This window comes from Halichoerus grypus, chromosome 7 (genome assembly GCF_964656455.1).
Source record: "Halichoerus grypus chromosome 7, mHalGry1.hap1.1, whole genome shotgun sequence".
Classification (NCBI taxonomy): domain Eukaryota; kingdom Metazoa; phylum Chordata; class Mammalia; order Carnivora; family Phocidae; genus Halichoerus; species Halichoerus grypus.
Window position 1 is genome coordinate 10091740 of NC_135718.1, and position 142204 is coordinate 10233943.

Sequence of the window (142204 nt, forward strand, 5' to 3'; positions counted from 1 at the left end):
CAGTGGGGTTCCAGATCAGGGGACCCTGGCATGTCCAGCCGAGGCCTACCAGGTGCCCTGCATGGGAGCTGGCCTGGGCCCCTCCTTGCTTCCATCCCTCTTGTTCTGACCCTGGCCTTCTTCAGAATGCAACACAGAGCACCCCTGCCTCCCCCTCTTTCAGGTTGGGGCTCAATGGTCGGCAGAGCGATGGCAAAGCTGGGGGTGCTGCTCAGCACCGAACAACGGGGGTAGCAGCCAGGATCTCCCTGGAGCCAGCAACCTTCCCTGGCCTGCACAGCGTGGGCCTTTACCCTGCTAGACAGGTAACAGCACACAGGTCCCCAGACAGCAGTGGGGTTGGGGACCCACCCCGGCACCCCAGGGGAAGCCTCCCCCCAGTTGCCTCCCTGTTGCTTAGTGAAAGAGCATGGCCAACTGGCCCTTTCCACTCACGTTTGCAGATAAGAAAACAAAGCCAGAGAAGGGCAGTGGTCTGCCTTTGGCCTTCAGTGACCGAGATGGGATGAGAACTGCCATCCCCTGGGATAGGGCCAGTTCTTTCTCCACCTCCCCAGGCTGGGCATGTCTTTTGGAAAGAAAGAAAGAGAGGAAGAGAGAGAGAAAGAGAGAAAGGAAGAAAGAGAGAAAGAAAGGGGGGAAGAAAGGGGAGGGAAGGAGGGAAGGAGGGAGGGAGGAAAACATTAGTGAATGCTGTGGAGAGAAGGTTTGCATTCCCACCCCCCTCTACCCCTGCCCCTAAATTCGTATGTTGAAACTGAATCCCCAGTGTGATGAGATCTGGAGGTGGGGCTTTTGGAACAGAATTAGGTCATGAGGGTGGGGCCCTCACGAATGGGATTAGTGCCCTGATAATTAGAGGCCTGAGAGCTCCCTCCCACCTCCACCATGTGAGGACACAGCCGGAAGATGGTCATTCATGAACTAGAAGGCAGGCTCTCACCAGACCTCCAATCTGCCAGCACCTTGATCTTGGACTTTCCAGCCTTCAGAACTGTGAGAAATAACTATTTGATGTTTAAGGTCCCAGTCTAGGTGTTTCTGTTCTAGCAGCCTGAACAGACTCAGACAGTGAGTCACCACAATGATGGGCTATAGGGATGAGTGATGGAGGAGTGGCTTGTTTTTCTCCAGGCTCAAGTGTCCATTTCCTGGTGTGAACTTTAGACAAATCTTTGTATGGTATTTGGTGGCTGGGTCATTGCATCCTGTGCAGGACGGTGCCAATCAAGACGCGGCAGCAGACGGCATTAATTCTCAAATCATTTGTTCATAATGTATTACTTTTTCAGACAGGACTTGGGCTGAGAGCTGCAGAACAAAATTTGTGCTGACTTTGTATGGAGACACAGGACTAACAACATGATTTGCATTTGCAGCAAGAAGCGGTTCTATGGTGCTCTCCCAACTTGGAATCACTTATTGAACACCTGTGCTCCCACCTGACCACAAGCTCCAGGACGGTGGGCTCTAGCAGCCCAGCTGCTCAGTAAATGGTGATTGAATGACTGAATAAATAAATCAGAGGCAGTAGAAGTTGTCTGGAGTTTCTTGGTTATTCATTGCGCGGTTGTCCGTGCATTTTATCAAATGTTCCAATTACCTCCCAGATAAGCCCTGATGTGGAGACTGACCATCTTTTTTTGTTTCATTTTGCTTGATTTCAAATTGGCTTTAGGAACACCTTGAAAAGTAGGAGAATGTGTTGAGACACCATTAGTCACCGTGGAGAGCGGGGACGGGGACGCGTGCATGCCATGACTGTCCCTGCACCTCTGGGCTCTAGTCGGCAGCTCTGTCTTTATGTGCTCGGCAATTGCCTTGTGGATGAGAAATCGCTTTCTGGAAATCTAGTGTGGTTTTCGCATTATGGTTTGGGAGTCCTTAAAGCTATTTCTGATACCCACACCCATCCTCCACTGCTTTTCCCAGGAATTGATTGGACTGGCTTTCTGGGTATGCAGGGTCCTCAGGGGCCCAGGCTCAGAGTTCCCTGCAGAGCTAAAGTAATATCTGTAGTCTGTGTAAGTGAAATCAGGCAGGGATGGGAGAAAGGAGGTTAAAAAAAAAAAAAAGCGAATGTGTGTCTCTTTCCTGAGTGTTCTCTCTCTATGTAGATTTAACTATACTATATGTAAATTCAACCCTAGGTTTAAGCTTCAGTTGATTTAGATCATAGTACTGTCACATAGAAAAGGGCTACTAGAAAACATGTTTGGAGTTTGGGATTGAAAAGTGCAGAGAGTGGGGCCCCTGGGTGGCTCGGTCGTTAAGCGTCTGCCTTTGGCTCAGGTCATGATCCCAGGGTCCTGGGATCCAGCCCCGCATCGGGGTCCCTGCTCAGCGGGAAGCCTGCTTCTCCCTCTCCCACTCCCCCTGCTTGTGTTCCCTCTCTCGCTCTGTCAAAAAAATAAATAAAAATCTTAAAAAAAAAAAAAAGTGCAGAGAGGAATGGGTCTTATGTCACCAGTAGACTCAAGGGGGCATTTACGATCAGTGAGAGCTCTGTTTGTTTGCATCAGGAACGTCCAAACCCAAAGGAGAAGAGAAAAAGTGGCTAGGCCAGGACAGTGGGGCTTCAAAGCCAAGCCATGCTCCCCCTGCCATCTCACCCATTGAGGAAAGGTGGAAAGTTTCCTTGTTTCCATGACTTTGTGTCTCCAGCCACTTCAGTGCTAAGCCGGGACAGCTGTGAGACTGATCCTTCTGCCCAGGCTGCTGTGAGTCCTTAGCCACCAGTGGTATCTTTAGCAGCATAAAGTGGAGCGTCCTCCTCCATCCCCCAAGAGCGGCGTCCTGCGGTGGATTAAAGATGGCCGCAAATTCTCTGCCGCTCCTCCCATGGAGGGTTGAGGTCCCTTCCCACTCCCTTTGGATTTGGGCTGGCCTTACTTGCTTGGATGGAAGGGATGTGTTGGAACCTCTGGGGCTGGGCTTTCACAGGTCTGCAGTTCCTGCTCGGAACCCAGTGCGACGCCATGAGAAGCTCAAGCCCTGTGGAATGACCGTAGAGAGGGAAACTGAGGCTCTCTGTTGACAGCCTCCTGAGCTCCCAGATGACAGCTTGTGCACATCGCTGGCTGTGTGAGTGAATGAGAGTGGGCATTCCAGCCCAGTGAAGCTTCCAGATGAGTGCACCCCTGGTGACACCACCGGAGAGCAGAAGACCCCCCCAGCTGAGCCCAGCCAACCCACGTGACTGTGGGGCTAGCAACCGGCTGCTGATGCAGTCAAAGATGCCCCAGAGTCACCATAGAAAGGAGGTCCCAGCTCAAAAGCCCCAGGTGGCCTCTCACCTGACTTACCTGATCTCACCTGCTTTAGGCTGAGCTGAGGCTGTCAGCAGCGGATGCTGATGATCACCTCCGGACCATTTGAAGAATCACCTGGCTTGTGCCGTGGGCCTGACTGGATTGCGCCTGGGGAAGTACCAGAAAGATCTGCGGCTCGGACTCTCCCTCCCCCACAACCTAACAGGGAGCATTTCCTCTGAGCGGAACTTCCACACACAGGCCCCTAGGAGGGGATCCATAAACTAGGTTTATTAACCAGCTGAAAGCCGAGGAGCTCAGGACCCTGGGCTTTGACGCTAGGATTCAAACATCACCACATTTGTTTATTTTTTTTATGTTTCTGAGCGAATGTATATTTCTTCATGTTTAGAGATTGGCAGCCCTGGAAAATGAAGTTTATTTATCTACCAGATACACATCACATAAACAGCTGCAAACGGCTTCCCCACATCCCCCGCGGCTGTGGCTCTCAGCTCTGACCTGTGGGACCCCACGCTCTGCAGCTGAAAGGTGGTTGCATTTTCTGGTGTGCTCTGCCCTTGGCCTGGCCTTGGGGTGGTGCCTGTGGGAGGTGGAGAGCCTGCATTCTGGGACCCAGGTAGGGGGGAGACCAAGTCTTGGCTGCAAGTGGGGGCGGCTTCCAGAATCTTACTTGGTTGCCTCAAATCACTTCCTGGTCTACGCTTACTTGTTCATTCAACAAACCGATACCCGTCTTTCCCGGGCCCTGTGCAAGCCCGTGGTGATGCAGAGATGATCAGCAACCACCCCCCCACCCCGGGGGGACCTTTACCCTGAAGGTGAGAGCCTCGAGAAGCAGTGTCTTGGGGGAAATGGTGACTTCCCTCTGGGGCGTCTTTCAGTCCCAACTGAGCCCACCCGCCTCTTTTATTTCCCCAGCAGCGACAGCTGTCCCTTGTCCTCCCAGTCCTGTGTCCATCTGTGCCGGGGGGAAGTGAGCTTAAGGACGTTTCCGGAAATGAGGAGAGGTCAGGATGCTGAAGTGTTTGGAAGTCATTCTAGAGGACGCCCGCTGAGGCCCTTACTCTCCACTAAACTCTGCTTGTGGGACTGCTCTGGCTTTGCACGTGTTCCGATTTATTAAATGTGGAGGCACTCAACTTCGGGGTGAGATCCCCGGGCTGCTGATGGGATCCATCAGACCTTTCCTCTGTTGCATTTCGAGGGCAGGCAGGCAGAAGAAATGCACGAGGGTGGTAATCAGCCAATACCCAGCATCTTGTATGTAACGCAGATCCCCAAAGAATTATGGCTCCTGGAAGGCTCACTTGGCAAGAGTGTTTGGATGTTATTGTTTTTCTTTCTAGGAAGAGCAGTTCACGTTTACAAGACGGATGATTATCGGGCCAGGAGCAGCAGAGGGTGCAATTTCTTGCCTGAAAATTACTCGTCTTCTGAACCTTTCAGCCACTGAGTCAGCACCTTGCTTTGTCTTCGCTTCTCCCTGGCGGGGCTGGGTTTTTCCTATCTGCATTTCCTAATAGGAAGCCTCTCTTTTCCGGCCAGCCGAGTGGCAGGATTTCCAGGGTGGTATGGCCTCTCCTTTCTCCCTCTTTAATCAGCTCAACCTGCCAATGGGCACAGCACCTGAGGGGTGGCCTTCCAGAACAGGTGGGACTTGAAGAATGGCCAAGATGTGGATTTGGACAGCGCAGGAGAAGGGAGGGGGCGTCGCAGGCAAGGGGGCAGCCTGAGTAAAGGGCCGTAGGGAAAGCTGAACCCATGCTGGGACAGGGACAGTCAGGAAGGCAGGACGGAAGGAGGTGCCATTTCTCAGGCTCTTGCCACACCTGCACCACCAGGCCAATCCGTGCCCACCAGGACCCAGAGTACATGACCGTAGAGTTGCCCAGTGCCCACTGCGCCTGTTGGTTAAGCACCAGCCAGAGGTTCGGACCCGTGCTAGGTGCTTTTCTGCCATTACCTTGTGTTTTGGGTTGAATTATGTCCTGTGGAAGTCCTAACCCCATTATCTATGAACGTGACCTTGTTTGGAAATAGGATCTTTGCCGATGGAATCAAGTTAAGATGAAGTCCTTAGGCTGGTCCTTCGGTGGGACTGGTGTTCTCAGAAGGAGAGGGAAATTTGGACCCAGACATGCAGGGAGAAGGCTGACTTGAGACAGAGGCAGAACCGCAAGCCCAGGACTCCTGTGAGCCACCACCAGGAGCCAGGAGAAGAGAGGGAGGATTCTCCTCTAAGGTTTCAGAGGGGGCATGGCCTGGCTGACACCTTGGTTTGGGGCTTCTAGACACCAGAACTGTGAGACAAGTCACCTGGTTTGTGGCATTTGGTTATAGCAGCCCTAGGAGACCAGTACGCCTGGTTTCACGTCATCACCCCACCTGTGGTTGGCAAATAATGGCCCCCGCCCCACAATGTCCATTCTCTAATCCCCAGAATCTGGTGAAAGGACTTGCGGATGACATTAGAGCTACTGAGGTTAAAATAGGGCAAATGCCTGGGTGGACCCAACCTGGTCACGCAACCCCCGAAAGCAGACAGTGCCCTCCAGCTGGAGCAGAAGAGACACAGCAGAGGGTGAAGTCACAGAGACTCAGGGGGCGACAGGGGCTGGACATGTGGTTGCAGGCCCTGAACATGGAGGCTGGGCACTGAGAGAGGCTCCCGACTGCTGGTCAGGCCAGGAAATAGGACCTGAGCTCTGCAGCCACAAGGAACTGCCTTCTGCCAACAACCCGAACGCGCCCGGAGCAGGTTCTTCCCTTAGAGTCTCCAGAAAGAAACACAGCTCCGCCGATGCCTCGATTTCGACTGAGCTCTCCCCAGACCTCTGACCTTACAGAACTGTGACCTGAGAAATGTGTGTTGTTTCAAGCCACTAAGTTTATGGTCACATGTTCTGGCAGCCCTAGGACACCCATGTACCATCTATAAAACAGATGGAGCATAGAGAGGTTAGTCACCTTGCCCAAGTTCAGATGGAGGCTCAGTGGAGAAGCAGGCACGGGGACCCAGCTCTGACTGAAACCAATGTCCACAACTTACCTGTTGGAAGCTGAAGAAATTTGTGGCAAAGGTGGATGACAGGTAAAGTGAGTCCAGAGACAGAGACATGACAGGGGCTGGTGGGAGGCAGGGGTGGGTAAGCAGGGACACTCGTGATCCCCAGGCTGGTAGAGGGGTGGGACCCACCGCAGATGGCTGACAGGGACGGGGTCAGGAGAAGTTGCTGGGAACCCTGCAGGCTGGAGCAGAGGGCCGGCCCTGACCACCAGAACCAGGTAGAGTGGCAGGGGCTGGTGCTGGAAGGCAGCCAGAAAAATGTGCCAAGTGTGTGAGGGTGCATTTGTAGCAGAAAGGTTGTCTGCCTCCATCCTGGACCAAAGTTCCATTTCCCCTGTAAACTAACTCCCCATAGGATAGCTGAGACCAGGTGAGAACCCACAGTGGTGGGAGGCTGTCATCCCAGGCTTTGTGGCCTAGTCCTCCTGGATCCACACTAACCCTGAGCAGGAAGGCAGGACCCAGGATGGCCAGTGAAGCACCATTCCTTGGTGACATGGTCACTGGGTTCTGAAAAATGGATGGTAGCCAGGATTTCTTGAGACGGCAGCCACCAGAGGCTGGTGGCTGAGGACCTGCCAGTAATAGCCCCTCTCTCTGGCTCATGGTGAAACTGGTGCCTTAAATGTTTGGGGTCTCATGGAGATTGTCCACTGTGGCAAGACTCTGCCCCAGGGAACTGACCACAGCCACACATTTCGTATACACACTTGATTACCAAACACCACAGCATCCTCATACCACAGTCAACACCCTGGATACTACTTCACTCAAGAGGAAACATGGCGGGCTGCCTGGCTGGCTCAGTCGGGAGAGCGTGCGACTCTTGATTTCAGGGTTGTGAGTTTGAGCCCCACGTTGGGTGTAGAGATTACTTAAAACCTTAAAAAAGATCTCTTTAATTTAAAAAAATAAAAGAGGAAACAGGGCTTTCTAAAAGATTATTATCATTAACACCAAATATACAAATAGCTCTCTCAATATATAAATTAATCACTTCAAAATAGGCACAAGTCTACCATACAATGGCCCCAGAAACCAAGCCCAGGGAAAGCATTATGTTTCTGATCAGACCTGACCCCCTTATATCTAATGGGGACTTTTCCAGTGTGAGCCCAGGATGGAAGCAAAAGGCAGGTAATTCCCAGTGGTCTCTGGGAAGAATGCCCACCTCTCTTGGACTTGTCCCAACCAGTCAACCTGTGCGAGTGGCTTCTACCCAGTATCAGGTTGCCATAGAAAATATAGAACACAAAGTTCAATCTGAATTTCAGAAAAACAGTCATTTTTAATGTTAAGTATGTCTCATGGAATATTTGTTCATACAATATTGGGGAATGCTTCTACTAAAAAAAAAGGTGCCTGTGTTTATCTGAAATTCTACTTTAACTGGGTGTCTTGCATTTTTATTAGATAAATTTGGTACCCCAAACCAGCGGTGTTCTGAAGTGGTATCTTGTCTTATTTGGAGGGGACAAGGCGACCATATGTCTTTTGAAGCACACGGAGGGCTTTTTACAAAGAAAAAGAGGATGGGACAAAATAATGCTTCAGTTGGATAAATGCAGAATCTGCCCATTGTCATGATGATCTAACTCTGGAACGAATCTGCGTGATATCGAGAAGACCTTTAGAAGAAAGTGAGCAAACGCTCTGCCCTCAACAGCTCCAGCTTCTGCTGGAATCAAGACTCTTAGAGGTGAATCTGCAATATGGTTACATCCAATATTCCCAACCTACAAATAAGGACACAGAGAGTCAGAAAGGCCGAGTAACTTGCCCAGAGTCACACAACAGAGATAAACAGGGGGAAGTAAGGCCAGGGTTAGGACAGGGCTACAAAGAGGGAGGTCTGAATGCCTCTAGTCGGGAAATAGTAAAATTAGGTAACACACACTGATCGTTTGCAGTGAACCCAGCAACTTACGTGAAGCTTTCCATTCAATCCACAAAAACTCTGGTAAGCACGTTAAGCAAGTATTACTCCAATTTAGAGAGGAAGATGTGGTGAGAAGGGGCAGACATGAGGCCCTTTGCAGGCAGAACTGGCCTACAGATCCCATGTTCTTAGCCCCTTCCAGACAGCTGAGGATATGACCCGCAGACCCACAGGCCCACCCAACAAAGGAGCTAATGTCTAAAAATCGAGACAATTAGGGGCGCCTGGTTGGCTGAGTCGGTTAAGCGTCAGCCTTCGGCTCAGGTCATGATCCGAGGGTCCTGGGATCGAGTCCTGCATTGGGCTCCCTGCTCAGCGGGGAGTCTGCTTCTCCCTCTCCCTCTGCAACCCCCACTGCTTGTGCTTTCTCTCTGTGTTCCTGTCAAATAAATAAATAAATAAGATCTTTAAAAAAATAAAAATTGCAACGATTACCATAATCTGGATGGGATAGCCAACTTCTCTGGAAGGATCAGAAGAATGGGCCCCATTGGCCTACATTCCCAGGCCTCCGCAGCTGCGCCACCCGGGCCCCTCCCCCACCGGGCCCACACCACCTGCTCACCGATAGGGGCAGCAGAAGTGAGGCTCCGAAGTCAGGCTCCCTCCCTCATGACCCTACGACCTTGGGCAAGCTCTCAGTGTTTCCACTGCCCAATTTGTAAAGTTGGGGTCATAGTGGTATCCACCTCACAGGGTCCTTGTAATCAATATGTGATAATTCATTAAAGGCCATGGTCACAGTTGTTCCGAACATAATAAGAACGCAATAACTCTCAGCCACCACGCACCCTCTCTGTGCCAAGAGGGCAGTTGCCATGCTCCCTGCAAACGGGGAGCCACTAAGGCTCTGAGCGACCTGATGGAGGAGCAGGGCAGTGGTCCCCACCTCTGGGCAGAGTGGCTGGCGAGGAAGAGAGATGAGAGACAGAAGCCGCCCGAGGATCCTGAATGACCGTCCACAGAGAGCCAGGGCAGCTTCAGTGATACTAGGGAAAAAGCCAAAAAGGATGGGGGTGCATGGCTTTCAAAAGACAGCCCAGATCTCGGCATGGACTGGCCTTGGTGGGAGGGGAGCTGGCAATGCTCAGCCTGGAGGGCGGCGGCGCTGGTGGAGACTGGGGCCGGAAGCTCAAACGGGGACAGAAGTTGAAGCCGGGAAACGTAGCTCTCTGGCTTGAGGATCCAGGTGGAGAGATGCCGCCCCAAGCTGCGGACAGAGAGGCAGCCGGAGATAGCTTCAGGCCAGGCCAGGGCCGGGTGGTGGAGACAGTTGCCACCCCACGTCGCTGCAGGATCCCCTCCCGGCGGTGCTTCAGCAAGCACCCGGATTCCTGCCGCAGACACGCAGACATTGATCGCTCAACACCTGCACAGCCCGAACGAGTTCGGGGTGAGGTCTGGTGCAGACGGATCGCCCCTCCTCCGCGCCGGGCCTCCCGGCCGCATCACTCGTCCAGCCCCGCAGCCCCTTCCCGAGGGCGCCGAGCGCCCCCGCATCCACCGTGCGCCTCTCCGGACGCCCGCGGCCACACGGGGGCGCTGGCGCCCGCCGCGCGCGTACCTGCGCAGAGCCGCGAGAACAAAGGGAGCCCTGGGGACCTTGGCCTCCTTCACCCGGAGCCACCTGCTCCCCCGGCATCTGGCCCCCGCGAAGGAGTTAATTTTTGCTCAACGCTGCTCTTAGAAATCTGTTAAAGAAATCGCTCCTCCCTTGATGGCCTTTCTCCCCAGCTTGGGGACAAAATATAAGAGCTCTGGGACTCTAAAAGGGTTACTGGGTTTGTGGTTTTACGATGCGTCCTGCTCTGTATTCTCCGTCTCCTTCCCGGAGTTTACCAGGATCCTGGCAGCATCATTTTTCTCCCCTTTGGTTTATTAAAGTGAACTTCTTTTCACGTTTGGACGAAGTAGACACACACTCTGGGGAAATGGTGTAACAAACTAAACACAGAAATCAAGGGGAAGGAGGGAGGAAGGCACTGTGGAAATCGGGTCATTGCAAGGAAGGTTAACTTGCACCATACAGCTGGGTTGGCCTTGCCCTAACATGGCTTCTATTCCCTAACTTCGAAATATACCTCATCGACTAAGGTGCAAACTCCTGTGCTAATAATGTACCCGGATGCCTTAACTGGGAAACCCCAAAAGAGGCTAAGTTACAATCACCGTCAATCAAGTATCTATTGAGGGCCTGTGAGCACAAAGGGCCTGTAATAAACTGCCAGAGGCTGGCCAGGCAGCCAGCCGGGCCCTGCAACTGCAAGATGGGGGAGGCAGGCTAAGCTTTCTGGGTGTTCTAATTTAGTGGTCCCCGATTAACCCCTCTCCCCCCAAACTGATGCCCATGGTCACATTCAGCTGGGTGTTTTCCAAGGGCATCTCCACCTTGGTTCAGCCAGCCTTTCTCCCTCTCGGTTCATGGCTCTGAGCGCACAGCTGTGAGTTCTTGAGGACTTGGGGGAGCAGGAGGCCTCCCAGAGAGAACCAGAACCCACAGAAAACCCCACTGAGACCGGGGTCTGCTTCGAGTAGGCCCCAGAATCAGGAGATGATGCTATAGACACCGTATCACTTACGTTCAGTCAACAGTAATATTGCAGTTGTCCAACGAAGACCTTTCCTGGGAATCTCCAGCACTCTTCCAGTGCCGAGGAGTGGAGTTCCCACCCCTAAACTCCTCTGGTAGCATGACACGAGCGAGAATACACGGGAGTTGGGGTTGGGGGAGGCAGAAGCAGTTCCTGGGGACTCCCCTGGCTAAGGAGACCTCGGAGGAAAAGAGGAAGACAGGTCACTGTCCAGTGACCATTTGTCATTCCGGCACCCCCCAATTTGGTAGCCAGAGCTGCGGGTGGCTATTGAGCTCGTGAAATGTGGTTGGCGCTCCTGAAGGGCTGACGTGTAAGTTTTATTTAGTTTTAGTTAATTTAACTTGAAATAATCACACTGGCTAGTGGCTACCATATCAGATGGTGCCAGGACAGCTGTAGGCAGTGATGGTGGGCAGGGGGCGGGGATGGAGCAAAAGCTGACAATAGGACATTGTTGTTAATCTCTTCCTAATTGCACCCCCCCACTCCCCCCCCCAAAAGCCCCTGCATATTTTCTCTCTAGTCTGCTGGGAGCCATTGTTGTGGCAGAGGTGGTGACTGAGTGCGGGCCAAGGGTGTCAGGAAGGCATGGAGTCTTGTAGTCAAGCAATGACATACCATAAATTGTCCTTAAGCAGCAATGGGCCAGGGATTAGAGGACTTTCCCGGTAGATACCGTTACCAGTAGACAGGGGTCAACAGCAGGGTTCCTAGACTGTGGTTTCAAAATACTTTAAAGAGGATGTCGTCTTCCTCTAAACCTGGTCGCTCTTTGGTGATGGCTCAATGGCAACTTCTAGTGTCTCTGGAGGTAGCGAATGTTCAGCGATGGTAGGGGTTGGAGCTCTTAGAAACATTTATTTTTTAAGGGGAGACATTATGCAAAAGAGGGTGAGGCCAAGGTGGGGGTCATGTTCAATGACTTTCCCAGAATCATATGGTTCTTGGCAATGTTGGGATAAAAACCCAGGTCTGGGATGCCCTGGCCTGGCGCTGTTTCTACTGCACAACGTGGCTGGTCAGGTACCTTTTGACTTTGGGCAGTGTAGACATTACATCTGGCTGGTTTGGCCAACCAGCAAACTGACCGATCAATTTTCCTTCACAAATGGGCAGGTGCCTGGTAGGAACTTGCAGCCCGGCCGGGGGGGGGGGGCGGTGGAGGGGATAGTGTTGAGGCCAGAGTAAAATTTCCCCAATTATTCCCCCTCCTACTACTTTTATAGCAATTTTTGCTTTTCTTGAACCAGAATGGGGTCGAATTGCCTGTTCATTGCCTTTTGAGTGACAGACTTGGTTACCCAGTTTTAAATAGCAAACGTGTAGCAGATTTTTAAGCCTTAATTTCTCAAACACAATTCTTCAGAATTGTCCATTTCTATTTGTTTTCATTATATCGCTGATAAGAGTCATTTTATGAACCACAGACATTGGCCCTTACCTCTTCCCCTATTTTGAAGACTGCAAATTCAACTGATGAACTGTAGGTGCGTGAAAGAGGTCTAACAATCTTATGTACCTGAACTTGAAGGTTCTTGGAAACATTGACAGCAACAATGACCCTCACCAAATTCTTGGAGCACTTGAAGAAGTAGGATGAACCCACGGTGAGTAGATTAACTGTTTCTCTTGAAATATTAACATTTGGGGAGGCAATGAATTCTACTCAACATGTTTCAACTCTGCACTGAGTTGAACCACCTAGAAGGATCCATCAGGTGGCATGGATAGGTGAAAATGGTTGACTTGCTCTGGTGGCCACCGGAATGAATCCCAGCCCCATTAGGAGACCAGACTTTTGGCTTCCCTGCCCTTAACCCGTGGTGTGACCTTGAGCCCACCACTTCCCCTCTCTGTGCTCCACTCCCCTCCCCTGTCAAATGAGGGGTGTCAGCATGATGGTTTAACACACACTTCCTCACCTTTGGGTCTGGTCTCCTTAGGAAGACTTATGCAGGTCACTTAAGCCACTTGGAAATCCGATAAACCGCGAGAGCAGAACACAGTGGCAATTTTAATTCAGGTGCTTCTCATGTTTGTAAAAAAATTATTTCTTCGGGGCTGAATTGTTCACCAGTGCTAAAATAGCTTCTAAAATAACAACAATACCAATAAGCATTGCGTTGCCTTCCATCTGGAGAATCATTTGTATGACTCAGCACAGGTGGCATTCCATCTCAGGTGGGCTCTGGGTAGGCATCACCAGGTCCTTCAGCTGGGGCAGAGGGTGGGCACGGGGAATTCAGAAGTCCTGGCTCCAGACTCTGTTAAAACCAGGTCCATAATAATATCCGGGTGGGGCCAGTTGGTTCTAGGCTCTTCACTGAAACACTTGAATCCTTCCAATAGACCCAGGGGGTAGGAATATTAAGAGTGGCTAATAATAATCATAGGAGACAACATTGCATTTCCAGAACCATGAGGAGTATCTGGATAAAAACGGGTTTTGTCACATTTTCATTCACTTAATCTTCTTAGTGACCCTATTAAATAACTACAAGATAGGTACCACGATTGTGCTCATTTATCTGAGAAAATGGAAAACCCAGAGAATTTAAGTAACCTGCCTGAGGCCACACAGCCATTGAGTGAAGAGAGCCGCACCTTGCCTGTTGGAACCAAAGCCCCTTCGCCTCAAAGCGAGGCAGGAATTCTGGAAGGACTTTGTCCCCAGGGACGTCTTGGCTTTGAGATTCCATTCTAAGTTTAGCATCGTCGCAGATGTTCAATGTGTGGTGCTGGGATTTATGATGTCGCTTCAGTTAAATGCCGTAAGCTCCCTGAAGGTGGGACGGAACTGTCAGAGGATCAGGCCCCTCCCCTCATCCCAGGAGTTAACCAGGCTAACCACAGTCCTTGGACTCTTCTATATTTCGCCTTTCAAATGCTTCTTTTATGCTCCAGACATTATTGAGATGTAGCCTAAAGAATGAGATTCATAGTTTTGTAGGGAGCTCAGAACGACATTAGAAGGGCTCATTAGCACTTAACGTCAGCAGCCTGTATTCATCTAACTTTTCTATAGGGTGAAGGAACAGCCATCCATTAAAAAACAAATTATTAAAAAAAAAATTCTGAATCTTTAGAGGAGAAAGGCCCGTGGCTGCGAGGGCTCCCACCCCACCCTCCCCTCCCCTCCCATCACCGCTGGGCCAGCGACACAATTTGTTTCTTGAAAGTCATAGGGCAAGGGAGTTCTGGTGTCCTCATTTTTCTTCCTTCCATTGATGTATCATTACTAGAGGGAAAGAAAGAAGGGTGTCTCGAGGGCTTTTGAAAAAAAAAAAAAGGTGGCTACTCAAGACATTTTTGTAAAGGGGGGAAAATTGTGAAGAAAAGGGCCCCCAGTGGGGGGTGGAGGGGCGGTGAATGTGGCCTTGTCTGGAGGCTCTTTCAGCAGAAACCTGGTGCTGGCCCTGGTAGTTCAGTGCAAACTGTCACCTTTAGTTCTTGCTGGCTTTTCTGCCCTCGGCCCTGAACCTCAACAGATTGGGGCTTATTTACCTATTCACACTCGGCCGGGGAAGCTCATTAATAGGCTTATTAGCAACACCATTCACGGGAGGCCATTGACAAAAGGGGTTCCAGCCACTTGAAGAGGGAAGAGAAAAAAAACTGTCCAGAGATTATTTTCTCATTCAGAAGCCTCACTGGTGTGAAAGCTTTCCTAGACCCTCTGAGGTCACTTGAAGCCTAAATATGATGACAGAATCGGTTTTTGTAAAAAAAAAAAAAAAAAAAAAATTCCAAACATGCTTTTGCTTCTCTCAAAACTGAAGAAGGTTGCTGCTGTGGGCCTGTGGACTTCGCTCCCTTAAAAAAGGAACCCTCTTAGGGGAATAAGGGTCTTGTGATGGATGGGTGTCTTTTCATCCCTGTAAGGAATAAATTCTGCGAACTGCATCTGGTCATGAAAGTAGGTGTTCTGATTTGTCATTTTCAGCGGAAGCCTGCCTTTTTATTCAGTGTACATCAAGCTATTGATGAATGGGGTTAGGGACGATGGCTTCCTGCACCAGTAATTTATGTGAGAATGTGTTAACAGCATTTTCAATGGCTGATGGATATGTTGCAGGACGGGAAGGGGATCTGTCCTGAGGCACTTGAGTTTCCCATTGGTGGGGAATATAAAGATGTTAAATGCCAGGGCCCGAGGAGGCAGACATGCAGCCACCTCTCTTTTTGTGATCACAGGTCTGAGGACTTGAACAAGGTATTGGTGTGTTCAGAACCATCCAGGTGTGAGTGGACGGCTGAGGTGTCAGTTCATGAAAAGGCCTTAGGACTGATCCAGGTTAAGACTTGACCAAAGGGGCACCTGGGTGGCTCAGTCGTTAAGCGTCTGCCTCCGGCTCAGGTTATGGTCCCAGGGTCCTGGGGTCGAGCCCCGCATCAGGCTCCCTGCTCCGCGGGAAACCTGCTTCTCCCTCTCCCACTCCCCCTGCTTGTGTTCCCGCTCTCGCTGTCTCTGTCTGTCAAATAAACAAATAAAAAAAACTTGAAAAAAAAAAAGACTTGACTAAAAACATACCCAAGCATGTGGAGCGATCATTTGGCTTGAGAATCTATTCTTTTTGCGGTCAAATTTCCAAAATAGAATTTCACACCCATTTGCCTGAAGCATGCCAATGGATTTGATACTCCCAGCATGTAAGTCATTTACATAAAAGTTTTCTGTGATGTATTGTGAAGAAAAATGATTTTCTCATGATGTGTGGCACCTTCAAAAAAATTTTTTTTTGTAAATGTTATTGAAGTGTGCTATGTCGGTGACCCAGGAGCGACTGCATTTCTAAATGCTGGAAAAGTCGATTTTCCAGGTCAGTTTTGTACTCACTGCTCCATCTATCTTCAGGCCTCAAAAGCATTCTGAAGCACTTCGGGGTTTAATGACCTTTTCTAAGGAAAAATAATTAAGGTTTTTATCTATATTGTCTTGGACTTAAGCACAAAAGCTTAGGAGCTGGATGAGTGAGGAGAGAAAGTATATTAAAAAATAAATTATCCCGTAGAAACAGCCTCCCGAGAAAGGTAAATGGAAAATACGAACTTTAACCAGTTGCAGCCTGGCATTCAGTTTTAGAATCTGATTTTGCGGTTGAAGAATCTAAGATTCAGGAGGAGGAACTTCTTTGCTCAAGGCCACACAGCTATTTATAGCAGAGTCGTCTTTAGAATCTTTCCAATTTCTTTTTATTACTCCAGATATATATTACTAAACAACACTTTTGTCGTTGCCGTTTTTTTTTTTTTAAGATTTTATTTATTTATTTATTAGAGAGCGAGCGAGAGAGAAACAGCATGAGAGAGGAGAGGGTCAGAGGGAGAAGGAGGCTTCCCGCTGAGCCGGGAGCCCGATGTGGGACTCGATCCCAGGACCCTGGGATCATGACCTGAGCCGAAGGCAGTCGCTTAACCAACTGAGCCACCCAGGCGCCCATGTCGTTGCCGTTTTTGACTTTCTCTAGGAGAGGCCAGATTCAAAGTCAGGCTCTGCCAATAAGCGGCTGTGTGGCCCCGGACGAATTGCTGAACCTCTCTCCCCGTTTCCTTATCAGAAACTGGCAATACTACTTTCTGCAGGGCGGTGATGCCGAGGAAAAAGAACCTGTTCGGTGTGCCCTGCCCAGAGTAGGGCCTCCATAGATACTGGTTTCTTCTCTCGCCGCTATTGTTTTGCAGGACATTCTCCCCCAGAAGTTTCACTTGCATTAACCGCCCCCCCGCCCCGGCCCCATGCAGTCGCTTCAGGGGTAGGGCGGGCAGTCCGTCATTTGTTTTACTGACTTGAACTAAAACGACGCAACGCGATCAGCGATCAGCCGGCTAGCCGTCGGCCTGAGCCCCCAGGGAAGGAAGGGGGCGGTGGCGCGGGGCGAGGCCGTCGCCGCACCTCTCCGGGCCGGGGGTGGCCGGGGTCTCGGGCTGCTCGCGGGCGTCGGGAGCCGCGCGGAGTCCGGGCGGCCGGGCGCGCGGCGCTGATTGGCAGAGCCGGCGCCGCCGTCCAGGAAACGGCTCAGGTTTCAGCGGGGGCGTGACGCGCGGGGAGGGGGCGGCGGCGGCGGCGGCGGCGGAGAGCGCCGCGGAGAGCCGAGCGGGAGGGCGGCGGGTGCGGAGCGGGCGAGCGAGCGAGCGCGGCCGCCACAAAGCTCGGGCGCCGCGGGGTGTGCGCGCGGCGTAGCTGGCCCGGCGCGGCGACTGCTCTCCGGGCTGGCGGGGCCCGGGCGCCCCGAGGCCGCGGCTTTCCAGGGCGCCCTGTGCGTTCGCAAGTTGCGAGCAAAGTTTGGTGGAGGAGACGCCGAGCCTGAGTCCTTTCTTCCCCTCGCTCCGCAAACCCGAGGGCAGCCGGCGGGCGTCATGCCCGCGCTCCTCCGCAGCCTGGGGTGCGCCTGAAGCCTCGGAGCCTTGGCGCGGGCAGGACCTAGGACCACTCTGTTTTTGGAGTTGCCCCCGAGTTCGTCGCTTGCTCCATCCCGACTCACGCCGGGCGCGGGGACAGACCGGCGGCCGGGGAGCGTTGCCATTCAAGGTAATCGCCGTGTCGGGTGCCTCGGGGAGCCTCGCCAGCCGGGGAAGCTGGCGCCGCGGGAGTCCGGGACGCCGGGTGCACCGTCCCCCGAGCGGAGGGCGCGGGGGACTGGCACGGTTGAGGCTGTTCCCTGTCCTCCCTCTTTGGCTGCGTAGGTGATGGGGGAGCGGGGTGCGTGCTGACGGCGGCCGCTTGGGAAGCTCTGCCTCTGCTTATCGCCCCCATCCAGATGCTGACATCTGCTTCTGGCACTGACACCCCGTCCCTGTCAAACTCCGGCCGGCGCCGTCCCACCGGCCGGCGCGATCCTCCGACCCCAGGGCGGTCGGGCGAGTGGCGGGGCTGCCTCGCCGGTGGCTCGGCCCCGCAGGTCCGGGGTTCGCAGGGGCATCTTCGGGGTGCCTCATTACGGGGTCCGGGGGGCGCCCGCCCTGCCCCATCCAGGCCGGGCGGGGGGTGGGGCGGTGGAGACCCTTCCCCAGGAGGGAGCCGCTGGATGGGACCGGCGACGTCTCCGTAGGGCTGGCTGTGCTCGGGGGTGGCACCTTGGGGGAGGCGGCCGCTCGGGCTCCCCGATTTCAGTAACCCGCGCCCCTCTCCCGCTGCCGCCGTCGGTGCTAGAGGGAGCGCGGCGCGCCTGGGGCTAGGGGGCGAGCTGGACCGACTTTTTCTAGCTCGCCGCCTGCTCCGCCGGCAGGAGCTCGGGGATGGCGAAAGCGCAGGCGAGTTCTAACTTGCGCGCTCATTCTTTCAGCGCCGGGGCCGCGCCGGGGAGGCAGCCCGGGGCCCTGCGAGGCGCTGGCTCCAACCCTCGCGGCCACAGGGCCAGGCTCAGGGGTCCTGGCCGGGCGCGCCGAGTCGCCGCCGCTCCCCTCGAAGCCCGGCTCTCGCCAGACCCTTCTACGGGCCTGCCTTCCTCCGGCCCAATTCAATAAAACCTACCCTTAAAAGCAAACCTGCTTTCACACTCGGGGCACCCATTATGTGTTTGGTGTGAAACGCTATCAACATTTAAAACCCCATTGTCCCCCTGGTCCCAAATCCCTGTAAATCTTCCACTGGCCGCGACTCATTTTCATCTGAAAAGCCTGTTTAGTTTGAATAGAAAAGCAATCAGGCGCCCCTCTCCCTCTCCCTGGAATGTCAATTAAAATGCAGATTTCTCTGAGCTCTTTAGCGCCCCAAGAAGGGGGAGAAAAACAGGATATTCCAGGCAAACAAATGAAAGAAATGCTACAATGGAACCGGGCTGGAGGTGGTTAGGAGTTCCCCAAAGCTGCTGCAAGTTCTCACTGGCTTGCTGGCGTTAACCAGGGGATGGATTGCCGTCCTGGGTCAGCCTTATTTTGTGTTTTTGGAGATTTCAGTATGTTGAGGAACCTCCTCTCCATCCCCCCCCCCCCACAACCCGCCCAGATTTGACCCCTGATAGCTCCCTCCATTACTCAGCTCGGAAGACAAGGGGAACAGTAGGGAGGCTTTGAGCTCAGAGATAGGTCTGCCCCCCTGGGGGGATCCAGGCATCCCAACTTTGCCTGGCGCTGTTGACTTTCCTGATGTAAAATCTACCAGAAACAAAGCGCCCAAGTGCTCAGCATGGGTGAGCCCGCAGAGGACAGATAACCAGTCAGTGGTAGAGGCTCAATTAAGGTAGGCACTGTGTTGGTTTGCCTTCTTGGAGCATGGGGGTGGGGTGGGGGGGTTGAGAATATTTTGGTTAATTGAGGAGCCCAGCAGGAACCCGGCATAGGGACCACTCGCCAGTCAGGCTCTCTTGCTTGTCACTTTGCCTGTCTTTGGGGGCAGGCTTGTGCCCAGGTGAAAACAGACCCGGGGAGCGGGTGGCCGTGAAGAGCCGTCCGTCATAGGGAGGGTGACAGCTCTTCCCAGGGCCTAGAAGAGAGTTCCCTTTCAAGGGGAAAAATAAACACGCTGGGGCTTTCACTGAGGCTCAGACTCCAGGAAGGATTATGGTATTGAAGGCAGGAAGCCGGGATTGTGGCCGCCAGCAGCCTGCTGGGCCTGTGTTCCCAACACCGAGCCTCAGGACCTAATTATCCTGCCTAGGAGGTCCCACCACACTTGTGTCCACTCTGGTGAGGAGTTGTGCAGGCCTGCTGCCTTAGGCCTCCGCGTTCCAGAGATTTGGGCGGGGGGCGGCCTGGGGCCTAGACCTGGTAATGGCTAAAATTCAAGTTTTTCGTGCAAACTGATGGGATGAATGAATGGTCTGAGATTTAGCTGATTTAGGTCCCTGGCCAGCTTTCTCTGCCTGGAGCAAAGGAAACCTTTCTGGGCTGGGACAGGTGGGTGATGAGGCCAGGGAAGCAGCCTGGATGAAATCTCCTGCTAGGATTTAAGATTGTTCATGAAGTTGTGTCAGAGGCTGAACATTCCCATGCATTCTGGAAATGCTTAGTAAATCAATGAGAATGCTTGTGTACTTTCCTCCCACACGTATGTAGAAATAGATACGGAGTTATCTTTTGAGGCTCTTAACTTCAAGAGGAAAGAAGATCGAGGGGGGAAAAAAAATCCTTCAAGCAACCTGAAAATAGAGGGTGTGCTCACAGGCACACGGTTTTCTTGCTTTTGCTGTGAATCACGCCGTTTCATATGTGCTTTCTTTTGAAGCAGAGGTTTTCTTTTTTCCTTCTCAGGAACTGCAGCATTCTCTTTTCCCATTTTAATCCTTCGTCAAGGCTAACAGGAACAGTTTTTCTGATGTAGCTTTGGAGAGGCTCAGGCGATGTTGAAATCTTTGAATCTTTGACATGTTTGAAACATCAAGTTGGCATGCCAAAAGCCCAGGCTTTAGAGATTTTTATATTAAAGGTCTCACCCTCACCCCCAGTCCTTAAAGTGTGGTTCGTTTATTTGGTTCACCGAATCTGTGATGTTGCAAATTTTCTCAAGTTTGTGCATTTCGGTTCTGCACTTAGTCATTGAGGATAATGAGTACATTTAAAGTTATTTAGAATAGTTGAGCTTGGACAATTCTCTTTGCCTTTGGGTCACATGGGTGAACAGACCAGTGAGTGGAGCACCCCCTGTAACTTCTGAAGTTTTAGCCAATAGGTTAGCATATTGCAAGTTATTGGTCCAATCACATACCACGACAGTAATTTACATATCACCGTGGTTGTTAATCAACACCTGCCTTATTCCTCAGAGTTTGCATCCACTATGTGGGCTGAAGACATTTACCAGGCGGGGGCTGCCAGTAGTCGAAGTGGAAGGGGATTCAGGCTTTGAACCTCTTTTTGGATCCGCGGCTTTGAATGTGTTTGCAGTTCCTTTCATTCCCCCGTAAGTGGCTGCTTGGCGCAAGATCGAGAAATACATTTCCATATTGGAAAATGAATCCTGACAAGTGTAAACTGGTGAGGGCTTTTTGGTAGCCTTCCTGGGGTTCCTTTTATTTTGCTGGTCTCCTTTCTTGCCGAGTACTACAGTGAGGGTGGAGCCAGCCGCTCAGCCGCGGCCCCACAAATAAGTCTGCACGCAGCCGCCTCCACCATCCAGCTGTCTAAAGCCCCGTCGGCCTAAGAGAAGTTAACAAGGCCGCTTCTGCCAACCCGAGCATTGTTAACTTGCTTTTGTACTTGCCCTTGAAACTAAGGGCACGTAGCTTCTGCGTTTTGAGGGCTGTAGAGGTGACAGTGGATGGCAGAAGAGAGTGGCCGCACGGAGCTGTGTCCCATAGCCACTCTTTCATCTCCGGTTCTTAGAAGTGTGCGTCCTCACGGTCAGCCCGGCACGGCTCGTCGGGGACCGGTCTGGCGGGAACACCTGGGACCCTGAGGCGCCCACGCAGGGCGTTCGCAGATAATGCAGAGGAGCTGTTGGTGCCTCTTTGAAGAGGCTGCAGCCCACTTGGGTTTCCAGGAATTGGCATCGGGGAGGATTTCACTGACTCGCCGCATCTGTCTCCCCTAGGGGCTGCAGCGGCGTCGGCGGCACCTGGGCTCCGGAGCGCGCCGCAGGCTGGAGGCATTGCTGGCAGTCCATGCTCGCAGACGAGGTGTGCAGATGGGAGTGACGTCCACATGGAGATATGGAAGAGGACGGGGGATTGGCACGGCCGCAGCCGTGCTCAGCTGGGCCCGCTTGGGCTGCCTGGTCGCGGTCACCATGGCAACCTTGTCCCTGGCCCGGCCCTCCTTCAATTTAGTGGAGGATACCACATTAGAGCCGGAAGGTAAGTTGTTTGTCTCACCTTTCAGGGCACCAAGTTTGTTCGGGGCTGTGTCTGGGGAAGTGGCGCTGAGGTTAAGGCCTGTTTTTGAATCAGCTGCCCTTGCATTGTAAGTGAGTCTTTAAGAGCAAGGAGAGTGGGCTCTGTGCTCCCCCCCAGGTCAGAGATTGGCACCCCCCTCCCCCCCAAGTCCGAGATGGCGAGAGAAGGTTCCTTGCTGTAACAGTGCAGGCAGAACGGTCCAGTTTGGTGGTTTCTTGGTGTGTGCGTTTCTCTGTGCTGGGCGAGGGAGGCAGCGACCCAGGAGAGCTGTGGGAGGGGAGCCTGTAGGTGAATGCCATCTAGAGCCTTCCGAGCAGGAGCATTCTTACTGGAGAGAGAGTCTTGCTTACGATGTAAAGAATTGGCTGTTTTCTGACAAAAGGAGCCACGGAGGGAAATTGCCAATATCTGAAACGCCGACGTTTTATTTTCATTGTCTAAGGAGAAAAAGAAGCTTCTGGAGTTCACAGAGATGCTTGACGTTTTACTTTTTTTTTTTTTTTTTTTAAAGCCATTGTAATTCCTAATACCTAAGCAATACGTCACGGAAGCTGCAAAGTCTATTTTAGGTAAATTTGAAAGTGAAGGTACCTGGGTGTTTCCCACCTCTATGAGAACTTCCAGGTCGAACAGGCCACACGCTGGTGTTTCAGCTTTGGAAATTTAATTTTAAAGGCAGAAAGCCAGTTGTGAACACTAAATGGTGCCCGTATTACTCAGCTGGGCAGGTCTGGAACCTCCTTCCCGGGTCCTTCCGAGACGACAGTAGCCAAGCCTCCACTTGGGGCGGCATTGAAATCTGTCATCAGCCGGGAATATTGGTAGCTGAGTTATTTTTCGAGTGGTAATCTGAGAATAAAATGGCAGATCCCAGCACTCATCGCCACTTAATGAACCTGTTTGCTGAGAGCCCACCTGCTGCTTGCTTAGCTTTGGGGGCTTGCCGTGGTCCTGAGTGGTCTGGGGTCAGCTCAGCTGTTCTGGAAAAGCACCCGGCGCCACAGACTGGCAAAGGACAGAGAGCCCGGTCAGGATAACACGGGAAGGAGGGCTGCGTCCCTGCCCAAAATGACGGCGCTGAGAGAGGGGCTCCCAGTGGGACCCTGTGCACCGGTCATGAAAGGATAGGTAAGGGCAACAGTTTTTCTAAAATGGCCCGGATTTTACCGGAAGCAGTCAAGCACTGGCCGGAGGGAGGCCGGTGCCCTGTCTCATGGAGAGGCATGGAGGCCTCATGAGAACAGGTGCAGTGACGTCACAGTGGCTTCTACGTCTCGGGGAGGGGGAGTCTGGCGAGAGTTTGTGTCTGTGGCCCTTACAGGGGACAGGCTCCTTGTGACCTGTGCTGTGACGTAAGCATGTGTGTGATTTGCAAAGGCAATGCGTTTCTAAAGGGCTTAACGGGAGAGGAAAGGGTCCTGGTTTCTGAAAGTCAGGCCTGTACTACTTTAATTTTGCTAATAATTAAAATAGATGTGTTTCCTAATTGCTGGTTTTCCCTTGAGTGCATGGCTCAGCACGCAGCGAGGCAGCTGAGCCAGGATTTCCTACCGGATGAGCCCCGGAATGGCCCAGGTTAGGAAGAAACTGTCATTTTTCATTTCGACTTTCAGGACAGCATATTCTTGGGAGTTTATCTCAACAGAAAGTGTAAAACGGCCCTGGAGGACTTCTTTTCTCGTCTTTAATTACTGAAGGCAGTTTAAAATATGCAGGAAGAAAGAGGTGGGGCAGAGAGGGGGAAGAAACCATGGACAGCGATAAAGTGCCCCCAGTGATTCTTTGTGTAAAAATTTATATCCAACAATGGGAGTATGGTTGAAAGCTGGTCTTCCCAACCTGGGATCTGGGGATCCTCTTGGGGTTTGGGGGTGGGGTGGTTCGCGAATCCCCCAAAATGATAAGAAATACTTTGCCAAAGTCGTTTCATGCATTTTTCTGGGCTCACAGCTTCTATGAAGTTTGTGTCAAGGGTTGTGAGACGTTTTAAATGGAAGTTGCAGACCCACAGAGGAGTGGAAAAGCATGCAAACCCCTGCCCTCTGTTTCCCTTTCTGTTGTCCGATGGTTTGATAAGATGACCTTGAAGGTCTTGATTAATGTTAAGTGTATATTAACGTCCTCAGGAGGCTTCTGGTTCCTTACATTAGATGGTCACCAGGAGATTTCAGCATCCCTGGGAGCAGAGAACAGTCGGCACGTGCCCTGGTACCTCCTGAGCACCCAGGACATGTTAGCCTCCTTGTTGCCCATGAGATGGGCACACGTGTCTGCTCTGTCCCGTGTGAGCTGGCCCTGCCAGGTGCCACAGTGTCAGGAAATGTGGAGGCTTTTGGGGACAGTTGAGAAGGAAGTTGCTCTGTCACAGAGAAGGCCCTGTGCAATTCCAGGTGGCCGTGATTGCTTTCTGGAGCGTCTGGGCTGCCCTGGTCTGTCACTACCATATTGGCAACCGATTTGAATTCTTCCATTGCAGGTAGTTTAGCTTTGGTGTCAGAGGTTATTAGGAAGGTCATCTAATCTAATTCTAGATGAAAAAGGAGTTAACTGGATGCCAACTGACTGATTGGGACAGCTCCAGTTTAAGCCATGGTCCCCCTGCTGAACTGGGGGGGAAAAGGGAGGGTGGGAGAGAAGGAGGGACTATGGATGGATGAGTGTGTGCTAGTCCCAGGCTGTCCTCCGTGGTTAGTATAACTATAGCTTTGGTTAATATAAATTCAACCTTAATCTTCTATTGCACCAGGCCCCATCTTGGAAGACTTTCTGGTTTGTTAATTCGGAGGCTCAGATTAGATGAGGTCTCTTGGGCTGGACCAGAGGAAAATGTCCCAGGGAAAAATGCGAGTAAGTTCCAGGAAGGAGCCTGAGCCCTAAGACTGGAGGATCCTTTTTCAGTCTTCTCGGCTTTGTACAATATTATCCTATATCATCCTGTCATATCATCTGTCACATACCATTTGTCTTCTGGACACGATGAAGTGGTAACAAACAGTAGGGTTGGATCTACTCAGCTGACTTGAGAAGCAAATAATCTCTAGGAGATTTTAGTTAATATCCCAGATTAAAAAAGAATATTTCCAGTTGGTCATTCATTGTTGTAGAGGAATGGCTGAAGGCTATAAATTCAGTTATTGACTCAAAGCGGGGGGGGGCCGTCCTCAATGCCAAGTATTGTTCCATTGATTAATATTCTAATTATTTAAAGTATAGTCAAGCTTGATTATCCTGGGGAGGAGGTGACTCTTTCAAGTTCTTGTCACCTACTCTGGTTAATTAAGTCATTGTTGACATTAATGATATCTTTGTTTACACCAGCCCAGTAGGAGCTAAAATAAAAGGGCTTTTCCAGCCCAAAACCCCTAATTACTTTCCCACCCTCCAGAAAGTGTGATTCTGGAAAGCAACAACCTGGGAAGAATGTAGTTTGCCTGTTTTTTTTTAAACCAGTTTTTTTGGCAACCTTCTAAGAGGTGATGCTGTCCTGGAGCGATGTTGAGTTGGTGCAAAACTCAGTAGCAGAGCTGGTGAGTGGAGGATGCACATGGAGAACTTTCAAAGTCAGATTTTTCCAGCATGGTTTAAGTCCTTTGTTAGAAGTATTGTGAATGCCGCAACATCAGCCATACGCATTTAATTGCAAGTTAAAAGAAAAGAAAAAAAAGAATATATCTGCATACCAAGAGTGAATGATTTAAAATAATCTTCTGTTTTGTATTATCTGCATCTTTGTTCCTCAATACCGGAGTGTTAATATTTAAGAGTTGACTGGAACTTGAGAGTTAGCTTAGGAACAAGGACTTACTTTTGCTCAATTAAACCAAATGCAGGCTTATGCAGTTAAATACACAATGAAGTACACATTCTTTATTAGTATATAAAGTATTTTACAATTCAGAGACAAAGAACTGTGCTTAATATTACTTTGAGAGTGACAATTTGGCAAGCCGAGAGACTTGGCGTTTGTGTAGTTTCTATACTCGCTCCCTCTGATCTGAATTCAGCGTGTATGTGTGTGTGTTCTGCCTGTTTATTTTAACCAGTCAAAACACTGAGTACCTACTATGGGATGAGCCCCCCCTCAAGGAACCAGAAGCGGTTCTTTCCAAGTCCTTCTGAACCAGCTGAGGGGGAGAATTCAGATAACCAGAGCAATCCAATAGGAGATGTGTCCAGTATGGGACTGAAGGAAGAATTACGCAGTTATGCAATAGCTAGGGTAGTGTTTCCACAGGAAGAGTCTTGTTCAGTGTCGACATTCTCCATAAAATGTATCCAGTAGTCTTGCAGCCTGAAGTCTGTTGTTTGGGTGTTGACTTATCCAGGGTAATTGTTTAAAAGGCTACCACCCTTTTGCAGCAGAGTCTGGCCTGATTTTCCATTTCCATGGAAGCTGTCTGATTTTAAAGTCTTTCAGGGAGAACGTGGGAAATTGGTTTTTGGCGCCAAGTAGGAAGGAAAGCTGGTGTGCTACTTTCCACGGTCCTGATTGGATTCCTAGCATGGTGACTCGGCTCGGTAGGCAACTCCGAAATTATTTGGGGGAAGTTTTTCAGGTGATCCCACAAATGATTCGGATCCAGTGGGTTTTCTGCTGCTGTGGGGAAATGCCCATGATCTTTATTACTCGTTTTCCTTGAGGAGGGATGACGTTAGCTTTGTATTGTTAGTTTTGTATTCTTTTTTTATCCATTTGCTGTGTCCACTTAGTGAGGCTTAGCATGGCTCTGCTTTTTCAGCTTTAACGGCATGGACATGCTTGACGCTGCTCACCATGCCACACCTTTGCCTCACGTCCTTCTCTCTGACCTGCCTTTTTAGTGTAGTTTCTTTTAACTGGTGGTGACCGTGTTCAAGGCTGTATGTGGCTGAACAGTGAACCTGATGTAGGGGCTGAACCTTTGGCCTTCGCTGAAGTGGGGGTCTGAGCAGTTACGTTTCAGCGTCATTGTATCCAAGCTGAGCAAATTCCTAAGAACACAGCTTGGACTTTTTAGAGGCTCTTGGACTTGAGATTTTACTATTTTTACTTTTATTTATTTTATTATTTTTTTTAATGTAAGCTCTATACCCAAACTGGGGCTTGAATTCATGACCCTGAGATCAAGAGTCACACGCGCTGCAGACTGAGTCAGCTAAGGGCCCTGGACGTGAGATTTTAAAGCTATGTATAACTTGTGTTCCATTTTGGGGAAAATGTTTTATCTTCATGCGAAGCCTTGAGGCTTTCTGGAAACCGTAGAGTCCCCGCAACACAGCCACCTCCTTCTGCTTACCCAGGTAGACCTGGAGTGACCCAGCTGGTTCAGCTCTGGCCGTCTTGAATTAGGGAATGTGTAAAGGAGGTAGGGAAGGGAGTCTGAAGCCAGGCTCTTGAATGAGTCTGATTGAACAAGCTGTTGGCTACTTTACCATAATGATCCTGTGTGTCTTGGAGATGGCTCCTTCTGAAATTAACAAAGGTTGCGCTTTTCCCAAGTGTTTTTGTTTCTGTTTTTTTTTCTTTTCCCCTTTCTTGCTCTGATCTGTGACTACCCCTTTTTAACAGGGCATGATAGAAAACCCAGAGTGGTAGCTTTCACTAGGCTTCATTTATGTAACTTCAAGCTTTTACTACTTCTGTATTCATGCAAAACGATATTTAATTCTCAGGACAGACTGTGGCTGTCCTTGAAGAGAGTATGTTATGTAAAATGGGCATGCTTTAGGTTTTCAGTGATTTTTGGTTTCGGGAAACTTGCACCGTGACGGAGTTGTAAGATGTTGGGCGTGTGGACTGTTGTCATTTATTCCACTTTGGAATACATAACTAATTACGCCCCATTCTGGATTTTTGCCACTTCATGGGAATATTGTAAATTTCAGATTCTTTTTGTACTGAGTCAGGGAGCTAAGCTGTGGCATATTCTTTCCTTTAACCCCTTGTCCAGCTAAAGAATGGTAAATTCCAAGTCCTGTACGAATGGAATGAACTTATATGGAATTTCAGGTTGTAGTGAGTGTGTTTTATGAGGAGGTCAAAACCAGCTTATAAGGAAAGTTCTGATATATTCAGGAATGAGGACAACGGACGCATTTATTTGTATGATTTATATATCACCTTTCCTGGAAAGAAAGGAACTCAGTCCTGAGCTCTGACACTGAGAAACTCTGCATGAATTGTCATGTTTATTTTCTAACATGAGAACTCCTTCTTTGTGATTCTATGTGGTCTCTCTTTACACATGATGTTTACTGTTAAGGTTTTCCATACATGACCAGGTGTAATGTTTCAAGAATATGTAGACATCATGAAGGCCAACTTGGCTTATTGGGTGGGGAGCAAGGTGGGGAGGGGCCTTAGAGTGAAAATAAGGATCTTTGCAGTGAGAAGTTTTGGGTTTAAACTTTTTGGAAAACCCTCAAACTTGAGATTCTCAGTTGATGGTGAGATTGCCCCGTAGGAGTGTGGCTGCCTTTAAGGGCCTCCTCCTCGTCTGCCAAAGCCTCCTGGGTTTCCACCAAAACACGTTGCATTCTTAGCAGACGGGTGGTAGGTACACAATTGAGTATGGATCCTAAATGTTCTAAATGTTTCAAATTTAATATCACTCAGATTTTTAAAAGACCAAGAAGCCCCTGTAAAATTAACTTAAATTTTTCATCTATTTTTTTTTCCCCATAAAAATGAATAAAATAATTTTTGAATGGCATGTGATGTACTTTCTGGAGATGGACAGAAGGAACTTAGCCTTGAGAGTTAGGCAAGTGAGGCTTGAATCACTCTCCTATCTCCTGGTGCTGCGACCTTGGATAAGATAGATAATCTTTCTGAGCGTCCCTTTATCTAAAATGGGGCTGATAATATCTATGTGAAGGGGGGGAAGGATATGAAGATTAAATGCAAATGGATGTAGATAGAGCCCTTACTGTAGTTCTTGGCCTAGAAGAGGTGCTCAGTAAATGCTACTTTTCTCTCTACCCATCCGCACTTCTTGTCAATGTAAAAACCTGATAAAGGATTTAAAATTTTTTTTTAAATTTTTTTATTTTTTAAAGTGTGTGGGGGGGCAGGCAGAGGGAGAGACTCTTAAGTAGCATAGAGCCTGATGATGTGGGCCTTGATCTCATGACCCTGAGATCATGACCCTGAAATCATGACCTGAGCTGAGACCAAGAGTCAGACGGTTAACATCTGATTGAGCCACCCGTGTGCCCTGAGAGAGAATTTAAAACCAGTATTTCAGGTATATTTACCCTACAACGTACAATGATAAATCTTCTAATGAGAGGCATTTACATTAATTAAAATAGAAAGGGTGTCTAGGCCCTGGTTTATCCAACCCTTTTTATTATCTTCGGTCTCTGTAAGTCTGGACTTCAGAAACGTGCTCTCATCGCCTTGCTGGTTGCAGTCCAGACGGTTCAGGGTTGACCTATTTTTCGCCATTGAAGAAACGCAGTTGCAGCCCAGCAGTCATGGCGGGACACACACTTGGGGGAGAGCAGTGTATTTTGGCAAAGAAAGGGTTTTCTGTTGGAGGCTTCCAAAGGATTGTCATCAGGCCCTGTGAAGAATGATGGAGACTGGGTTTGGGGGGGTGGGGGAGGGGTTAGGGTGTAGTGGGCTCCGCTTTTGTCCGGGTCAGTGAGGGGAGCGCCATAGCATGTTATGGACATCCTGGTCAAGTTTGCCCCTAGTGACTTCCCCTGGGCAGCCTGCTGGGAGTTCCTTGGGGCACAGGTAGCTGGGCTTCCAGAATTTAGGGAAGGGAAGGAAATTGTGAGGGGACCCCTCGACTGAGGGCGAGGAGCTGAGCAATCCTTTGTGTGTTACAACCTTGTGGGGTCACTTGATAGGGTGGATGGATGGGGTCATATTCTTTAGCCCATTCCTTGAGAGGATGAGGATGAAGATGGTAACAGGAGCTCCTTACCATTTATTAAGTGCCTGCTAGGTACCAGACACAGTGTACCTTGACCTGTATTATCTCTAATCTTTTTCTCCCCATGTTTAATTGAGATACGATAGACACAGAGCACCGTGTAAGTGTACGATATACAGCATGATGATTTGACTCCAGGTACTCATAGTCCCATTTTGTGGAGGAGACTCTTGACCTAGACTCTTGGAGATGAAATGTTTCCTCCAAGACCCCAAGGTTAGCATGGGTCCAGGCGTTTGGGTGAATTTATTGGTATGACAAAGATTTATCAGTTGATTCCTTCTCTTTCCTGAGCAGGAGGGTCTTTTGTGGAGTACTGTGGTGGCCCCCTCATTCTTTCCTAAATCTGTCATTTGACTCTTAAACATGAAAGGACGCTGCCGGGTGATTCTGTCTCTTCCCCACATATCCACACCTATTTTCCTAAAGCTGTTTGAAGAAAAGTCACCGGGCAATAAAACCACTCCAAGAATTACCCCTTTGTGATTCTTCTAGAATGGCCTCCGGCGGTATGTAGCTTATTAGTAAGGAGCTAACCCTTCTGCTGCCCAGTAGACGGGAGGGAGATGCTGTGAGTCCCAGTTAGTGGCCCAGGCTAAGTCACCCGGCAGGAGTTCGGGCAGGTAGGGCTGGCTAGTCTGGTATTTGCCCATTTTCTGGCAGTTTGCTCTGGCACTCCAAAATGTTTGCCTTGTTGGTTGTCACTCTGATAGTACGTCAAGCTTTTCTTCAGCATGTCTGATTTTCGGTGGGGTCAAGACCCACCTGCGCACACTAGTGTACCTGGGGCTCCTGCCGCCTACAGTCATGGCAGTGACAGATGCCACCGGAATGATAAATACCTGGCCCTTATGATGTCAGAGACTAGGAAAGAAAAAAAAAATAGTGGGGAGGGAAAGGTCGGAAGGAACAATACCTTTACCTCCTCTTGGCTAGGAGGGGCATCCCAAGGGGGGGAAGAGGCTGGGGAGTAGAGCATTTTGAAGGCAAACAAAGTTCATTTTGGGTGGTTACAAGTAATTTCTGAGTGGAGCTGCCTGGTCATGGAGGTGAATCGGGGCTGGTTTAGTCTGCTGGACTCTGCGCTGAACTTGGACAGTGACTGCAGAATGCCCAGGGGTCGCGGGTGTTGAGAAGGGGGCGCTCAGGGTTGGGCAGAGGGTGTTAAATACTTGGCCGCAGAAGACCTTGCGCTTTCTCTCGAAGCCTCACAGCCCTGGTGGGGTGACAACTTGCAGAGCTTGGCAGAGACAGCAGATCGTCCGCACACTTTTCATACTGCAGCGTTATTGACTTTGACTTTGTTCCCCCAGGTCTGTTTTTTGGAACCCTACTGTGTGCTAGGTTCTGTGGGGATAGCATGGCGAGCCAAAAACAGCCTCAGGTGCTGTTGAGTGGGTAGCCACGGGCCTTTGTCACAGAGCTACAAAAATGAGGCTCTAGCTCCCATGCAGGGTGCACGTGCTCTGAAGGAGCAGCGTGGCGGGCTCACAGGGAGGCAGAGCCCCGAGGAGGCCAGAGTGCTGCGGTGACAGGGGCCAGGGGCCTCTGGGAGGCTAGAGAAGTGGGCCGCGCCAGGCTGGGAGGCCTGCGGGCCACGTTGAGGATTTTTCTGGGTACTCCCAACTAGGCAGCTTCCCGAGGCCGCTCTTCACAGGGAGGTGGGCACCCACCTTGATGGATCAGCCGACCCCCTGCATGGGCCCTAGTCATGACCGGCCAGGTGGCTTCCTGCGCCTCTTGGGAACTGTTCAGGGCTTGGCCCCTCTGCTGGCCTCTGTCCGCGTTCACCTGTTGCCCAGAGTTGCCCACCCTTAACGGTGTGGCCTGGGGACAGGTGGTCACGGGTAGCTCTCAGCCTCCTCCTCCACTGTCTCTTTTTTCCGGAGCTGGGGTTGTTTACCAGGTTACCATGGAGGCAGGGGGATGGTGCGGGGCAGGGTAGCCCAGTGGACCTGGCCTGGGTGGTGAGCACCGATTGTGGGGCCTCACTCGAGGACCTGGGGGTTCAAGTAAGGCTCCCTCCTTTTCCCTGGAGCAGGGTGCGGCACAGTCTTGGGTTAAAAAGGGCAGGTATGTCCTCCACAGCAAGCCCAGATGCTTGGGGGCCCAGCACAGCCCCTTCCAAGATGAGATGCTCGGGTGGCTTTTGCAAGGGTCTCTGCCTGGAGAAGCGGGATCTCTGCAAAGTTTGTTTTGGAGAAGGTTTTGTTTCTATGCAAATACGCAGCTTAGGGCCTAGGAGAAAGGTTAGGGTTTAACCCTGGTGGCACCTTGCTTAATTTGGAATTTCCTGAATGAATGTGGTTTCAGTCCTGGGGCACAGGATCGCCCAAGGGGAAAATTTCCTTTTCTCTGTAAATCACTGGAGAAAAGTGATCCCTGGGGCTTGGCCCTGCCTTTCTTGCCCCTGCCTTTCTTGGTCTTGGGGGGCAAAGCCAGCTGGGGATGTGCCCCTCCCACCGCAGAGGCTCCCTGCCCCCTCCGACTTTAGGAAACCTCTCCAAGAGGCCATTCTGACCCAGCTGCTTGCTAAAGACCCCTCGGGCTATGAATCTGTGCCTTCAGCCTGAACATGATTTCTGCCCCGGCCAGGCCTGAACTTGCTGAGGCCTGCGTTGCCAGATCAAACCCATTCAAATGAGGAGGGCCATCTGTTTCCCAGTATCCAGCTGCTGTCCCTTCATTTGTAAATGGCTGGGATGCTGCTGGTGGGGGGGGGGGGGGCAGTCCTGGGACACAGCTGCAGACTCCGAACAAGTGTTGGAGCTGGGATCCTGCTGAGAGTAGAAAGGTCCAGCCCTTTAAGTAAACTTGCCGATTGGTACCGGCAAAGGGCCCCGAGTTGAAGCGCAGGAGGCGGCCTTGCCCTCATGGAGTAACTCTTGGCCCGCCCCCTTTCCCTTTTCTTTTGTCCCTGGGGGTACTATATTCACGTGTTCCGAAAGTACTTACCGGGGGAAGATGTCACAGAGGATCTGGACACCATCTGACCTTTCAGGGACTCGTAGGGCAAATGTACCTACCCCCTTGAGTATGCACCGTGGACTATTTATGTCCGTGTCAGGGGGTGAGCTGGTCCTGAGCAGCTTCGAGGAGCCAGGGGTAACAGTAAGTGTGGAAAGGTGACTTGCCACCCCTGAAAACTTGCTTCTGGAGTGTAGTCTGAGGGCTGGCTTTGGGACATGGTCTCTGGAAAGCAGGCCGGTTACCCCACTTGCTGTAGCCTGGCTCCTCGAGCTTGGGACCTGTGCAGGGCATGGGTTGGGCCCCTTGCCCGAGGGGTTTGGCGTTCAGGGTTACTCCCGGCATGCTGTGGGGTTGTGATGAGGTGTCCAGTCAAGGGAACTGCTGGGGTTTCTGTGCTCCGCATATAAATATCAGGTATCCTTGATTTGTTGGATGGATGAACAGTAGATGCTATTTTAATAAGCCACAGGCCTCTTCCCTCAACTAAAGTCATCAAACAGGTGTCATCGGTGTTGATAACAACTCTCGAAAGATCCTGGGATGTTTAGTTCCATTTGCGAACATTCCAGAAATCCCCACTTAGGTAACTTACATAGATAGAATGTGACAGATTTGCACATTTGAAAGAAAACCCTGTCTTAAAGTCAGAGGAATGCAAATCAAGGTTCCCATGTGGTTGGGGCAAAAAAAAAATCTGCTTAGTTAGCGTTAAGCTACAACCCGCACAGAGGCCCACCCTGGCCAGAGCTGAGGTGAGGGGTGCTTTTTCTCAGACGTGCCCCCCACTTCGGGGTTGACAAAGGCCTTCCTGGGCAGCCTCTTGGTTTGTCCTTATGATGACCTTGACCGGCAGCAGGCTGGCCTGGAGGTGTTTTTCCTGTTCTATAAACCAGGACTCAGGCTCAGCGCTGGGAAGGGGCTGCCCAAGTTGATGTGGGTTCACCACTGCAAAACCAGGTCTCAGACTGCCCTTGGACACTGGCACTGAACTTCTTCCAGTGTGGGCTCTGGACCAGCAGCATGACCATTATCTGGGAACTTGTGGGAAATTCAGACTCTCAGACCCCACTCCATTCTACTGATGCCGAAACTTTGGAAGTAGGGCCCAAGGGGCTGTGTTTTAATAAACTGTCCAGGTGGTCTTTATGCAAAATAAAGTCTGAGAAGCACTGTGCTGATCCCCTCCTCAAGAAGCTCAGTTGGAGGGGATGGTGGGGGAGGCGGACTCTATTTGGCTGTGTGTGTACTAGATGTATAAACAAAGACTGTAGTGTCTTGGAGATGAGAGCAGTGTTAATGGGTCAGGAATTTTCACAGAGGAGATGATATTTGAGCTGGGCTTTGAAGGCCGAATAGGAGCTTGCCAGGCAGAGCAGTGGGACAGGGTTTCCAGGTAGAGCAAAGAGTGCCCATTAGAACCGACAAGTCTAGGGTGTGAGGGAGAGGGTGGAGAGGGACCTGGGGCCTGGAGCAACCAAGGCCTTAATGTGGGTGATATTCTTTGGGTTTTACCCTATCAGAGTGGGGAGTGGTCTCTGCCTTTTTTTTTTTTTTTTTAAGTCAAGGTCAGATTTGCTTTTCAGAAGCTTGCTCCGGTGGTCCGTGGTGGATACATGGGGTGGACTGTGGCGGTGGGTTGGGGGCATCGTAGAGGTCTTTTGGAGAAAAGTTAGGGGCTCGGAGTGAACCTGCACGAGTGAGGTCTTGTCCTTGCTCTTTTCAGAGCTGTTTCGGAGAGAATTGACAGGGGTGCACATGCAGGGGCCGGTCCGATGGGAGGCAGGAGGGAGAAGCGGGGCTTTGGGGCGGACTTGGAGCTGGTGATTCCACTCAGCAGGAGGCTGCAGGTGGGGAAGCCGTGGAAGGAAGGGCACGTGCAGGTTTTGGGTAGCACCTCTGTACCCGGGCAGCTGGAAGGGGGAGCCTGTGAGCAGGGACTTGAGCCGCATTGCCCTGGAGTGGGTGGGAAGAGCTCCTGAGACGGACGGGAACAGAGTGCAGGGAAGGGAGCACCAGAGCCAGGGGTGGGATTCGGCACCTGTTTGCAGATACAGGGGTTGTGGAAGGAGGGGGAGGTCCCAGAAAGGCAAGAACTCCACCGCAGGGCTCTGTGGTTAGAACTCACACATGTGCACAAGCAGAAAACAGAATGACACTAGAGATGATTAAGACTAACCTGTGTGTTAGGGGCGCTAGGAATATAATGGAGGGGTCCCCTCTGGTGTGCTGCATCCCCATCCTTCCGTGTTGAGCACACCTAGTTAGGTGGCTTTTCTTTCTTTCGTGCTTTGTCTACTGCCGCCGAGGAGCAGTGATTTCGGCTGGAAGGTCTTCCTGCTGGCGGATACATTCGTGTGTCTGTGGAGGGCCGGGCCGGAGCTAGCTGCTTTTTGCCCACTCTCTTTTATTACGTTCCTGGCTTGCAGGTGAAGAAATAAGAAGTGATGACAAAAGCTGAGAGGCTTGTTTCTGGTCGCACAGTTTATAAGTGGCACATTGGGACTTAGGTCTGTTTTCAGTGTGTTAACGAGCCCCAGGGTGTCCTTTTCAGAAGAGTCACCAGGGCGGGGACAGAGATGGGACCAGAGCCTTAACGTGAGGGCACCAGGAAGGGCTCAGGGACCAGCCGTGGGAGCCGAAGGAGCATCCGATTAGCAAAGTGGCTTAACCCCTTCATATGAGGAAGAGGGCCGTGCCATTGTCAGGACTCGGGGGCCTGAAAACATTTTGGGGGCAGATGAGGTTTTCAGAACCGGAGATGATGTGTTCATTTTAGAGGAGACGCCTCTGCAAGGCCACTCCTGATCTTAAAGATCGTGTTGCTAAAGGTCAGGCAAATTCCGTTCATTCCTTCATTCCTTTATGTCCTCGTGCAGCCCTGTCCCCCTCCCCCCAGTACCCTTCCTGATACGGGGAGTACAAAACCTTCCCGCCGGGAGAGATTTCCCGGGAGTCTGGGTCAGTCGGCGGGGCCACCAGCAGTGTGCCCAAGGAAGCCCTGAAGATCTTGAGAAGCACCAGCTTCTTCCCATGTCTGGCAAGTGTGTTTCCAGAAGGCAGGAGGCTTGGGCCTAGATGACCAGGCAGTCGAGCGCATAGACTTCGCGTTCTGTGTCCGACCGGGGCTGCAGACTACTGTGACATCATCTGATGGCATGTTTGGGAAATGCCATTTGAACAGAGGGCTGACTTCTCAGGTTCTTGCTCAAGCAGAGCTGCCGGGGACTTGAGGCAGATGGGGCTCTTCGCTACCTGCATCCTGGGGGTCCGGTGGAAATTCTGCTCTCCTGAACGTAAGAGTTTGTTGCAGGTGTTGTGAACGGGGAGTAAACCTTCCTTTTGGTGTCCCCCTCTCCCCTTCTGGAGAACGTGATCATTAACAGCCTGGAACATCAGGATCAAAAAGGAGAGGAGATCCTGACAAAAGACAGGGAGTGAATATTTCCACTTTGGGTCCAGGTCTCGGGTGATAGTGATGACTCCTTGGATGAGCATTCCTAGGCACTTGGCTGTTTTTACAGTTTGATTTTCTCATGGGCAGCAGCATCATTTCTTTTCAAACTTGGAAGGCTGTTTGCCATGTATCTCCAAGATAGACCTAAATTATATGAGGGGTGTGCCTAAATATGTAATTTTTAATGGTTACCATATTGGAACCATATGCCATTATCCCGTCTGATCGTGAGGAATGTGAGCCAGTCCAGAATTTCTGGAACAGGCAAGCTACTGTGGCAGAGGTAGCTATTAGTGGTTGTTACGGCCCCCGTGGAACCGACAAGGAGAGTTTTAAGTGCTGACGTGTGTCTATAAGACACCCCGACAATTGGTCGGAAAGAGAAGTCTACAGCCTCTCGGACTGTTTACGTATCTGCGTTCCATTGCTTTGACTTCTTTGTGTCCCCCCGTTTTTATGTTGGCTGTATTTCTTGAGGTAGGGAGCTTTCATCTTTATATTGTGCAGCGTATTTGTCTCTCCCTCCTGCCTCTGCCTCTTAAAGAACAAGTAGTACCCGTGCCTTATAAGGTCTCCGTTTGATGTCAGGATTTTTGTCTTCTGCAAGTCTGTTCTTGCAGAGGGGAAGCTTGGAGGATGTCTGAGCTGAGAGAGGCAGCTCTGCTGTCGCCCTCACCGGTGTGTGTCTTGCAGAGCCCCTGGGGTAGGGCCCGCAGGGGCGGTCATTTCTGACGTCCCTGGGGGGGACCCCGGTGCCTTTATGTCTTTCCGTTGGTGAGTTCCGGTGCCAGGCAGGCTGGTCCGGTGCCATCTGGGGGTTACGGAAAAGCTGGGCCGTAATGCCCAGGGTCTCGACTGTCCAGACTCCCTCAACTCACGCTTGTAAAAATACTTCAGGAGTCCTGTGTGCGATGACGGGGTTTTGTATTCCAGCCCCATGGATAGAAAATTGGGTATCGGCCAGGTAAAACTTCGTACCTGGAGCATGGCGCGGCCGCTTCAGGCCATCTCAGACCAGGAGGGTGAGTCGAGGCTAACCGGAACAGACAGGATCAGCTGCCGTGTACTTCCAAGTGTCACCCGCACTGTGACATTGCAGTGACATTTGCAGCTTCGGTCTGTGGGCTGCTTCTGTCCAGACGTTGGCAGCCCCACAGCGGTGATATTTATTTCTCTTGTACAGGGCGGTGCAATATCTGGGAGGGCACCGGGAAACCCAGGCTGTTTTACTACTCTTGCCCGCTGGGCTGGTGCGACAGTTCCCGTGGGGGCCCCCGAGCTGTGCCGAGGGGCGCAGGTTTGTCCCCGCCCCCCGCGCCCCGCCAGGCCTCCACAGGCCACACCCCGGCCGTGGGCGATCTGTTTCTCCCATTCTCTCTCTTTCTCCCTTTTTAACCCTTTCTGGAGGAACGTGTTTGGGGGCTTGCATGCCCCTGACTATCTGAGAGGGAGGGGCGTCGGGGCTGCCTTCCAGTGGCCACCCCACCGCATCCTCGAAGCCGGGGCTCCTGTTTCTTACTTGTGAAAAGCCACCATCCCGAGGAAACCCCAGCAAAGGCTGAATCTGTGCCGTGTGACGTACTTGTCCTGCGGCACAAGCTGCTTTGTTCGCCCGGAAGGGTTTAAATCTGTCGTCCACCCTCCGCAAGCGATTGGACGGGGCGACGCGCGGGCTTCCCATCTGTTCTCTGTTTGCATTTGGGCGCCATTTCAAAAACCACACGGGAAAGTTTATAGGCAAACGTTATAAAAAGTGACAGTCTGAAGTGCTGCTATGGCTGGTTTGGCAACGGAAAGCGTTACCTGAAATAGCTTACTGTTCCCAACGCCCTCCCCGCTTCAGTTGTCCCCAGGCGGTCCTGCTGGTGACCCTGGCGAGGGTGCGTAAGTCACGGCCCTTTTCTGACTTTCATGGGATGTCCCCCCCCCCCCCGCCCTCCCCCGGGCTCTGGAAACAGCCAGCCAGGATTTGCTTCCCTGGGCTTGTTTACCCTGCGGCCACTGACATCACGCAGGGTCCCTCCGAGAGTCCATGGTCCCTGCCTCAGTTTCCTTCTCTGCCCAGATGAGGCCCCTCCGCTCCCCAGGGGTGAGGGCACGAGGCCTTCCTGAGGGGAGGGGAGGGGAGGGGAGGGTGGCCCACGGCAGGGATCGCGCAGGCTGCATGCGGGGGACCCCGCCTGCGTGCCCACTCTTTCATTTCCTAACCTCCCAGGAGTCACTTTAGAGAGAAGAAGCAGGGAGACCTTCTGCCGCCGGCACTTCTCAGGGTTTGGAACTTCTGGGGAGAAAGTTGTAATCCGTGCGGCGCGTAGAAACCGGCACGGAGAGCCCTCCCCGGCCGTCACCTCACCTGCTGGCCCGCTTCGCCGTTTTGGGTCACGGCGACACTGTCCAACGGTAGTGTGCGTCTCTGCTAGCTTTCTCACCTCTTTGTGAACTTACATTATGAGCGATAGGTGGGCACATTCGGTGTCCGTCTGCGGACGTCCCTGAAAAGAGTATTTGGTGTGGAGCAGAGTGGCTTCTGGAAGCTTCCCCCGGCTGTGTTTTGGCGAGATCAGATGAGGGACACGTGGATTTCGGCCCCGCTCTGCACAAGAAAGGTTAAAAGTAAGCTGTAGCACCAGGAAAAAAAAAATCCAGGAAATGTTAATATGACTATAAAAGGTATTGTTTAAATCTCCCGGGGAATACTTTGCCCTGTGTCAACCGTTGTGTGTTAGAGAGCGGGCCGAGCAGCTTGTTGGAGTCAGGTTGGGGCGGGGGGGCACCGGCCGTGTCCGTGGAGGCAGACCGACCTCAGGGAGGCTGCGGGGCCATCGCAGACGCATCGTTGCTGGTGTCAGAGGACTTGGCGGATCTTCTGGGCTCCGCGCAGAGCAGTGTGAGGGACATACCTGTGCAGGAGTGTGTGAGGGACATACCTGTGCAGGTATGGGCAGAGCACTCGGGGAGCGTGTTTGCAGGGAGTCGGGTGCAGAAGATAAACCCAAGCCTGGAGTGGCCTCCACGGAGCCAGCTGTTGGGGTTCCAGGCAAAGCGCCCATGTCCTTGCACCTTGTCCCGAGGTGTCTGATGCTGGAACCCACAAGCTGGGTTGGGGTGCTCCCGGGTGGTGTGGCAGTGGACCGGTGTGGCGTCCCTTCCCTCCTCCCACTCACCTCCCACTCGTTCCCTCTCCCCCCACTTACCCCCACTCATTCCCCCTCCCCCCACCACTGTCCTTCTCTTCTGCCCTTCCCTTCTTTTTATTCGCCTGTTTGCCCTTCTCCCTGAGCTGCCCTCCCTGAGGGTGCTCCTCCTGGCGTGCACCCTGGTCTTCCTGGGCTTCACACAGCCCCCGTGAGCTTTCTGTGAATGGGTCGCTCAGGTGAGGGAGGAGCTCATGCTTTCTGAATCGCCCATGCTGTAGTTACGGGTTCAGGCTTGGAGTCAGGTGGCTTCGTCTTATGGATGAACATCCTTATTGATGTATTTGGGGGAGTTATTTTACTGTCCTTGAAGCTTATCATCTAACTGGAAAATTGGGTGACAGTTTTGACCTGGTTTTACTAGAAATAAAAACCCGCTTTTAGTATAAGTCATCTTACACCGAGTTGGGAGCCCGTCATTAAAGCTGTCCTGCGTTCTGTGGAGATCCACCAATCCAGGTTTTCTCTGAGTGTCCTCTGGAAAGAGTGGTGCTCAAGTCCCTGTGAGCGTTTTCAGCCTTGAAGAACGACAGCGGTGGTGCCTGTCGTGGGCCCAACAAGCTAGGGGTGGGATGATGGGCTTCCTGTTGGTTGGCTCATTGGGTCCTCACAAGGGACACCGTGTTATTTGGGCCTTCTTGGTCTTCAGTGGATGAGGGGCTGGGGGTGGAGAGATCAAGCAGGAACGGAGTGGAATTGGGCCTCAGGGCTCCATCCTCTTCTCATGCAGGATGGCACCCATTTACCAAGCAGTTCCTGTGTGTCCAGCCCCAAACAGGACGTGGTCCCTGACCTTGAGGCCTCACTGTGCCCTGTTCCTCCTCCTACAACTGGCAGGTGGTGGTGTCTTTGGTGAAATGGGTCCGGGCACCTCTGGTTTCAGCGAGACTTAGTGGTTTACCTATTTCAGGTGAGGCAAAGGTTTCTCAGTGAACATGCATTCCTTTAAAAACAGGGAAATCATAGCTCTGCCTTGGTCAGGGGACAGATTTTTCTGCATCATAAGTGCAAGTATCTTGCTTATTATTATTATTTTTTAAAGCAGTGTGAGTGTGTCCCACTGCGTGCATGAAGTAGGGACGTGGTTCTCCTGATCTGAGGGCCAGGGTAGAAGCAGGCTGGCTGCATGGGTCCCAGTCTCTCCTAAAGAGAGAGGGGAGTATTGTGGTTTGGGTCCAGCTACTCCTCCTCGGTCATTTCTTGATGACCAACTCTGACTCAGAGGAAAGCCAATTTTGTAATATTCTTAGTGACATGATGATGATGCCATGTGGGCCTCATAAACATTGATTATTTTATGATCTGGGCCAATCCAGTGTAAACTCATTCTAACATTATGGGTGCTGTTTCAGTAATTATTTGTCAGTTGTAGGGGACCCAAATGGCATCTGATCCTTGCTTTAACCAGCTGTGAAAGGGGTTGGGCCAGGTGTCCTTTGGGGCACCATGAGTACTGAGGTGACTCCAGGCCTCTGGAAGTGGGGCAGGGTCTGAGATTTGGGGCCAAACTGAATTCCTTTTTCTCCTCTTCTTCCTCCCCCTCTTGCCCACATCTTTCCTCCTTTCCCTTTTGTGCCCAGGCTTCAGAGTTCAGGATCTTTCTATTAGTCCCGCAGTTCAGTTGCATTAGGACCTGAACAACCTCAGGAAGTGGCCCGAGGACCTTCCAGCTAAGTTCCCAGCACCATCTTTCAAACATCACTGTGCCCTTCACCCCCTAGAGAAGCCTTCCCTCAACAGCCCGTTCAGTGGGGGTTGGCAAACGTTTTGTAAAGGGCAAGGCTTTGTAGGACATAGGGCATCTGTTACAACTGGTCAGCTCAGTGGCCCCAGACCATACTTAAGGAACGAGTGTGGCTGCGAGCCAGCAAAACTCTGTTTACAAAAATGGGCGAAGGCTGGGTTTGGCCTGGGGGCCGTAGTTTCCCAGCTCCCCTCTAGAACGAGTCCTCCCCCATGGCCTCTGCTGGTGCTGCCATCTTGCTGTGTTTGGCTTCCTGACACTTACGACCACCTCCCGTACTTTGTATTTTTGGCTGATTTTTTATTTATTGTCGGTCACCTTCGCTGTAATTAAAGTCCCACCAGTGTTGCAAGGATTTCATGGTGACCTGTGGCTTCCTGAGCATCCAGAGTAAAGCGAGGCCCGTAGTAGGTGTTCAGTAGGTGTTGAATGAGAAAAACAAACTTATTTGGGAAATGTAACCTGTCTGTGAGTTGGGGTTTTCTGCCCTTGTTCCCGGGTATGTTTGTCATGTTAAATTTGACTTTTTTCTTATTTGTTGTTGTGGTTATCCCTTTATGTCCACGTCCTCTTCAGCATCTGGGCCCATCTTGGCATGTGTGCCTTTGGAGATGCTCCTTTGGGGAGTCCTGGCCCTCCCATGTTGGCCGTTGATGATGGTGCTGTGGAGGATTTCTAGAACCAGAGGCACACGGTCCTCCCTGTTCCTTCAACAGTGGGACTAAGGCACAAAGTGACTTTATTCCATTGTTACATGGGAGATTTGTCCAGACTACACTCAAAAGGGCAAAACAATTGCCTTGTGATGCTGCCCAGATTTGGAGCCATCCCAGAGCTGGGAAGCTTGATGTTTCTTGGGTCTGGGACTCTGGGTACCATTCACAGTTCCCATTGTGAGGGATGAAAGCCCATTCATGGGTCCTTGTGGGTCCCAGCCAGCAGCTCCGGCTGCTCTCCTTACAGACCTGTGGCTCCCTCTCACCTCTGCTTGCACACGTTGCACGGGTCCCCTCTTGCCCTGCATGTCCGGGGACTGCAATCCTGTTTGGCACGGGACCCTTCCATGTGTATGCTTGGGGGCGGGGCGGGACGCCCAAGGGGACCTGAGCCCTCCGTCTAGATCTTACTGTCTCCCTGGGAGACAGGACATGGCCATGGGATCCGTGGTGCTTCCCCAGAAGCGGGCGAAGTGGGCAGGTGAACAAGGAGGGGAGATCCATATCACCCCAGGCCTGGGGGATGGATGGCAAGCCCACATCTAGCAGGATGAGTTGGGCCTTGAAGGATGAATTGGGTAAATGGGGAGGTGAGGGAAGAAGGCATACATCTAAAAGGACATAGAGTTACAGGTCTGAGGGGGCTGGAACCCAGGACTGGTGGGGGCTGGCGGGCAGGGAGGGACCCGGCTGTGACTGTCGGAGGGTAAGGTACACAGTGCTCAGCGGCTTCATTTCCAGATCCATTTCAGTGCAATATGGAGACCACCTCTCGGCTGTCTGGGGGCATTTCATTCTTTTTGGTATGAAGAAAAACAGGGTGTTCCAGCTTGCCCAGCACAGAATTAGGTCTCCAGGCCGGCAAAGTGATCTGAGCCTTACAGCTTTGTAGAAGGACTCATTAGTTTCCCTTGAGTTTGAGGCATTTCATTTTAAGAAGCTCGGCTTTGTGACAACAAAGTCTAACAAAGATAAATAGGGGTGTGTGTGTGTGTGTGTGTAGGTGTAGACACACAGCCATGCAGTCGCATCGGATGAAAAAAATGATAAAACACACGTCCCTACAAATAAAAAAAAATGCCACAAGAATAGAATTGCCGGGGTGTGATAGTTGGCAAGCAGACTTTGGATTGGCAATCGACTGAAAAGTTTTCTTGTACGATATCGTTCCATGCTGGGTTTCGGCGGTGTGTTTACAGCCCCCCAGCTCGCGCAGACTCAGCAGGGCAGCTTCCACTGGGCGCTTCCTCTGGTCCACGTTTCGGACACTCAGTCTGCTCTGTGCACGAGGCTGCTTCCTGGATTCCCGGGCGCGGGCAGAGGCGAACGCCCGCTGGGGCCATTTGCAAACCAACAACGGCCTCTCCCAGGAATGAACGGGCCGCCACTGACCTTTGTTGGACGTTCTCTCCTTTTCCTCCTTCCCATCTGTCTCCATCTTCTCTCTCCTACCTTTCTGCAGAGCCGCCAACCAAATACCAAATCTCCCAACCTGAAGTTTACGTGGCTGCACCCGGGGAGTCGCTAGAGTTGTGCTGTCCGTTGAGAGATGCCGCCACGATCATTTGGACTAAGGATGGGGTACACTTGGGGCCCAACAATAGGACAGTGCTTATTGGGGAATACTTGCAGATAAAAGGTGCCACGCCTAGAGACTCCGGCCTCTATGCTTGCACGGCGGCTAGGCCGGTAGACAGCGAGGCTGTCTACTTCATGGTGAATGTCACAGGTGAGTTGGCCTGCGAGCCCTCCGTGCTCTCCCCTCTGTAGCCGTTTTCTGGGTCAAATTGTATTGGACAAGGGAAATCATAATGGGAGCTGCTAATTGGATGCCACGCACAGAGCTTCATAGTTTGTTATTGATTTGTTTTTGAAGTTCTTCCACGGGACCAGCTCAACCAGAGAGGCTGGTCGTTAAAAATGACAGGATTCTCATGTGCAAAAGTAACATTTTCCTCTTAAGACAGTCCGCTTTTATAGAAGTAAAAACACATCTTCAGCCCCCTTCCCTCCGCCACCCATACTGCTGGCATCCTTGGCATTTAGAATCCAGTATTGAAATTTGATGTGGAACATTTTGGATTCCTTTTATTAAAATGTGAGTTTCTCTCCTTTATTTTTCTTCCATGCAGTTAGGGGGAACTGCACGGACCCCCTTTGTGGCCAAGTTTAAAGGTTCGCTTTCAGAAGTTAGTAAACGGATGGAAGGCCACACAGGGGTTAAGTTTGGCTAGGGACGAATTCCCTTCTTGAAGGGGATCCTGAGAACTGAAAGGTGGTGTTGGAAAGAATCTTTGGATGGATCACAACACAATCAGTAAATCTGTTGGGGACTTGAATGCTATTTGAAGCTTAAAACCCAGTTTTGATATATCCTACTTGACAGCATGTTTAAATAACGTGAAAGCGGAAAGCTTTGCGAATCATAATACAGACCAACTGTCATCATGGAGAGAAAATTTAAGCCATTAAAACCATCTTTGCTAAACACGGTCTCGGACTTTTTGCATGGGCTCCTCCCGGGTTGTGGAAGGCCCTCTCTGGAAGGGCTGAGTTGTACGTGATTGCAGCCTTTTGCTTTGCACAAACACAACCATGGCTATATTCTCTTGAATACAGATGCCATCTCATCCGGAGATGACGAGGACGACACAGATGGTTCCGAGGATTTTGTCAGTGAGAGCAGTAACAACAAGAGTAAGTAGTGGCCACCTCGGAAGGTTCCCGAGCGAGCAGAGCCTGGTGGGAAGTCCGGACTCTCACCTGTCATCTCGTCCGCTCTTCGGGATAGCGTGCCCTACAACCCTTGCCTTTCTCCGCTGTGTCTACCTCCTGACTTTCTAATCTGAGAATAAACCAGTGCTGCCGTACACCCTTTTCTCCTGTCTTCCTTTCTTACTGTGTCGGAAGCCACTCTCTCTGGGAAGCGGTCACGATTTTCCTTTCCTTGATTTTCTTTCTCTCTTTGGTTTCTCACGGTTCGGAGACGTCACCCGAGTCGAACCGCGTACCATCTTCTGGTTTGCTTTGACAGTGGGGGGCTTAACTCGGGGGTTCTCCGCTGGGGGGGGATTCTCCTCCTTCTCGCTCCCCTGGGGGACATTGGGCAATGTTTGCTTGTCTCAACAGGGGGAGGAGGGATGCCAGTAGCATCCAGTGGGAGGAAGCGGGGTGTTGCTAATAAACATCCTGCAATGTACGGACGGGACAGCCCATAACAGAGAAGGATCTGGTCCAAGATGTCAGAAGTGCTGAGGTTGAGAAACCGGGGCCGTTTTAAACGCCGCGGTGTGCCTTACTTTGCAGGCAGCGATAGGGAAGGGGACCAGCAGGTGCCACTCGCTTTGTAAAGGCAGTTAGCGCTGAGCAGTGACACATGGGCAGCCTTGGTGTAGAAGCACGTGGCCTCTCTGCCTCCGTCACTTGGGCAAGTAATTTAACTTCTGCGCCTCAGTTTCTTCAGCTATAAAATGGGAATAGTTACAGTGTCCATTGGAGTTGTTAACGAGGATTAGATGAGTTTGTATTTGCACAGCGCTCAGAAGAGTGTGTTTGTTTGTTCAAGAAAGAAGATAAAATAGAGCCTTCCGTCTTTCCGATAACATGGCTTGTGTGTTCCCAAACTGATTTTAGACTGGTCACTGGCATTCTTTGTTCAGGTGTTATATTCTACATGTTTTCAAAAGGATTTTCGTCAGTTTAATAAATTTAAACAAGGCCTAAATAATAAGACAATTAGTTATTAAAAGAGGCCCAGGGCTCTTTAAGGGAAGACGAGAAAATCAGTGCTGTTAGGGACCTGGGACAATGTGTTAAGTGGGGAAATGCATTTGTCCCTGAGTCTCCTAGCAGCTTAGGCAAGAAGGGAAATGTTTTGGTCTATAGTTTTCACTGTTTTGGCAAGAGAAAACTTAGGGCCTGGATCACTAGCATCAGCATCAGCTCTAAGAACTTACTGGAAATGAAAATGCCAAGGCCCCACCTCAGAGGCGCTGAATTAGAAACCCCGGGAGTGATTCTCCTGTACAGTGAAGAGTGAGAAGCTCTGACTTAGGGATTCACACATGTCGATGTGCCTTGAGCAGGGGTTTACTGTTAAGAGCTCTTATTTATAAAACAGTGGGTGAGTGAAACTGTCTTCTGTGATTCGTACCAACCTTCTAACAAAGTTGTTATTACTATTTAATAACAAAACCCTGGTACATCAGAAGACATCACTCATTCCCTATTATTAGTTCTTTGGCTCTAGCAGAGGAGGCAATAAAAGACCGTGCTTTGGAGGGCCTGCTTTGGGCAAGCTCCGTGCTGGTTGCTGGCTCAGGCAATGCCCCCCCCCCCCCCCCCCCCCGCCCCAAGCCCCATAAGGTAGAGAAAGGTATTATTCCTGTGTTATTGATCGGAAATTCATGATTCAGTGAGCAAAAGGCAAAACTGCCATTCACTTGTAGGCCTGTTGCATGTTGAATCACAGCGCCCCTCTCCCAGTCCCCAGGGTGACAAAGGGGGTGCAGTGTTGTTTACAGCCCTCAAGTGGTGCCCCCACGTGGGATCTCAGACTCCGGCGGCAGCTGGGTTGTGTTGACATGTCTGCAAGCTGCATCGTCCTGCTGAACCAAGTCTCATAGCATGTTGCCAGGAATACTTGGGAAGCAGTACAATGTAACAGCAAGGTATAGGTTATATAACAAGTAGACCGAGTGAACTGAACCTCTTTCTGACGATTGGGAAGGATTACCTGCCACGGACCTCCAGGTTTTCCTCCTGAACACTAGTCCCATCTTCCCAGTGCCTTTGCAGATGGGCCAGGGAGTGGAGCGCATTTAATGAATGCCATACCTTCACCCTGGGACCAAGGTTCTTTGTAATTAGCTCTCGAATGACACCAGGTCTGCCCCACGATGGGTGCTCTGCAGTGATTAAGGGCTGGTGTTAGCTGTACCAGGGAGATACTGCTGTCGGGAACTGCCTCTGTTTGGTGCCTGTGAAACATTAGATGCGATTTAAAGTGATAGCAGTTCTAAGCTGGCTACTTGGCCTCTGCCATCTGTTGGTGTGATTAGGCTGGTCTGGTTCACAGGTGCAGCCTGGGGCAGCGGAGATTAAGCAGCTGTGGCCTGTGTGGACAGAGGAATGCCACGGCCAGGGTAATTGGCAAGGCGGGGAAGGGGATGTTGCCATTAAAACAATTTTTTGCCAGCTCTAGTGTCAAATGCCTGACCTGATTACTAGGGAAAATTGTAGAAGCACCGAATTCCATGCATTTTCAGCCACCTGGAAAACACCCGTGTGTCCAGATTCATTCCTCTGGTGCCTTCTGATTGTCTGGAAATGCCACTGGGGGGTGTTTGAAAGTTCCTCTTCAGTGAAGTTAACAAATGATGCTCCAGTGATCTTCTGCTGACAGTCACATTTCTGGGCTTGTCTGAAGTTTTTTTTTTCTTTTTGGGTTGGTAGATGTTAGTTCTGTAGCCGATGGCTTGAAAAATATATTGCAGGTCATTCTCTCTCCTGGTATGCTAGATTTTTGTTTATCTGATTTGGTGGTTAGCTGTAAGAAGGCACGCTTATCTGCCTGGTGGAGTTCTTAAATTTTGTACAGAGTACAAAAAGCATGGCAGGCAAATACAAGGGCAAAAATAAGTCCAAAATTAAGGCAAGATTGTTGAAGTTTGGCCGTGGAAGTACGTCTGATCTGATTTTTTTACAGGGATGTTTCACGATATTCAGGGTTGACTTTAACTCTCACACCATCGTACAAGACCCGGCTCAGCTCAAAAGTGGGCTCCCCTGTAGAGATTTCCTCGCTCACGCAAGCAGATTGAGTGGCTTGATTTTGAAAGTTCCCATGTTCTGTTCTCTGTCATCACGGGCCGTGTCGCATCGTGTCTCAGACCCGCCTTTCCGGGTAGACCACTTTGGAAGGCAAGGACTAGCCTGGATGTTGAGGGAGTATTCTGTGAAATTACAGTCCTCCTGTACATCTTTTATGGGTCTCATGACAAGCGGTAATGCTCAGGTCTGGTCTGTGCCTTAAGAGAATAAGCTGGTGTTTCCCAAAGTATATCCCTTTGGAACCCCAGTCCAGAATAATTCTGTGCCAAGGAGTTGTATTTTGAAATGAATTTGAAAAATACCTCCTCCTAGGACCCTTTTCTCAGACTTAAAGTGTCCGTCAGTCAGCATACTACAACTCTGCAGTGTTCAATGGTAAAACATCTGTTTAATTTTGGCCTTTCCCAGGGTTTTCCAAACTTATTGACCATAAGACCCTCTTTAAAATACAGCATTCATTCACATCCTGTTGCACATGCTTTGAAAATCTGTGCAATGGGCTGGTTTGATTGACCTGACTTTTCTCTTGCCTTTTAAGTCCGGTCCTTCCCTCACAGATGTGAAGGGCATTCTCAGGTCATATTTTAGCAGCTGACTAGCTGATGACCTCACACCTTACCAGCGCTAGACGTTTCCCTGAGTGGAACAATCCTGTGATGTCATTACAAGCCTGGCTGCCAGGAAATAATGCTGCTTACATATGCCCTTTAGTGAAACAGACTTTCTGGGACAGAAAGTTGCGATTTCAAATGCTGATTTTTGAAATGCATCCAGGTTGAGGGTTTTGAAAGGTTCAGAATTTCTACTTCAGCAGGGAAAGCGTAACTTAATTAGTCCTTGCCTCCCCTAGGTACATGTGTCTTAATGGGTTATCTGGCAACTAATAAGTAGACATGCATGTCCATTTTTTTTTTCCTCGAGTGATTTTTATTACCTCAAGCTTGTGTTGAAGTGATTAATATTTCTGAAAAGCTGGAGACTTAGTTCTCGGGAAGATCATGATTGACAAAGTTCAGGTTAACTGCTGAACTAGAGGGATAATCATAGCAAGGCATCTTTGTCAAGATTTTTGCTCCTGGAGTGGTTCTTTCTCTTGAGTGAAGAGAGAGACAAGGCAGTTTTCTATTTTGATTTCATTCCTGTTGAGACCTGCACGTACCCATACTCTGTGTCAGCGAGAAAGGCAATTTTTTGGAACTGGCTAGGGAAAATGAAGGAACTTGGCCTGAGATTCCATACTCCTTTTGTTGATTAACCCGCTGATAATAACAGTTTACCGTCACCTTTGGTCTAATTGGGATTTTTACTTAGTAGAGATTATATCTAAGTTGGTAAATGTTGTGTGGCAGTTTCCAGGAATTAAAAATAATAGTAATAATAATAATAATAATAAACCCAAAGCACCCAGGCTTCCTGAATTTTTTTGACATTCCTTCGTAATGAAAACCTCATCCTAAATTGGTTTGGGTGTTTTATCACAAAAGCCCAGGGATGGTGTTCTGTCCGGAAGGTTGGATTGAATGATCTCTTTCTTGGCCTCCCCTGTGGTCAACCAGCATAACGAATAAGTGGAGGGTTTTCTTTTGAAGGCAGATCCTAGGAACCTCCCACGGGGCAGCTGGTCTCCCAGTGGACTCAGGCATTTCAAATGAGAGTCACTTGCCTGGTTTGTTTTAATGTGTTTCTTATCAAATGCCTCACTGGTCAGCAAGTTGTTGTTTTTAATGAGATTCTCATATAAAGCCCGCCGCCCCCATAATCATGCACGCACTCACATCGCTGTATTTTGTTAGATTTGTTTTCTCTTAATTTATGCAAAACTGAAAACAGATGAACCTCAGTCTACTGGAAGGATGGGGGTGGAGCTCAGAGACATCCTCCCACCCCCACCCCAGTCAGGGTCAAAGCATTCAAATGTCCTGATTAGTGATATTTTTAAAGACCCTAATTATAGACTTAAGACAGAGGCCTTAGTGGGGCTTTAGGGAGTTTGTGAGACTTAATCTAGGAGCTGAAACAGGCTGTGTTTTTTTATTTTTGCATCAATAAAAATACAGTTGGCAGTCATCAGGGTCCACAGCTCACATAAATCTTGAACTTTTGACTTAATTACCATGGGAGAGTTCAAAGGGCAGCCTGGAGTGGTTGAAAGAGCATTGCCCAGGGAGCTGGAGGCCTGGGTCTTCCCTCAGCCTGGCCTTGGCCATGCAACCTTGATCAGATCACTTGACCTTTCTGGGTGACATTGATCACATCAGCCATTGGACCAGATGGTGACTGAGGCTTATTGGTACAGTGGTAATATGATTCCATGTTTTTCCTTTAAACCACTGGGCTGTATTCTCTTTTTGATTTCAGAAAGAGAGGAGACCATAGACCTTAGATGTCCATGTTGAGATACATACTGGGGCATGTAAGGGCTTCTGTAGGGGCAGCCCATGTTTTTGATTGCATGGTCAAGAGAAACCCTCTAATCCTACCATGTGTTGACAAAATCAATATCTGCCTAGAATACCTGGACAGAATGTTAGGACGTGGAGGGACCTTACCATACCAGAACATTCAGTTCAACTCCCTCATTTTATAGCTCAAGCTTTTAGCAGTTGTCCATCTGGTACATTTGTCCATCTCTCTGTCTGTCCATCCGTCCATCTATCCATCCATCCATCCATCCATCCATCCAATAAACACTTGAGTGCCTACTCCATGGGCTGAAGGCGCCTCAAGCTGTACCCTTCAGATGCTCTACTCTTACTGTCAGCAGACATTGAAAGGGATACATCTCAGTATGGAGACACCCTGGTGATGGAAATACGTAAATGACAAAGAGGAGGCCTAGTAAAGGAATGTGATGAATATTCACTGTGGGATGGAGGTGGTAGGTTGAAGGAACGTTGAGGGAAGTTTTTGTGGGGTTATACATCTCTGTTTAACCAGCACATCTTAAGGGAATACTGCTATATTAAAGTAAAATTTTATTAGCATTTTCACTAATATACAATAACTGTTTCAGTGTAGAAAATGATATTGAGTAGGTATAGTATTCCTTGACGGGATTTTACTTACTTATTTTTTGCCTGGGTTTTACTGTTCCTTTAAGCTCAGTGTTAGTATTTAATGACTAAGAGAGCATCATTCTTTTGCTACACGTTACATCAGAAGATCTGAGAATGTCAGAGCAGAAGGGACCCACCTATCCTATAGGTCAGCTTGCTTACCTCTGATTTAGTAGAATTCATTTCTTCACGCCATCCGAGATTTCTATCACCATTCCTTTTCTATGGATTGACTTTAAACTCACTCCTCCTACATCCCTAAGATTATGCCAGGGAGGATTCATTAAGTAGATGCTCAGAGACTTCTTTGAAATGTGATGTAGCCTTGGCCTGCAGGTTTCATCTTTTATAAAGTTGTTGAGGAAAGGTTTGTACTGAACACCTACTATGTGCAAGGGCCATCTTGCTTTTGTAAATCATTAATTTGTTAGGTGAGTTCCTTCTGCAAGTGAAAGTTAACCCACGGTATGAAAAGAGGAGCCTGGTCCTGGTCTCTCACCAGCTGCGTTGTTGTTCTTGGGGTGTGTGTTGGGGGGGTGGTAGTGCTGGCATTTCCGTGTGTCCAGACTGCAAATTTGGCAGGAAATAAAGTTCGCGGAGGACATGAGGCCACCGATGAAGAAAGTGCAGCTAGGGCTAGTCCTACAGTCTCATTATTTTTCTAGACCTTTCAGGCTCCACATAAAACTAGGTTATTTCAGGAGGAGCCATTATAAAATAAAAATTCCTCCCCTCTAGCATCATGCACGTTAAAAAAATTCATGAGCCAAAATCTTCAAGGAAAGTTTGGTCACAGAAGTGTGTTGTCTTGTGTGATGTGAGTGGGACTGGGCAGAGCGTTGGGGTGGCCCACCACTGCCACACAGAGAACCTGGAAAACTTGGCTCAGTGGCTTTTCTGTCGAGTCACTATCTACAGGTATTCAGGAAAAGAGAGTGTTGCAGATGTAGGTTTCGAGGGGTAGCCGTGTAGGCGATCGGTTTCTACTCTGTTGATTAGATTTTACAGTGCCCCGCCCACCTGGCATCCCTGCGATTTTAGATGACAAGCTGGGTGCTCATACCCTGCTTCATGGCCGTGCATCTATTTTGCACGAGCAGATTTTATAGGTGCAGTTTTGACGATTGAAATTTTACCCCAGGGAAGTGGCTTCCTGCCAGAAATTCCAGCAAAATTCTTTTCACCCTTGTCCTTGAATCATTCCTTAGGTGCCAAGACAAAGGTGCCGGCTGTCAGTGTGATGTTGCCACAGGCCATGACCGTGCGGGCTCATATGGTCTGGGGTGATCCCTGTGTGGGTTACAGCCTCCCTGACAGCTTCGCTCCGGCAACGTTCCTCGTTCCTTCAACCAAATCTTAACTTTTTAACATTTTAGGGAATGTACAAATCATGCCTAATGGAATGTAAGCACATATCTGTTGATTTCTTTTATACGAAAATGAAAAGACATTCCAAAGGATCAGCTCAGCTGTAATTGATGCTCTCTCAAAGTTACTACATTAATATTTAGCTAATTCATATGAATAGGCCATTGTGTTTACTTAAACAAATGACATGAGTATAGACACCTGACAGCATGAGGTATGCTTTTCATTTAGGTCAGATTTATAAAAGTCTTTGTGTAGCGACAAAGCTCATTATTTATTTTGTGCTCTTAATGGTTTCTTTTTAGTGGCTGTGCTGTGGATGGATTTTTCTAAGTAGAAGCTTTTAAAATGAAAGATTATTGAAATTGTTCCAGTATATGCCAGGCTCTGGGAGTCTTGTGATGAATAGCAATCAAGTACTCCCCGGTGAGCCCTCAAAAGAGTGGGTGTGTTTATGGGCATTCGACACCCAAAGCCAAATGGCCACCAAGTTGCCTACTCATTGCAGATACAACTGGATTCAGAGGAAAGCATGCAACCCCGTTCTTATTCCCTTGGCTCTCCTCCTGGCCCTGCTCTGGCCTTTCTTTTCTCTGGTACACATGACCACCTCAGTTTTGCCTTGCCTGCATGGTCTTGGCATTGTGTAGACACCATCTACATCTACACTGATACTTAGATAAACAAGGATAAAGAAGATTCAGCATGCCCTTGTTAAGAAATCTCAGCTCCACCTTTTATAGTCAGGTTTCAAGAGCAAGGGTGAGGCAAACAAGGGTAGGTGTTTTGAACGCAGTTTTTCCAATTCCTCATTCTGCCATGAGAGTCTGGCTGTTAAGTGAAGGGGATTGTTAACCCCCCGCCCCCCCTGCCGGGAGCCAGCTCTGTCATCCACAGAATAGAGGAGGAGACCTGTAAATCCACATCAGAGACAAAACCCCTGCCTGGACCCGTTTGTCTCTGGTTTGTGAAATGTGTGTGCTGCTGCTCAGTCTAACCCTCATCAGTGGTAAACACAGTTATGAATCAGTCTTCTAGGATTTCAGTGTTATAGAATGTTCTAGAAGGTGCAAGGCCCTGTTGATGGATGCTTTAGGGAAATTTTGGCTCCCAGTTTGCTAAGACAGAAACATACATGTGAAAAGTTAAATAGCTATACGAGATTTGAGTGGAAATTTTGGGCAGTAATCAAGAAGGCACTGTGCCTTTGGCAAGGGCTGGCTGTCCTGGACTCCGGTCTTTAACATCAGAGTGGTTGAAGGTATGGATTTTGACCCCTTGGAGAAGCTGGTTCTTACCAGCCATGGAGAGTAGGGGCAAAGACAGTGGGCTCTGGAATCAGACTGCCTTGGCTCAAATCTGCCTGCACTTCTTCCTAGCTTTGTAGCTTCTCTGTGCCTCAGTTTCCTTGTCTGTGAACGAGGATTATAATAATGCCTTTTTCATCAGATTGGTGTCTGATTATAATATATGCCTTTTTCATCAGATTGGTGGATTAATATGCTAAACGTGTAACAGCTTTTAGAGCTTGGTTTGGCAAATAAGAAGCCCTCACTCAATAGTGCTCATTAGCTGCTGTTGGCAGACATGAAGAATTTACGTGGTATTCTGGATCGTTGCTGTGGTTCATACTTAGATAAAATGTCCTTTGTTTGGCAATTTAAAAAGTTATCTCTTCTCTTGAGTTTAAAGAATCACTTGTATCCATGACTTTGCGGGTCATTTAGAGGGCTCACCTTCACATAACATGTAATCGATAGCCTCCTGTTAAGTTTTACCTGTTTAGACATGGTGGTAGAATTATGGCATTCACAACCGCTGAAAAATCTTTTCTCCATTAAAAAAATTAAAACATAGTTAGTGATAGGGCTTTCTGGTTTGTCATATAAAGTACTGGGAAATTAATGATGCCTCCCTGAATAATTTATCATCTTAGGATAGTAAGTTATATTATTGATTATTCTTTACAGCTTCCGTGGCTAAACTGACTTGGCTTCGAGCACACCTTGTGTGTGTATGTGATCATTTGCTAGGTGTGGTGATTGATCTAAAATGATACATTTTGGAGGACTCAGCTGTTGTTAGTTACTGTATGTGTTGTTACTGTCTATATAAAGTAGCATTTGAAAACATGATTTGCCACGAATTTATATTCTGGCCCTAGGAACAAGGGAGAGAAGGTACCTCAAACACTTTTTCCCTGTTAAGAGACACACACTAACAAGCAGTCCATCTCCAGGGACCTTCTGCTAGGCCATCTGCTAGACTTCAGAAAACTTTTTTCCTAATGTAAATATTACCCAAAGATTTTTGAGAATGTCAGCTCGCTCACTTACAAAGTAACATTATCTTCCCTGTTATGGAAATGAAGCTCTCCTTCTCTGTACATTGTAACCGTGTTTTCCACCCCAGGAGCACCATACTGGACCAACACAGAAAAGATGGAAAAGCGACTTCATGCCGTCCCTGCGGCCAATACTGTCAAGTTTCGCTGTCCGGCTGGGGGAAATCCAGCACCAACTATGCGGTGGCTGAAGAATGGAAAGGACTTTAAGCAGGAACATCGCATTGGAGGCTATAAGGTAGAATGAAGTTTTCAAAATGTTCTCTTTCTTACGTTTTTATGAATCTCTTTTTTAAGTGGTTGAAAGGTAGCAGGAACCGGAAGGAAAATATATATATATTTTTAAATCAGTTGTTGTTGGGGTGCCTGGGTGGCTCAGTCGGTTAAGCGTCTGCCTTTGGCTCAAGTCATGATCCCAGGGTCCTGGGATCGAGCCCTGCATCGGGCTCCCTGCTCTGCGGGAAGCCTGCTTCTCCCTCTCCCACTCCCCCTACTTGTGTTCCCTCTCTCTCTGTCAAATAAATAAATAAAATCTTAAAAAAAAAAAAAAAATCTGTCGTTCCCCTCATCGGTCATTTCCACGGTTGATCTTTTAAAACCGTTTTCCTGGACTCGCACATACTTTAAAAGCACAATCCCCATTGGCATTGTTCTTTATGCGAGAAGAGTTTAATAACAGGAGGGTAGAAAGTTGAGAGTCTGTTTTCTATATGCTTTATAGTCTATAAAACTAAAACTGAAGCAGAATCCGAGAAGCGTCAGTATCCTTGCCCTGTTTGAGCAGGGTTGTGTGAGTACGGATGGACTTGGCTCAGACGCTGGGTATGAAATAGTGTTTATGAAGAGAGAATGCTTCCATGGTGACAGGCCATCTCTGTCCTCCGTCTGCAAGGCTCTGGAGAGCCCATCACAGAAGGTGGTGAAGTATAGTCTCCCCCGCTCTGGGGGAGGTGGACCTTGACAGCCGTCTCCCTAAAGAGGCCTGTAAATGCCCGTTCAGGCTCTTGTTCATCCAGTCAGCGGATGTCGATGAGCATCCTTGGGGGCAGGCACCCTCCGAGGGCTGGACAGCGCACAGCCTCAGCTCACGGGGCTTCCTCGTCCAGAAGGGAAGGCAGACCAGAGAGCCGGGATCTGAGTGGGCCAAAGTCAGAAGAGCATGTTGTCCTGTGGGCGTGCAGGGAGAGAGGATGTTGGCTCTTGGGAAGGCTAAGGATAACAGAGGTCAGGAAGGGAACCTGGGCTGAGTTTGAAGGAAGGGTGTCTCAGGAAGAGAGACGTGGAGTCTCTGCATTATTTAGTATGGAAGGGGAGGCCTTGAGGAATGTAGTATGTGAGGAAGGCTGAAGGAATTTCCCTATGACATTCTTTGGTCCCTTTGGATAGCATGAGTCCGTGAGTCGGTGCATTGGTTACTTATTACTGTGTAACAAATTCCCCCAAGGTGCAGTAGCTTTAAACAACATTTTTTATCACAGTTTTCCAGGTGTGGCTTAGTTGGGCCTTCCATGGCGAGGTCTCTTATAGGACTAAGATTTCGGTTATGTCTGGAGTCTCATTTGTAGGATCAGCTGTGGGGAAGGACCTGCTCCCAGTCTCATTCCCGGGGTTGTCAGACTCACTTCTTTGCAGGTTGTTGGGCTGAGGGCCTCAGTTCCTCACTGGCTATGGGCTGGAGGCTGCCCTCAGTTCCTTGCCCCGTAGGCCTCTTCATGTGGTAGCTGGCCCCCCTCAGGGAGAGCGGACAAGAAGAAGTAGCGTGTGAAGAAGAAAGGAGTCACAGCCTTTGGTAACCTGATCATGGATGTGACCTCTGACCACCTTGGCTGTTTTCTGTTATTCAGCAGATCATTAGGGGAGGAGATGAATTCCCCAAGGGCATGGACATCAGGAGACCTAGGATCAGCGGGAGCCATCTGGGCAACCTGCAGGGGGACACTCTAGACTGGACCCTAGGTTCTGAAGAACCAGGTCAAAGAGGGTTTCTTGGTAGATGGACTTTTCTGCTACAGCTGTGTCCACGACACCCCGACGACACTTGAGAGGGCACGTGAGCCCCGACCTCATCACTGCTGTGGTTCATTGGGCCTCCTCTCTACAAAAAAGTGCCCCGGAGCCCTTTCTGAAATACCCTACCCAATTCTCATCTTTAAAAGGGTTGTTTTCTTCTACAAAAATGGTTGACTTTGTGTTAACATTTAAAAATATCCAGAAGCCAAAACCCAGAGGACAACGGGGAAAGCCTGGGAGTGAATTTCTAAGCGTGGACATGGGGCAATTTGCATGTGCGACAGGTGTGAGGTTTATCTGCTGCGAGGTGGATGCCTTGGAAGCTGTGGAAATAGACATGCTTGGCCTGTCTTCCATGACTCCTGCTTGCCTGCTTGTTGGTGGGAGCAGAAGGCAGGAGGGTGCTTTGTCTCTTTGCTCTGAGGTCAGTACTTACACCAGGCACCGTGAGATGGGAAGGTTGGCTTGCTTTTTTTGTAAAGGCTGATAAGACAAAGATTTCCTTAGGTGGGTGCTGGTTGGAAAGGAGGAGTTAAAACGACTTACAGTTGTGGCCCTGGGGATTGTTCAAACCACCGAATGCTCTCCGGGAACATAAATGATGCAGTTCCAATGATTTCATTTCAATACAACCAAAGTATAAGAGTGGTGGTCAAAATCCTGGCGGTTAACGAGTTTCCTCATTTAAGACAGCCTTGGAAAAAAGTAAAAAGAGTTGATGAGCCTCCAGAAACTCGTGGTCTCAAAATAAATAGGACCAACATCATTATTATGGGTAAGGAGCTTTTTGCAAATCTGAATTAGTGATTATAAATGCGCTAGAAGACTAAGGGTGCCTGATGAGGAAATACTGCTTGATTTTTAGCAGGTGCAGTTCAGTTTTAATCACCGAGGGCAACATTCCACTAACCGAAGAGCGCCTGGGTTCTAAAAGCAAAGCGGGGGAACCTTTCGCAGAGTACCTTTAACCTGTTCGCGTGGAGGCCCAGACCAAAGGATTTTTTGTCGTTTCATGTTGGAGCCATTTCTGGAGTGAAAGAGAGTGGGGATTTGAGTGCATGGGAACACAAATTCTGAAGGCTATTTTGCCTACAGGGTGCCTGGCTGGCTTAGTTGGTAGAGCATGTAATGCTTGATTGGGGGTGTGGGTTCGAGGCCCACATTGAGTGTAAAGATTCCTTAAAAAACAAGATCTTGAAAAAAGATAAAGTACATTTTGCTGTTAAAAAAAAAAGATCAAGGAGGGGGGAGAGCATTGGAACCTTTGGAAGGTGGTGTGCTGGCTGGCGGTGAGGCGGGCACATTTCTGGTCCTGTTGGACTTCCTCTGGAGAAGAGACCGTGGCCATGTCTGAGCGCCCTGGGCTGTGGTGGGGGTGTCAGTCCATCAAGCGCAAAGGTGGTCGACCTGGGTTGAGTAAGGAGTTTTCACAGCAGTTGTGGTGTAGGACGTTGATTTGGGGGATACTGGTTCCTTCAGGAATTCCGTCGAGCCCCACGGGCTTCTGGGATTTGAAAGGGAAAGAGATCTCTCATCTCCTGGGAAAACATAGTTACCTACAGCATAAGCCTTGCTAATGATGTGTTAGACGCACTCCAGGCCCCCAGGTCATGAAGTCCTGGGTGGTCACAGAGGCTGGCAGCCCCACCCGCACCACGAGTCCAAGCCCCCTGGCTGGTGCTTCTCCAACATTCGGCCTGAGAGAATCCCCCCCAAAGCAGAGACCCCATTGACACGCGGACAGCCCCATGTCCAAATGTCCCTCTCCCCTGACTCCCATCCCTTTGCCACCGTATATAACGAAGAAGCGAAGTGTCAAGTTTTCCAAGATGTATTTTTCCAGAAAGCAAGACCTGAAAGTTTCCACAAACAAATGTGTGTTATTTCTGTGATTTTTTTTTTTCTTGATAAATCTCATTCCATAAACCATGGTCGCTCTGTCTGCCTAGCTCAGCTGTCGGTCTAGCTGTTTCTACCTGTTTATGGATCAGGCACCTTGGCCCTCATCCACTGTGTTACAGCTTGTTTTGAAATGGTGGCCAGTGAAGGGCGAAGGGAACCCGAAAAAACCCAAAACAAAATCAAAGAGAATTACGAAATGGGACAGAAAGCTCCTTTTAATTAAAATGACCAAGAGAGCTCTTTGGTATGCTGTTGTTCAGTCTTATTTATCAAAGAACTCATGCTGAGCCTTCCTTAGGTGATTTAAGAGTCATATTATTGTTTTTCTTAGTATGTGGGCAAAGGCTGGGTGGATGTTATTATTTATGGTGATAAAGGTTGACCTGAAGCATAACTATATCTCCCTAATTGTACTCCTGCCTGGGCTCTTTCATCAGTCTTGACTGTGGGCAAGTTGTTGAAGCTCTTCTTTTAGGTCACCTATCCTTAAAATGAAGTTTGAATGGATAGTCTTGAACATCTGATCCCTTCCAACTGTGATTTAGTAGCATAACCACCAACCATTTTTTTTATCCTAAACAATAGCACAGATCTTTTTTTTTTTTAGGACGAGGTTACCAAAAGGCTAGATATTTCAAAGGGCTCTGAACAGTAATTACCATTTTATGCAGAAACCAAGAAGACCAAGGTAATTAATAGACCACCTCAGTTCCCGACTTCATTCCTAGGTAGTGTCTCAAGCGTAGAGGGGAAGAGTATTCTTAAAAACTGCCTTTCATGCCACTTAGTAACTGCCAAAGAACCAAGAGAGATCACAGGATCCAGCACTCCCCTCCATCTGGCTGGGGGACGGGCACAAGAGGACATGGCCTCAGGCCTCCTGGAGGGGAGAACTCCTGTGGACCCCTGAGCAGGGTGAAGCATCACCTGCTCTGGACTGTCAGTTTCCTGGTATGTTTCAGGCCCAAGACAAGATGAGGTAAAACCTGTTTTCTCATAATCACAACTAAACTGGTGGTTTTGCTGGGTAGGTTCATTAGGTTTACATTTTCCAGGTTACTTAGGTGTCGTATTAGAGACTTTTGATTAAATGTTATGCTTAATCCCAAAGTACGTTTCTTTGGAAAAATCACGACTAATGTCCTTCTTCATACATTTATATTTTGCTGAGCTCTTTCTCAGCCAAGGCATTTCAGCTTTCATCCCAGATCGGGCTGTCTGTGATGAGGAAGCAGGTGTATGTGGCCATCAGCCAGCGTGCAGTGACTGCTCACCCGTGTCACTGCCCTGGGTCCCCTGTGCCGCCCAAAGAGGGGGACTGTTATTTCGCCCCTTTTATAGATGAGACTTGTCACGTGGCGCCTTGGTGGCAGAGCTGCCATTTGGACCCAGGTGGTTTTCCTCCAAAGTTCATGCTCTTACTAAACTGCTTTCTTCAAATGTGGTTCCGTGTTTTTATAAAAAACACTTGAAAAATCAGAAACACGGAGGTAGTAAGGGCATCCCAAGAACATGTAAGTATCAGTCAGCCCAAGGTATACTGTTGAGAGCAACGTTGGGCATCGGATCCGTGGGATTTTTCAAAATTGTGGTAAAATATACAGAATATAAAATTTGTCATTTATTTTTCATCACCCCAAACAGAAACTGTGTATCCGTTAAGTAATAATTCTCCATTCCTCTTTCCTGCCCCCCCACCCCCCAGGCCCTAGTAACCTCTAATCTTTCTGTCTCTCCATTTGCCTGTTGTAGGTACTTCGTGTAAGTGGAATCATAGGATATTTGTCCCTCTCTCTGGGTTCGGATATGTTGTTATTGCTTTTTAGGGCTGGATAATAATCCATTATATGGATAGGCCCCATTTTGTGTATCCGTTCATCTGTTGATGGGCCCTTGGGATGTTTCCACCTTTTGGCTCTTGTGAATGAAGCAGCTTTGAACATGGCGTGCTCAAGTATCTGTTTGAGTCCTTGCTTGCGGTTCCTTTGGGTATAAACTGAGCAGTGCGATTGCTGGGTCATCTGGTGATTCTTCATTCAGCTTTTTGAGGAAGGTCATAAGATTTTTAAAGAGTGAAATTCGAAAGGCAGTGACCCTGCTGTCAGTCGGCCCCCAGAGTGCCTTTCTGAGCCCCTTCCAGTGTCTGAGGACAGCCTTGCATTTTCTAATTTTCTCCTCCCTGCCCTGGGAGATCCATGCACTGTTCACGGACTGGAGGGAAAGAGTTGCTGAAGTTGCGTGCTAGGTGGGATCAGAGCTTGCCTCGCCCTGTTCTCTGGACACCTCCTGAAAAGCAAACTTCAGGAGTTATTAATCAGGCATTTGCCTCCACATCTGCGTGGTGATAAGCAGCAGTGAGGGCCACAGCCCTTGACACGTGGAAGCTCAGTTTGTGCACACCTCCAGAGGCCTGGCTCAGAGACCCAAGGAACCTGCCGGAAAAGGGGGTCTGGCATGGGATAGTAAGGCTCTGTGCATCCTAATGACACTTGGCTTACGGTGAGTTGTAGTTCATGGGCTGCCTTTGTGAAGGCCGGGGTTCAAAGGGATTGCTGCCTTTCCCCATAAACTGGGCCCTGCTACGGGTGGAAGGAAGCGTTGGGGGTATTGGCCATCACATGGACACAGTATTCATTGACTTGACATAGAGCAAAACTTTCCATCCAGCTTCTGGTTGCTTATTCTGCTTGTTATCGAACACCTAGCTATTTGGAAATGTCCAGATTTTTTTTTTTTTTTTTTTTTTCAATGTGGAAACCAAACATCCAGGTGACGGCCTGGGTCTCTGGCCTTTCACCTTTCCCCTAGGTGTTTCGGTATCGTAACAGACTAAATCTACATTCCCAGTTGTCACCTGAAGATAGCTGCGGCTTTAAACATGCACCTCGGAAGACCTAGGTAGCAGAGGAATTCTGAAAAAACCTGTCTGGGCCATCTTTTGTCTTTGTGACCACGGGCGTGGAATGTTTGTGGAATCCACTTTTTTGTATTAGGAGTAAAAGAGTTTAGGCCATTAGCTTCAGTCTGCTTTGTTTCAGTATGGAAATGTTATTTTTACAAGTCTTTAGCGAACATAGTTTTGAAGCCTCATGCTCTCTAATTCTGTTCCTTGGCAGACGAAAAATAATGATGAATTCCACAAAGATTTGGCCACGGGCAGGAATGAGAAGAAAGGATTGTGCGTGTGTCTGCTGGTGCAGGATTTCTGTCCTCCCCAGCGCTGTCGCTCAGGCTGCCAGAGACTTACAGCCGCGGTGGTTTTGCAACAGAGCAGCTACCACTGAAGGGGGAGGCGGGGGGGAGCGGTTTTATTTCACTTTGTGGGTCAAATGTCTGCGATTTCGGTTTAAATTTGAAAAGCGAAAATGAGAAAAAAGTCAGCAACGTGCATAACTCCACTTAATTGTACAAAACGTACAGCTAACAATTTAGTACCTTTTCATTCTGATTTTAGCTGTGTTTATACAGTCGTGCTTATAGGTTTATAGGTTCAGGGCTATACTGTAGGCACTTGTAGGGTTGTGGGCGCGTGCGTGTGTATTTCTGTGCAATGGAATCCTGAATATACATAGTTTTATCCCACCTCCCTTTTTTCCCCCCTATTTATCAGTAACTGTTCATGATATCTTACCTGGTCCGAACTTAAGAATACCTCATTCTTTTTAGTGACCGTATGCTATTTTGTTGGAATGAATTAACTATACGTTAGTTCGTATAGGATGAACTGTGTATTATTAATGACTCTCTTCCTGATGGATTCAGTTTTGCTGTTACGAACGGTGCTCGAAGCAACAGTCTTGTTCATGTGCCTTGAAGTCATCCTACTGTTTTCTGTGTAGGCTAGATTTCTAGAAGTGGAATTAACTGGGTAAAAAGAAAAAAATGTGCTGCTAATTTTAATAGGCACTGCCAGATTATTTTACAGAAAGATTTTTCTCCATGTTCCTGTTCTCAGTTTGAGCCTCTCTTTCCCTCCACCCTCACTAAGTACTCCGTGAGGTGGCTCTTCCTAATTTTTGTTAATCAGCTGACGAATAACAGTGTCTCGTTATTGTTTTAATTTGCATTTCCCTGATTGTTAATGAGGTTAAGCGTCTTTTCATATGTTTTTTGGGTATTTACATTCCCTTTTCTGTGAAAGTAGAGATGTACATTTGATCTAACTGGCCGAAGAATGGTAGCTCTAAAAAGATGAGGAATATTAGAAAAACAGGGTGAAGAGGACATCTGACATTTTTGTTGGAAGGGTAGTGTCTTTAGGTTGACCCTGAATCAGGGTATAGAATTGAAGTGCTTAGAAAAGAAACACAAAAGTCTTTGTGCCTTTGCTCCCCATCTTGATAGAGTTACTGTTTGTCCTCTCTCGGCTTGTCATTAAGCAACCACTAATTAATGGTAGGATATCCCCTATGAAAGTGTCAGACGTTCCCACTTTTGGCAGCTTCTAAGGGCGTCCATTTGGAAGATGCCACAGCTCATAAAATTTGGGATTGATGGTATGTCAAGGAATCAAATACTGGAGCAATGGTGTAAGAAAATAAAAATTAACCGCCCTGCATGGGGCACTATTGATTGAGTACCAAGGTCTCGGAAAGGGCAGAAGCACCTTGTCTGGTCAGTGTGTTTCTCATTGTGAAAGCATTTGATAAATGTTAACTTGTTAATATTTGTCGTGCATCTCCAGGAAGTAAATATTCAGGGAGCACATGCTCTTGAAGGGGGATCTTACGTGGAATGCCATAGCCCCGACGAGAGACTGGATCTGACCATATGCCCGGGGGTTAAAAACGGCAGTGGTATGCCGAGCTGCATATGCCAAGATTTAATGTCTTGGGCAGAGGCAGACGATGCCCTCCCTGTGCAGTTCAGGTTCAGCTCCATTTGGAATGTGCTGTGTGCCAAATCTGGATCCAGGCGCAAGAAAGACATTGACAGTTTGGACGGGGTCCAGAGACAGGCACTAGTCATGATTAAGGGCTTATGGGCATGACATTTGAGCGGGGGCTCAAAGAACTGAATATTTACAGCAGGGCTAAATGCTGGATTACGTGGCTTGGTGACGTTAGGGCCTATGGCTTCATCCCCAAGTTACCCTCCGTGTGATTAGTCCTTCAGAGTCCAGGAAAGTCCCATTTCTGATACCCCCTGAGAGTTTGGGGAGAGGGAGGGTCTCCGTGGGGGCCCATCTGCCTCACGTTAAGTCAAGGAGTTAGTACTGGAGTCTTCCATGCTCTTTAGCACACAGCTCCAGGGTTAACACCCAGGGGGCCAGGAGTTGGGTAGAGCATTCTCATTGCCCTGGAAAACTTAGCAACCGCCTCTTCTCCTTCATAGCGTTCCCTCTATACACCGTGCATGGAAGGCCTATCCCTCCTAAGAGGATACCTAGCCTCTTGCTTGGGTTCTCCTATAAGTCTATGGCCCAGCCAAGAGCAGAAGGCAGGTCTTCTCCAGTGGAGGAGACAGACTCTCTCCACTGGGGTCCGGTGCCTTCAGATTCATTTTACCGCCAGACTCTTCGCCTGGGACAGTGAGAATGAATATCCCCTCATCAGCTCCATGACAGTAGATTGAAAGAGTCTTCAGGGTTATACAGGGGAGTTGGTGGGAGGGCAGCAGCTAGAACAGAGGCACTGTCTGCCTAGAACTCACTCTTACTTCAGTGCTTGTGCTTGGTGAGGACGAGTCCAGCCCTCACCCGCGGGATCCTGCACGAGACTGTCCGTGATGAGCAGTGGGCTCGTTTTTGAACTCCGCTTCAGTAGCTGCTCTCAGAGAGTGGCTTGCAACAATGCTCAACATCTGATGTGACCCGCGTTGGGTGCGGACAGACTCTGATAGCCTCTTACCTCTGTTGGCGCTGCTTTTCAAAGTGGACAGCTGCTCCGCCCTCCTGTTTTTATGATGGAGCATTCATGAGATGATTTTCTTTATTCTCTAGTTCCTTGACTCACTCGTGTGCTTGCAGAGGCTCTGCGGGTATTATCGGTTTTTTATGTGATTAAGGCAGAAAACACTTGCGGTGCTCAGGGAATCATTCAGAAGGTCAGTTGAAATTCCTGAAATCATAGTTAAGACTGGTAGGGCCCTGGCTTTTTATTTATTTATTTTTTTCTCCATGTCTTTAGAGTGCCTGGCCCAAAATACCTTTACAACATGATTTGGATTTGGAGAAAAAGGTTAAAGCCTTGAACCTGCAAGATAAAATCTGCATTTTATAAAAAAGATTTTATTTATTTGACACAGAGAGAGAGAGAGAGAGAGATGGAGAGCATAAGCAGGGGGAGGGGCAGAGGGAGAGGGAGGAGCAGGCTCCCGCCGAGCAGGGAGCCCGATGTGGGATTCTGTCCCAGGACCCTGGGATCATGACCTGAGCCAAAGGCAGACGCTTAACTGACTGAGCCATCCAGGCGCCCCAATAAAATCTGTATTTTGGTCTTAGTAAGGAAAAGTCATGCTTGCTTGAAAGTTTGAGTCGATGAAAATATTTTAAAAGCAAGGTGGGAATGTTAGAGTCTAGTCTGTTTGCATGTTGACAGAACTGTGGGTAGGAATCACAATAGCTTATTTTCACATGTGCTGCTTATCTTTGAAAAGTCTCAAGGAGTTTGTAAGCAGATGGATATACAACTTAGGTTTCCTGAGGATTCATTGCTCCCATATTTGGAATTCTGGGTATGTCTCTCAGGAGTATATAGCATCTATTTGGCCACTGCCAGAGATGGGGGCGGGCAAACATGTGTTCCCAGTTGAAACCTCTTGAGACTTCCAGACAGCATCTGAGGGCCGTGGGGAAAGAAACTGGAAGGCTCCGGGAACAATGGAGAATCTAGCTTGTGGGCTCCTCGGGAGAATCGCATTAGCTAAGGAGGGATGGAGCGCTCAGAGCAGGGCCTGACATATAGTAAGTGCGCATTGGCGTTGGCCCTAAATGGTCCGGGGGTGCCGTGGGGCCTGAGGGTTCCTAGTGGATGAGCAGCCTTTCAGCCCCTCTCCTCTGGGGCACCGATAGGGTCGCAGGCTAATGTGCAGGTTCCCCCGGCCATTTGGTAGCTCCTGGAGGAACCCTCACACCACGACAGTGACAGACCCACCCCGCACACTTGCAGATCTGAACACGTCCATATTCCCGTTGCTAGACATTCACCTTGATGGTAATGATTGTTTTCATTTGTCTCCATTCTGAGTCCTTACTATGAGGGAAATGTAGAATTCAGGTGATTCTTCTCTACCTTCCTTGTCTCCCTCAACTTCTTTCTAAATCAAGAAAGCAAAGTGCCTGGTATTCTGTGCTAAGACTGTTAAATAAGCACCTTTACTTTGATCTTTTCAGGTGCGAAACCAGCATTGGAGCCTTATTATGGAGAGCGTGGTCCCGTCCGACAAAGGAAATTACACCTGTGTGGTAGAGAACGAGTACGGCTCCATCAATCACACATACCACCTCGATGTTGTTGGTGAGTGTGCTTCTTGCCATCATGACATCATGAAAACGAGTCCTGTTTCTCCCCATGGTTTAGGGAGAGTTGGTGCATTCTCCTTCTTTCTAAATACACGCTGTCGTTGGAGAAGGGTTCTTCTATCATTTGACAGTGTGCTGTTTCCTGATGAGCCATGTTTTACATATTTTGTGTGATCCTCTTGGTTCCCTTGCATCTTGTGCAAAATGGACATAGTAGGAAAGGTGTTGACATTCTGGAAGCTGAGATTACTTTGAAGAATGTTAGTGTGTTCAGGGAAAGGGTACAGATACGCTCTAGGAGGACTTTTAAAGTTTTATTTATTTTAGAGAGAGAGCAAGAGCGAGCGCAGGAGGTGGAAGGGCAGAGGGAGAGAGAGGATCTCGAGCAGACTCCATGCTGAGTGTAGAGCCCGGTGCAGGGCTCGATGCCAGGACCCTGACATCACGACCTGAGCTGAAACCAAGAGTCGGATGCTTAACCGACTGAGCCACCCAGGTGCCCCTAGAACTTTGTTTTTAAAAGAGAGGCACATGATCTAAAGAAGGGCCATTGTATTATGCCGGCTGAAGAGTAAAGGAAAAGGTATGACGATGAGTGAGCTGATAGCTGGCTGGGGCAGGTCAGGGTCAAGGTGCCCTTCACTTGCATCAGGAGAAAGTCATTCGGTATTGTAGGTTCAGCGTTTGTTCCTAGAAACGATTTCTTCTGTGAAAAGGGAACTGTGTATGGGCTTGTAAATCTCTTAAGTGCTCAGATAGGTAGGCTATTTTAATTAAATATCTTAAGACCATGAGCCTGTTGTCCTGGAACTCAAATTTCTTCCCGTCTTGCCTGTTGTGATGGGTTGTGTTGTAACTGATGAGGAAATAGGGTTTCTCTGTCTTGTTGGAGGACTGGAGATGCCGAGGATGGGTGTCATTGCTGCAGGGATGGTGGGCTAAGATCTTTTCTTTGTGTGATCCATCTTTTCTCTGTCTTGTCATCTACCTGGACTCTCAGGATCACCACCTGGCCTGAGTCCTGGCTGAGGGTCAGCTAACCAGTTTGCCCTTCTCTTGTGGATTGCTGGCTCCTGCAAAAGGTCTCAACTCCAGGCTCTCTCTGATGGATTTTGCCTTAAAGTGACCCTGTGTAACTCCACAGACTCATGCCCACCCTCTGTGTCTATGAACAAAGGCTTTCCTCCATCATTTCCTATGCATGTGTCCCTGGTATTATTTCATGTGTGGGCATTTCTTCTCCTTTAAGAAACTAGAAACTCTGAAGAAAGGCTCTGTAGCAATTTGAATTGCCCAAAGAACCATGAAAACACCTTCCAAAAGCTTGATTAACCAAATTACATAGATTTTGGTTTTTAGGTTAACTGAAAATGAAACAGAAAACCATTTTGATTTTCTATCAAATTAAAATAAATCCATAAGAAACTCTGCCTTAGCATGAGATAGTGTTTATTTCCACATGTATGTTAGAATTCAGTGAAAAAAGGTATTTGTGACATTTTATCTTTATTATTCAGAAGCCTTAATGTGAAATTTGGTAGCTTTTACGTAATGTAGATCCTGTGGACATTCATAAGAGATTGAGTTTCAGAACCCTCTTTTCTCACAGAGATATTTGGGGGAGGTTTTTTAGTGGGAATTACTGTGTACAGATATTTTATAGATCAAACAGAAAGAAGTAACACTCAAATATGAGAAGAGAGTGGTGAACATTTATTTTGGCATTGATGCGCCATAAATCTATTGATTAAGCACACAACGTGGAGTTCACGTTGGGCCTCCCATCTCCTGAATTTGACATGAGAGTGTTTCTATTTAAGGAAAGAAAGATTTGGGGCAAAAAGTTCTTCAGTACTTAATTTTGAAACTAAGTAGTTGTGTGAATAAAGTAATTGTGTTGTAGCAGTCCACGGGGGATTCTGGCTTTGCGTAGGTCCACAGATTGCTCACTGGGATTGGCTGGGGACCCGTCTAGGAATCAGGAGTCAGCTTGGCCACCTCAGCCATGGGCTCTCTCGCTCCTAGCAGGTTTTAGGTTGAGTTGTTATGTAAAACATTCAAAAGCCCCTCACCCCACCTCTCCTTTGAGCTTCTGGCAGCTCATCTCTGTGAAGCCCTGCAATCTCTCTTACAGTTTAGGGCTGGATTTGAATTGGGCTGCTGAATAATGGAATTGTGCTGTCTAATGTTAATCCCCTGGCAATCAGTCTTGTTGAAAAGAGCGTATGATTCAGTGGTGTAATGTAGAGGGAGCATAGAGCGTATGGAGTAATGCAGAGAAAGGCCTGATTATGTCACAAATTTGGGAGATTGCCCAGCCAAACGTGGGCCAATAATGACACAATGCTGGTTGGGAATATCCATTAAAGCTCAACCCCTAATAATTTTCCAAGCCTTGAACCTTCTTTATAAATAGAAGCCAAAAGTCAGTGGAGTATAAGACATTTTCAGGAAAGATGGAGGTGTGAAATACTCTCATCTTTGCTCAAAACCCCAGTAATTGCTTTGAGAAGCACTAATAAAGTAAGAATTGAGTCAGCTCGAGAGTCTCATGTAGACTTACGGGGTTGGCAGGCGGGCGTTCTGAACATCTCAGCAAGAGGCAACAAAAGGGATTCAGGCTTGAACAACGATTTTCTGGTGGCCCACAGTCCAAGTGTAATATACCGCCACGTGATGATAAGCTTCCAAGCTACAGCTGCGTCTCAGAAAAATCGGAGACTCTGTCCCAGTGAAAGTGAAGTCCTGTCCTCATTCACATTCTTCGAGGGTTTATTTTTGTTGCTATGATACATAGGTTTGCAGTTCAGATATTACGAAGCATCAAAATGGGCGAGATCTTTTTATTGAAATTCTTCCTCGGAAAGGCATTCCCATAAGCACTTTCACGTAAAAGCCGTGTAATTTAAGTGACATTCTTGTGTTCTGGAATTAAACAGCCAGCCATTGTTGTGTGTGAGGGAAATGCTCTCGTGTATGGGAGCCCTTTTAGGAGCCTTGCTTGATCCTCATTAAAATTGACACCATTACTTTTCAGCCATTTACTTGCGAGGGAAAATTAGCGCGAAGCTCCGCATCTTGGTAATTGTGACTCTCGGAAACCAGGCTCCCCTCACAGGGCTGGCTCCGGGAGGTGACGGGTCTTGGCCCTCGTTCATCAGCGAAATGAGGCTGAAGCACCGGGTTCTGACCGCCCTGCCGCCAAGAAGCCGCAACCTGGGACAGATCCCGTGACCTTGGGTTTCGCAGCCCTTGTGTGTGCGAATGAAGGAGCCGAGACCCATTTACGTCCGCGAAAGGCAGCCTGGTGGTGTGGAGAGAGCAGCAGGGCCCCGAGGGAGTTGTCACAAGTCCCTTAGCCTTTCCTGAGCCTCTCCGGCCTCATCGGGGGAGTTGGAATGATGGTACTTGCTCATTCCCGTGATGGTTGTGTCCGTTTCCTAGGGGCTGCTGTGACGAGCACAAACTGGATGGCTTAACACAATGGAAGGTGATTCCATCTCCGTTCTGGAAGCCGGACATTTGAAGTCAGGGTGTCAGCGGGGTTGGTTCCTTCTCGAGACTCTGAGGGGGCATCAGTTTCACGCCTCTCCCCAGCTTCTGGTGGCTGCTGGCCGCCCTCGGCTTGTGGACATGTCACTCTCGTCTCGGCCTCTGTCTTCCTGTGGCCTTCGTCTCTGCGTCTCAGATCTCCCCCTGTGTGTCGTCTACAGGGACACCTGTCGTTGGCTTGAGGGCCCGCCCTCCATCCAGGATGGTCTCATCTCAAGATCCTTAACTTAATTAGAAAGATCTTGTTTCCAAATAGGGCCACATTCATAGGTTCCAGGGGTGAGGACATGGACTTATCTTTTTTTGGGGGGGCCAAGTTCAACCCACTACAGTGGTTATGAGGAATCTGTTTGGGTTAACAGATAAAAACAAAAACAAAACCCCCCCACCAAATTGGCATCACGTGGCCAGCAACAAATGCTGGTTTTCTTCCTTCAAACCTGGACTTTCTGGAGAGTTAGAGGGCATTTTTATTTATTTTTATTTTTTTAAAAGATTTTATTTATTTGAGGGAGAGAGAGCATGAGAGAGAGCAGAGGGAGAGGGAGAAGCAGGCTGAGTGGGGAGCCTGACGCGGGGCTCGATCCCAGGACCCTGTGATCATGACCTGAGCCGAAGGCAGACGTTTAACCGACTGAGCCGCCCAGGCGCCCCTAGAAGGCATTTTTAATAGCTTTCATTAGACTCCATCAGAAGTTTTATTGAATAAACTGAATGCCATGTTGGGACCCACAGAAGGGGCCGGTGTCTGCCGTTCACGTGTCCTGCTGGGTTTATACCTTTGGTTAATGCAGTCGTCCCACGGCTGTCCCAGGACTGGTCCAGTTGCAGGATAGGATCGTGGTGTTTGAGAGCTCCAAGTTCCTGAAGGTGGCGTCCACCCTCACCTCCCACCCTGCTGATAGTTGAGGCGATGCGGGATTTATTTGCCAAGGACTTAAAAGAACTCCAGAGCGGGGGCCTCCATCTGGGTGTTCTGGAAACCTAGATTAATGCTCCATGCACTGCACATGGGGGTCTCGGTTTTAGGTGTCCTGTGGTGTGGACCAGCAGGGACCACTGCAAAACTCTGAAAAGGTGCTGCTGTTACCCCCACCCCATGTTCAAAACAACGAAGTGAGAGAGAGAGAGAGATGAAAGTGTTTAATGGACCAGTTGGTCCTCCTCGCTCATAGAGACCATCGGCTTTGATTTATGAACTTTTTCTCCCTTTGCATGTCCCAATTCTGCAATCCCAGAGACCATGAGATAAGTTTTGAGCTTTTCACATGGCGTTGGATACTTGCGGGGCAGAGTGCAGGGGAGTTTGGAAACAGTGCCTCTGGATTTGCTGAGGTCAGCCATGCCTTGTCATCTATCAGTCTGACTTTCTAGAGTTTTGTCCGCCCCTGGGACAAGAGCTGTAAGCTCCAGACAGGGTCTCAATGGATGGTTGGGAGCCAGTCAACGGCCAAGCACACCTCTGGCTGGGTGGGGGTCACTCAGGCCTCCTCACCAGCCCTGACTTGCTCAGCGCCAGAGCAGAATGGTGCTGTCGACTAGTCCTTGACATAAATCTGCTCTAACTGGGCTCCAGACATGATGGGACGGAGCCTGAAAGCACGAAGGAATCTGTCCTGGTGCTAACCCCCCTCCGGTGTGTGTTCAGGAGGAATGAAGAGTCTTTTATTCCAGGCACTGACTGATAAGCCTGGCTGTGGGGTTGACACCTGGCACTGAGCTTTTGGCAGCCCATCCCCAGCAGGAGAAGGAGAAATTGCATAAATTGTTTACTGCTCGGGGTAGCCTCTGTCCTGGGAGGACAAAGCCTCCAGTGTGATCTCTGAGCAGAAGAGGGACTGAGGCAAGTGAGAGTCCCTCAAGCCACACTTTTCCAGGGTGAATTTTGGACTCTTTTTTTGGGGGGGGGGGTTGGAACAAAGGAGCATTTAAGTAAATGAAGAAGTAGTGGCCTCGTTAATTGGTTGGTTTCTTACTGAAACTCAAAATTGGGTTCATTCCTGCTCACTTGCTCCTCATGGAAGACCCCTGTCTGTCCTCGTTTCCATCACACCCGGGCTTCTAGACAAAGCTTTTGTTTCTCTGTCTGATGAGGGGTGGCTGTCGTGGTAGGTAGCATAAACCACATGAAACCATACATCCAGAGATTTTTAACGCCTTAAACACTTGACTCTCATGTTCAAGAGTTGCCACACTCGTGCATTTCCCTGGCATCCACCAGCCTCAGCTCCACAGAGCCCCTGGCGGTTCTGAACTTGAAGCATCTCGACCTAGAGGCTTCTTGGCCAGGCCCCATTTGATTTTCCATCTTCATTTTCTTGCTGCCAACTAATTCTTTCCTTTTCTTGCTCTGGGTTTAAGACTTGGTGTGTTTACCCTGATATTGGTCCTGCATGCCAGCTCTGGAGTGGTGAAATCGCACCCCGGGGGAGATAGAAAGCCCCCCCCCTGCCCGTTGACAGTGGGTTGGGGTGCCACGCTCGGTCATAGGTCACAGCGAGCGCCTTAATAAGTAAGCTTGTTCAGTTACCATAGAATCCTGGAACTGGGCAGGGTTGTGTAGGAAGCAAAGTCCTGCGCTGCTTTTGTGGCCCCAGAGCCATTTCCCCCTTTCCTTCCCGACCAGGGCTACTGTGTCAACGCTCCCGGACTCCCCCGCTGCCTGGAGGCGCCCCTGGAGGTCCTTGTGGGAATTACATGGTGGAGGGCTTCACATTCCATTTCCAGCTTGGGCAGCTCCGTGGCCGTGGAAGGTGTGGAACCTCTGACCCTCAGTTCCCTTGTCTGTAAAGCTGGGGCGGGGGGAGGGGGGGGCAGAGCTTCTAAATAATAGAACCACGTGCTTGATTGTTAGTCACTATCCTTAAGTGGTCTCACACCTCCTCTTGGATCGTGAGGCACTCAGTGCAGCCCTGGTTAAAGGAGTGGTCTGTCCTCTTCGTTCTTCCAGGACAGAGATTTCAAAACTTCCTTTGAGCTACTGTTTAATGGGCTTTGGGTTACTACAGAGCAGAGTTTTATACCTGTTTCACAACAGGGATTCTGGGGGGCAAAAGCTGGTCAGTGGGTAGCTACGTCACTCCAAAGGTACTGACGGGCATGTGAGTGCTTTCCCGCAGGACCAAGACCAGCCGGAAGTTAGTCCTTCCAGGCACCGGGCAGGTGGTGTCTTGTGTGCTCGCTGCCGAGGTTGGAGCAGGCGCAAGCCAGCGTGGATGGGGCATGTTAGGACTTCGCAGCGTCAGCATTTTTGCCGTGTTCTCTGCAAGCCATCAGTTGCCCTCTGCCCCATAGTTGAGGAAGGAAGCCTTATTGATTGCTTTAGATTCTGGCTGGGGTCCCGGCCGAGGTGGCTGGGGAGAAGGCTAGGCTAATATTTGATCTCTTGTCTCATCTTTGGCATTGAGTCTATGGTGTGGGCAAAGAGGATGTGGAAGTGTCACAGAAAGTTACGGCCTTACAGCTTTTCGTAAGAAGACGGTCTCCTATACCTGGTGGTAGGATGGGTCGGGGCAGGGGGTGGGGAGAAAGCTGATGCTGTCCGAGCGTGGGTGAGTGGTCTCGGCATGAAGATCTAAGTGCACTGCTGGCAGTCACAGTGCCCAGGAATGGGCTAGAACTTCGTAAGAGCTCTGGCGGTGCGTGCCGAATTGGAATAATAGAAGAAAAGCAGTTTAACGGGTGACTTTGGTTTTTAAAGATTTTATTTATTTATTTGAGAGAGCGAGAGAGAGCGTGAGCAGGGGGAGGGGGAGGGGCAGGGGGAGAGGGAGAAGCAGACTCCCCGCTGAGCAGGGAGCCCGACATGGGGCTCGATCCCAGGACGCCCAGGATCATAACCTGGGCCAAAGGCAGACGCTTAACCACTGAGCCACCCAGGCACCCCTAATGCGTGAGTTCTATTTGGAGTTTGGTTCTTAGCACGGTGAGTTCTCAAGCGAGTCCTCTTCAGAACTTCTCTCCAAACACTTAATACAGCTTCGATTTCCAGTCACCTTTATAAACCAAAAGACCCCGGTTGGGAAGTATTAGGTCAACTGTCATTGAAGTGTCAATATAGAAATGCCATGAGCTTTCTTCACGTTTCAAATGATACCTCCACCAGAGTGCCTTTATGGCCGCCGCCTCCCTTAGGACGGGGGTGGCAGTCAGTTGACTGAGACACGGGCTCTGCCCTGTTGGAGTTCTCATGTCATGTCTCATGTCTTCTGTGCTCAGAAGACCCCAAAACTGCTACAGTGGGATGATGATAGATAGGGATGGAGGTTTCTGGAAGTTGCTAGAACTACTTTTTCTTTCTTTCTCCCAGAGCGTCCCCCTCAGAGGGTTCTTTCACACATAAGTATACAGACCAAGTAAGTGTACAAATAAGTATACAAATCAACAGGTCAGACTGTGCACCAGACCTATTTCCCCTCATATCAGGTTGAAAGTGATATTTTGCAAGACAGGTATTGGATATTGTTCCAGAAGGATCATTTGACAGTTGCGCCTTCTTTGAAAAAGGAAGTCCTCTTTTTTTTTTTGACAGAGTGCACTTGAGCAGGTTGGGGTTGGGTGAAGGGGCAGAGGAAGAGGGAGAGAGAATCTTTTTTGTTTGTTTTAAAGATTTTATTTATTTATTTATTTGAAAGAGCGAGAGAGACAGAATGAGAGAAGGAGAGTGAGAGAGAAGCAAGCTCCCTGCTGGGCAGGGAGCTCAACGTGGGGCTTGACCCCAGGACCCTGGGATCATGACCTGATCCGAAGACAGTTGCGTAACCAACTGAGCCACTCAGGCGCCCCAGGGAGAGAGAATCTTAAGCAGGCTCCACGCCCAGCACGGAGCCCAAAATGGGGCTCAGTCTCCCAACCCTGAGATCATGACCTGAGCCGAAATCAAGAGTTGGACATTTAACTGACTGAGCCACCCAGGCACCCCAAGGAAGTCCTCATTTTATTGGGTTCAGTATACACTCTGGACTGGGCCTGAAAAGTAAAAGATTCAGTCCTTTGCATTTTACGTTTTGGCCAATAGAAACAAGACCATTCTGGGTGTGAAACCATCAGCGAATGTTCAGTGGGGAGTAGGCTGGGTTGCAGGCTGGCTTGAGGCATCCCAGCAGGCTCAGACAGTGAGAAGTGGAGCCTCTCGTGAGCTGGGGGACTATCTGGACGCTTCTCTGTAGGTGACGCTGACAGCAAGGAGTATCGAGAATCACTTTTAGGTTCAGTGTCTGAGTTTGCCTCTAAGAAAACGAATGAGGTTTTACCATTTAACTTCTCATGTAGTTTGTACCAAAGGGAAGCATTTCTTGTTTGCTCAGATGGGCTGAAAGCTTTAACTTCTGCTTGAACCACCCCAGAAGCAAAATAAAGCTTCGAAGAGATTAGTGTGATAGATTTTTCTAGACTTCCTCTAGAATGAAGGCCTTTTCATGGTGGGAGTTGATTAACCTGTGAACATTATTTTTGTAGACCTCTTTCCATGTCTGTACATATCGATGATTTCATTCTTATTCGTGATCCATATGCTCTTCTGTCATGGATAGTATATAATTTATTTCATCATTCCCCCCCTGATTGGGTGTTTAGCTTGTTTTCCTGTTACAAAAGAGGCAAGTTTTGCACACACCTTTGTTGGCCACCTGGGTGACTCTTTTTCTGGGATGATTTCTAGAGCTGGACTAACTGGATCTCTTTGATGTCACTGAAACCTCTCCAACCTAAAGAGCTTCATTTTGGGTGCTGCTGTCTTTGGGGGCTCCCCAGTGATTTGATTTTGAGCTTCTCTGCAAATCATTTGAGAGAAGGCATTCTGATTTGGAGTTCAGCAGAAAGGTATGTTTCATTCCGGGACTTTGAAAAAACATCTCCAGCATGCTCTTTCCATGGAGGAAACCCAGCTATGCAGACACCAGCTGATAATCTTACATTCCTGAAAGATGTTGCACCCCCTATGGCGAATGGTGGGGTGCTGAGGCTCTGTGATATGGCTCCCAGCATGACCGCTCTCAGCTGTGTTTACCCCAGCGCCACTGGAGCGAGCCTGGGGAGACTGACGTCTGAGTTTTACATCAGCGTGAAAACCAAGCACAAGACAGGGAGGGCCCTTGTGCGGAGTCTTTGTGTCAGAACAGAGAAAAGCTCTCAGTAAACTCGACAAGGTAAATACACTTAACTAATTGAGAAGGCAGGTTTTCCATGACCCTAGAAATAGATCTTGTTCGCTCTTTGAGAGTAGTCGCCTTTGCCATGTCTCCCTTTAAAAAAAAAATGGTGGCTAAGTCTATATAGTCAATTTTGAATGTGCAATTTAGTGGCATGAAATATACATTCATATGGTTCTGCAACGATCACCACCGTCTATCCCCAGAACTTTCCATCGCCCCGAAGCCATGTCTCTCTTTAACTAAAGGAAGGGCATTTTTGAAACTCACTTGGACATAACTTTGTGGTCACCTAAGAGTCTTCAGTTCCGGTTTAACTTTTGAAGGCACAGAGCTCAGGGTATCGTAAACATGTGGGGTGTAAGTAACACACTGCCCGGCTTCGGTAATTTGCCCAAGAAGACCTAAATTGACACCCAGCTGGTAGAAGCCACTCAGCCCCCAGCCACATAATGCAGTCGATGACATTAATTAGGGAAGGCACTTTGCCTTCACCTGCTTCGGTCTTCCCAGGCTGCCCCGCCCCGGCGAGCACTTCACTCCACTCTCCACCTCATCGAGCAAGCACAAAGGAATTAGTGGTGTTTTGCTTCTAGCATTTCACATGGTGCAGCCTCCGTAAGTCACCGAGGGACTTCAGCACCAGAGGGGAGACCCTGTGGCTTTCCCCAAACAGGCCTGGTCTGCAGACTTTTTTGCTCTCTCTCTGCAGGAAAAATGTGTATGTTTTGGAGGAAGCTGGATCCCCACCCAGCCTGGTTCCGCAAGACTTTCAGGGTCAGATGTCCAGGCGGGTGGAAAATGAGGCTCAGCTAAGCTTGGGACAGAGAGAGAGAGAGCAACACACCAGTGACCTTCTACGAAAAGGCATTTTTCCTTTTTTTTAAGTTATTCTGGGTGCTCAGTACCCCAGGCCACTCCATCTGTTCTAGAAGATGACAAGTCAGAATACCAGCTACCGGTACTTGGGCTCTTTCTAAAAGAGTCCAATGTCTAAAAGAAAAGAGATCAGTCCTGCTGATCAATGCTGATTTCTAGAGGCTGGAGAAAAACGTAGGGAAAACAAAACTCAGAACCCAACTCGATCTCTCCTGACTGTGTTGAATGCATTAGGTAGAGTCTTGACAAGGCAATGAACTCATTCTACTAATTGTAATTAGTGTGAGGTCTTTGGCAGGTTATTGGGCTCCTCAGACTTCAGAGGGCTTTGATCGCCTCTTGCTAACTGGTTTAGTGCGTTTTTTCTGCAACAAAAGCAACCACTACCTACTCTTTAGAAAACAAGCGAGGCTGGGCTTTAGAAAAAGAATTCTCCGTTGTTTTCACTTGTCCTCCAAATCGTGTAGAACGTTCTTTCTCTATTCAGCCCCTTGGAGTTGCTAAGAAACTGCCATTTAAGAGGAGGGGTAATTAAATTTTGATTTCAATTTAAGGACAGAGCCGGCAAGGTTCTCTACACTCCTTACATGAATGGGTGCCCCAGAGCAGGGGACGTGCTGTTTCCAGATCAATACTGGGCACTGAGTGTGATTCGAGTCTCTGGGTGTTTTGCTGCCGAGAGAACAGCTTTGAAATGGTTCTTTGTGGCAAGCACTGCTGAACTTTTGGGGAGAAATACTCAGGAGACCAGTGTGTGCTGGGAAACCAGCAACTCTGGGCTTGATTAATTTATAGGTGTAATTTAAGAACCTGGTCTCCTTCTGATCCCCGGGATGCGTATTTACTGAGCCTGTAGGCATGAGGCCTCTCTGCTCTGTGGACGTTTTTTATGGCCTTTGCTATGTCAGAGCAAAAGTTGTAGATCTCTTATGAGCCAAGCATATTATTATGTCCAGAGGAGGACTGGCATGTTATAAAGTTTCAGTGGTCAATTAACAAAGATTTATTCTTTGTCACTCAGGTATTTTCTTTTTCTCAATAATTACCTCTTGGAACGAAGCAGGCTGTTTTCCGCCTGTTCTTTCTGATTGTGAGTCCCAGCGTCAGGGCCAGGACTTGGGAGGGTCAGTCTCGAAATTCAGACTCGTAGCTGCTGGGCCTTCTGCTTGAGGAAAGTGGACTCACTTGGAGCTCTTGACAAAAGGGAATGAGAGAGAGAGAGAGAGAACTCGTGGGGGAGAGCATGTATTTTTTATTTTTTATTTATTTATTTATTTTTTTTTTAAAAGATTTTATTTATTTATTCATGAGAGACAGAGAAGCAGAGGCAGAGGGAGAAGCAGGCTCCCCGCGGAGCAGGGAGCCCGATGCGGGACTCGATCCCAGGACCCTGGGATCATGACCTGAGCCGAAGGCAGACGCTTAACCGACTGAGCCACCCAGGCGTCCCGAGCATGTATTTTTTAAAGCACTTCAGTCTGTGTTTACTACGCATCAGTTTGGTGCAACCTTATTCCAGCCGGGCAGCCAGTGCCCCATCGGCAGGAACCGCGCCCTCCGGGCTTCGTTCCCTTCTCTCTCAAGTTGGAATTCGCATAGAGGCCTGAGAGTCACTCCTTTAAAGGTGCGCGACCTGGTTCGGGTCTGCGCACTGACCTTCTGCCACCTGTTGTGCTCAGAATGTGTATTTTCAAAATCGCACTAAGGACACAGGTTGAGCTGCTCATCAGCTTTTTGGTTTTCCTTATATTTATTTCACTGCCCCTGGAAAGAGAAAAATATGTTTTCTGTAAGATCTGAGAGTTAAACATGCAATAAGAGAACCTTGCCTAAAACTGTAAAACATTCCTGGTAGAGAGGCTGTGATTTTTATTATCCCATAGAAGACCGAGAGATGGGCCAGCTCTGAGTTTTAGTCCGTGACCCAGAGATAATTCATTGACTTCTTCTTTTTATATCTGCCTGTTGCCCAAAGCTTGGGAACCTGGGGGGTTTGCTCTGCCTGGGGCCTGGTGAGGTTCCAGGGAGAGCACATTAGCCCTTGGGGGGGGGGGTCCTTGTGCCCACCATCACTGCCTTGTTCCCGGGGCCCCTGGGGAGCTGGCCACAGAGGTCCCATCTCTGCGGGAGCTGCTGCCTGCACCCTGCTCTCGCCCCTGTGTTTCGGAAGTTAGAACAGGAGTTCTAACTTCTGTCATCCCCTTCCTGCTGATCCCTGTTCTTTCGGGTCTGACAGACACCAGGGAAGAGCGATCGCTAAAGGATTTGAGAAGAGGCACAGTTCGGGGGATGCCGGCATCCCGGGACCTTTCCCAAGATGTTTGGGGCCTGGTCTTTGACTTGTTTAAAAGCAGAGAATAAGGTTGCAAAGGAAATCAAAGCCTGATGTGGAGAAACGAAACATGAGGCCTACTGACTTTTTAAAAACATTTTAAATAACATTCTCTAAGGTTTCATTTTATACTGAAGGCAGCTGTAATAAGTTTTGGAAGACGGTGTAAGGTTTCGATTACAGAGAGATCCCGACTTGCAGTTTTTGTACCCAAAGTGAGAAGGGGCGGAGGTATGCGGGGGTGGTTAAGAGGTTATTTTGTATAAGGTGAGAAAATTTGAAAGGATACATTCAGGACTGCAAGCGGTAACATTTGGTACGCTGTAATTTGCAAATGCAATAACATTAAACCATTGCAAGGGCTTTTTTTTTTTTTTTTCCCCCTCTTGGTGAAAATAGTCCGGATAGCAATGGAATAACTTAATAACTGGAACGTAGCAGCACGTTGACCACAAGTAAAACAAGGCAGCGCCTCTGCAGCCGGCCCTGCCCGTGTTGCCCCAGTGACTACGTTCCCTGCTGAAAGCTGGCGCCGGCCAGAGAAGGCGGCCTTATGAAAGCACTCATTGTTCCCAGGGCATCATTATTTGGTATTACATGCACAATGTTTGCTTGTGAAACGATTTATTGGAAACAAGTATGTTTAAGAAGGAGAATTTGGTTTGAAATTCAGTTGATCTGGCTTATGACATTTAAGATTTTATAGGACCTTTGTTTCTAAGAATAAATATTTAGGTCCACTGTAAATATTTATCTTAAAACACACAAACACACGCACACAAAACTGGAAAACCGAGCCAGGGAATGAATGGATACCTAAAATGCACTTCTCTGCAGGAAAGAGTAAACCACCTCAATATGAGGTATGTGTAAAGGAGCGGATTTTGTGAGCTTGGCTGGTAGTATCCAGCCCAGAGGACACTGTGTGTGTGTGTGTGTGTGTGTGTGTGTGTGTGTCTAATTAACTCTGCTCTTCTCACGTGGGTGGGGCTAGCCGGGATTAAACCAGTATCCAGCCCAGAGGACACTGTGTGTGTGTGTGTGTGTGTGTGTGTGTGTGTGTGTGTGTGTGTGTGTGTCTAGTTAACTCTGCTCTTCTCACGTGGGTGGGGCTAGCCGGGATTAAACCAGCCCTGCCCCTTCCAGCTGCAAGCCGGGTGCCCGTGGCATCCAGCTGGCTGCCACACCTGACGGGGAGGCTGGCCGTGGCCCATCACAGGGATGGAGTGTCTGCTGAAGGGTGAGGCTTTCTGGTTATGTTTGAAGGGATCCTAGCTTTGAGATTTTCTGCCCACAAAAGTAGGACTTCTGGGTTCTTTGCTCAGCCTACAGGGTAATGTTGGGAAATGAATGACTTCTTCGGAGGCTCTGAAATCCTTATCTTTTTAATGTGAAAGTGTAGGTGTCTGTGAAGTGATGGAAGATTCTGGAATGAAATGTGTTAAGAGTAACCCACTAGCACTTTTTTTCTTTTCTTTATTATTATTATTATTTTTTAAGTTTTTAAAGACCAACAGACTTGTGCAGTAAAATCAATTTACACATGGTTTGGCTTGTGTCCAACAAATTCCAGCAAATGATATTTTAATCTGAAAGGCTCAAATATAGAAGGGTTTAGATATCTGTCATTCTAATTTGCTATATTTCCAATCCAGTGCACAGGGATACTCAGGTGTAGGGTGGAGGCATCTTTGGTGTGTTGGGTTGGCTGGGATCTCCTTCTTTCCCTTGGCCATTTTTAAAGCTGGGAGTCTAGACAAAGACAGTGGTATCTACAGTGTGGGGAGACAGAGGGGGAGGCTGGCTTGTACGTGCAGGTACGTGGGGGTGGGATGATACGTTTGTGGATGGCTGGATGGATGATTGGGTATGTACTCTTGACCGAATTGTCACGTAGTAAGATGGCAGTCAGCCTGGGATTCTAGGGCCTTTGTGGACAGGATCACACAACGGGCTGGCCTGTTACCACATTCTTGAGGACTCTTGCCTACAGTTTCTCATATACCTTGACCTAGTTGCCTCTATATGATTTCTGTAGAGACCCCCTCTCAACGGGAGAGGAACTTTTCTAGGCATAGGATGTAGGGTGTCTTCTGCTGAGAACTTTTTGCCTAGAGAGAGAGGCAAGGCAAGTGAGGGCGGGGAGTGGTGGCTAGCATACCCTCTCTGGGACTTCCTTGAACATGGCCTAGAACATCACCAGGATTGGGGAACTGGTGTCTGTCTGTGTTTCTTTTGGTGCCACATTTGAAGAAGGAATGTCTGCTTGTGCGTCTAGCGTTTGGCAGACGGTAACAATATATATCGAGGTAATGAATGGATGGATGTTGAATAAAAGGAGTGAAGTCCAGAGTAAAGGGATGAACCCAGTTGTTCATTCAGTCTGTTCATCACTCTGAGCTCCTGCTTTCGGTTTTTCTTTTCAAAATAAGAAATGGAGGTTTTCTCAGAGCGCCTTAGAGGATTTTCGGGAGACGCTGTGTATGGGAGCCATTTTGGTGTTCAGGGTGACCTTAGGCTTGTCCCTTGCCTGTGGTGTTAAGTTTATGGTCAGAGTGAGTCTCCCGATATTATCCCAAGTGGGACAAGTGAAGAGGCCCCCATCCCCTGCCGTTTGTCCTTTCGATTGTCAACATAAAATCTTTCCCCTTGTTCGGTAGGTGGCCATGGACAACCGATAACTTGAGGTATCAGAAGTTTCTTCTCTCTGTTTTCTAAATAAGTATTCTTTTTACAAGGGTTGCGCTCCAGCAGTCTCCTTTGAAGTCGGTTTTGTTATGCATTGGGCCGCAGTGTTATTTCAAAGGAGTCAGCCAGCAGACTTGAGGCCTTTTTGGCTTGTGTTCACGAACAGCCTTCTGGACAACACAACTTATTTATTCGGTTCTCCCCGCTCCTCCCTCTCTCCCTCAGAGCGATCGCCACACCGGCCCATCCTCCAAGCTGGACTGCCAGCGAACGCCTCCACTGTGGTCGGAGGTGACGTGGAGTTTGTCTGCAAAGTTTACAGCGATGCCCAGCCCCACATTCAGTGGATCAAACATGTAGAAAAGAACGGCAGCAAATACGGGCCCGACGGGCTGCCTTACCTCAAGGTGCTGAAGGTGAGGACTTTCTGAATCTGAAGGGACCCACACCTGGGGTCTCTGTCGTGGAGGTGGGGACAGGTTCTTTGATTTTCCGTTGGATCTGTTGGTCTTACTTGATCGGCCAGAAGAGAGTGTGGTAGGGAATTAGCAGATTATTAGGCTTGCTAGTAAAATTGCAGAAGGGAATGGGGGGGGGAGGGAGGGGGAGGGAAGGGCTATTCAAGTGGGAGTCAGAATAATTCAGCTACTTATTGGCCCTGAGATCTCATATGAGATATTGAGGCTTAGCTGCACATCCATAAAAGTGGGGATCATGATGCCATCTCCCCTACGGGGTGGTTGTGCAGAATCCATGCAATGGCGTGCATTGAAAGAGCTTTGTAAGCTCGCGTGGTACCAGGGTTTATGGTTAACGCCAATGTCGACTTCTCTTAGTACGACATTAGGATCAAATTGGAGTAGCCATCTGTCGGAGGCAATTTACATTTCACTTTTAAAAGAAGGCTTTTGGCCTTTGAAATTCATTCACATGTGGTTTAGACAAACTTTAGAAAATGTTTTTGCACCAGCGAAATGTTGAACAAGGAGACTTCCTTTCTCCTTGTATTTCGTATTTGGTTCCTTGCAAGAGGGGACTTGGTGATAGCATCAGCCTCTTTAATTTTTAGATCTGTCTTGCGCTTCAGGACGGTGATAGCAAGTGGCAGCTAAGTCTGTAAGCCTCTCCTTAGCCACTGCCTACGACGTCTCCCGCATGTAGGTGCTCGTAGAGAACGTCCTTAAAAAGAACAGTCTTCCCATAGAACCATAGGTAGTTCCATTAAGAACTCTCAACCGATGAGGTGTTCTCCCCAGCTGAGAATCCCAGTGGTCAAAAGAGCTGGAAAAAGATGACCAGCCTGGGGAACTGCGGGTCCGTTCTGCTCGGTATTGATCGCACCCTTCTATCCCTCTCCACTGGGTCACTTCCATGGCCCACCAGTTAGTTTATTTTGTTCTGTCTAAGCCCACAACCCTTTAAGGCAGCTCCTTAGACCTAATGGAGATTGTTTTTTTTTTTTTTTTTATTTTTTTTGGTGGTGTGTTGGTGGTGGGTCCCTAGACAGTGCAAAGTCCTTCCTGGTTGGCCGTTATATTGTTCTCCTGTGTCTGTTCCAGCACTCGGGGATAAATAGTTCCAATGCAGAAGTGCTGGCTCTGTTCAATGTGACTGAGGCGGATGCTGGGGAGTATATATGTAAGGTCTCCAATTATATAGGGCAGGCCAACCAGTCTGCCTGGCTCACTGTCCTGCCAAAACAGCAAGGTAACAATGTTTTGTGTTTTTGTTTTTTGTTTTTTGTTTTTTTTTAAAAGAAGGCTGGATATAGAAGCTGAAAAGATTTGGTGCTTTGGGAGACTGCAGGCAGCTTCTAGGATGACTCTGTGGCCTTGGTATATTCGTCATAATCTTTCTTCGGTGCTGCAGCTGGTAGGATACCAGCAGCCATGGAAAAATGCCCACGATGTTCAAAGTGCTTGCTCTCATTTCCTCTAAAGATTACTGCCACCCCCTGCCACCCCCCCACCCAGTTTTTAAGTCGTTCCTTCTGGTTTATCTTGTTTGGGCTGCACATTCCCCGTCACTTCTGCACACCCGCAGCAGTTTCAACACACACAGGCATGCCTGTTGAATTTGGGACATTTACATATCAGCAGAATTCATGCCTTCTTCTGCCCCAGATTGGTAGAGAAATACTGGCACGCGATAATTTTTCCAACAGAGTATCATTTCCTTGGTTGCATAATGGGTGCTTAGGAGATGCTGTCCTTGACCTTGCTATCCTAAGTTGGAGCATAATCCATTTTATGGATGTGGACACTGCTGAAGGCAGCGGTTGACATTCTTTGTCACGACTCACACTCAAATGTTTATATTGAAGGAAAAAAAAAAAAACCAGTTTCTCTGCTACCAAGATCGTACTTTCTTCTGTTTTCTTTCATGCAATGTGAGTCAAGATGGTTCCACATGAATATCAGAGTCCGGTAACCGACACAATATTCCACCCTGGTTGGTCCCCACCGGGCTGGAAGGACGTGCCAGGTGTCCACTTGGGCGTGTCTCCAGGGTTTTGCTTTACAACACAATAATTTAGACAGCACCATCCTCTTCTCAAGGTGGGAGTCTGCAGCCAACAGGACCAGAACCCAGCTGGGACTTTTGGGTGCTTACACTTTTGGAAAACCATCCCTAAATCCAAAGCAACACAAAGGCCAAGAGAACGGATCTCTGTGGGTTGATTTTTCCATGCGTCTGATTGCATGCATGTCTAGGTGGTGAAGCCGGTGTGGTGACGGGCCTGTGGAGGCAAGCTGCTCAGTGTCTCTCGGTTGTGGGCTTTGTGGACGGGCTGCGATCGGAATCTTCTGGTGGCCAGCACCTGCCAGAGCCCCTGGTGCCATGCCTCCTGGTTCCACGGCCCCCTCCACGATCATCCCTATGTTGTCTAGCCTTTTCTCTTGCTTCCCTGTTTTCTAGGCCGCCGGTGTTAATACCACGGACAAAGAGATTGAGGTTCTCTATATTCGGAATGTAACTTTTGAGGATGCTGGGGAATATACGTGCTTGGCGGGTAATTCTATTGGGATATCCTTTCACTCTGCATGGTTGACCGTTCTGCCAGGTATATACTGCTCTTTCTCGCCATGGTTTTTTCCCTTTTCTGGGTTGATTGCTATAAAATTAACACAGCTTCTGTTCTCAGAAATGGCCCCTTTTATCCTGGCGTAAAGATTCTTAAAAATGCTGAAAATTATCCCCCGGGGATAAGAAAGTTGCCTTTGGAAATTCACTTACAATGAGATCCCACACTCCCATTTATGATCAAGTGAGATTTCATCCTTAAAACCCAAAGGGATCTTGTATTTTCAGTGAGTCATTGAGTCAATGTATAAATTCACCCATCTGCATTTCTTTTAAGGAAAAGAAGGGGAAATTACTTTGTAAAATTCAAAGTAATTTTTTCTCATTTCAAATTCCATTTCACTAAAACCCCATATGTACTTTTATTACGTTGTTCCACTCTCTCCTTTTTAGTGATATGTAAATAGGTGGGTGTATGTTGGGGTGCCTGGGGAGAAGCACCTCGGCACGTGGGACATACAGAAGCAGTGTGTTACCTACCTCGGGAATCGGTGGCTTGCCGCATGTTGCAATAAAATGGACCCTCAGTTTGCCTTTCCTGCAAAGCATGCTCTCGCCAACTTGGGCTCGATGTTATTTCTGCCCTGTGGAGAAATCAACATCAGCGAAGCCCTGTTGCCTACATACTGCTTCTGTCTGAATCTTTAACCGACATCTCTGTCCTCGTCGAACTTCTCCTGATAATCACGATCTACTTTGATGTGTGTCTCTTTGTCATTTCCTTTGTGAAGCTGCATAGACTGGTTTGCTAGCTCATGATGTTCCGCTCCAGTTATTAATTCCTTACTTTTAGAGTATGGTGCCTACCTGCATGCTTATTTTTATATCTAGTAAAAAGAAATTGATATTTCATTTTGTGCTGTGCTGCTGGGAGTTTTGACTATCTTGCAAGTATTTTTTCTGATTAAAATGTATAAGCTTTAAATAATACCATTGCATCCATTTTCCCTTTTGTTGTGAGTCTGCTCTATGGATATTTGCTTTGAAACAATGAGATGCCTCTTATGTTGAGCTTGCTTTTTACTTGTAGTACTGCATTCTGCAGGTGCCTAATTGGCACTTCTTAACCAGTTTGCCTGATAGTACTAGCACATTAACTAAGAATGCAGTTTGAGAAAAATACTGTTTGGAAATACACTGCTTGTAGCTCAATGACCATTGAGGACTGAGGAGGGAGCAGATATTACTGGAAGTTGATCTAAGAACGTGCTACCTTAAGTAATTATGTGGAAACTCACATAATACCGTTTCTATTTTTTCTTTAAGAGAAAAGTTGTAGTGATCTCAGTATAACCAGAAAACACAAATCTTAAATGGTAATTGATTAAGGGATATTAGAAGCGTTCCATGGTACAGACATAATGATTGTATATTAAAGGCAATTTGGCCTTTAAATTCAGTTAATTTGTTTATTTGGTTGAATAATATGCTGGACTATATTAAGAAATTTGAAAACTTTCTGGACCAGCCTACTAGATGAATATTTATTTCATTTCATATGGAAGTGTGTTCATCTGGGGTAAATCACCCTGTCACATCTTCCTTTGGAAGAGCTCACCCAAAGAAGAGTGAGGTACCATCTCTTCACATGCACAGTGGGCATTGTTTACGAATTTTTGATTTGGTTTGCGTCAGAGACCACCATGGAAGACAGTCCTTTTTTTTTTCCCTGTAGATGTGGATAACTGTCCTATTCTGCCCAAATGTCTGACAGAATGTGGCCCTGTAGCCTGCCCTTTGTGCCTTGGAGGCAGCCAATCCATCACGATCACTGGATTGCAGAGGTCCATTGAGGCTAGAGCTAGCGGCTGCTTGGGCCCCGGTGGTCAAGTGGGGAGCCCTTGGTTACTCACCTTCATTTGGGAGAGGTGCATGGCAGGCCCATAGCCCATGCCATTCTGCAGCATTGAGTCATTGGGAAGCCTGTCCTTGGGAATGGTCATCCCCTTGTGATTCGTTTAGCTATGCCGGGATGCAGCAACCCCATGTCCTAACTCTGTGGCCTGCTTATCTGTTCCTCCCCTGTGGTCTACACTCTAGCTCCTGTAAGAGAAAAGGAGATTACGGCTTCCCCAGACTACCTGGAGATAGCCATTTACTGCATAGGGGTCTTCCTAATTGCCTGTATGGTGGTGACGGTCATCCTGTGCCGAATGAAGACCACGACCAAGAAGCCAGACTTCAGCAGCCAGCCAGCTGTGCACAAGCTGACCAAGCGCATCCCCTTGCGGAGACAGGTAACAGAAAGTAGATAAAGAGTTTGAAGAAATTTACTCCTCCCCCCATGCCCCAGCCAGCCCTTGGGTCTGTTTTTCGGCTACGATAATCCTATACTTCTGTGAGTTTCGCTGTGCGAGCGGTCCCGACATGCCTCTCAGTGGCTCTCCAGTTAGTGTTGGGGGCTCAGAGAGTCAAGTGCTGGTGCATCAGTCGGGTCCGCTGAGTCAAGTTCCAAGAACAAGAAAGCATGACGGTGTGAGACTCTGGGAGCTAATCGGTAGGACTGGAAATAACACGGGGAGGCATTGCCCTTGTGTGTTTGAGGCTCAAGTGTAGCGGTCTTTTTGAATCATAGGCCACTTTTGTCCCCTATGATCTAATGCTGTTTTTGAGACAGGCTTATGCCACTAGTTGGAAAGGGCGGGACTCTAGTTCTCTTTGACTTATATTTTAAATCAAGGTCAGAAACTTAGGCCCTGGAGATGAAACTGAACTACTGCTTGATTTAGACCAGACTATGATGTCTTTCTTAACTGGGTTTTGGCTCGACCTCTCTGATTCTTAAAATAGAAATGTATGCATATATTATGTTATTGTTAATCATTCGCAAGTGTGGCTATGGATTTGGTGGTAGAAAGATTTTTATATTGAATGAGCAACAGATTGTTCTTAACCCCATGACTGGCCTTTGGTGGTTACTTTTTGCTTGTGTGCGCCTCGTGATTGGTGTCATTTTGCTTTGGGGAGAGGGCAAGATAGAGCCTCTACACCTTTGCCTTAACCCGAAGCTGCAAAGCCAAGTGGGACAGGATATGCTTTGACTCTTTCTTCTGTGTTCATGAAGATGGAAGGGGAAGGCAGGTATGAATGGGAAGTGTTTACTAAGTAAAATAAGTATTGGGAACTTTGTTCCGATCGAGGAATTTCTTTTGAGACAACCAAGTAAAATGGCTAACTCACTGGCTCTGTTGCAGTATGTGCTTTAGTAGAATTTACAGGGCATTTGTTAAAATTGCAGATTCCTTAGTCTTAGCCCTGGAGATTCTCGTCCAGTAGATCTTGAAATGGGGCCCGGAACCTGTATTTTAATCGGGTCCTTGGGTGATTCTGAAATGTACTCCGAGAAACTCTGGGTTAATCCCAGCCCTGTCCCTCCTGGGACTTCAGGTGGCGATGACATTTTCTGGATCTGGCGTTAGCACGGATTAGGAACCAGTTGGCCAGCCACAGTTTTGGCATGGCTCTTGCTGTTCTCAACCCAGCTCCAAGCTCCGGGCTGAATGGGTCCTTGTTGACTCCTTTGAAGCCACGTATCAGGCAGCTCTTTATTCTTTTTAGAGGCTGAGGATAACATTTGGAGTGTGTTGTCAAGTGTAGGTGATTGCCCAAATTATGTTAAGAGCAAGGGAAATAAAGGTGCCCATTGGGTGACTCCTGCCACCAAGGATGCTATTGTTATTGAAATGACACTACTATCATTCTTGGGACCTTCTAGAGAAGCAATGATGAGGCCACTTGCCTGACTTTGGGAGAGTCCAGTCTGAAGGTGACTCTTCACATGGTCGGATGGTGCCTTCAGTGACCTTCAGGTGCTATGGCCACCCCTCCCCCTCCCTCCTCCTTTCCAGCTACCTCTGGGCCATTCTTCCAGCCACCATCTTGAGAACCTGACCTCAGGGAGTTGGAAAAGGGAGTGGTGTTCCCATCTCTATTATTAATTTTTTTTCTAATAGGGGAAAATGCTACCTTCTGGAGGAAACCTGCAATTTGGTGTAGCTAGACCATTGGCCCATAATGATGTCATCATCTTTTTTTCTGCCACTATTACAATGCTCTTTTTTTTAACTTAAATATAAAAGACACAGCTGCCCTTAAAAATCTCCTTGACTCAACCCTAGTCATCTTATTTTCATTTCTCTTTGACTGGCTTTTTTCTTTGTCTCCACCTCGGTTGGTCATTCTTGCTATACTTTCCCCTGTATAACCAAGGGGAACATTGGGTTTTTCTCCTTTTTTCTTCTTTCTTTCTTTCTTTCTTTTCTTTCTTTTCTTTCTTTCTTTCCTTTATCATAATTTCCCGAGTGCTTGGTCTAACCCAGGTTCCATGCAAGATAAGACCTGTCACCTTCACCAGTGGTTCCAAGGTTATTTGGCGGTCATCGTTTGGAATGTAGTTGTCTTGGGTTTTAGTAGGGTCAAGTAGAATAAGAGAAGCAGAGGAAGGTGGGCAAATAGCAATGCCCTGGAAAAAAAAAACAGATCTCTGGGAGATTAATTTATTTGGGGGAATGTTGACACACCTCACCTCCTCTTATATGTTAAAATGGATGTGTGATTCTTTACAAAGAGCACTCTGACAGTAAGCATGGCCCCTTTGGTGGGGAAGGAGATTCCTATCAGGTATCTGGATAAAAGAGGGTTATTGGGCTGTAGCTGGAATGAGAAGCCCCATAAAGGCCAGCAGATTGTTGATGACAGAGAAAATACCACAGGGATGCCAAGCATGCCTTTACCTGGCGACAGGTGAGCCTGTAATCAGATGTCTTGAGGATGGGTTCTTCTAGTTATTTGCAAGGCCACTTTTCACGCTGTATTTGCCCAACCTCCTCTACCACACAGGTAACACTGAGCGTCTTCATGATGGAGTTCGAGTGTTACCTTCTTGGCCCTGACCCTCGCCCCTCCCCCAACACACATACACACAACATCTCACTCAACTCAATCCATCATTGTTCTCTGTTTAGAACAAGAAGAGTTGTGTTTTTTCTTTTCCTTCTTTTCTTTCTTTCTTTTTTTCTTTCTCCCTTTCTTCTTCTTTTTTTTAATCCTGCTGTGAGTTTTTCCTTCTTGACATTTACTAATTTGTCCTGGACTTAACTGTTATGAGACAGACATTTCAGTTTGTTATTTTTTTGAGTCAAAAATACTTTTCTCTGGTAGCTAAGAAGAAATTCCTTGTGTTCATGCCCCAGTAAGCAGGAGTTTTTTGAGGCTCTTTATGCATTTTGATGCTTGAGGAAAGACAAGAGAACTTTATGGTTGGGGGAGGCAGGTTGCACACAGCGTCTCCCTGTGTCCCTTGACAGGGGTTCATCCTGCTTTCAGTGCTGGGGCTCGGATACCATGCCAGCCCCTGGCGCGCCTGCTCCTTTGGAATCAGAGTGATCAAGGGGACCAGCCCAGAGAGGGTGTCCTCGTGAGCTTGTCAGCTCTTGTGCAGGTCTCTGGGGCTGCCAGTGGATAGCCATAGTCATTGGGACGCAGCCTTTGCACATCCATGAGTTCAAGAGAGGGTTTCACTTTCCCTGTGCCGCACACATCAGGGGCATTAGTGGGGAGAGGGGTGCAGGGGAAATTGAGGAGGTTTGTTCAGGAGGCATGTGCTTTGCTGGGTTTGGTGGATCAGTTTTTCAGTGAGTACATCGACTTCCTTCTCTGGAGCCAAAGTTTCCATAGGGCAGGATGGAGATTTCCCTTTTGCCATAAACAGATAAACCCATCTCCTGGGTAGGGGCTGTGCATTAATGGTTATTAAACACAATGAACCCTGTGAAGGAGGGTTCCACTCCTAGAAGCTCATTCACTGTCTAGCAGCAAAATACCATGATCTTGGAATATTCTCCCATCTTTTGGTTCCTCGGGTGGTCTAGTGAGACCTCCCTGGTTCCAGAACACACGTGGGTAATGAGAGTGGCCGTGCATGGCTAACTGGACTCTGCCCTTCCATGTGGGCGCCCCCATTGGCTGTTCTCCCCTCTCAGCCTTCCAAAGACAGGGCAGTGTGAGATCTGATTTGGATTTTGGCTACTGGGATCTTCTAGGAAGAACCAGCCCGTCCAGGACCCGTGAGCCATTGCTCTGATGGGTTGATTCATGGAGTCCAGGGAGCAGCATGGGGGAGGCAGAGACCTGGCAAAGGAGAAGAGTGATAAACCACCTCGTCTGATGAATTAAATTTTGAATCCAACCCCTGAAACTCCTTGAACCTTTATCCCAGCCACCTGGTTCGAGGTGGGTGAAAGCATTTTGTTTGGACATTGGGGAATGGTGGGCAGGGCTTAGAGCAAAAGTATGTTAACTTGGGGCCTTCTCTTCTGGCTTGGGAACGTGGATCCACAGCTTCAGAGTCAGGAATTAGCGTGCACATTCGTCACCCCTCCCCTCTTTGCTTCTGCCTGCCTTACTCTCTGTGAGGTCCCCTGCCTTGGTTCTAATCTAGTCTACTCTAGTATGCAGAGGTAACACTATTTCTTGGTGGCCCTTTAAAAAGAAAAGAAAAAAAACCCACTTCCTTGCTTAATCTCCCCTATAGACTGTAGAAATATACAAAAGGCACATTTCGTTAAAAGCTTGATTTATGGCACGTGTTAAAGAGATTCCGGAAAGTGGGGAGTTGAGTAGAGACTGAAAATACACGCTAGAAGCGTTCCTGTGGGGATTGAGGAGCAGGAAGGCGGTTTATTTTAGGGTGTTCCCATTTATTGTTTGTTAGTAACTTAATGATCGCCACCCATGGAATATTTTTAAATTAGATAGGCTATCTGATAAGGGAAAATCATGATTATGTGCAAAAAAAAAAAAACAAACCAAACCCAGTGATAATTTAATGGCACTGTGTTAGTCAGGGGATTCACAGGTAGGCAGTGGGAATTACTTGAGGGACATGTTCGGAAGGAAAGAAGGTCCAGCAAGATGCAACGTTTCATGGAGGAATCGCCAAGCCCCAGAAACACGTTGGCTCACAGCAGAAACGGCATGAAGAGAAAGCCAGCCATGGTTACAGTCCCAGAGGGGATTTTAAAAGCTCAATAAAAACGCATGGAGGTAAAATTAAGATAACACCTCCATGGACAGAGTGACCAAATTCTAGTCTCTCATACTTCTGGTATTTTCTTACCTCTTTTCCCCCTTTCTGCTTTTTACAAAAGTATTCTTCAGATTTATACATTGAATCTAAACCTCCACACTTAATCTGGACAGAACTTTCATAAGTAATCATTTTCGTAAACACGATTTTCAGGTTTTTAATAGTAATGATAACAACCAAGTTCGTCAAGGGTTTCTGTTTTAAAAGCTTTCACATGAAAACCTTGTCGAGGTTGTTTGGAGGAAGATGTGTATGTGTGTGAACTTTCGCCATCGGTTTGTGGGCAAAGATTGCTCTCGGGTCATAGGTTAGCCGCAGAGCAGTTAACGTCTGACTGAACGTTAGGTTTTTCTGTTCTTAAGCAGCCTCTGAACCATATTTGTCATGAGGACGTTCTTATGCTCCAGCTTTCCTCCTGCCCTGGGACTGACCCCTGACTCTGCGATCCTTTATTTCTTGGGTTTGCTCTTTCACTTGCTGGAGCCCCAGCCCATCCTGGCTGTGAGCAGAGGGTCTCATCGTCCAAACCAGTAAGGCAGTCTCAGCCCTTAATGCCAGTGGGGTTTCGTTCTTTGCGGGGCACACAGTAAGCTAGTATCTCCCACACAAACAACCGCAGGCCCCAGATCTTCTGGGATCCCCAGAGGAAGGTGCTGGTCATAAGCTCCCTTGGATCCGGGCAGCGCAGGATTCTGAAAAGGTGCTAGGGAAAGCTCTTGTGGTGTTGGTAGCAAATATTAACTGAGCTCTTAGCAAGTGCCAGGCTCAGCACTAAATGCCTTATGGGTGTGACCTCATTATACCCTCATGGTACCTCTGTGGGGTGGGAACTGACCGGGCCCCGTGTCGTGAACAGTTAGCAGGGGAAGGGTACCAGCTAGGGTTGACTGCTTGGCCGGGGCCGGTCAGTGGGGTGCCCACATGGGAGGGTGTGGAGATGCCGTAGAACCCAGCAAGGTAGCACTGGGGAAGGAGAAGGGCAGGGTTCTTGTCATTTCTAACTCATTTTAGAAGTCAAGTCACCCTGTTTCAAACATACTTTTATTGTTAAAGAAGGTGCTTTTTCTAAAACGTAAGAGAAATACATAGGCATGGTAATAAAATTCAAATGGCTTGGAAAGTTCTGAGGCAAGACAAATTCTGCCCCATCCCTCAACTGTTTGAGTCTCTCTCTCTGAAGGTGGCCACTCTTAAATCTCTTCTGTATCCTTCCTGAAAGCTTAAAAACGATGCTGTGTTCTCACACCCCACGTGGGAAGGCTGCTTTCTTCCATCATACTCTTAAGTCTTGCCACTAAGAGCAGAGATTTTTGAGGACCTGCCTTTTCACTCAGAGCCATGCCCCCCGTTACGTCCCCATTGGGTTTCCACTCCTCTCTCCCGAAGGCAGCACACCAGGCACCGATGGTGGAATTCTGGAAATCCTGCGGGGCCGGTAGTGACAGGCTACCTGGCTGGCCTTGCAGAGAGAGTCATGGCGGCAGAATCTGCTAGACCGCGGCCATCTGGGGCCGGTATCATCTCATCGAGAGGTTGGCTTTTACTAGTGTGGTCGATACTTGTTGCCTGTGATTCTCAGGTACAAGTTCCCATTGCAGTGAATGGTGATTTTTGCCTCTTCATGGGGGAGAACTTTCCAGAAGAACTTTTTGTCTCTGAAAACACCAGCCTCCTTTTGTATCCGTAGCACATGGCCTCGAGTCAGTGTAGTGCAGTGTGTTGGACCCCACACACTGGAGGGGTGTTCTAAGTTGTCTGTTTGGCCAGGGTGGGGTCCCTGCCTAGTACCTGGCATTAGTGGGGAGCAGGGGTGGGTTCCGTGAGTTCACACAGTTACCTTTTGTGCTTTCCTCCTTGCTTCTGCCACTCGAGCATGTGGACACTTGGGTGTGAGGCCTCAGCCTTTGGGAGCCCAATCTATTCACGAAGTTCTCTCAGCTCCAAAATTAATGATTCTCCAGCTCCTTTTTAAAGAAAAAATTATTTACGGTGTTCACAATAGCACTGCTCGTACTGTCTGCATAGTTAAATTTAGGAGTGAGTCTCCCTGTCAGAAGATCGCTCAGAAGGCTCAGAAATGTTCTCTTGTATGTTTTACTTTTATTTTTTAAAGATTTATATATTTAGAGAGAGAGAGAGCGAGTGAGCGGGAGTGGGGTGGGGGGAGAGGGAAAATCCTCAAGCAGACTGTGCTGAATGGGGAACCCAGTGTGGGGCTCGATCCCATGGCCCTGAGCCGAAATCAAGAGTCAGATGCTTAAAACGGAGCCACCCAGGTGCCCGTTCTCTTGTACATTTTAAAAGATAATAGAGATTCTGGGTTAAAAATCATGTACAACTTGATTTTAATACTGAAACCAACTTCCTATTCCTAAAATGATTTTCTCCCCCTCCCAGTCCATTCTTGGGCATCTTCTTGGGTTTCTATCTGCATTAAGGGCAATTTGGGCTTACAAAGGAGAGAATAAAGGTTTTCCAAATAACCTTCCCAGGGAAGTACAGTTAATGGTTCAGGCTCTATTTTGTGAATGGTCATCCCAACTAAGTTTGTTCATCTGCATTCCGTCTTTGGCACCTTAATTTAAAAGGTGTTCGTCAGCACAGCTGGGGAGTACAGTTGACCTGGGCAGTCGTGCAGGGGACAGAACCAGGGTGGGAGGGCGGGCCGCTTTGTTGGACCACGTTAAACCTCATGTTCCGACTTTCTTGATTCCCAAGTCTCGTTCATGGTTTAGAATAAGGGGGTGGTCAAGCAGCCCATGGTTTTCCAGGATTGTGTAGTAATTCTCAAATTTGGCCTTTAAGTGGGCACTGCGTGTGTTTTCCTTTATAGAAACCAGCACAGGGAAGGTGCTATATTTAAGAAGTAACCATTTTGTCAGACGCTGCAGGTGGGAGAGGAGCTTTCCCATGTGATTCTGAATCAAGGATGTAGTTTTTTGCTCCTTGACTTTTCGTCCCATGTGTTCAATCCACTAGTTTCTGAAAGAGAAGTTGACAAGAGTCCGTTGATTTTCATCGAATGGCCTGAGCATCCGCCAGTTCCCAGAAGGACTGGGGAGAAGCAGAGAATGGCCCCAGTGCCTGGGCCTCAGGTTACGTGGAATTAGGGCACTTAGAGCTACTGGAACGCCCTTCACATTCGAATCCTTGAGCTAGTTCCTTGAGACATTGAGCTTTTCATTTCAAAAGGGAGACGAAATATCGAAGAGCTGATTTTCTCAGGTTTTGTGGAGTGTCATAGGCACAGAATTGATTCATGATCTGAGCTGGTCTGCAGGGAGATTGACCACGTGGGGCTCTGGGACAGGTCTAGGCAAAAAGGCAGTCATGAAGCTCATGGGGTGGTGGCCCTGTCCTCAGGTGCTTGTTCGGAGGAACTGGGTCAGAAGGCTGGCATATGTTGCTCTGGTATCATCTAAAAATGTTTGCAAACCTGGTCTTAGGGACCTAGGATGTGGGTGAAATCTGGTACTGCAAAGAAGGGAGGACAGAGGTGCTGGAATCCAGTGGTTTTGGTCCTAAATTCTTGACTTTGGCCAGCGCTCCCACTTCTGTTCCTTTCTCAGAATCAAACATCTGGCTGGGCTCTGGCCGGCTGCCAGGCTTCTCAGGTAGAGCCAGGATTACATCTGCGTCTTTGCGTTTTGTCTCCAGGTTTCCGCCGAGTCCAGTTCTTCCATGAACTCCAACACCCCGCTGGTAAGGATAACCACGCGCCTCTCCTCAACGGCAGACACCCCCATGTTGGCGGGGGTCTCCGAGTATGAATTGCCAGAAGATCCCAAGTGGGAGTTCCCGAGAGATAAGTGAGTGCTTCTGTTGGACGCATCCCCGAATGGAATCGTAGGCATAAATGGGGATGTTGGATTGACATGTTCTTTTTCTGGTCCTTAGCTGCAAAGATCATGCAACAGGAGTGGAGTGAGATGCTATTTCTAAATAACCAACTCCTGAAAAAGAAAAGAATGGGTTTTTTCTCTCTCTCTCTCTCTCTCTTTTACTGGTTCTTTTAAAAAGCTGCTAGGCGTGGCTGGTCCCCAACCAAGATAGTACCTTGTTAGCACTTTTTTACTTTTTGGATAATTCAAACCCAGTCACACGGATTAAACATAGGACTAAATCTCATTGATAAAGCAGATAAGACATTCCAACTTCTGGTTATTAGAACATGATTGTTCTATAGTTCATTTTTTGGGGGGAAATTAGGTATAAAATACAAGTTGCCTGAAGAATCTTCAGTCAGCGTTGCTCTTTTTTAAGGGTTGTTAATGTCCTATGGGGCTGCAAAGGTTTGAATATGGTACCTGACATCACATTTCCTGTGGTCCATAATATATTCTTTACTGGATCATGTGGAGGCGTTCCAGTCAGGTGTTTGTTCAGTCAGAGCGTGACCACCTGGGCTCTGTTGAAGGCATTACTGGGAGCTCTTTATCTCTTGATTTGGCTTCAGGTCCATGTATCTGGGCTGTCTTGGGCAGGATTTGAATCCTGGCTCAGCTAGGCAGCGGCTGGGCAACCTTGATTCTCTGAACTTCATGTTTATAAAATGATGACCATGGTATAGACCTTGCAAGACTGAGTGCAGTTCTTGGCTCATGAGTTTCCCCGTCTTGCGCGTCCCTTCATGGAGTGGTAAGCTGGGAGCTCTGAACCACAGACCCCAACAACATGGTGGGGCTAGGCAGAGAGTGTGTGAGGCAGATCCTGTGCTTCCAGTCCTCTGTCTTTGGGGCAGAACCAGCACCCAGACCCACCTTCTGAAATAAAGTATGATGGTCCTTGAAGGCCAGCAGCTCCCTTCTAGGGTACCACTTGTAGTCCCTTGAATCTGAACCTTGGTAGTAGTGGAAGGTGGAAATCACGGACTATCCATCTACATCACATCAACCGGAATAAGCTGTTGCCTTGCTTCTATGTAGCTCCCACTCCCTATTTGTCTTCACATTGTCAGTATCTCCCTGAGATTAGGTCAGAGAGGTGTTTAATTACAATAGAAGAAACTCATCCACAAATGTAGAGGTACCAAGCTAAGCTATTCTAGAGCCTGGGTCTGACGAGCTCTGTTTGGAAAGAGAGGTGGCTTACAGGGCACCGTGATTTTGATCCCACAGCCTCTACACCGGCTTTGTTCCCCAAGAGCCAGTTTGGAGATACTAATGTGCATCGTAAGCTGGAACCAAAGGATTGCGCAGGTATCACTCTGTCAGGAGAGTTAATGGAGGCCATTTCCAGTGTAGTTGTGCACCGTAGTGGAAAGACCATTCATTCATTCAGGACTTGTTTATTGAACAACAACTGGGAGGCATCAGAGAAAAACACAAAGAATGGTTTCTTTACCTGGAGAGTGTGGAAAGAGAACGGGGTAGTTTCTCCCGAAGCCACCTCGCTCCTTCCTTTGGGTGTACAAGTAGGAGGGCTCCGGCACACATTCTTGTGCGTCTAGGACTGACCTGGGCGGCTGTGATCGCACGTTAAGAAATGACAGCTCTCATGTTCAGGCCCCGTGACACTGCGGTCAACAGTGGATGTCTGTATGTGCCTGACTGTCCGCTCCCACCTCGGGGGGACCCTCAGTGCGGCAAATGTGAGTGCTAAGCATTTCAGGACGGAGTTGAGCACGGATGTAGGTGGGGCAGATTTCCAGTGAATGAAGGCTATTTAGAAGCAGTTTATTAGATTGGAGGCAGACGTGGCACAAAGAAAGGATTGTTATGCTTGTAGTAACAGGGCAGTAGGACATAAATTAGCCATTTTTCCAATGCAAATGTTTATTTTCTGCCAAGATATTAAATTTAATTTTAGTTCAGGAGAGAAACAGAATGACCTCAGCCTAGCATATACAGTGCCCTCAGTCTTTGCTTAGCTTTTGTAAACCATTGTGTACTTACCATAAATACGGTTTATTTACTCAGGACTGTTAAATACTTTGCTGCGTTATGCTTAAGTGGAAAAAAAAAAAAACCACATTCATGAGTATTCCAAAGATTTCTCCATTCTGTCGGCTTCTAGAATGTCCAAAGACAGTATGTGGCTATTAGTAGGACGTGCACCGAGCTTCTGAGCTTAGAAATACAGTTTATCATGTTCACTCTGGGTTTTCTTCATTATTAATTTTGGGTAGTTAAGGATTTCTAAACTGTTAGGCCAAAAAAGATTCCCCTTAATTTCTAGAATTTTCTTTGTCCTTTAGGGAAAAATTAGAGATTCCTTGAAATGCGTTTAAGATTCATATCATGTAACTTGGCCAGGAATGTGACCGTAAAATCCACTGGTATTTGAATAATAGTGATTTTAAAGACATCACTTCACAGAGACCAAAAAATAAGAACAGCTTTAACATTTTTTCTTTGAGACATTCTAAATTACGAATATTCAACTGGCCCGAGATCAAAAGCTCCTCATTGTTAGCACTTAGGAAAGCTGACCACCTCACTAGCAAGGATACCTTCCACAAAGAAAATAAATCGTGAACACAAATGTGAAACTTAATAGCTGTCCCGCCCGTAATTGACATTCTCTACAACGTCACTAAGAAAATACTCAAGCGCGTGTGTACCCCCGGTCTCATTAGTTCCATATGATAAATGCTCCATGCTTTTGCAAGCCGCTGAAAGATTTTTATATTTAGTTCTGGAATTTCCCCTTCACCAGATGCTGTGCACTAATCCCCTATTTACACATTTAGGCTGACGCTGGGCAAACCTCTGGGGGAAGGTTGCTTTGGGCAAGTGGTCATGGCTGAGGCGGTGGGAATTGACAAAGAGAAGCCCAAGGAAGCAGTCACTGTGGCCGTGAAGATGTTGAAAGGTGCGCGGGGAGGGGGACGGGTGGGTGTTGGGGGGGGGAGTCTTATCAAGAATGTTCCTTTTGTGGCATGTGAACTCTATCATGGCAGGGGGTCAGAGAGCACATAGTTGACCTAGGGGTTGAGAAGTTTTCAGTATAAATCAGCATCCTGGACAGACGATTTATCTTGAGCTGCGTGTACTTACAAGAAAGAAAAGCCAGTTTTGTTAGAAAGGGGTAGCCTCCCAGGTTGTTCTTCGTCAGCTCCTTGTTGATGACCGCGATTTTTTTATTCCCTCTATATTTGTATGTGCTTAGAAATATCAACTCACCCATAATTGGTTCATTTAGATGAGTCTTGGTGTGCTGAATTTGGGATGCAAGCCTCAACTTAACAAATAAAGGAGGGTTGGCCTCTGGGAGGGAGGGAGGAGGCGTGGGGAGAGGAGGACACACCTTCTCTTTTGTAAGAGGAACAAAACAGAATTGACACTGGTCTGGGAGAAGCCCTTAGAAAGCTAAAAGGGAAGGAGCAGAATCGGTGGTGGGATTGGTGGCCGGGCAGAACCTTCTGGAACATGTGAACAGTTACCCTGGGATGTGAACATCGCCTGGCATTCGTGGGATGACAGCCCAGCCCTGCTTCGTGCCAGTGTCCAAGGAGCTCATAGTACTTCAAACGTCAGCTTCCTCCTCCGTAGTATTCGTGTAGGAGAGGAGATCTAAGGGAGTGGTTCCGTTATAAACCCTATTGTAGGGAGCTGAGAAAGGACGGAGTTTTTCCCATGTGTCCGGGCAGAGATGCCTGTCTGTTCTTAGATGCTGGTACCGACCCGCTGTGGATGCTCCTGGAGTTAGGCTTTTTCTTTTCTTTTGTGGGCTTCATGCAATGGTCGTCCTGTCCCTCTCCGAGTGGAGAGGTAGCAGGGTGGAAATAGTCCAAAAAAAAAAAAAAAAGAATTTTGTAAAGATGTTGATCTGAATGGCTCCCAAGGAAAGCTTGGGTGTTTTGAGCTCCTCACCTTGGGATTTGATGTGAGGGAGGCCTGTGCCCCACCAACAGAGGTGGCCCTCTGGCTTTTGTCCTGCATGGCCGGGGTCTGCCTGTGTGCCCTTGCCCCCCTGTGCGGCAGGTGTAGGGGGCTGCGTGCCCCAAAACAGCCACCTCAGCAGCCCCTGGCCACGGACCGGGGCAAACGTGGGGAAGGCCCAAGCTTCCAGCCTCTTCTGGCAAGAACTTCTTGTTTGGTTTTTGGAGCTCAGAGTTGGAGGTCTGGGCATTTATTTCTCTGGATATACTCAGGCTGGCCTTCCCTTTCAGGATGGAGAAGGACATCAGCCCCGGAGCCCTGTGGGGGCCCTGGCGATTTTTATAGCCAGTGAGTGGCTCACCGCAGAAGGACAGCCCTCCCTGGGCTCCGTGTGCATCTTACCTTCCAGCCAATTACGTTGCTCTTCCGCTTGTGAAGTTAAAAAGCTTTTTGCCACGTGGCTCCTATGCATTTCCTTATTTCATTTTTTTAGTAAATGCAGTTTTCCGTATCGAATTATCTCAAAGGGAGGCACGTGGGGAAGAGTCTTGCCACCTTGCCGAAGCTATGAGCCCATGAATGTGGGACCTAAGCTGTTTTTCTTGAAATTAGAGAGCAGACATTTATAAAACTTTTATTTTTTTTAGGTTGGGAATCACAGCCCCCCTTGGAGAAGCCCACAGTAGAAGGCATGAACCTTTGCCCACTCAAAATGCATGTGCACACACACACACTTTTGTAAACACTTACGAGGTGCCCCCTGAACCTGTCTGTGACTTCTGTAAGGGCTCAGGTTAGCGGCATTTGGTCTGGAGAAAGTCGGTAGTGATTTGAGATGCCCCATCTCCTCCTCCTCTTCCTTTCTGTTGTACTCACGGTTGCTTTCAGGCACCTTGAAGTCTGATACGGTTTTTTGGAGGCACCATAGATCTGCCAGAGGATGGACTTAACTTCACGATAAAGTTAAACACCCCCACGCTCGTGAGGGTTGCTAGAAAAGAATTGGCCTCAGCATCAGAGACGACCTGTATTCTCGTCCTGACTTTTGACCCCATTGACCCCAAATTAGCTATTTGACACGGATCAGGGCAGTTCCCCGTCTGGGCCTTTGCCCCCTTACCAATAAAATGAGGGAGATGATTTGGAAAGTGTTTTCTGGTTCTAAAATTCAATTTCATGCTGTTTCCACTAAGTTTTTGGCAACTAGCAGCGGCTGTCGATGGGTTAGAGAAAACTAAATGGTTTTTAATTTACCTGCTGTTTGTAGATGATGCCACAGAGAAGGATCTTTCTGATCTAGTGTCAGAGATGGAGATGATGAAGATGATTGGAAAACACAAAAATATCATAAATCTCCTTGGAGCCTGTACTCAGGATGGTGAGTAGGAGGAAAAAATGCTTTCATCCAAATAATTTACACTTGAATGTTAACATCATTTTAGAAACGGTTGGACTCTTGGATCTTGCTCCTAGGGCACATCAAGTGCATGTTTAAAGTTCTCTTTAAAATCCCCTTAGGAAGATGTTCCTGGCCATGAACACAAAGGGGACTTTGTGACCGTACTGGGGGACTGGGGAAAGGTAGGCGTTGGGTGGCTTTGGATGGGAGGGCCTTCTAGAGTCCTGCTGTTTTTAGGGCATAACCTGGAGGGTGTTTAGAAAAGACAGTCTCCTTATGTTTTTGTTTTTGTAGTGCTAAGAGGGATTTCTCAAAATAAGACCCTATGGGGGACGCCTGGGTGGCTCAGTCCGTTAAGTATCTGCCTTCGGCTCAGGTCATGATCCCGGGGTCCTGGGATCGAGCCCTACATCGGGCTCCCTGCTCGGTGGGGAGTCTACTTGTCCCTCTCCCTCTGTTTCTCCTTCTGCTCATGCTCTTTCTCCCTCTCTCTCAAATAAATAAAACCTTAAAGAAAAAAAAAAGACCCTATGTTATGGTTGACAAATCCCTTAAAATGGGGATTGAAGAAGCCATGTTTTGCTATGGACAGCAATGGCTGAGCTCCCAAGAATAGTGCAGGGGAGGGAGAGAGTAGAATGAAGGGACATGTTATCTTCCTTGGGGGAGAGGGAGCATTGACTTCTCTCACTGGAGAGCTAACTGACACTTCGGGAATCAGTTTGATGATAATTAATAAACTTGAAGAAGCCTGTCTTTGCCTCAGCCATTTCTCCTTGAGGCCTGTACCAGGAGTCGGGAGACTTTCTGTGAAGGATGATTGTCAGTAGTTTTGGTCTTGTGGCCTTTAGGGTCTTTGGGGCAACTAGTCATCTTTGCCGTTGGAGCGAGAAAGCAGCCACAGACAACACAGAAATGAACGGGCCTGGCTGTGTGCCAATGCAATTTAATTACAAAAACAGGCAGTGGGCAGGATTTGGCCTGCAGGCTGTAGTTTGCCAACCTCTGGTCTATGCCATGGAGAAAGGATTGCACGTGTGTGGAAGGAGACATACACAGGAATGTTCGCCGTGCACAGTTCGTTACGGGCCAAACCTGCAAGCGATGTAAATGCCCATAAGCATAGGCAAATGAGTAAATAAAATGTGGCATGTTTACATGATGGAACATAGGTAGCTGTTAAAAGGAATGATCTAGATTTATTTTTATCAGCCCGACTGGGGTCCAGGACGATAACGTGTAGGGGGAAAATGTTGCAAAGCTGTAGCTTCATTATTCATACATGCGATTACAAATAATAATGTTGTTTATTGATACATATATGTATGTAAAATGGTTAAAATGAACTGGAAAAGGCAAAATTTATAGTAAGCATTGCTCTGCAGGAGGGCACAGGGGAGCCTGGAAATGACAGGGGAAGGACACTCACTGCATCTCTGTCTATTCCTCTGAGACTTTTGAGGCTGTCTTGACCCAAGTGTCGATGATCATTTTGGGGGAGATGAGAATGTAGGTATTCTATTTTTGTGTGCGCTTTTCTTTATGTTTCAATTAAAAAAAAAAGAAAGAAAGAAAGAAAGAAAAAGTAGTGGGTTGTAAGAAACAAAACGTGGCTGAGCTTCCCCAGGGCGGATCTGGGTGCGTCTTCTCAGCGAGCTTGCCCTCTCCATCCACAGGGCCTCTCTACGTCATCGTCGAGTATGCTTCCAAAGGCAACCTCCGCGAGTACCTCCGAGCCCGCAGGCCGCCTGGGATGGAGTACTCCTATGACATTAACCGAGTTCCCGAGGAGCAGATGACCTTCAAGGACTTGGTGTCCTGCACCTACCAACTGGCGAGAGGCATGGAGTACTTGGCTTCCCAGAAAGTGAGTCCTTCACATTCTCCTCAGTTGGGTGGACTCCAGTTAAAAAGATCTGTGAAGAAAACAGGCAATTTGGACGTGCTCATTTGCTAAATCAAGCCCTTGCTTGTCTTGTACAACCTGGAAAATATTTATTGCGTTATTCACATGGGGCTTTGGTGAACTCTTTAAAAGCCAGAGAAGCCTGTCGTGACACCGCGGAGATGAGCAGAAAAGCTGTCTCTTCTCCTGGGATTCTGCTCTCGGTAGGGAACAGCTAGGTTAGGGGGTGCTGTGTTTAATTCTGATGAGTTTTGGGGGCTTTATTTGTTTTGGGATGCGTTTTTGGACATAGACTTGGGTGTTGTGTTTATGGTTTTAAGCTTGAAAGGGCCTTCAATATTCTACGAATAAAGATCAAGCAAAGTGGTATTTTAGTAACACTGAGTCCTGGGTATCATCTGGGTTTATTTTGTCTCATTTAGCGGGGTGACCCTCTGGCTCGAAGTTGGCCAGGTCCCCTGAGGTGAACTGTCTGCATTCCAAGCATGCCACTTGCAATGGAACTTTAAACATCTGAGTTATTCTGAAAGCAGTTAGGCAGGTGCCCCAATGTCCTCTGGGGCATTTCGGATGACCCAAGACACCCTGCCTTAGCTCACACTTCGGGGGCGGGGGGTTGCAGAACTTCCTCCTTAGGCAGAGGTGGGGTCCGTTCTACCTGCGGTGGAGCTTGGTGCCGATCTTTGGGTCCCCAGAGAAGTGAGATTCTCTTGTGGGCGTGGACCCCTTGTCTCGGGGGAGCCCAGGCTGGGTCATGGCTCTGCCCAGTCACAGGAGTAAGGGATCCGACCACAGGGCATCAGGGGTGGGGGGGGGGCTGCCCCTCAGCCCCTGCTTCTGTGGCCGTGTTGGAACATGGCCAGAGCTCCCACACATTCTGTTTTTTGGTCTGCTTTTTATTTTCCTTTTTGTTTGGTTTTTATTTTCAAGAGAGGCCAGAGTTGAAGACTTTTTCAGATTCTTTTTTTCCCGTAAAAGCTCTTAACCTGTCGATTTTAGGAAGCAGTTCTGTGCCTGAGAATGTGTACGTGTGCAGGAATACAGGCCAGCTGAAAGGTCTCTGACGTGAGGAAACGGATCAGATCCAGAATGTGGGACATTTGACAAGACATCGCTTCAAAATGTCCGCGTCACGAGAGACAAAAACCACTGGGGAGACAGTTCCAGATTAAGGGAGGCTTAAGAGACAGGTGGAAAACCCTGTGTGCATGTGTGACCCTGGACTGGGCCTTGTTCAGGGTTGGGGGGGTGCAGCTTTTATAAAGAACGTTTAGGAACAACTGAAACTTGAATCGGGTCTACATTAGATAATATGATTGGGTCGATACTAAATCTGGGGGTGGTGACAGCGGTCCTGTGTTAAGGTAGGAGATGTTTGCTCACGTGTTTAGGCGTGAGGTGTGCAATCACTTTTAAATGGTTCAGGCGTACAAAGTATGTGTTTTGGGCTGGAGATTGTGTGTGAAGAGAGAGCCGGCATGACGGGCGATCCCAGCACACACAGACCATCACTGTGCTGTTTCACCTTTGCTGTAGCTTTCCCTAAACCCTAGGGAGCGTGGCCTGCCTGCAGGCTGCCTGAGGGGGCCCCCAGGGCTGGGGCAGGGGGAGGGCTGGCCACCCCCCAGGGCCCGGCCCCTCTGTCCCTTCCTGTGTGGGAGGGGGGAAGTGTTTTTTGGACGCAGAAGCAGTTAATACAGAAGCAGTAGGAGGGCCGGCTTGGTCATTTTATTAATCCTTCAAGCGAATATTCCGGAGCGCTCCTGACTCTGGTGCTTCGTGCCCCAGGTCAGGCTCCCGTAGCGGGTGGCTGCAATGGACGGAGTCCTTGGACCTCTTGGAGCAGGAACCTCGGGTGACAGCAGGAGAGATCAACAATAAGCATGGGAATAAAAATAAAGATGGGAAAGGGTGAGAGGTGTGAGAGGCGTGCCGTGCAGGAAACAAATTGTGGGAGGTCAGTGGGGGGTTCAGGGGAAAGGTGGCTGGTAAGCACCCCCCGGGGGACAGTTGTGTGCAGCTTCTGAGGAGGGACACAGGGTGCGGAGGGCAGGGTACGAGATGTGGCTGAGCTCATTTGGGGCCTCACGGACCCAGGCCAGGCCTCCAGACTGCGCTGTAGGGTGCGCCCTCGGCCTGTGGCAGGCCACCGAGGTGGGGGTAACGGGGTCAGGTTTGTGCCGCAAAGCTCACTCGGTCTTGTGCTGCTCAGCAAGCTTGGTGCTGGTGTTTTGGGCTAGGGTTTATTGGCTCCCACAAGGCACCGGATAAGAAGATTGATTTTGGACAGATTTTGCTCTTGGGATAGTTAGTGATTTCCAGCCTGAGAGATCGGATGGTGGCGCAGCTGATCAGGTTGAGGAAGACTCTGGGGTGGGAGGTGGGGGGAGAGGGTGGTGGGAAGAGATTCTGGTGCACAATTGAGGATGCACTTTGACCACGTGTGAGAGCCATTCAAGGGCCAGTGCGGGGCAGAAAGCTCTGGGGGCCGGGCTAAGACCTTGGGAGCCAGCAAAGGAAGTGCAGTTCCAAGGCATGGGAGGTCATCTAGCCGGGGAGAGGCAGAGAAGAGGGGGAGTAGAAAAAGCTCTCGATTTCTGGAGCTTGGCGCAAAGCACCTGATGGCAGTGGAGGCTGAGGGAACACAGAGAGGCAAGAGGAAAGGCAGGATGTGGTTCACAGAGGCCACAGGACGGGTTTCAGGAAGGCGGAGTGTCATTCTCCTCAGAATGGGAGAGAAGAACGTGCCTTGCACCTGGCTCATGGAGCCCCTGTGGACTCCCCATTGCTCCCCAGCCCCGAGGACTCCTGAGATCCTTCCTCTTTTGGAACTGTTCAGAATAGTGAAGAGGGAACTTTGTGAAAGGGGGCAATTCCCATTATTAATCCGTACCAATTTTTGAGAGCTCAACATCTGCCAGGTACAGGGTGAGTGTTTTACATACAGTATCATCCATAACCTCAGAACACCTCTGAAGTAGGTGCGATTTTAGGATAAGGATGCTGAGGACCGTTGGGAGGTGCCGGGACACCTTTGAGCCAGGTGTCCCTGAGTCATTGTCCTCATTTCCAAGATGGGGACTCCTAGGTCCACAGAGAAAAGTCGCTGGTCCCAGACCTGCCCTTTGGTTCTCCACTCACCCACCCTGCGCCCCAGCCTCCCCCACCCTGCTCTCAGGTAATCCCTGCCTCCCTCGGGATGGTGGGGAGGACCGATAAGATGCCTTGGGTCAGGGCGTTGCTCACAGACACAGAGTGGACCAAAAGGGACGGAGCTGTATGTCCTTAGGGCCTTGAAGGGTCCCAAAGCCCTTTGCAGAAGATGGCCTGCAGTTGAAGACGTAGAACAGGTTTGAAACTGGCCGTAGATGAAGATCCTAAGAATGGTCCCCTTGAGTGGAGCCAGCTTCCAAAGATGGAGGGCTTATTCCTGACAGTGGAGTATGAAGAAGCAGGGCAAGGGCCTGCTCACGCTCACGCCTCACAGCCGCCGGCGATGAGCTTGCTGGAGGCCCGCTTAAAGAACTGTTGAGTGAGCTCTCTGGCTCATTACTGATGGAATGCAATAATGAATTCGGCTCAGTAAACATTGACTGGGTCAGGCTCTGTGCTCGGTGCTGGGAATATAGAGATGAACACGCAGGGCCTGTCCTTGAGCCGCTTAAATATGTGCGTGCGTGCACGCATGTGTGCAAGTGTTTGTGGGGAATTCGGGGGGGGCAAGTAAAGAAACACCATGATGTATACAGAACACAACAGAAAGGTAATATGGGGTATTTGAACCTTATACAAATTATGAAAGCTTTGCTGTTTTTAGTTCAAAGTACACTAATTTTTCTTTTTTACCAAATCCCAAAACCAGTTCAACTTACTCCAAGGTGTTAAACCTGAGTGGGTGTTGTTTTTGTTATTTAAAGCAGGCTCCAGCTTCCCCATCTGTGAAATGGGTGCAGCCATACCCATGAGATTGCCATGGGAATTTAATTCTATCGTCTGGGCCATAGGGGTGTTAGTCTTCCTTCCCTTAGTGACCCGTGGATCTCCGCTTACTTAAGAAATGGATACCAAATGGTCTGAGGGCCCTAGTTATGTAAATGGTCAGCTCTGCCCTGGAAAACAGCTCTGATTTCTGCAGATGATGGGAATTTGGCTTGATGTTAATTATTTTCTTTTTCTTGCGTGTTGGTTCCAAGTCTCTTACTGTTCAGCCCAGAGGGTGGGCGTTCGTGTCTGCTAGCATCATGGGATGTGGGAGGTTGGTGCTCGATCCTGGCTCTTGCCAAGATGATGATGGAGGTCACTGTCGTGGTATCTCTGAGTTGAGCCCTCATGTGTGGTGGGAGCCCAGCATGTGGGAATCCAGATTCTTCTGACCACACAGCTTGCCAAATGCACAGAGCTCGTGTCGGCAGGGAGCACGCCGCCGGGAGAGTTTGGCCGAGGGCTTGGAAGTTCAATTTGAAGAGGCCTCCAAACTAGGAACATGGCTCCCGCCCCGGCCGGATCCCCAGGCGGCTTCTGGAAGCTCTCACATTTCCTGCTTCCATTCTGGCACAGGCATACCTACTTGTGGGGTTTTCCTGCTCTCCCTTTCCTGGTCTTCACCCATCCAGGGGGCCACAGAAGCATCTAAAAACAAGGAATCGTTGGGCGGTGGGCTGGAAAAAGTAACTCCTAATTTATTCTTCAGAGAGAATGGGGTATTTGAACCTTATACAAATTATGAAAGCTTTGCTGTTTTTAGTTTTAGTGGCTTGCTCCTTTTTATTGGCCATGTCGTGAAGTCCCTACTACAACCAGCCCCATTTCACCCTTGTCAAGTGGCTTGATAAGACTCTCTCCTTCATCCAGTAGTTAACACACGAGGCCGTGTCAGAGCATTTGGTAGAGATATTTGTTCACTTCCTTAGACCTTGCCTTTTCCAAAAATAGGGGCTGGTGATTGGGGAATTCTCCTTACCATGTGTCATGATGAAATCTTGTGATATTGAAGTATAACACTTTACAAAAGTGTATCATTTGTAGAAAGGAAAAACGGGAGTTACAATGACCAGACCTTTCTGAGACCGAAGAGTATCAGAACTATAAATTAGCTGCCCTCTGGTGAGCATGTCTGCATCCCCCCCCCCCACCACCACCCTTCCCCACCCCCCAGGTATTTTGTGTGGGCCGGTGTCCTCCGGGCCTGGGCCTGGGCCTAGACAGACAGGCGTTGGTCATGATATAAGCCGGGAAAGGACATGGTCAGTTCTTAGAAACACAACTTGTGGGGAGCGTAGCAGGTGCAGCAGGGCTGAGTTTGGAAGCACAGAGACCGGTTAGGTAGGCACTGTGGCTCTCCATGGGGCTGGGGGTGGGCAGTGGTGATGTCCTGGGCTAAGTGTGGTTAGTAGTGGGGACACAGCGGGGTGGACAAATTAGAGAGGCAGATGGGACTCAGCGTCCACAGAATTTGGGAGTACTGTGCCGAGAATTCTGGTGTATACTTCTTGGCCTGAGAGAGACCCAAGAGGGTAAGAATTAGGGGAGCAGAGACCTTGAATTTGAGGAGCCAAAGGGATGTCACAGTGGAAATGTCCCATAACCTGTGGAAGATGACAGTGAGGGTCCCAGGAGAGAGGTAGGAATTTGCAAATCTTTTGTGTGTATCTAAGAATAGAAGCCCGGGGGATATGTGGAAATATACAAAATTAATGGGACATTTCTATTTTGAGGGACAGGGCAGAGAGGAGCTGGATTGAGAGGGTGAGCCAAGAGAAGGGAGGGGATAGAACTCAAGGGGGTGGGGGTGGGGACCGTTTTTTTTAAAAGGAGCATGAAATCAACAGTGTCCAGAGCTGCAGAGGGTAACATTGAAGCATTAGAAGAGCTCACTTGGGTCTGACAAGAGGTTCCTCATATACTTTTGGGAGGGGCAGGGATGGAAACAATGTTTGCGGATGGACCAGGAGGTAAGGAGGAAGTGGTGTTGGAGTTTAACCAGCTCTTCTGAAAGTCTGGCTGTAAAGGGCGGGAGAGTTAAGTGTTGAGATAAAAGATTTTAGACTAATCTAGCACAGATCTCCTGCTAGGAAGGACGCCAGTGTTGTTGGTCATTTGCAGGTAAAAGAGAATTGGCTGCTTGGTGTCTCTTTGCTCTTTGAAATGATTGGGGCCTTGGTTTTTTAGTTACTTTTAATTAGAAAAGAAATACCATTTTTTGACTTAAGATAAGTACTTTCTGTCTGCATTGTAAGAAGTATGTTTTCTCTTTATTCTTGAAACATTTTGAAATGAGTTCTTTCTTGATTTCAGTGTATTCATCGGGATTTAGCTGCCAGAAATGTTTTGGTAACAGAAAACAATGTCATGAAAATAGCAGACTTTGGACTGGCCAGGGATATCAACAATATAGACTATTACAAAAAGACCACAAACGTAAGTCTATGGCAGCACTGTGGTGGAAGGGACGGAGGGAGGGATGGTGGTGGCACGGAATGTTCCACATGAAAGATAGTAGGCATTTATTCCTCTGCCCTTTATCTCTGTTCTTTTGCTGTATTCTTGACAGACTTCTCAATAAGCAAATTGTAGCTGTATTTCAGATACTTTTAGTAAATGTGAAACAGCCTTGTATATAGAATGATCGGCAGACTCTCTGGTCTTCATCAGGCTCTTTGTCAAGAACTTCCCTAGCCAAGACTAGAGCTCGGGGGTTTCTGGATTAATTTTTGCCTAGAAGGTGGTCAGGGTGTGTCTGTGTTCGAGGAGATCGAGGATGAGGAGAGTCCCAAGAAACGGCATTGCACTCATGTGCCCCAATCTGTGCATCTTACATGTTATGTGTAGGCCCTGCTGGACCTTATTTCTGCTCTCATGACTGACCAGTGAAAATCATTAGTATCAGCTCTCAAATAGGGCAGAGCCTGTCGAGCCAGCAAAAGTAAACTGGTTTTAATCTAGTGGTTTTTACCTTTTCTCCCCCACACTTGCAGGGGAGACTTCCAGTCAAGTGGATGGCCCCAGAAGCCCTTTTTGACCGAGTGTACACCCACCAGAGTGACGTGTAAGTAACTCCCTTCTCTCTGGCTTCTCCATCGGGTTGAGCTGCAAAAATACAGTATTCATCTTTGTGCATTCTTTGGCGTCTGTTGTATTTCACACGTTGATAGAAGGTGCAGGAGCCAGCCTTAGAAAGGACGGATTTTATGGTAGGCTGGTAACCAATGCGCTGTTACTAATCTGCCCAGCTTCAAAGTGCACGGGAGGTGTAACTTCGAACGTCGTCCTGCCAGGGCCGAAGTGCCCCCCCTGCCCCGAACCTCGTCCCGCCAGGGCGGAAGTGCCCCCCCACGCCAACTTACTCACGGATCCACGACTACAAAGCTGCTGTCTCATTTGCCAGGCCATTGGCATGTTCTTTGCTCCCTGAAAGAAGGAATTTTGAAACTTTTCCTACTTGAGGGTGGTTTGTCATACTCCCCCCATCTCAGGTTTGTCCTCGTGGGGACAGGCTGAGTGGGGCAGAGTCTGCTCAGGTGATCTCCACGGGGCCCGCGTGTTCTGTTTATCCTTTGAAAAGGTCTGATCTCGGCCTGGCACCCTTGATGACATGACAGAAACAGTGAAAACTATATAATATTCCCATTATGATACACTTAAAAATACTAATTTCCAACGCTAAAGTTCTAAAATATCAGTTGGAGGGGCAGGCTCCAACTGATGTTTTAGAATTTTAGGTTTGGAAATTAGTTTGGAAGAAGTTACCCTGGCGGGAAACTGCGGGGAAGGTACAGAGCATCTCTCTGTACTGTTTTTTTCCAAGTTTCTGTGAGTCTATAATTAATCCAAAATAAAAAGTTAAAAAAAAAAAGAATCAGTTGAGCCATTGTTTTTTTTTTAAAGATTTATTTATTTATTTGAGAGAGCGAGAATGAGAGAAGAGAGAGAGTACATGAGAGTGGGGAGGGTCAGAGGGAGAAGCAGGCTCCTCGCCGAGCAGGGAGCCCGATGCGGGACTGGATCCCGGGACTCCGGGATCATGACCTGAGCCGAAGGCAGTCGCTTAACCAACTTTAGCAGTCCTAGAAGGAAGGTGTTACAAGTCCCGGTTTTGTAGGGAGTCAGCTGCCTGCATTGTGCTCCCACCTTTGCTCTACAGAAAACTGGGGAGAGTTTCATTTCTCACCCCAAACCCGAAGAGAGTCAGGAAGGGTGTGTGTCAAGAGCCTCAGTGATATAGGTAAATGCAGGAGTCTTGGCTCCATTATCCCAGGAATTGTGAGTATCCTGAACGAGGCTCAGAAAGTCCAGCTGTGGGTCTCCGTGAGGTCAGGTACCCATGGTCCTGAGAGAGGTTTTCAGTTTCTGTTGGAGGAAACTCGTCTGGGGCACGGGATTCCATCATCCTCATCCCAGCCTGATGCCCGCTCCCTTCATGACCCTAGTGAGTCATGAACCTTTTGTGCTCTCAGATGCTCCAGCTGGCCACGCTGGGCAGCTGTTTACCTTGCAGAATTGGCTTGCAGGCCTTATTCGGTCAGCAGCCCATGCTGGTGGGTCACAATCCAGGGGGGTCAGGCACAGAGGCTGTTGGAAGAGCTGGACGGGAGCAGGAAGAGTTTTGCAGCTTAGGAGCTGAGATCCTCACGTTGCTAAAACACTGCATTTAAGGACGAGTAACTTCATTTGAGAGTGTCAGAATGAAAAAGCAACCACCCCAGATCTCTACCAGAAAAAAAGAGGGATGGTTTCCCACCCCTACTCTGTTGTCTGTTGATGGAAAATTCCATGGGAACATCCCTCCCGTTGTTCTCATTTGGGGAGGATGCTCCTTCGGGGCAGGGAGGGGCCTGTGGGATGAACTGCCGGAGGGTTCGGGCCATTTGTCTTTGAACATGAGAAGTGAGTGGGCGTATACTTTATTCACTGGGCATATTTGGGTTTTTGGGATTCAGGTGGGTTGGTAATACTGTTTTCTCTCTTCTTGCAGGTGGTCCTTCGGGGTGTTAATGTGGGAGATCTTCACGTTAGGGGGCTCACCCTACCCAGGGATTCCAGTGGAGGAACTTTTTAAGCTGCTTAAGGAAGGACACAGGATGGATAAGCCAGCAAACTGCACCAATGAACTGTAAGGACCGTTGTCTCTCCTGATACCCAGCGGACCCACCATGCCATTAACTCTTCTCCCGACTTATTTCGGGTTTCCCAAGGCCCCGGGTTTTCCATACAGGCCCTAAGAAGAATTACTGCTGAAGCTTTCTGGGCTCAATCCCAGGACTGGGGTGGATGGCCACACTGACGGCCATAACTGTCCGAAAGAGAGAACATCATCCCGAGGTGTATGGACTGAGCTTTAGATCAGGGCATTAGGCTTCCTGGCTGAGGGCTTCTGACTTTCGAGAGTGAGACGCAGCGATCTTCCTGGGCCACCGTGCTGTGCTTTGCTGTTGTCTCTCCTTAGACGGACAGGGAGAAAGATCTGGCCTTTTCTCATACACAAGCTGGAAAGCCATGGGCCTGCCCGGCCTTTCCTCACGGCTTATGCCCCCAGCACGGCCAGGGGGCATGGGTGAACACTGAAAATTGCTCGTCTAGATTGGCATTGACCACATGTCTTCAGAGCAAACTGGTGTCTGGTTACCTCTGTTTTACCCATAGTTTAGCACAGAGAATTAAGAATGTGTCCAGGTGCCATCCTTAGAATCCCAGATCTGGCTATAAAACCATGAGCCAGTTTCGAGAAAAGCCTACCCCACACTTCAAGTGGAATTATGTTGTGTTTGTGACATGCGTCTTGTGCAGTAGAATCAGTGCTTTGAAAGGGAGTCTCTCTTCCCAACCCCCCCCCGGATTACCTAAGAAGAGTGATTGTCCCGGAGACTGTGGTCTATTGTGTATCGTTTCATGGGGATTTTATATCCGTAATCCCATGAGTGCTTTTCACTGTACAGTGGACATCTGATGAATGGCCACATTTTATAGTATATTATATAAAGGTATTTATTGTGCTGCCTGTCATTCCTATTGCTTTTTCTAATATAGAGGGTCTGTCGAAACCCATAATCAAGATAAGGCCTGGGACCCTAGGCCTGTCCAGGAGTTAATCAGGAAGTTAATGTGCAGCCCAGGGATGGCAGATTAATTCATAAAAACCTTACCTTAAAGTTGTGGTTTTCAAACTTCATTTTTTTTTAAACTGAGGAACCTTTGTCCTCTGCAGTCATTAAGATAAAACCCAAAGGGTCAGAGAGAAGAATGTGTAGCTGCTTTGGTCGGGAGCAGGAGGGGGGGGGGCGCGGTGTGTGCTGGGGAGAGACTGGAGACCGGGTTGCTCCTAGAAGGCTTTTCCTTCAGCCTGTCAGAGTGCCAGAGAGATGTGCTACTCTGTGTCACGTCACAGATGCAAGTCAGCAGCGAAGACGTAGAAAAAAGTCTTAATGGCATAGACACTCTCCTAAAACGTTTGGGGTGAAGTGATGTTTTTGTAGCTCAAAGTGCCTTTCAGAGGAACCAAGCAGTGAATTTTGGGGGAAAGCAAATAACTGCCTTCTAATTTGGAAAGTTCTGGTACATGTTCATAATTTAGGACGTATCTCCCTAGTGCCTGTTCACACTGACTTATAGCCACGCACCTAGTACTTACAAAATGAATTCACCAGGAAATCCGTTTCCCCAGGTATATGATGATGAGGGACTGTTGGCATGCGGTGCCCTCCCAGAGGCCGACGTTCAAACAGTTGGTAGAAGACTTGGATCGGATTCTCACTCTCACAACCAATGAGGTAAGCACCCTCTTCCAGAAGCCTGTGGTCCTTTCTTGGGAGGCCGGTGCGGCTTTTTCATTGCAACCTCCCCCGTCGGAGTCTGTGGTAGAGATTATCATTTTTCCGCAGGGGTCAGACAGAGTTAAAATATGTGCAGTTTTGAGAGTTCTGACTCATGAAACCAGACCGAGGGCCCTACTTGAGGCTGCCCCTCTCTGTGGCCTTTGGGTGGTGGGTCCAGGTTGTGGTATGCTGGACAGCGTGGAGGCGAGAGAAATAGCAGCATTTGGGTTTGCGTGTGAGGAGCTTGGGTTTCTGTGCTGCTTGGCTTCAGCTCCTAACGTAGGAGCTGCTGCCGTTCTCTTACTGGTGGGCTTCGCTGGAAGCAGTGAGGTTCTGCCAGTCTGGCTTCACAGGCACGGCCGTGTCCACCGTGACCCTGTCTGGAAATGGCCTGGGGCGTGTGGTCTCCATCTGTGTGTATGTGAATGTACACACGGTTTCGTATAATGAGGGACTTGTGATTTGTTTTAAAGATTTATTTGAGAGAGAGCGAGAGAGGGAACTGGGGGAGGGGCAGAGGGAGGGAGAGAGAATGAATCTCCAGCAGAGACTCCCTGCTGAGCCCAGAGCCTGACCCGGGGCTCTATCTCAGGACTCTGAGATCATGATCTGAGCCGAAATCAAGGAGTCAGACGCTTAACTGACTGAGCCACCCAGGTGCCTGGGGACTTGTGATTTTTAAGTGAAAGCTTTTACCTTTTGTTAAAATATTTTTCTTTAAAATATTTATAATCTGTACCAACGAAAGAAACACTCCTCTGTCCCTCACTGTGTGATTTCAGTCGTGGTGGTGCTCGCTTCCGCATGTAGATAGAGTGGTCTCTGTGGTTGTAGAGAGTGTCTGATCTGAGCAGGAACGATGAGAAACCCATCGAGGTTAGAAGAATCCCACAAAAAATTGTTAATGAATGAATTTGAGATATTTAATGAGGGTGCAGCAAGCAGTCTTCCTTCAAACAGGAAAAAAAAAACCCCTCAAACCCAGTTATCTTAACAACAACAAAAAGAGGTTAAAATTGCTTGAATAAAAATAATAACATTTAATGTATTTTTAAATACATTTAATAGTTTCAGAATGATTTTTTTTTTTAAATCAAATGTTGTGATTTGAAGCCTTAAGCCAGCAACATTATCTTGTGCGTCTAACTGTAGCTGATAAAAGGAGAGATTGCATTTAAATGAATACAGCTGACCTTCAGAAGTTGAAAGGAAAGGAACAGTTCAAGGGGAAAAAAAGCAACTTTCTTCTCCTGCCAAAATTGTTGTTTCTAGTGTAAGTTCCTTTAACCCTAGACTTGGAATCCACTGGTACCCCTCTTTTCCCCCTATCAGATCTGAACATTTATGGCTGCATTTAGAAACTGGGAAAGCACTAATGTTCCATTTTACTGGTCCTAAGTCCATGCTCAATGCTCTTTATTTATATATTTATATTTAAAGTGGGTCCATTCATACTGAAATTTACATCTAGCATCCTAAAATAAAAAAGCAGAATGCCATATTGTCTAACGGATATAAAAATCGAAGTTTCTTTCCTTCTGAAAATCATTCCCATATGCTTGAGAAAAATGGTTCCATTTAGGACAAAATTTCATTTTTATCATTGTAAGCACAAAGTTCTCTTTTGATGTGGTGGGCGTGTTTGTTTCCAGTTGTGCGGTTAATGCTGATCTTGTTGGAACTGACACATCCCCCATTCTTGGATGGGGACTCTTTCCCTTGCCAAACCTGGTGATGAATTATAGTGTTGTTTTTTTTTTTCCAATTTTTTTTTGGGGGGGTTCTTTTTAAAATGTAGAGTTCCCAACATTCTGCGGGCTCTTTTCTGAGTGAGACCCAGAAGTTCCTCGGTTTAGAAATCTTGCCAGAGTTTCCGAGCAAGGGTCTGCGAACCTCTTCGGTAAAGGGCCAGATAGTAAACATTTTTTATCTCTGGGAGCCGAACTTTCAGGTCAGCCGTCAAGGCGAGAAAACAGTTATGGACAATATGTCAATGAGTGTGTCTATGTTCTGGGTAAAACTTGATGGACCCTAGCATTTAAATTTTGTATGACTTTCATGTCCTTTTATGTCATTTTAATGCCATGAGATATTACTCTTCTTTTGAATCCCCCCCCGCCTTGAAAAATGTTAAAACATTTTAGCTCATGTTTCAAAACATGTTTTTGCTCATGGGCCACACAAGACCAGGCAGTGGGCTCTCACCCTGCCATAAGTTGGAGGAAATGTTATCCTGGGTCATCCAGGGGGCTCTCTTCCATAGCAACCCCAACAGAGGCTGTAGGGAGCAGAAGAGACCCTTTTGAATTTCAAACTCTTCTTTAACAGTCCATTATGGATTTAACATACATGAGTACATCCGAGCCTTTTCTGAACCTGTTTACATTTTCCACTTGGAGAGCTTCTGAGAGTAATGAATTACATCTGTGAAATTACCCGCTGAATGGAGACAGATTCCCCCTAAATTATCCTAGAGACTGCAATAGTAAAATGTAATTCGTAAAATAAATATTCATGGTCTCAACTATTTTAAGGGGTCCCCGGAATCCATAACACATTACGCGTTTTTCATTTTGCGGGGGCTCGGGTTTGAACCGTGTGCTCCCCCTCGAGGAGGCGTGTAGCAAGCCGCTTGTTGGGGTCTGTGTGAGTGGACTGGAGTGCTCAGCATTTTCCCATTCCCTCCTTGCCTCTTGTTTGTTCATGATGGATTGTAAGAGAAGGGTTAAGGGCAGCCTAGAGTCAATAAAGGGGGGGTTGTCTAGAGGAGATCTTTATGGGAGCGGGGGGGTGCTAGGTCTCTGAATCTTCAACTCCGATAGAGCGTCTCGAGAGCCTGCATTTGAAATAAAGGTCTTCTCTTCCCTTCTTTCAGGAATACTTGGACCTCAGTCAACCTCTCGAACCGTATTCACCTTGTTATCCTGACCCGAGATGAAATAAAACGTCTCTCTTCCCTTCTTTCAGGAATACTTGGACCTCAGTCAGCCTCTCGAACAGTATTCACCTAGTTATCCTGACACAAGGAGTTCTTGTTCTTCAGGAGACGATTCTGTTTTCTCTCCGGACCCCATGCCTTACGAACCCTGCCTTCCTCAGTATCCACATGTAAACGGCAGTGTTAAAACATGAATGAGCTTGTCCTTCTGTCCCCACACAGGACAGCACCAGGAACCTAGCCACACGAGCAGGGAGGCCATGCCTCCAGGAGCTTGTTGGCTCCGCTTGTATATATGCATCAGAGGAGTAAATAATTGGAAAAGTAATCGGCACACGTGTAAAGAATTTATACAGTTGGAAACTTGTAATCTTCACCTGGAGAAGAAGAATGTTTCTGGGGCCATGGACTGCCATGGGCCACCACGCGCCCGTGACCCACTGTGGGGACTGGCTGTGGACCAGCTGGACTTGAGGCAAACTTAGGTTCTGCCTTCCTTGTGAATTTTGTAATAATTGGAGAAAATATATGTCAGCACACACAGAGCACAATTGCAGTATATAGGTGCTGAATGTATGTAAATATATTCAAATTATGTATAAATATATATTATATATTTACAAGGAATTATTTTTTGTATTGATTTTAAATGGATGTCCCAATGCACCTAGAAAATTGGTCTCTCTTTTTGTAATAGCTATTTGCTAAATGCTGTTCTTACACAGAATTTCTTAATTTTCACCGAGCAGAGGTGGAAGAATACTTTTGCTTTCAGGGAAAATGGTATAACATTAATTTATTAATGAATTGGTAATATACAAAACAATTAATCATTTATAGTTTTGTGTTTTTTTTTTGTTTTTGTTTTGTAATTTAAGTGGCATTTCTTTGCAGGCAGCGCATCGGACTAGTCAATCTATTGCTTGGACTTAACTAGTTATCAGATTCTTGGAAAAGAGAAATATTTACAGAATATGACTAATTTGGGGAAAATGAAGTTTTGATTTATATGTTTAAGCTCTGCTGTCAGATGGTTGTTCTTACACCACAAAAATGCCAATAGGAAACAAACCCATTAATAAGAGAGTATTTTGTTTTGCTGTGCAGTTCTGTCATTGGGCCCGTGGAACATTTAACTGGACTTCCCAAGACAAATGGTACCAGCGTTCTCTTAAAAAGATGCCTTAATCCATTCCTTGAGGATGGACCTTAGTTGAGATGATAGCCGACTGTCCTCCTCCCCGGCAACTGGCCTTCTGCCCTGAGTTGCACGTTAATCAGATTAGCCTGTATTCTCTTCAGTGGATTTTGATAATGGCTTCCAGATTCATTGGCGTTAGAGAAGGCTTTTAGAATTGAAACACTGAGTTGTTCTGCTGATAGTCTTTGGAGACACTTCCATCTTTTTAAGGGATTGCTTCTGTCTAATTCTGGCAGGACCTCACCAAAAGATTGGGCCTCATACCAGCGTCATCACAATGTTGCCATGTTTTGCGTTCTATATGAAAGTACTGTGTTTTGCTTTGGAAACACCTACTCACTTTGTTATAGCCATGCAACATGAATGCAGATTACACTGATTCTACTTGTTACAAATTGGAGAAAGTATTTAATAAATCCTGTTAATTTTTATACTGACAATAAAAAATGTTTCTACAGATATTAATGTTAACAAGACAAAATAAATGTCACGCAGCTTATTTTTTTAAGACTCGTGTCTCACCAAATGGTTTCCTGTGCTTGGAGGTGTTGACTCAGTGCTGTTTGGTGTGATGGCATGAAAGGCAGGGCTGGGAAGGTTCATTGTTGGCTACAAACCGGTGCCTTGCCACAGGGATTGGCCGGGACCAGCAGTACCTGGGACAGGTGGATCCGGTGGGAAATCAGGGGAGGTGGGTTTCCGCTCTAGCTGTGTTGCTTCCTGGGGCCCCGAAGGTGTCGTCGTATCTTTCTGGGTTTTAACTTTTGGAAGAGCAAACGAGGGATGGCATGGGCAAAGCTTTGCAAACAGGGAGGTGTCCTGCGGATGGCAGGTGCTATGAGTGGAGAGGTTCAGATGATCTGGCTACTGGGAAGGGATCTTGAAGCCTTGTAGGCTGGCTTCCTCCTGATGTACAGGGAGTAGAATTGGCTTCAACATTTCAAAAAGAGAGCTTGAATGAATCTTAAAATAATTTGACCTATTTCCAGAACACCAAGAATCTGAAGAGGGAAATGGTGTTTTGCCTGCTAACAATGTGAATTTATGATTCAAGGTCCCATTATATCTGCTTGCCAGCCTCCATATCAGGAAAGGGAGACAGAAATAGCCCGAATTCGTCCAAACTTCAGCCATGCTCTCAGAACCATATGGTTACAAAGTGCCACATTGAGGCTCTTCATTGGGTTGGAGGCCATTAGTAGTGGAACGAGGGTCTGGCCAGCCATCTGGAGGGTAGCCCATTGTCCTGGGAAAATAACTGGTGTGCATTTTATGCTTTTGAGACTGAGGGAGCAGCTTTCTAGGAGACCATGTAGATTAGAATAGCATACTGGCTGTTGGCCGTTTCGGTTTTTGAATTATTTTGAAAGATTTGACATCCAGAGGAAGAAGTCAGTAAGGTGCATGAGAAGAATGAGAAACACTTCTTTTTTGAGCTCTGCCCCCCAAATAAATAGATGGAAGCAGGGTGGGATAGGATCCTGGAGCTTATGGTTCCCCGCCCCGCCACCAGACCTAAGGAAATTAGTTGAACCACAGTGTGATTGGCACCGTGATGTGAGATCAGTTCATTTACAAAGAACCAAAAATCTCAGGCATCTCCCTGAGAAGTGGGTGGTGCCTGGCTCTTCCGTCTCCAGCTGGGAAGGGTGGTAGTCAAGAGGCTGGTGATGGGCTCGGGCAGGCTGGGGAGGATGGAGGAGCAGGACAGAAATGGGGCCTTCCAGAGAGTTCTGTGGATTCCTTTGGGACTGGGTTTACCTTCTCTAGTGCTCAGCCTCTCAATCCCTCTTGACCTCAGGAAGCTTCCCTCCATCGTAAGTTCCTTGATCCCACACACAGGGAAGTAAAACATGCAGTTACAGTCAAACATCTGGTAGACTTGAACGGCCACGGATTGAGGACCCAACCACCAATCCGGAAACAAGAACTTGGTCTGCGTGCGAGCTTGTACTGTAGTTGAGGCTCCAGAAGGGTGGAGAACAGAGGTCTCCGCTATTACAATAGGTCAGGAACTGGAGGTTCCTGAGGGTCACATGGCTGGGAATGGTCTAATGCAGCCTTATGCAGTAGAGGATGGTGGGTTGAGACAGATTTGGATTGGTTTATTTCTTAAAGCTGGGTGATGTTGGGCAAGTCAGAGATTCTATCTGGACAGTCCTTTCCTCAACTGCAAAACTAGTTATCACCAGCCTCCTGGTCTTAACAGTGAGGACTTCCTATAGGAGCTTAGCTCAGCTCTGGCATACCATACTCAATAGTGTTCTAAGAATTTGTTTTTGTACATTTGTGATTTTTTTTTTTTTAGTATATTCACGAGGTTATGCAACCATCGCCACCATCTAATTCCAGAACATTTTCATTACTCCAAAAGGAAGCCCTGTACCAATTAGCAATCACTTCCCACTTTCCTTTTCCCTTCGAGCCCTGAAACCATCACTCTGCTTCCTGTCTAATGGAATGGTGCAATATATGGTCTTCTGTGTTTGGCCATTCTTTCACTTAGCCTAATGTATTCAAGACTCACCCATTTTATAGTATTTCTTAGTACTTCATTCCCATTTTTTTAAAAAAGATTCATTTATTAGAGAGAGAGAGGACGAGTGGGGCGGTGGAGGCAGAGGGAAAGGGAGAAGCAGGCTCCCCACTGAACAGAGAGCCCGATGCGGGGCTCGATCCCAGGATCTGCAGATCATGAGCTGAGCCAAAGGCAGACGCTTAACCGACTGAGCCACCCAGGTGCTCACTTCATTCCTCTGTTGCCAAATTATATTCTGTTGTGTGAAAATAGACACATTTTGTTTTTCTGTTCATTGGTTGATGGACATTTGGATCTCCACTTTGTGCCTATTAGGAATAGTGCTGCTATGCACACTCATGGACAAGTTTTTGTGTGGACGTATGTTTTCACTTCTTTTGGGTCCGCGCCTGGCAGAGGAATTGCTGGGACATGTGATAACTGTGTTTAACCTTTTGAGGAGCTGCCACATTGTTTCCAAAGTGGTTGCACTGTTGTACATTCTCACTAGCCATGTAGGAGCGTTCCAATTTCTACATATCCTTGCCAACATTTGTTATTGTCAGTATTTTTTATTATAGCCATCCTAGTAGGTGTGAAGTGTCTTCCTAAGAATTTAATAGCTGAAGAGATACCACTCCGATCATGAATCAAAGATACAGAATACCTTACTGGGTTTTCTAGAACAAAACACTTAACTTCAAATAATTGGCCAGCTTTTGCACTTAGAAAATGGCCAAGATAGCTGAGGGGGCTTTGATGGAGCCTCATGGAGTGGAGGGGCTGAGATTGATCATTTCCTCTTGGCCGAGAAAGGAAGGAAGCATTGACATGTGATGCAAAGGAATAGACATGCTTTCTGGCTGGAATCCTTGAGTATATCTCTGTCCCGTGTCCCCAGTTTTATGAAGTCTGGTGAGCTTGAGCAATTCATTGGGACTGATTAATGCACCATTACTTACGTATGCACATCGGAGCCCTCCTTATCCAGCCTGCGTTTTGATGTTACTTATTTTTTTATGTTTTTAAAGATGAAAGCCAAGTTTATCTTCTCTCACATTTCATCCCCAGGAAGCCTTGAAATGACTTGGCGGGGCACAGACTGCAGAAGCCTTCCACGGCTTAAGCGACATTCTGGAAGGGGCCCCTCTTGTGTCCTTTCTCCCTCAGGGTTCCGTGGGTTTTGATGAGCTGTTCAAAATTGCCTCTAAGTCTTGGCTCGGAGGTCACACGAGGTGCTGTAGAAAGAAGACTGACTATGAGAATGATCAGTGTTGACCACCTTGCCATTATCTAGGGACGCTGGGAATAAAAGGCTGTGGATTTCTTCTAATTTGCAAAGCTGAATCCTAGAATATGTAGCAGCTGAGTGACAGAATTGGGCTTAAAATACATATGCAGGTAAGTGATCTTTCCTCCTCTGGCTCAGAACACTGCCTCCTTCTGGGCCCTGTCTTTTGAGTTTCTTTCTGTCTTCTAATTCCTTAGTTGAGGGCACTTAACCAAACCTTGCCTGAATCCCTTCCAAGTCAAAGTCCGCAGCACCATGTATTTGGAAAGGGACAGAGAACGCTTATGGATTTGTAAATTAAGAATAGAGGAGGAAACGTATTCTTATTCTGTAAATGGATGACAAATGATCTCTTTCTCAAATGATTGTTGAATTAAATGAGATTTTACCTGGGAAACACTGAACACTGTGCCTGCTACATAGCCCTCAAATATTAACAGCTGTTTACTTATTTTTTTTAAAGATTTAATTTATTAGGGAGAGGGAGAATCTCAAGCAAGACTCCCCACTGAGCATGGAGCCCGACGTGGGGCTCCATCCCACAACCCTGAGATCATAACCTGAGCTAAAACCAAGAGTCAGACGCTTAACTGACTGAGCCACCCAGGCGCACCTTAGCAGGTGTCTCTATCATTTTTTTTTATAGATGTAAACATACACATAGATATAGATCTAAAGACAGAAACTATACCTGTGTATATATGTTTATTTTTATTTTTTAAAATTATTTTATTTATTTGACAGAGCAAGAGAGGGAACACAAGCAGGGGGAGTGGAGGAGGGAGAAGCAGGCTTCCCACTGAGCAGGGAGCCCGATGTGAGGCTCGATCCCAGGACCCCGAGATCATGACCTAAGCTGAAGGCAGACGCTTAATGACTGAGACACCCAGGTGCCCCTATATATGTTTATAATTACTACTGAAGAAACTGATTCATGAGATTGCTAGACAGTTGTGAATTTCATGAGGGTGATGTCTTTTCCTACTTTTGTAAAAAAAAATCATTGAAGTTTTAAGTCAAAGAAAGTGCTCAAAAATTTTTAAAATGAAATTATGCTTACAACATTCAACCTGTTATGTTCCCCTTTTAAACAAGAATTTGATCTATAAACTGCCAGGCAATGCCCTGTCTGTGCTTTAAGGGACAATTCAACATGTTCAGAACTGTATGGACCACGCTGCTGAATGGTTGAAGTACCACGGTCTAAAAGGCTGACCAGAACAGAAGCAGAAGTTCAGGAGGGTTTTTGCAAGGGACGCTCCTTTCCAGCTCTGCATGTGATGTTGTTACAAGCAAATCCAAATGGGTTCCGTGACAAAAGGAAATATCACATGGAAAAAACGGAGGAGGCCTGACGCAGTTTTCTTCCGGGGTCAGGGTTGTGTATTGTTTAGGGGCTGTCCCACTGAATCTTTGTGACATGAATGTAAGTTACCCAACAGGGTTGGAGAGGCTGAAAGATGCTCTGTTCTGTGGGGCAGTTCATTAAGCATTCTGGTCGACCATGGGCATATCTCGTTCCTGCAGTGAGTACTGGGAGAGTGGAAATGGGAGAAAATGGCTGGACAGTTTATGCAGACTGAGAGCTGCCCTTTCAAATTATGCTGTGACTTGATTGCCTCTTCTGGAAAAAGGTGAAGTGTGCATACACTCACCCAGCGGGAGAGGAAGTCAGAACCTAGTTTCCTTCCTGGCATCATCGTTACTCCCCATGAGACTAGCTAGCCCTTTGGTTACTTTGGGTTGGATTTAAATTTAACCAAAATGCAGAAGTTCCTGGTTTATTGCTGGCCATCACCCAGTAGCGGCCATAGCTGTGAAGGAAAAAGGCAAAGTCAAAACATTAAATCGCAAAATGGGCAATGATGTCACTAGGGTTGTGGGTGTGGTTAGTGGGAGAGCTTTCCTGCTCTTGAGTAGATCAGGGTGGACAAACGGTGGCCCACAGACCAAATCCAGCTGACCACCTGCTTTTGTACTGCTTGTGAGCTATAAGAAAAGTTTTTACATTTTTATTTATTTTTTATTTATGTATTTTTAAAGATTTACTTATTTTAGACAGAGAGAGAGCACAAGCTGGAGGGGTAGAGAGAGAGGGAGAGAGAATCTCAAGCAGACTCCCTGCTGAGCACGGAGCCTGACACGGCACTGGATCCCACAACCCATGAGATCATGACCTGAGCGGAAACCAAGAGTCAGATGCTTAACTGAATGAGCCACCCAGGCGCCCCTGGTTTTTACATTTTTAAATGGTTGAAAGAAAATAAAAAAGATATATCTTGATACAATGGAATATTATGCAGCCGTCATAAAAACCCCGAAATCTTGCCATTTGCAACGATGTGGATGGAACTAGAGGGTATTATGCTAAGCAAAATAAGTCAATCAGAGAAAGACAAGTATCATATGATCTCACTGATACGAGGAATTCTTCATCTCAGGAAACAAACTGAGGGTTGCTGGAGTGGTGGGGGGTGAGAAGGATGGGGTGGCTGGGTGATGGACACTGGGGAGGGTATGTGCTTTGGTGAGCGCTGTGAGTTGTGTAAGACTGATGAATCACAGACCTGTACCTCTGAAACAAATAATACATTATATGTTAAAAAAAAAAAAAAGACAGTAGGAAGGGAAAAATGAGGGGGGGGAATAGGAGGGAGAGACGAACCATGAGAGACGATGGACTCTGAGAAACAAACTGAGGGTTTTAGAGGAGAGGGGGGTGGGGGAAATGGGTAAAAGAAAAAAAAAGATTTATCTTGTGATGTATGAAAATTACATTAAACTTAAATTTCAGTGTCCATACGTAAAGTTTTATTGGAACGCCGCCACGCACATTCATTAACGCATCATGCCCAGCTGCTTTAGCGCTATGATAGCAATTGAAGAGTTTTGACAGAAGCCGCATGGCCCAACAAGACTGAACCTATTTACTCTCTGTTACCCTTTACTCAAAGTTGCTGACCCCTAGTTTAGATAATGACACGCCAGTTAGAGGCCAGGCTCTCACGCAGGTGGCTTGTGGGCAAGGACAGCAGCAGATAGAGAGGTCCTGAAAATGGGTGATGCATTAGAGAATGGGGTCCACTTGAAAGAGAGGCCTGGGGGTGTGGATGAAAGTCATGGAGCAACACCCTTTGGCCAAGCAGGGTGTTTTAAGATCCTCTGGAGACGGTTAGTGGCCAGTGTGATGTGTCTAAACCAGCCTTCCTGGCGCCGTTTCTCCCCTGGAGCACCGTGTAGCAACATGCCCGGTGCTCTTCCAAACAAGGTTGCCAAAGAGATCCGCAAACCAAAGGCTAAATAAATAGTGTGGCTCTTCCAGAAGCAGGGAAGGTGAGAGGTTGACATTCAGATTTGAATGATGCTCGTTTGGCAGGAAGTAAATTTGATCTTTTCCAGCAAAGGAGCACCTTTGTACCGTCACACTGTATTCCTCGGCGGGGCTGGGAACACCGAGTTCAGGGGGCAGGATGACCCCAATCTCATTGGCCGGGTTTTATTTTCCATTCCCACTCCGGTGTTCTTGTGTGCAGTAGGATTTTCATGGACGAGGTGGGAGGCACACATCCCTGTCCGAACTCTTCTCCGAACACAAAGGCCATCGCCGGACAGATCATGTTGGGGCTGCCTTAGCTCACCTGCCCGCACCACTGAGTACGACTTCCATTTGCTTCCCAAGAACTGGAGCTCAGAACGTTTCTGAAGGTCAGGCTTGACCTGACAGGGCCACTCGCCCCGTATGTCAGCACGCAACTCCCCCACATAAGCAGATCCGGGGGAAAATCTACATATGCCATCCATGCATACAGGTAATGGGGAGTTGTAATAAAAATGAGTGGATCTGGTTTCAGCTTTTCCCTTGTCTTCTGAATGAGGGTTAAAGCAAATCAAACACTAAGCCGTTATTTTTCTGACCCGAAAGCAGGTGAGTTTAGTCAAGTGCAGAGACAGAGATGAGGGGGAAATGCAGTGTGGGTGTGCAAAGCAGCTTTGGGCAGCCAAGCCTCTGGCAGATCCCCAGGGTGAAAGCCTAGACCCTTTTCAAACACTGGGACGAGTGTGAGGGAGAAGGCAAGGGTGTAAGTCGTGTTCCTTGAAACGTACACATTGTTGGCCTGGCCTGATTTGCATGGCACCTGTAAACCCAAGGAGAACCCGAGAAGGGGCCCCCGGGCAGCGGCCGGGCGGGCACGTGTGGTGGCCTGCGTGTGCACAGGCGCCCTTGTAGACTTGGCTTTTGCAGCTTTTCAGAACAATAACAACAGTCAGAATTCCCCCTGGTTATTTAAGATCTCCAACATGACTCAAGCGCGTCTTCGACGGAGAGTTCAGATCAGCCCCTTACCTACACTAGGGCACGCCGGCTATTAAGACAGAAGGGGATGTCCTGGGTGGTTCCAGAATTTCTTCATTGTCGGATGAGTTGAGGATCTGGAGTTGGCATGGAAGGGGGCTTGGGGACTTGGGGAAGTGGCTTGGAGCTGCTTATGCATAGCAAGTACCTTGCTTTTATGCAAATCCAGTGGTTTGGTTGTTTTTGCTGCATTTGAGGGGTTGAAGGTTGGCAAAGAGTGTCCCAAACTACCAAGCCACCCCACCCCGGCCCACCACCACGAAGAGTTCTATTAGCCCGAGTAGTTTCCTTCCCAAGCCCTTCTCCCCAGCAGTCTGCCGGAACCCCATGTTCTAACCACTCCTGACCACCCCGCCTCCCCCACCCTCGCAGGTAGGAAGGAACGTGGAGTATCTTTCCCCCTCCCTTAAGAAGTCGCACCTTTCTTGCTGCCTGGAGCCATGGCTGCTGGCTACAGCTCCACGTGATGAACACAGAGCACCATCTGTCCTGAAAGCTGAAGGGCTATCAGAGTTTGTGCAAAGGGAGGCTCCGCGGAGTGTTTAACTTAGCTCCCACGAGGCAGGTGTTTTGACATTTGGCAGAGCCAAGGGTCATGGAGCATTCTGGAAATGTGTAGTCACACCCTGCTTCCGGGAGAGGAAAGGCCATTTGGGTAGAGTTGGCATTAGGTAAGGAGAAAGGGGGACAGTACCTTCAGAAATGGCTCTGTAAGCCAGGTTGTGAAGTCACTTTGTCTGGGACAATTTCTAGGCTCATTCTTCCGCTCTCGACCGAACCAGCCAGCCCCAAGTTATGTACTATGGGGCCAGTCCTGCACTAGGGAGTTGAGGATGTATTAGTTATTATTCGTTGTTGAAATAGTCCTAAAGGGTGTTCTATTTTCCTATCGCTGCTGTAAGAAATTGCCACAAGCTTGGTGGCTTAACGCAACAGAAGTCTTCTGTCACCATTCTGAAGACCAGAGTCCCACATCAAGGTCTCAGCAAGGCAAGAATCTCTCTTTGCTTCTTCTAGCTTCTGGTAGCTCCAGGAATTCCTTAGCTGGTGGCTTGTCATTCTGTCTCCGTCTTCACATGGCCTCTTCTCTTCTCCACAGTGGCTCTCCTCCTCCAGGTGTCTCTGATAAGGACACTTGTCATCAGATTTAGGGACCACCACATGATCCAGGAGGATCTCATCTTGAGACCCTTAATTGAATGATATCTGCAAAGGCCCTGTTTCCCCCAAAATTCACATTCACAGGTTTCAGGGGTTAGGACATGGACCTACTTTTGTGGGAGGCACTACTCAACCTGTTACCTAAGTGGAGGGCGGGCTATTTGAGACTTGCTGGCCCTCTCAAATAATGTTACAATCAAGTTGGCAGAGAACAAGGCTGGAACTCATGAAATAATTTGCTGGGAGCTTCCATTTTATTCAAGAGCTTTCTGGTGTGCCAGGTACTGGCTAGGCGAGAGCAGTAAGACCCATTCCCTCCCTGGCCCTGAGGAGAAGGGAACTCAGCTGCGGGGGGCAGGGTGGGGGAAGGGTGTCTCCCGAGCATCTTCTCACACTTCACCTTCACAGCATTCTCCTGAGGCAGATGCATGGGGTCACTCAACATGTTCACAATCACGGTTGCCACAGGGAGGTATGGATCCCAGCCGGCCGGATTCCAGATCTGGAAGTCTTCTCAATACCTGCATCTCTGGTAACTGCCCCACAGTCCCTAACCTCATGGGTGAGATTTGGGTGAGGGGGTGACCCACACCCGACTTTCTCAAAGGATAGAACCCGCTGAGGAAAGTACCTCAGGTCAGAGGAACACTTGAGGGTCATTCTCTGGTGGGCAACAGCAATAGGAACCCCCACACACACACATACACTCGTACACACTCACAGGAGGGAAACAGTGAGCACATCTGCCCATGTGAAGGTCAGTTTTTAAGGAAAAATCGTCACCTCAGCTGACTGGGATGGACCTCAGCTCAGGTCTCTGTGGAATGGGAATAGGATCCCTTGTGTGCCTCTGAAGGTGGAAGAGATTTTTGGGGGAGGGTGTTCAGGCATGAAAACTGAGGGTTGAGGGCAACGTCATGCACCCTGGGTGGTGACCAGCCACAGTGAGGCTGTTCTTTCTCCCTCTTCTCCTGAGTTTGTGCTTATCTTAGCTCGAAACCTCATTTCACGACGAAATACCACAGACTGGGCGGCTTAAACAACAGGAATTTCCCACAGTTCTGGAGGCTGGGACTCCAAGATCAGGGCTTCAGCTGATTTGGTTTCTGGTGAGAGCTCCCTTTCTGGCTTGTTGATGGGAGCCTTCTCACTATGTTCTAGGACCTTTCCTCAGTGCCTATGCAGAGAGTGGGGAGAGGGAGGAGGGAGAACGGGAGGGAGCTGGGGGGGGAGCTAGGAGGGAGAGGGGGAGGGAGCTGGGGGGAGAGAGGGAGGAGGGAGAGCAGGAGGGAGTTGGGGGGAGAGGGAGGAGAGAGAGTGAGAGGGAGAGAATGCACTCTCTTCCTCTTCATATGAGCCCACCAATCCTATAGGAGGGGGTCCTTACCCTTATGACTTCATTTACCTTTAATTATCTCCCTAAAGGTCCCCATTTCCAAACACAGTCACGTGAGGGAACAGGGCGTCAACATACGGGTTTGGGAGAGACACAGTCCAGTCCATAGCAGCTGTCTCCCCTTTCTCTCCTTGTCTTCCTGGCCTCACATGCAGCCCTCAGACATTGTCCAGCAGACAGACAAGGGCTGGATTTCTCCTCAGGCCACCGCCACCGTGGTCTCTCCAAGCTGGTGGGGTGGCCTCTAAGCGGCCACCGGCTTCAAAGCCAGGCCTGGCCTCTTCAAAGCCAGGTCCGTCCAGAGCACAGGGGGAGCCCCTGGCCCTCAAGGGCGGGGAGGGGGGCGGTGAGAAGAGGTCACAGTGTGGCCAGACAGCCTGCCCGGTGGAGATTGGAAGCCAGACATTGAAAGCCAGCTCAGCCCTGCCCAGCCATGTGGCCCTGGGCAAGTGACTCGGTTCCCCTGAGCCTGAGGTGGTCTCTCGATGTTCAAAGCCCTGGCCCCGCCTCCCCGACACAACGGTTGTCAGGTGACTTTGGGAAAGGCCTGGAAAGGGGCAGAACGCAGTACGGGTCTCAAGGGTAAACTGTGAGCGTGTGTGTAAATAAAGAAGAAGCCCCTGGATCTGGGCCACAGAGGAGCTGCCTCCGCCCAGACCCAGGCCCACGGCTGAACTTCGGGCCCGAGGGAGCGGCGTCTTGGGGCACGGTCAGGGCACAGGCCGTGGCTCCCTGTGGCGGACACAGCACTGGCAGCCCGTCCAGCTCCTTCTGGTTGTTCGAGGCACGTGGTTCTGGAGAAGCCCACTCGTCGCAGGGCACAGGGGACTTCGTTTCCCCTGGAGACACAGGCAGGCTTGCTCTCTCTTCTCTGATCCCAGGGCGCCACGGGGACGAGGGGGGGCCCCGCAGACGTCACACAGACACAGCGGTCTTCTGTGTTCTCCCACATCTGGGCTTCTGAAAGAAAATACCGTCGAAGGGAAAGGAGAAAAACTCTTTCCAGGTAACGAATCTGATTTGTATTTAAGCGGAGTTACGTAGGAGGGCGGGCTACTTGGCTGAAGAAAGTCCTTCAGAGCCACAGAAAGTGGCCCAGGATTGGGTTGACGGCCCACTGCCGTCAGGGCGGGTGTAGAAGGGACCGACGATGATGATGGCCCGTGTTTTTTTCACACAGATGCTCCTGCCTCCTGTGGTATTTGGGTTCCTAGTGCCTAGAAAAGGGTAGCCTCTCCTTACAGACACCAGCCTCAGTTGGCCCTGACCTCCTACTTGCTGTGTGACCTTGGGTAAGATGCTCAACACTTCTGAGCCTCCCTCTCCTCATCTTCAAAATGTAGACAAAGACCCGGACCAGGGCTTACTGTGAGGATGAGGAGTGGTGGTGGAGTGGAGAGTCTCAACGCCTACAGAAACCCCTGGGAAAGCAGGTCACCGGATCCCTGACACCTCAGTGTGACTTCAGCATGTTGGCTTTTTCCTTCCTCACAAGAAATCACCGGAAACCTGAGGGTAGGAAAGAGGGCCTCATCTACCTGAATTCACCGTTAGCGCAAGGTTGTCTCTGCGTTCCAGAAAATACCTCTTACTCACTGAGTGGTTTCTATCAGCCGAGGGCTCAGAATCCTAGGCTGTAGCAGGATGAGGCCTGGGAGTGCACGTTGTCCGACCCTCTCATTTCAGAGAAGGGGGAGTCAAGGCCCAGAGAAGGCAGGCGGCTGGCCCCATGACACACAGCGGAGTCGGTCAAAGACCGAAGGCAGGAACCCACGTTTCCTGACTTCCGGCAGGCATCAAGAGAGGGAATACCAAATGTGTCCTCTCTTCTCCTTCCTCCTCTTGATGTTGAAATCCTGCCTTGATAGTGATCAAGCACAGCAGAGCGCAGGTCTCAGACGGCACCGGGGAGCTGAGCAGTGTTTGGCCTAGGCTGTGTTTAAAATATTTTGGAATTGTTTCTCCATGTTACAGTTCAGAAGATTTCACCTAAACATGCATATTTCAAGCTTTTCTTAGAAGGTCACATACTGGCGACATTGGCCCTGCCCGGCCGCAGCCCCTGGAGTGGATTTGCTTTCGCTCCCTTCGGACCAGGCACAGGAGCTCCACCCGGCCTGCCTCCGCCTGGTCAGCCTCGCAGCTGGATGCGCCCGCCGGGGCTCGGTGGGGACCCGAGGCCCTGACGTCCGGATAGAAGGTGCTGATGCGGCATCGTTAATTCTCCCCGCTCAGCAGACATCATGTCCAGACAACAGGTGGATCCTGTTTTTCTGCCTCTGTTCTCTCGAGCAGTTAACCTGGCTGCAGGTAAAAGCGAAGGCAAAGAGACGTCCCATTCCCTAACGGAGTTATTTCTCTAATGTCCATTTGCAAACTGCAAATGTTCCAGAAGAAATTCTTGCTTTCCTTCCCAGCTGACCTAGTTGTAAAGGAAAGTCTTATTTTCTTCAGGAGCCGAGATCTTGCTGGGGCGGCGGTGTGTGGACAGGCCGCTCAGCGTTTCCATTAGGAACACTTTCCTGGGCTTTAAAACCCAGCCATAAAGATGTGTTTTGGACAAAATGGGCCCTCCCCCCAGTGGAACCTGGGAATCTTTATTTCAAGGACGTTTTCAAAAGATCTTTCACTCTTGAAGTGCAAATATGTGTGGTTTGCGGCTCGCTAGACCACGTTTGGGGTTTGGATTTTGCTGTATGACATTTTTCCAACCTTTAAGTTTCAAGCCATCCTGTCCTATATTTATTTCCATGGTTAAAGTTGGTATTTTCTCTGTTTTTTTTTTCTAGTGGAGGAGGGTTACATAAAAGGGGACTTTGTCTCTCATTCCTAGTCGGGGTGCACACTGCCACGAGGCCTTGGCAGAGTCCGAGGGTGGATGTCTCCTAAGTGTGCTAATTTACGTTAACCGACAAAAGTTAAGTGGACATGATTCAATTATGAATCCAGAGGAGGTTTGCATTCCCAGCGGGGCTTTGCTTGTTGCTCTCCTTGTGATGCCTGCCCGGCCCCTTGCAGATATTTAAGATTCTCTTGATTGTTTTAATTATCAGGAAATAGGGCTCCAGACTCCATATGATTGTTCTCAGGCAAATTTTGCAACTCCGCTCTGTATCTCCGGGTCACTTTCTTTTTTCAAGGATTACTTGACATTTTAAGTATGGAGAGGAGGCCTACGTATGTAACTCACCCCATATGTATCCGTTTGCTCCACTCCTGCCGACCTACTCGAGCCTGCTCCTCTTCTCAGTTCCCTACCTTGGTCCAGGCCATCCACCCGGTCTCCCAAGCTGGAGACTAGATGCTGCCTTGATTTCTCCCACCTCTCCCTCCCAGCATCCAGTTAGTCACCGCTTCCTGTCCCTTGTCTCCATGAAAATACCCTGACTCTGTCTCCCTCCTTCCCACCCCCTTCTTCCTGTCCTCACCATCTCTTGCCTGGGCTCAGCCTCCTGATAGCCTGGCCATACCAGTCTCTCGCCAGCCAGGCCAACCTCCGCCCTGCTACCAGCTTTCGTCCTAAAAAAGTCACATCTCATCCCATTCCATTCTCTTGCTTAAAAAGTTTTGTTGGCTCCTGCTGTCTCAGGATAAAGTCCAAACTGCAGCATGACGTACTAACCAACTTTCCGGGCCTGTCATGTGCGACTCCCTCCTTAGGAACCTTCTGTTCCTACCACTCTGAACCCATCATTCCATGGACAACCAGGCCCTTTGCTAAAATCAGCATTCTGTTCTCTGTATCTAGAATGGCTTCCCTCAGACACCTTTCCTTGGCAGATTCATTCAAGGCGCAGGTCAAATGTCACATCCCTTGGAAATCTCTCTGGTCCCTTCTAGGTGGAGTTAGTACTTTTTTCAAAGCTCAACAACAGCATTTATCATAACGTATTGTGGTTATCTTTCTTTGGGTCTTATCTTCCCCTAGACTGTGAGCCCTTGGAAGATAATGTTCTGGATCTTTATTAATCTCTGAGTTTCCGTCACTTAATACAGTGTCTGGCCTATAGGAGGTGTTCCAACAGCGTCTTGTGAATTGAATAATAAGAGCTAATATTTATAAAGTGCTCAGCATGCACCAGGTGCCATTTCAGGTGCTTTACACATTTCAATTTTCACAACCACCTTTGAGGTATAAGTACTTCTGGAATTCTGTTTGCTGATGAGAAGCCTGGGGCACAGAGAGGTTATGTGAGTTACCTAAGTCACCCAGCCTGGATTGAATTCAGGCTAACCTGCGCACAGAGCTTGCCTGCTGGCTGAATCCTGACGTTATTCTGTTTTCTGGTAGATGAGTGCCAAGTTGCGTTGGATAGATTTGAGGTGAAGGCCATAGTAGTCACTCAAACCCAGGATCCATTCCTGGCCCTGAGATTTAATCTCTTTGCTCTTTATCTCCTTAGCCACTAGACCAGGGTGAGCCACAGGGCCTCAGGAGGCTTGGGTAGGAAGGTCGATATATTGCTGGCCCACCTGAAATCCTGATCTGAACAAACCCTGCTCGGGAGTGTCAGAACCTCAGGAACAAGGGCAGAGACACACTGACCCCTTCATCATCGTCTTCATCATCACCCTCATTATTTGGGAGTCTTTCTGAGGTCAGCAAATAGACTCGGTGCCAGTCTGCCTGCCCAAGTGTAAATGACAGTTTTCTGAATGTTTGTCCGGGACACGGGCTCATACATGAATGACTCGGCATGACTATACGGTGTGGTTGAAGTTTCCCTAGGAACACTGGTTGGGAGAACCAAGGTAATCGCCTCCTTCCCAGAAGGATCTGGATGGGATTCATCTGTCTGGAATGTTTAGGTACAATATTCCCTGGAGGTGGGGACCTGAACTTGGACTCGTCCCAGATCTGGCCACAGAAAGCTGGCTCCGACAAACAATGCTAATCGTCGGCCTCTTAAATAGAGGGCCTAGCGGTAGATAGCCAGGTGTGCTGGAAAGAACAGAGACATGGGAGCGGGCCTCACCTGGGCCCCAGTGGTGGCTCCAGGACCAAGGTAGGCATTTCTCCAGTATAATTCCCACTTTGGATCCTTCTCAACGATCCCTGCCTTCTGTTCTGATGATCTGTGTGATTCCAGGGAAAGGGATTCACCTCTTAGCCCCAGAGATGGAGCCCATGATCTAGGCAGGCCAACTGACACATTCTGGCTCCCCTAGCTGCAGTCCCTGGTCAACTCGTTGGACGTGAGACTTCAGTAAGTCCGATCAGAGAGCTTTTTTTGCTGGGAATGCAGGACAGTGGGACTCCCTTTTCCCTCCGAATATACTTGAGGAATCCTGTAACCCGGGGGCTTGCTGGAATTCTTAGGCCCTGTCCAGAGTATCTGAGCCAGAGCCCGGGAAACAGCCCTTCCAGATAATTCTGAGGAATATTCCCATTAGAGAACCACTTCTCTACTTCATTCAATGTACAGATGATTAAAAAAGTAAAAATAAACAAAAACCAGGTTCAAAGAGGCAAGGTGACTTGCCCAAAGTCCTAGCTGGTGAGGATACAAGCCCAGGACGAGAATTCGGGCTTGGCTTCTACCGCCCTGGCCATGTAGGAGGTATTTGTGTTTTCCTTCGGTTGTGAAGCTATTGGAGCAGCAGAAAGCACTTCTCACCTTCTGAAGGTCCTCCCCTACCCGGTCCCTTTCTCCAGAGATGCAAATAAATTTCATGCAGTCTGAGGATACGTGGGGTGAAGGCTCCCTATTACTCACATGTTTATGTGCCGTATCGAGGACTCAGTGTTGGTTGTACTTAGGAGACATTAGAGCGAGCAAGGACCCCATCCTGCCCAAGGAGACAGGCCCACCTTTGGCCCAAGACCGAGGGCGTGCTGGGAGAAAGGCAGTTGCTGTCATTTCTGGGGTCAAGCTGCTGGTTTCTTGGCTGGCTCCTTCCGGCTTGCTCTGGCCTCCCCCTGCTGCTTTGCCACCCAACGCTCCGCTCCAAGTGTGTGCGAGGGTAGGTGGGGGTGGGGGCATGGCTGGTCCCAGGCCAGCGTCGTGGCTCCGGTCTGAAAGTCCAGGCATACCTAAGGCGTCTCTCATGGCTCCCCAATGCCATATTAGGCTGCCCCCTCTGAAGGGTGGAATCTCTGACTCATCCTTCCCCTCCCCCACACCCTCTCACTCTCGCCAGTTTTGGCCAAGATTAGAATTCACTCAAATCTGTGGGTTCTAAGGTTTATGTGCTATTTCAGTTTGGCAAATGACTCTTTTTTGTTTCAAGTCAGAAGAAGAAGCACTTTCCCAAAAGGGACTTGGGGAGGCTTTTCTGGGTGCCCCACTGATTGGCGCAACCGAAAAATGGGATGATTTCCATGCACGTGAATCAGAGAGAAGTTGACCGTATTTACGTCCTGGGGTTAACAGATGGGCAGCAAGGAGACTTTGTCATCAGAGTGACAGCGAGGACAACAATCCCCCCTCCCGGAGTGTCCTGCTGGTCTCCAGTCCCAAGCTAGGCAGTCTGTGCGTTTTACTAACCCCTGCCCCGGTCCCACCAGGTAGGCAAACTTCCCCATTTTAGAGATGAGGAAACCGAGCTTCAGAGAAATCAAGCCTGGAGCTTGAGGCCATACAGCTGAGAGGCGGCAGTGGGTGGCTTTGCCACACTGGTGGTCCTGGTTCCCAGAAGAGGCAGGGGTCTTGCTCTGCTGCTCCGAGGTAAGTGGGAGGTGTGTGGCCTCTGTCCGTTTGCCTTGGGATCTGGAGAGTGAACCAGGTAGGGCTGTTTGGATGGGGCATCAGAAGAGGACATTGAGAATGAGGGGATAGAACCAGACAGAAGATTCAGGAGTTAGGGCAAAAGATTGGATCCTGGGCTGCCCCAAGAGTCTTTGTGGAAGCCAGTAGAAGATCTGTCTCGGTGCTGCCACCGTACCAAGGGCACCACTATGTCCCACTCTGTGTCTCTCTGTGCATGATTCAGAGTCCAAGGAACACTTGTGCGGTGGGCTCTGCTGGGCTCAGGTGCCCTTCTCTTGGCTTGGGCAGGGCAGGCCATTTTGAGTGAGATCTCATCAGATTGTATCCAAGTTTCCAAAAGGAGGTTAAGAGGACACCGCCACTGGAGGAAACAGGAGGGGTGGATATTGGGTTGGATGCCAGAAAGGCAGAAAAGCACACAGCTTGGGTGTTGGGGAGCCCCAAAGGCCTCCGATCCCCTGGCTATGGGGTGGGTCTTTCTCTTCCTCCTCCGGGGGGCCCACATGCATTTTTTAAGTAGGCGGACCTGAAGCCCCGGGTCTGTTGCAGGCTGCCCGGTCACCCTGGGAGGTGGCATGGAGAGATGGGACGATGGTGGTGACAGGGCTGAGAGATGGCAGCCTCACAGAGCTCAGGCCCCCCCTTCAGGGCAGAGACCCCACCCTGCTAAGCCACAGTCTGTGGGGACTGGGGGGGTGTCACTCATGCCAATTCCGAGGGCCCCCTGCTCACTGTCCAGACTTTGGAGCTCTGGGGCAGAAAAGGCCAAGGGATGGTGAGTAGGAGCCAAACAAAACTACTCTCCCCCAGCCCACCAAGAAACACTCCGGGATGAAGAGGGAAGAAGACACTTGAGGGGTCTCGGGGGCCTGAGCTGAGCTGGGTCCTAGAGGTGACCCAAGCCACATTTTTACTTTAAGAGGGAAATTGAGGCCAGAGAAGGGAAGGCAGAGCCCAAGGTGGTCCTGTCAACTGACTCACGGTGTCCTCCCAGCCACTGCTCTCGCCAGCCACCCTCCCGCTCAGCCCCCCAGCCTCCGTTTGTTAAGCACTTACTATATGGCAGCTCTGTGGTCACACCAGGACTCCTGAAGCTATTGCCCGTAGCAGGGAGTTTACAGCAAAGAGGGAGGAGACAAGGACACAAACCAGCACAACAGAAGGCTATGGGTGAAGGGACTCAAGTGGGCACCTCTCTGACCTCCAATAGACCCAAGGCCTTGCATCTTTGTCTGAAGATAGTCAAACTAGAATATTCGAAAGAGACAGAACCTGCAGAAGAGGGCTGAGGGCAGTTGGTGCGTGTGCACGTGTGCGAGTGTGTGCACGTGTGTGCAAGCATGGCTGAGGTCTTGAGTTCTTTCTTTCTCTTCCCCGCTGTAAGGTGTTGCTGGCAGCTGGGGTTATCAGCGGAGTGCCTGTTTCCAGGGTGGGCGGGAGATATTCGCGGTGCTTTCTGGGGTCACATGTTCTCGTGTTCTTGGCTTGGCCAAAGTTTTGAAGAATGAAGAATTTTAACATTCCCTGGCAGTGCCATTCCCACCTGGGCCTTGGCTGCTGTCTGCCCAGCAGCTCACTTGCCTTCCTCTATGCTTGTTCGAACCTTCATCCCGCCCCTCCAAAGTCCCAGCTCAAAGGCCTGACCTGCTCCTTTCCTGCGTCCCTGTCCCAGGAGCCCTCTCTCTGCAGGTGCAGACTGAAGTGCCCAGGGCCCACTCGGGGGTTAGCTCTTCAGTGGGGCCCCTGTACACGCAGTAAGGAGAACTAGTGATGCACCTTCTCTCCATTGGGCCCCCGTGTTTGCCCACCCTCTTAACCCTTCCAGGCTCACCCCCAAATAGCACTGGCCCAGAAATGCTTTGTATACCTGTTGAGCAAACACCTTGCTTCCATTTAGGGCCACAAAATCATTAAAAGTGGAAACGATGCTTCCTTGAAGTAGAGTTTGGCAAGCACATAGTGACCGTGGCAACACGGTTGGTTTGAACTTGAGGTTCAAGCCCCAGCCCTCCCGTGTAAAAGCTGTGTGACATTGGGCCAGCTACTGAACATCCCTGAGCCTTAGTTTACTGATCTGTGCAATGGATAGAATTCTGATGCCTATTCTCACCAGGAGGATGTGAGAATAAAATAAAATAGTATAAATATAAAAGGGTGAGGCAAACCTTGGGGCACTGAGCAAATATAGCTATTATGATTACATGGCCCCTTGACACACATCATCCATTTGAGGAAAGATGCAATAATTCAAGTCTTAGTGCCTGGGCCTGATTTTTATGATAAAAAGGAAGGGAAAAAAAAAGGAAAAGAAAAGAAAGAAATCTAGTAACCTGTGGTCCGTGGCTGTTTTCTCTTAAAGACAGTTACAATACCAGAAGAAAGACCTGGCAAACTTGAGCTGATTAGATAATTCTCCGAGGGGGGTCTGTAATCCTTTTCCAGGAGGGCAGGCACGAGTTATCACAGGGCTCAAACAAAGGTGTTGACCTTTCTAAGTGAATGTTCCCCCCACCGCACACAGAAAAACCCAGCCTGGAGGGGTGGCCGACTGATGTCATCTACGGGGTGTGCCTGCCACAAAGGACAGAAGCAGGGTCCAGGCCAAGGGGCATCCTGGGCAGTGGAAGCAGACGAGGCCAGGGAAATGCCAAACTTTGTCTTCTTTACAGAAACTCATTCTTTCCTGGAGCAGCATGGGGCCTTCAAAACATTGTCCCCTGATCTGATTCTATCCAAAGAACATGATAATGCTCTCCAGAACGGGGAGACCAAAGTCTCGATGCTATGGACCGCTGAGCTGTCCCCAGAGAGAAATATCGATACAGAGACTGCAAGGCCCCCGGGGGAGGAGGGGCTGCTGCAGAGAGGCCCCCCCCCCCCATTAAATCAAATGAAGATGAGATAGGGGGGCATTTAGATTTGGGTTCTTCATTTTTTTCCAGCTTTGAGATTTGGGGTTCAAATCCTAACAGTGCCTTAAAGAGATGAAGTCCATCAGAACCCATGGTCCTCCACACTGTCGTTCCTCCTACACGGGGCCATTGGCTCTCTGGACCTCCACTGGGTCCTCGGTTCCTCCCCAGCAGGCCGTGCACCAGTCCTTAGCAGCTGGGTGATCACTAAACCATCAGAGTCCAGCAGTGAAGTGTGTCGGCGTGCTTGGATTCAAGTTCAAATTCAGATTTCCTGCTCCCTGTGTGACCTTCGCAAATCACTCAACCTCTCTGTGCCTTGTCAAGTGGGGCTACAAATACACTACGTCATAGGTCGTCGTGTTCAAACGCCATGATACGTGCAAGCTGCTCGGACAATGCCTACATGTAGTAGTAAGACTCCACAGCGACCCTGGAGGCCATCCGGACACCGTAGCTGGGAGGAGGGGCACCTGTGACGTCCAGTGGGGCCATGTGACTGGCCGATAAAATATGTGTAGAAGTGATGTGCAGAACTCTGCAGGTAAGAAGTCTTCATGTAGCCAGGTCCCCTGCCCCTTTCCGTAGCAGCTGTGGAAGCACCCTGTTGAGATGGATCCCTGGGCTCCCCAGTGGTTACAAGGAGCCGAGGCCCCCTGCCTCCCTGCACTAGACACCTGACAGAAGCAAGAATTAATGTTTTGGGAGTGAGGCCTCTAGAATAATTGGTTTGTTTTTTACTGCATCATAGCCTAACTACTCCTGACGACTACAATCACTAACAGTTTGTTGATCCTTGCACGACATGGGTTTGAACTATGCAAGTCCATCCACTTACGTGTGGATTTTTTACAGTATAGTACTGTAAATGTATTTTCTCTTCCTTACGATTTTCTTTATTTTATTTTATTTTATTTTATTTTATTTTTTTAAAGATTTTATTTATTTATTTGAGAGAGAGAGAATGAGAGAGAGCACATGAGAGGGGGGAGGGTCAGAGAGAGAAGCAGACTCCCTGCCGAGCAGGGAGCCTGATGCGGGACTCGATCCAGGGACTCCAGGATCATGACCTGAGCCGAAGGCAGTCGCTTAACCAACTGAGCCACCCAGGCGCCCGTTAAAGATTTATTTATTTATTTGAGAGAGAGAGAGAGAGAGAGTGCGTGCTGGGAGGAGGAGCAGAGGGGAGAGAATCTTAAGCAGACTCTGCTCCAAGCGCCAAGCCTGGTGTGGGGCTCGATCCCACGACCCTGAGATCATGACCTGAGCCGAAATCAAGAGTCAGACGCTTCACTGACTGTGTCACCCAGGTGCCTTTCTTCCTTATGATTTTCTAATAGCATTTTCCTCTCTAGCTTACTTTATTGTAAGAATACAGTATATAATGCATATAACATACAAAATATGTGTCAACAGTAAGCTATTAGTATTTAAGTTTTGGGGGAGTCAAAAGTTATATGCATATATTTTTTTTTAAGATTTTATTTATTTATTTGAGAGAGAGAGAGAGAGAGAGAGAGCACATGAGAGGGGGGAGGGTCAGAGGGAGAAGCAGACTCCCCGCGGAGCAGGGAGCCTGATGCGGGACTCGATCCCGGGACTCCAGGATCATGACCTGAGCCAAAGGCAGTCGCTTAACCAACTGAGCCACCCAGGCACCCTATATGCATATTTTTAATGCTCGGGGGTCAGTGCCCCTAATCCCCGTGTTGCTCGTGGATCGAATGTATTTCCGCTTTAGGATGTGGTGCCCGAGGAAAATTCTCCTTATTTCACCCTCATGCACCTTCTCTTCTGGGAGGAGGCAGGTGACAGAATGGACAGAGCCCAAGCTCTCGTTGTACAGACCTGGGTTTGAATCCTACCTGGTGGCTGTCTGGCTCTGCATTTTCAGGGAGGCTGTTGAATTTCTCAGAGCCTCGGGGTCCGCACATGACAATTTCTACTTGGTTGGGGTTGTGCGGCTCCAGGTGCCCGGCACAGGCTGACGAGTCGTGCATGTTCCGCACTCGTGGGCCGTGGTCAGGTTTGCTAGTAGCCCTCTTAGTGTGGGCAGCCGCAGATCACCTCCTCCGGGGCTGGGCAAACATGTAATAATTGCTCAGAATCCTTCTCTCACCGTTGGAGATGGGCTGACATCTTCCATTTGCTCCCCAGGAACCACTCCCCACCCTGTCTGCCTGTTTCTGCCTCAGAGGCTGACATGTATGGATACACAAGCAGGTCATTGGCTTCCACTGAGTTTGGGACCAGAGGAAGGGAAGAAAGAATTTGGGATCCTTAGTCCTTCCATTGATATCCCTAGCTCCCTCCTTGTGAGGTCACCTTAGGCTGGTATTGCCACTTGACCCCAGGTTCCTGCGCCTCTCAAGGTGGCCCCACCACATGAGGCTCCCCTGGGGTACAGTAACTACACCTGTGGGGGGTGGTGAGGGGTGCTGTTGCCATGTTCCTACGTCATCCTTGGTGTTCCCCTCATGCCACTCACAGCCCTTCTGGAATGATCCTATCTTAAGAGTGCCATCTCGTTCCTGCTGAGATCCCAATGATGCCTCAATGCACAGCCCTCTCTTCTTCTCTCTCTTGCTTCTTGTGATTTTTCGTGCCAGTCTTGCTTCCTGTGGCCGTAGCCTCCTGTACGCAGAGCAGAGTGGCGTGGCCACCTCTCTCGATGCCTCATCTTTCCAGTGATGTTACCGATATGCTCCCAAAGCAGAAACTCTCAGGTCTTGCTTGGGTGCCTGCCCAGAATGCGTGGAGGGCTCTTCTCTGGTCGCACATCTGGAGCATGTATAAAAATACAGAAGCCTGGACTCTGCTTCAGACCTGTTTATCCAGGTCTCTGGGTGGGACCAGGGATTTGCAGACAAGGGTTGAAAAGCAGCGGAGAGGAGGGTTGGTAACCGTGTGTTCCTGAGGCTGTGTCGCACCAAGTTCCTGTTAATTATGGTATGATTGTGCGAGAAGCTTGATTTGGGATGGGATCACTTTCGTGGCTATCACCTCATTCGGTGTGGACATGTGTGCAAGGATGTGCCTGGGTGTGTGCATCAGGCGGCTGGCTAGTCCGCTCAAAGTGCCCTGGAGTGGCTCTACTCAGCACTCCTTCCGAGCCTTCATCATGCTATTCCCCCGTGAGAGCAGAAGAGGAATACCCTTCCCTTTGGCTCTTTAAGCCCCCCTGTCCCTCAAGGCCCCCCAGCTTCAGCCTGCCAATGCTGGTAGCACCCAGAGGGGGAGAGAGCCCCTTGGTTATGTTTCATGCACAGTATGAGTGGTCCGTGAACTGTGTGTGCATTCTGAGAATGAGAACTAAGTTTTAAGCTTTCTTCCTCCTCCTTGTCTTACTGCCTGTTGCCAGTCTCATCTATGCCAGGGACCAGGCAGGGTGCTCCTTCGTGAGTCAGCTCATTAATCTTTGCAACCTCCCCATGAAGTAAAACATTATCATCACCATTTACAGATAAAGCAGCCAAGGCCCTATGTGGGGGGGGGGGAGGTAGTGGATAGGTGGGGGGTAAATAACTCGTCCAAATGGCAGAACTGAGTTTTCAGCCCAAGTCTGTCTGACGCCAAATCCTTTGCTGTAAATCAGTGGTTCTCAAACTCTGATCTGGGGACTCCTATACTCTCCCTCTCTCTCTCTTTTTTTCTTCCAGGTTTTTATTTAAATTTAAGTTAGTTAACATATAGTGTAGTATGGTTTCGGGAGTAGAGTTTAGGGATTCCTCACTGACATATAACACCCTGTGTTCATCACAAGTGCCCTCCTTAACGCCCATCGCCCATTCAGCCCATCCCCCACCCACCTCCCCTCCAGCAACCCTCATTTGTTCTCTATCATTAAGAGTCTCTTACGGTTTGCCTCCCTCTCGGTTTTTATCTCGTTTTATTTTTCCTTCCCTTTCCCTCTGGTCTCTGTTTTGTTGCTTCAGTCCCACATATGAGTGAAATCATATGGCATTTGTCTTTCTCTGACTGATTTATGTCGCTTAGGACTCCTATACTCTCTTAAAAATCATTGAGGATTCCCAAAACTCCTGTGAGCGTGGGGTATAGCTATCAATATTTACCATATTAGAAATTAAAACTGAGAAAGACACAAAGGTATTTATTTCACATAAAAGAGCAATAATAAACCTGTCACATATAACACATGTAACTTTTTAAAGTGAAAATGAACGATTTTGTCCAAAACAAAAAGATAGTGAGAAGTGGCATTATTTAGCATTTGTGCAGCTCCTCAGTAACTGCCTCCACAGAAGACAGCTGGATTCTTCCCTCTGCTTATGCCTTTGATCCGTCACAATAACACAAATCACAGAGCCTCTGGAAAACACCATATGCTTCTGAGACAACGAGAGTGAAGAAGGCAGATAACTTCTGAGTGTTGTT

The 142204-nt window shown here is 48.5% G+C and overlaps 1 protein-coding gene across 16 annotated transcripts; it reads left to right on the top strand.

The window, feature by feature from the left end:
• The first annotated feature begins 16956 nt into the window (after nucleotides 1–16956).
• FGFR2 (fibroblast growth factor receptor 2) lies at nucleotides 16957–117975 on the top strand. 16 transcript variants are annotated; one of them, XM_036110999.2, is made up of 18 exons: nucleotides 16957–17404; nucleotides 21344–21605; nucleotides 43110–43376; nucleotides 44267–44344; nucleotides 54316–54485; nucleotides 65493–65616; nucleotides 81447–81637; nucleotides 82781–82928; nucleotides 86346–86548; nucleotides 95050–95201; nucleotides 98084–98205; nucleotides 100483–100593; nucleotides 102291–102481; nucleotides 108815–108937; nucleotides 109495–109565; nucleotides 111492–111629; nucleotides 113178–113283; nucleotides 116296–117975. In XM_036110999.2, the coding sequence occupies exons 2-18, from the start codon at nucleotides 21437–21439 to the stop codon at nucleotides 116458–116460; spliced, it is 2529 nt and encodes an 842-aa protein (XP_035966892.1). In that variant the 5' UTR covers nucleotides 16957–17404; nucleotides 21344–21436; the 3' UTR covers nucleotides 116461–117975. The 16 variants fall into 16 exon arrangements, with proteins under 16 accessions (XP_035966892.1, XP_035966894.1, XP_035966893.1 ...); XM_036111001.2 differs by having other exon boundaries at nucleotides 86346–86542; XM_036111000.2 differs by lacking the exon at nucleotides 82781–82928 and adding an exon at nucleotides 84141–84285.
• Nucleotides 117976–142204: the final 24229 nt, after the last annotated feature.

Excerpts from the sequence above, each read along its gene's own strand:
- FGFR2 (XM_036110999.2), top strand. The coding sequence starts at position 21,437 with ATGGGAGTGACGTCCACATGGAGATATGGAAGAGGACGGGGGATTGGC. Across the intron at positions 43,377-44,266 it reads CTTCATGGTGAATGTCACAG|ATGCCATCTCATCCGGAGAT; the intron begins GTGAGTTGGCCT and ends TCTTGAATACAG. Across the intron at positions 102,482-108,814 it reads AGTACTTGGCTTCCCAGAAA|TGTATTCATCGGGATTTAGC; the intron begins GTGAGTCCTTCA and ends TCTTGATTTCAG.